Consider the following 121,896-nt stretch of genomic DNA (forward strand, 5'->3'; position numbering starts at 1 on the left):
GAGACATATTAATCAAACTATCAAAAATTAAATACAAAGTAAAAATATTAAAAGCAGCAAAGGAAAAGCAAGAAATAACATACAAGGGAATCCCCATAAGGTTAACAGCTGATCTTTCAGCAACTCTGCAAGCCAGAGGAGAGTGGAAGGACATATTTAAAGTGATGAAGGAGAAAAACCTACAACTAAGATTACTCTACCCAGCAAGGATCTCATTCAGATTCAATGGAGAAATGAAAACCTTTACAGACAAGCAAAAGCTAAGAGAATTCAACACCACAAAACCAGTTTTACAACAAATGCTAAAAGAACTTCTCTAGGCAGGAAACACAAGAGAAGGAAAAGACCTACAATAACAAACCCAAAACAATTAAGAAAACGATAATAGGAACATACATATCTATAACTACCTTAAAAGTAAATGGAATAAATGCTCCAACCAAAAGACACAGACTGGCTGAATGGATACAAAAACAAGACCTGTATATATGCTGTCTACAAGAGATCCACTTCAGACCTAGGGACACATACAGACAGAAAGTGAGAGGATAGGAAAAGGTATTCCATGTAAATGGAAGTCAAAAGAAAGCTGGAGTAGCAATTCTCATATCAGACAAAATAGACTTTAAAATAAAGACTATTACAAGAAACAAAGAAGGACACTACATAATGATAAAGGGATCAATCCAAGAAGAAGATATAACAATTGTAAATATTTACGCACCCAAAATAGGAGCACCTCAATACATAAGGCAAATGCGAACAATCATAAAAGGGGAAACCAACAGTAACACAATAATACTAGGAGACTTTAACACCCCACTTTCACCAATGGACACATCATCCAAAATGAAAATGAATAAGGAAACACAAGCTTTAAATGATACATTAAACAAGATGGACTTAATTGATATTTATAGGACATTCCAACCAAAAACAACAAAATACACTTTCTTCTCAAGTGCTCATGGAACGTTCTCCAGGATACCTCATATCTTGGGTCACAAATCAAGTCTTGGTAAATTTAAGAAAATTGATATCATATCAAGTACCTTTTTCTGACCACAATGCTATGAGATTAGATATCAATTACAGGGGAAAAAACTATAAAAATACAAACACATGGAGGCTAAACAATACACTACTAAATAACCAAGAGATCACTGAAGAAATCAAAGAGGATATCAAAAAATACCTGCAAACAAATGACAATTAAAACACAACAACCGAAAACTTATGGGATGCAGCAAAAACAGTTCTAAGAGGGAAGTTTATAGCAATACAATCCTACCTCAAGAAACAAGAAAAATCTCAAATAAACAACCTAACCTTACACTTAAAGCAATTAGAGAAAGAAGAAAAAAAAACCCACAGTTAGCAGAAGGAAAGAAATCATAAAGATTACATCAGAAATAAATGCAAAAGAAATGAAAGAAACAATAGCAAAGATCAATAAACGTAAAAGCTGGTTCTTTGAGAAGATAAACAAAATAGATAAACCAATAGCCAGACTCATCAAGAAAAACAGGGAGAAGACTGAAATCAATAAAATTAGAAATGAAAGAGGAGAATTAACAACTGACACTGCAGAAATACAAAGGATCATGAGAGATTACTACAAGCAACTCTATGCCAATAAAATGCACAACCTGGAAGAAATGGACAAATTCTTAGAAATGCACAACCTGCCAAGACTGAACCAGAAAGTGAGCATAGAGGGAACCTACCTCAACATAATAAAGGCCATATACGACAAACCCACAGCAAACATCATTCTCAATGGTGAAAAACTAAAAGCATTTCCTCTAAGATTAGGAACGAGACAAGGATGTCCACTCTCACCACTATTATTCAACATAGTTTTGGAAGTCCTAGGCATGGCAATCAAAGAATAAAAAGAAATAAAAGGAATACAAATTGGAAAAGAAGAAGTAAAACTGTCACTGTTTGCAGATGACATGATACTACACATAGAGAATCCTAGAGATTCCACCAGAAAACTACTAGAGCTAATCAATGAATTTGGTAAAGTTTCAGGATACAAAATTAATACACAGAAATCTCTTGCATTCCTATACACTAATGATGAAAAATCTGAAAGAGAAATTAAGGAAACACTCCCATTTACCACTGCAACAGAAAGAATAAAATACTTTGGAATAAACCTACCTAGGGAGACAAAAGACCTGTATGCAGAAAACTATAAGACACTGATGAAAGAAATTAAAGATGATACCAAAAGATGGAGAGATATACCATGTTCTTGGATTGGAAGAACCAATATTGTGAAAATGAATATACTACCCAAAGCAATCTACAGATTCAATGCAATCTCTGTCAAATAACCAATGGCATTTTTCACAGAACTAGAAAAAGAATTTCACAATTTGAATGGAAACACAAAAGACCCCAAAGAGCCAAAGCAATCTTGAGAAAGAAAAACGGAGCTGGAGGAATTAGGCTCCCTGACTTCAAACTATACTACAAAGCTACAGTAATCAAGACAGTATGGTACGGGCACAAAAATAGAAATATAGATCAATGGAACAGCATAGAAAGCCCAGAGATAAACCCACACATATATGGTCACCTTATCTTTGATAAAGGAGGCAAGAATATACAATGGAGAAAAGACAGCCTCTTCAATAAGTAGTGCTGGGAAAACTGGACAGCTACATGTAAAAGAATGAAATTAGAACACTCCCTAACACCATACACAAAAATAAGCTCAAAATGGATTAAAGACCTAAACATAAGGCCAGACACTATAAAACTCTTAGGGGAAAACATAGGCAGAACACTCTATGACATAAATCACAGCAAGATCCTTTTTGACCCACCTCCTAGAAAAATGGAAATAAAAACAAAAGTAAACAAATGGGACCTAATGAAACTTAAAAGCTTTTGCACAACAAAGGAAACCATAAACAAGACGAAAAGACAACCCCCAGAATGGGAGAAAAGATTTGCAGATGAAGCAACTGACAAAGCATTAATCTCCAAAATATACAAGTAGCTCATGTAGCTCAATATCAAAAAACAACCCAATCCAAAAATGGGCAGAAAATCTAAACAGACATTTCTCCAAAGAAGATGTACAGATTGCCAACAAACTCATGAAAGGATGCTCAACATCACTAATCATTAGAGAAATGCAAATCAAAACTACAATGAGGTATCACTTCAAACTGGTTAGAATGGCCATCATCAAAAAATCTTCAAACAATGAATGCTGAAGAGGGTGTGGAGAAAAGGGAACCCTCTTGCACTGTTGGTGGGCAGGTAAATTGATACAGCCACTATGGAGAACAGTATGGAGGTTCCTTAAAAAACTAAAAATAGAACTACCATATGACCCAGCAATCCCATTACTGGGCATATACCGTGAGAAAACAATAATTCAAAAAGAGTCATGTACTACAATGTTCATTGCAGCTCTATTTACAATAGCCAGGACATTGAAGCAACCTAAGTGTCCATCGACAAATGAATGCTTAAAGATGTGGCACATATATACAATGGACTATTACTCAGCCATAAAAAGACACGAAATTGAGTTATTTGTAGTGAGGTCTATGGACCTAGAGACTGTCATACAGAGTGAAGGAAGTCAGAAAGAGAGAAACAAATACCATATGCTAACACATATATATGGAATCTAAAAAAAAAAGGTACTGATGAAACTAGGGGCAGGACAGGAATAAAGACGCAGATGAAGAGAATGGACTTGAGGACATGGGGAGGGGGAAGGGTAAGCTGAGAGAAAGTGAAAGAGTGGCATGGACATATATACACTGCCAAATGTAAAATAGACAGCTAGTGGGAAGCAGCTGCATAGCACAGGGAGATCGGCTCAGTGCTTTGTGTCCTTCTAGAGGGGTAGGATAGGGAGGGTGGGACGGAGATGCAAGAGGGAGGACATAGGGTGATGTACGTATATGTATAGCTGATTCACTTTGTTATATAGCAGAAACTAACACACCATTGTAAAGCAATTATACTCCAATAAAGATGTTAAAGAAAAGAAAAAAAGAGCAAGAAAAAACCCCTGAAAAATATGGAATAAAACAGAATTAAATAACTTACCATGTAAAGAATTCAAAGCATTTGTTATAAAAATGTTAACTGAATTAAGGAAAAGAGTAGATTTACACAATGATAATTCTAACAAGGGACTAGAAAATATAAAAAGACCCAATCAGAAATGAAGAATTCAATAGCTAAAATTAAAAAAAAAAAAACACACTAGAAGGAATGGATAGCACACTTAGAGATGCAGAAGTATGCATAAGTAATCTGGAAGATAGAAAAATGGAAATCACCCAATCAGAACAGCAAAAAGAAAAACAAATTTTAAAAAATGTAAATAGTCTAAGAGATCTCTGAGGTAACATTAAGCACACCAACATTTATATTATATGTCTCCAAGAAGGAGAAGAGAGAGAGAAGAGGATTAATTATTTATTTGAGGAAATTATAGCTGAAAATTTCCCAAATGTGAAGAAGGAAACATATATCCAGGTACAGAAAGCACAGAGAGTCCCAAACAAGATGAACCCAAACAGACCCATACCAAGCTATATCATAATTAAAATGGCAAAAGTTACAGAGAGAATTCTAAAGGCATCAAGAGAAACACAAAGAGTTATACATAAGGGAATACCCTAAGGCTATCAGTTGATTTCTCTGCAGAAAATTTGCACACCAGAAGGGAGTGGCATGGTATATTTAAAGTGCTGAAAAGGAAAAACCTGCAATCTAGGATACTCTACCAAGTAATATTATTATTTAGAATAGAAGGAGAGATAAAGAACTTCTCAGACAAGCAAAAACTAAAAGTGCTCATCAATACTAAACCTACCCTAAAAGAAATGTTAAGGGGTCTTCTCTAAGAGGAAAAGAAGTAAGTATATATCAGAAAGGGAAAACCCCACAAGGAAAGGCAAATATAGAGTAAAGACCAAGGATCAACCACTTAAATAAGCCACTATGAAGATTAAAAGACAAAAAAAAACTGTAAAAGCAACTATAACTATAATAAACAGTTAAGAGATAAACATGAAGATGTAAAATATGACATCAAAAACACAACGTGGGGGAGGGTAATAAAAAATGTAGACCTTTTAAAATGTGTTTTAATTTAAATTCATATCAGTTTAAAACAAGTAGATATAGTTATAGTAGACATATATGAACCCATGGTAACCACAAATCAAAAACCTATAATATAGGGTTTCCCTGGTGGCACAGTGGCTAAGAATCCGCCTGCCAGTACAGGGGACATGGGTTTGAGCCCTTGTCTGGGAAGATCTCACATGCTATGGAGCAACTAAGCCCATGCGCCACAACTACTGAGCCTGTGTGCCACAACTACTGAAGCCCATGTGCCTAGAGCCCGTGCTCCACAACAAAGAGTAGCTCCCACTTGCCGCAACGTGTGAGAAAGCCCACGTGCAGCAACAAAGACCCAACTCATCCAAAAATAAATAAATAAATAAATGAAATGTATTTTTAAAAACTGTAATGTATACACAAAAACTAAAAAGAAAGGGACACAAGCATACTACAAAAGAAAATCATCAAACCACAATGGAAGAAAGAAAAAGAAGAAACAAACTGAGAAGAACTACAAAAACAACTGGAAAACAAGTAATAAAATGACAATAAGTACATACCTACTGGGACATCTCTGGTGGTGCAGTGGTTAAGAATCTGTCTACCAATGCAAGGGACACAGGTTTGAGCCCTTGTCCGGGAAGATCTCACATGCCGTGGAGCAACTAAGCCCGTGCACCACAACTATTTAGCCTGCCCTCTAGAGACCATGAGCCACAACTACTGAGCCCGCATGCCACAACTACTGAAGCCTGCATGCCTAGAGCCATGCTCTGCAATGAGAGAAGCTACCACAATGAGAAGCCTGCGCACCACAGCGAAGGGTACCCCTGCTCGCTGCAACTAAATAAATAAAAACAAATAAGTAAATTTATATAAAAAAATAAGTACATACCTATCAATAATTACTTTAAATGTCAATGGACTAAATACTCCAATCAAAAGACACAGGGTGGCTGATTGGATAAAAGAACAAGAGCCTTCTATATACTGCCTACAAGAGAATGACTTCAGAGGTAAAGACACACCCGGGGGGGGATGGAGCATGAGGGGATGGAAAAAGATATTTCATGCAAATGGAAACAACAAGAAAGCGCAGGTAGCAATACTCATATCAGGCTAAATAGACTTTTTTAAAAGGTTATAACCAAAGACACCATATAACGATAAAGGGATCAATAAATGAAGAGGATATTACACTCGTTAACATATACACACCAAATATAGGAGCACCTAAATATATAAAGCAAATACTAGCAGACATAAAAGGAGAAATTGACAATAATACAATAATAGTGGGGGACTTTAACAACCCACTTACATCAGTGGAGCAATCATCCAGACAGAAAATCAATAAGGCAATAATGGTTTTAAATGACACAATAGACCAGTTGAACGTAATAGATATCTACAGGACAATATATCCAAAAACAGCAGAATACACATTCTTTTCCAGTGCACAGGAACATTCTCCAGGATAGATCACATGCTGGGCCACAAAGCAAGCCTTGGTAAATTTAAGAAAATTAAAACCATATCAAGTATCTTTTCCGATCACAATGCTATGAGATTAGAAATCAACTACAAGAGGACTTCCTTGGTGGTCCAGTGGTTAAGACTCTGTGCTTCCAATATAGGGGGCATGGGTTCAGTCCCTGGTCAGGAAACTAAGATCCCACATACCACGTGGTGTGGACAATAAATAAATAAATATATACTAAAATAAATAAATAAATAAATATAATTTTTTATAAAATCAAATACAAGAGAAAACTGCAAAAAATACAAACAGCTGGAGGCCGAACAATATGCTACCAAACAATAATGGATCACTGAAGAAATCAAAGAGGAAATTTAAGAATACCTAGAGACAAATGACAATGAAAACATGATGATCCAAATCCTTTTGGATGCAGCAAAAGCGGTTTTAAGAGGGAAGTTTACAGCAATACAATCTTACTTTAGGAAACAAGCAAAATCTCAAATAAACAACCTAACATTACACCTAAAACAACTAGAGAAAGGAGAAGAGACAAAACCCAAAGTTAGTAGAAGCAAAGAAACAATAAAGATCACAGCAGAAATAAATACAACAGAGACTAAGAAAACCATAGAAAAGATCAATGAAACTAAAAGCTGGTTTTTTGAAAAGACACACAAAATTGATAAACCTTTAGCCAGACTCATCAAGAAAAAAAGGGAGAGGGCCCAAATCAATAAAATTAGACATGAAAAGAGAAGTTACAACTGACACCACAGAAATACAAAGGACCATAAGACACTGCTACAAGCAATTATATGCCAATAAAATGGACAACTTCTAAGAAAGGTACAATCTCCTAACACTGAACCAGGAAGAAACAGAAAATACAAACACATCAACTACAAGTACTGAAATTGAATCTGTGATTTAAAACTCCGAACAAACAAAAGTCCAGGACCAGATGTCCTCACAGGCAAGTTCTATCAAACATTTAGAGAAGAGTTAACCCTTAACCTTCTGAAACTATTCCAAAAAATTAGAGTAAGGAACACTTCTAGAGTCATTCTAAGAGGTCACCATCACCCTGATATCAAAATCTGACAAAGATACCACAAAAAATGAAAATTACAGGTCAATACCACTGATAAACATAGATGTAAAAATCCTCAACAAAATACTAGCATACTGAATCCAACAATACAATGAAAGGATCATACACCATGATCAAGTGGGATTTGTCCCAGGGATGCAGGGATTTTTCAATATCCACAAATCAATCAGTGTGATACCCCACATTAACAAACTGAGGAATAAAGACCATATGAACATCTCAATAGATGCAGAAAAAGCTTTGGACAAAATTCAACACCAATTCATGATAAAAACTCTCCAGAAAGTGGGCACAGAGGGAACCTACCTCAACATAATAAAGGCCATATATGACAAACCCACAGGTAACATCATACTCAACAGTGAAAAGCTGAAAGCATTTCTGCTAAGATCAAGAACAAGACAAGGATGTCCACTCTTGCCACTTTTATTCAAAATAATTTTGGAAGTCCTAGTCACAGCAATCAGAGAAGAAAAAGAAATAAAAGGAATACAAATTGGAAAAGAAGAAGTAAAACTGTCACTGTTTGCAGATGACATGATACTTTACATAGAAAATCCTAAAGACACCACTAGAAAACTACTAGAGCTCATCAATGAATTTGGTAAAGTTCAGGATACAAAATTAATGTACAGAAATCTGTTGTATTTCTATACACTAGCAATGAAAGATCAGAAAGAGGAATTAAGGAAACAACCCCATTGCAACAAAAAGAATAAAATACCTAGGAATAAACCTACCTAAGGAGGCAAAAGTTATAAGACACTGATGAAAGAAATTGAAGATGACACAAACAAATGGAAAGATATACCATGTTCTTGGATTGGAAGAATCAATATTGTCAAAATGACTATACTATCCAAGGCAATCTGTTTCAATGCAGTCCCTATCAAATTATCAATGGCTTTTCACCAAACTAGAACAAAATTTTTTTTAATTTGTATGGAAAGACACTAAATAGCCAAAGCAACCTTGAGAAAGAAAAATGGAGCTGGAGGAATCAGGCTCCCTGACTTTAGACTATACTACAAAGCTACAGTCATCAAGACAGTACGGTACTGGCACAAAAACAGAAATATAGATCAATGGAACAGGATAGAAAGCCCAGAAATAAACCCACACACCTATGGTCAATTAATCTACAACAAAGGAGGCAAGAATACACAATGGAGAAAAGACAGTCTCTTCAATAAGTGGTGATGTGAAAACTGGACAGCTACATGTAAAAGAATGAAATTAGAAACTTCTCTAACACCATACACAAAAATAAACTCAAACTGGTTTAAAGACCTAAATGTAAGACCAGATACTATAATTCTCCTAAAGGAAAACATTGGCAGGACAGACTTTGACATAAATCACAGCAATATCTTTTTGGATTCGTCTTTCATCTCCTAGAGTAATGGAAATAAGAAAAAAGTAAACAAATGGGACCTAATTAAACTTAAAAGCTTTTGCACAGCAAAGGAAACCATAAACAAAACAAAAAGACATGGGCTTCCCTGGTGGCGCAGTGGTTGAGAGTCCGCCTGCCAATGCAGGGGACACAGGTTTGTGCCCCGGTCCGGGAAGATCCCACATGCCGCGGAGCGGCTAGGCCCGTGAGCCATGGCCGCTGAGCCTGCGCGTCCGGAGCCTGTGCTCCGCAACGGGAGAGGCCACAGCAGTGAGAGGCCCGCGTGCCAAAAAAAAAAAAAAAGAAAGAAAAGCCCGCAGGTGGCAATGAAGACTCAACACAGCCAAAAATAAAATAAAATTCTAAAAAGTAAATAAATAAAATAAAAGCCACCGGGGTGTGTGTGCATAACAGAAAAACCGTGTGAGGACACAGCAAGAAGGCAGCCATCTGCAAGCCAAGGAGAGGCCTCAGAAGAAACAAAACCTGCCGACATCTTGATCTTGGACTTTTAGCCTCCAGAACCGTGAGAAAATTAATTTCTGTCATTTAAGGTACCCAGTCTGTGGTATTTTGTTATGGCAGCTCTAACAAACCAAAGCAGATGCAATCCATTTCAAACATGTTCTCAAGCAAAACAAGAGCTAGTCCTCAGGTAAGAGGACTTGTCACATATAGTTTATCCTATATTCACCTGGTAACTGAGGGGGCCATCTATGTCTGCTAATTGGTTTTATCCAAAAGAAAAATAAACTTCTCATATCTTTATGAAAGGAGGAAGTTTTACAACTTGAAGCAGGTCACCCACTGAGGTTAGGCTCCTACCTTCTCCCAGAAACTGGGATATAGGTGTTCTGTCTCCCTTAATGGTTACTTTTCAAAGAGAAGTCTCCCAGGATGGATGGTGATGCAATTGTACAACAATGAGAATGTATCTAATGCCACTGAACCAACCACTTTAAAAGGGCTAACATGCGGGCTTCCCTGGTGGCGCAGTGGTTGAGAGTCCGCCTGCCGATGCAGGGGACACGGGTTCGTGCCCCGGCCCGGGAAGATCCCACATGCTGTGGAGCGGCTGCGCATCCGGAGCCTGTGCTCCTCAAAGGGAGAGGCCACAACAGTGAGAGGCCCGTGTACCGCAAAAAAAAAGAAAAAGAAAAAAAGGCTAACATGAAAAAAATAATAGTATAGAAATAAAATGGCTAACATGGTAAGTTTTATGATATATATATTTCGCCACAATTTTAAAAAGAGAGATGGTTCCCAAGTCCTTGAAAGGCATTCCTGGGTTGTAAAACTGGCAAGATGCTTTTTAAAAGATTTATATACATCTCAAAGGGGTAGAGAAAGAATTTGTAAGTTTTCTTTTTAAAATGCTCTAAGGAAAAGGAGGGGAGAAGTCTCTTTTCTTATTCTCAACAGTGCCCTTACAATTTAAATTCTATTCCTTAATTTCATACTTAAGGAAACTGAGGTCCAGAATGATAAAAAGAACTTGTCTGAGGTCACACTTGGTGAATTGCAAAGCCTGAACTTGAATTCAGATGTCCTGATACCCGGGCTAGTCCTCACTTCTGAGATACCTCCAGAGAGAGTAAAGCCCCTATACCTATACCTGGACAAACAGCATCTTATCCTGAAGCTCACTGCCTGGCTGCTGTGCATATTAAGGAGTCAATGTCCTTTGGCAATGTCTGTGTGGCTAGAGACAACACAACAAGTCATCTCAGTTTAGGCCAAATACAAACCACCAAGCAGGGCCCTCACTCCCTGCTGCAAGGGAGTACCTGCTCACAGTGCTTAGGGAAGTGTCCCTGCCTTCCTTTCTAATCTGTCTTGACTTGGATAGATGGTATAAATTCTATACTCCCCCTCTGCTTCTAGGCCAAGGAGAACCCCTTTGAAGGCAGGGCTTTGAAGAAGCAAAGCCTTGAAGGGGTTAGGAGAGAAAATCCTGGTGCTTGGCCCAACGTGGTGCCATCTCCAAGAGGCTGGCTTATATTGTTCCAGGCACTAACGATAACAGCGACTACATTTCTACAGCACTTAACTTTCTAAAATCCTGTAAAACCTCCTTTATCATCACAATAACCTTCTGAGTAAAAACGGAAGGCTTTACGCACATCCACTACCTACCTTCCCCTTCCCCTAATACATACACACACACACACACACACACACACACACACACACACACACACACACACACACACACACACACCCACCACCACCACCACCACCACCACCACCACCACCACCACCACCACCACCACCACCACCACACATACCACTTCACCCTCCTGTCAAAACATACACATACATCTTTTCCCTCCACACCCAACCTATTATTTTTTAGTTAAAAACCTTAAGGACATTCAGGAGTTTGACCAAGTTGCTGACACAGGAGGCTGCTGAACTCCCGTGCTCCCATGCACACTCCAAACATATAGCTATAGACAGAGCAGTTCCCTCTGAAATAAATACAGAAACTAGCTGAGAAACTCTTACACATCAGGCAAATGAGAAAACACCCATATCAAAACAGGTAGGAAAAACTGAGACACACTTACCATAGACTCTACTACCAGCACAGCACCATGTAGTTGGGAAGGAATTCCCAACATCCAGCTTCTCCCTGAAATGCAACGGGTTTGGACCCACATTTTGTGATCTAACTTTTAACCTGAGGGATAGGCCCCCAGAACACCAGGCTCTGAAGGCCAGTGGGGCTTGCATCCACAAGTCCCACAGGACTGTAGCAAACAAAGACACAGTTCTTAATGGTTTCAGGAATACACCGCCCGGGTTACACACCTCAGGCCAAGCACAGAGGGAGCAGGCAAAAATGCTCATCTACCAGTTTCTTCCTGAAAGGGACTTAAATACATACTTTCCCAGCTGCTGCCTGAGGGGCCAGCTTCCAATCAGCCTGCATGTAGGTACTGAATGCATTCCTCCCCTTTGGCACACTGACAGGTCTTGACACGCCTACTACTAAATAGTCATTAAGAACAAAGAAGGCACTTTGGACAATCACAAAGGTTTGTGAGACAATTAAGAGCTAGGGCTGGGCTGAGCAATAAGGTTCATCTCCTACCTGAGGCCACTCCATCAAGACTGGGAGAGTTGGCTCTTTTATCTAATTTACATAAACCAACACAAAGAGTCAAAGAAAATGAAGAAACAGAGATATATGTTCCAAACAAAGTTAAAAGATAAAACTCTAGAAACAGACCTTAATGAAACAGAGATAAGGGATTTACCTGATAAAGCATTCAAAATAATGGTCATAGTCTCTTCAGCAAGTGGTGTTGGGAAAGTTGGATGCTGCATGTAAGTCAATGAAGTTAGAACATTCCCTCATACCCTACACAAAAATAAACTCAAAATGGCTTAAAGACTTAAATATAAGACATGACACAATAAAACTCCCAGAAGAGAACATAGGCAAAACACTCTCTGACACAAATCAAAGCAATGTTTTCTTAGGTCAGTCTCCCAAGGCAATAGAAATAAAAACAAAAATAAATAAATGGGACCTAATCAAACTTATAAACTTTTGCATAGCAAAGAAAACCATTAAAAAAAAACACACAACCTATGGACTGGGAGAAAATATTTGCAAATGATGTAACTAACAAGGGCTTAATTTTCAAAATATACAAACAGCTCATACAACTCAATAACAAAAAAAAAAACCAACCAATCAAAAAATGGGCAGAAGACCTTATTAGACATTTCTCCAAAGAAGACATACAGATGGCCAATAGGCACATGAAAAGATGCTCAACATTGCTTATTATTAGAGAAATGCAAATCAAAACTACAATGAGGTATCACTTCACACCGGTCAGCATGGCCATCATCAAAAAGTCTACAAACAATAAATGCTGGAGAGGGTGTGGAGAAAAGGGAACCCTCTTGCACTGTTGGTGGGAATGTAAACTGATACAGCCACTATGAAGAACAGTATGGAGGTTCCTTAAAAAAATAAAAATAGAGCTACCATACGACCCAGCAATCCCACTACTGGGCATATACCCTGAGAAAACCATAATTCAAAAGAGTCATGTACCACAATGTTCATTGCAGCTCTATTTACAATAGCCAGGACATCAAAGCAACCTAAGTGTCCATCGACAGATGAATGGATAAAGAAGATGTGGCACATATATACAATGGAATCTTAGCCATAAAAAGACACGAAATTGAGTTATTTGTAGTGAGGTGAATGGACCTAGAGACTGTCATACAGAGTGAAGTAAGTCAGAAAGAGAAAAACAAATACTGTACGCTAATACATATATATGGAATCTAAAAAAAAAAAAAAATGGTACTGATGAACCTAGGGGCAGGACAGGAATAAAGACGCAGACATAGAGAATGGACTTGAGAGGGCTTCCCTGGTGGCGCAGTGGTTGAGAGTCCTCCTGCCAATGCAGGGGACACGGGTTTGTGCCCTGGTCTGGGTAGATCCCATGTGCTGCAGAACGGCTAGGCCCGTGAGCCATGGCCACTGAGCCTGTGCATCCGGAGTCTGTGCTCCGCAACGGGAGAGGCCACAACAGTGAGAGGCCTGTGTACCGCAAAAAAAAAAAAAAGAAACAAATCAACAAAATGAAAAAGCAACCTATGAAATGGGAGAAAATATTTACAAGCCATACATCTGATAAGGGGTTAATATTCAAAATAGGCAGGAAACTTTTACAAATCAATAGCAAAAATACAAATAACCTGACTTTAAGATGGGCAAAAGACCTGGATAGACATTTCTCCAAAGAAAAAAATATTTGAACATCATAATAATGAGTTCAACTAAAACACAAGCCATAGGTACGTGATGCATGGCAACCTTTTTCAACAACGGTCCCCCGATAAAATTAAATCTTACAGAAAATATTTCGAATGACTTTTTTTTTTTTTAATTCTCTTAAGGATGGTGCCATTTCTAGATGCAATGGAGAAAAGTTAATTCATTACACACAATAGATACTTTAAGCATTGGGGCATAATTCCTTCATTGAATACACAAAAAAGACTTGAATTGAGAGTCTGAGAAACAGAGAAGGGTCAAGAAGGAAGCCTGGGCTTCAGGCTTGGCACCTGAGAAGCTGGGAGTTCTATTTACTGAAACTAGAAACACAGCACTCCACCCCCACCACTCTGGTTGTAGAGAGTTCTGCTGCAGCTACGGTGATATTTCTTGTCCTTTCTGTGCAATCTTCTTGGATGTCCCACAAGCAGAATCACTCCTCATGTGCTGAAACCAAGTTCTCATTTTTCATTCCCCTACATTCCTTCTCTACCCTCAGTTGGTTGGACTTTACCCTGGAGATGACAGAAAGTCAGTGTTTTGCAATCATCAGTTCAAGGGCAGGCCCTATGCAGATGTATCTGTGCAATCTCACAGTGCCTGCCACAGGGCAGGTGCTCCCTATATATTGAGTGAATAACTAGTTATGCATTTATGATGACTAAACCCTTTGGAACTTCCTAAGCAAGAAAGTGACTTAAGATTTGTCTTTAATTGGATTACTCTGGCTGCAGTGTGTAGAATCTCCTAGAGCAGGTCTTCTCAACCTCGGCACTACTGATATTTGAACTGATTAATTCTCTGCTGTGAGGAGCTGTCCTGTGCATGGTAGGATGTTTAGCATCCTACATCCCTGGCCTCTACCCACTAATTACCATTAACTCTCCTGTCCCCAGCTATGAAAGCAAAAATGTCTCTTCAGACATTGGCAATGTTCTCTAGGAAGCAAAATTGTCCCAGAATGAGAACCACTGCCCTGAAGGGAAAAGAAAATGAAAGATCAGTCAGGAGGCCATTCACCACATAATGTCATAGGAGGAAGAAGAGGGAGTACAGTCACATTGATTGAAAATGTCTATTATGTGCTGGGCACTTTGCATATATTATCATATTTTAAAGAGGGATATGGGATAAGAGAGCTCTACTCCCATACCAACTGCCCCCTAAAATCCCTTCAGGGTTACCTGAGGTCAAGCTCCCAAATGATTAAACCCTAAAACAGACACCATCACTTTCCCTGGCCCCATATAAACGCGGTGGAGTCTAATTCCCACGCCATGTCAAAGAGAAGTGTTTGACATTGCTCCATGGATATTAATTTAAGTTATTCTGGGGAGGCCTCAAAGTCACTTTCCAGTCAGATCCAAGGGGGGACAGGACAGAGGTTCTTTGCACAAGGTGGTCAGACTCCAGACCTTGGGTATCTTATTCCTTTGTCCAAGCCCTCAGCCACCCTTGGGGAGCCTCTCCCTGGGGACCGCACAGCAGCTGGGCAAAGAGCTGAATGTTGGAGCCGACCAGTTTTCCTGGTGAGGTCCAGCTCAGAGGGCCCTGGAAGGTGCCTGTGCATTCACTCAGCAGCCTGGGGACTCGGTTTGCTCCCACCAACGCCCGCTGATTGCTGCTGGTATTAATAACATAAGCAGCAGGAGGCTTTGCACCAGAATCAGGGCTGTCTGGATAATTATCTAGTGGCCTAGGACCACTCAGTAAATTACTCTGTGACCTGAGAATTCAGCAGGTTACCACCATCACTCAGGCCTGCTCACTTTATTGCTCTCCCCTCCTGCTGCACTGACATTTATTTGTCTCGTTTACATTCAGAGCATTGATTTCATGCCTTTTGTTTTCTGTCTTAGAGGTGAGAAGTAGTTTCTTTAGGAAGGCTGGTTCTCAGGTCAGTGGGATAGCTGTAGTGACACAGGGAGGGGGGAATACTGGAGTTTTTGTTTTCTGCAATCATTTAGTGTGCTCCTAGCACGTCAACACCTGCTCTCTGTGGTACTCCCAAACACATTTCTATCTTTTTTGTCAGAGTTGTGACACTCTCTAGTAAACCGCCTGTATATGTAAACTTGCATATTGGGGAAGGGGAGGTCAGAGAAGAAAACTCATATCACTCCCTCCTCACACACTACACTTCAGCTATACCAAATGGGAACGGTACATTCAAGTTAACTTTCCCAAATTACTTGGGGTATTTGCCTAAACTGTTCCCTTTATCTAGAGCACTCTTTGCCCTCTCCTGCATTGCACTCTTACTCATCTTTCAGGTCTTACCTTAGATGTCACTACCTGCACCCCGCACCCCCACCCCGACCCAAGGAAGCTTTTCCTTGCCCATCCAGAACACAGTTACTCATGCCCCTTTTGGGCTGCCATAGCATCCTATACCTTATTTTTATTACTAAATTCAGTTGGTTGCAATTACCTGTTTTCTTGTCTGTCCCATCTTTCAGACTGTGAGCTCAATGAGAACAAGAACCAGCTCACATCTGTTCCAGGTCCCCATTTAAAGTGGCCAAAAAAATGTAATAAGTAGACGTAGGAAGATATACCTTAACTCTGTTTTCCAGCAAACTCGTTTCCCAGCTTCAGCTCAGCCAAGACACTCACTTACATATCCAACACCACTCTTCAAAGAGAGCTGTCATGAAGTTTGCCAGTGGGGAACCTACAGCTTCAGCTAAGGACTTTATTCCCATTCCCTGCAATTATCTACTTTATCTATCCCTCTTTTCAATTCACCAATTTCTAAAAATGCACCTGAAGATAATCCTGTAACTATCATTTATTGTTCACTTTAACTCCATAATCCATCTGAAAAACACAGATATTCCTGGCTCAGCTGATTAAACTGCTCTATAACCTTGATTAAGACATTTACACGCATTCAACCTTGATTTCCTCTTGCATAGAATGAGTCCACGATCTCTTAAGTGCCTTCCATCATGAAAGTTTTCTGATTCTAAAATTTGAAGTATATTTTGTGATTCTGCACCATAAAAGTGGCTACCCTTCCCACTTTCTGCAAAACCCTTCTAAAAACTATTTATTATTATTTTTTTTTTGGCTGCATTGCATGTGGGATCTTTCGTTGTGGCATGTGGGCTCAGTAGTTGCAGCATGAAGCCTCTCTAGTTGTGGCACTCAGGCTCCAGAGCATATGGGCTCTATAGTTGTGGCACACAGGCTCCCCAGATGTGGCACGCAGGGTCAGTAGTTGCAGCACACAGGCTTATTTGCCCTGCGGCATGTGGGATCTTAGCTTCCTGACCAGGGATCGAACCAGCGTCCCCTGCATTGCAAGACGGATTCCTAACCACTGGACCACCAGGGAAGTCCTGTAAAACCCTTTTTGATAAACAAAATATGAATCAAGTAATTAATTAAAGTAAATAATTTACATACTTTTTCCACAAAGGTGCAGTGTGAAAGATCATAATCTGGCCCCAACTTACTCATCCAACCTGCCCACTCCATTATCATCACAAACTGCTTCTAACTCCTCTCTGCACAAATGCTTTTCTAGCCAATGTGCTCTCTTACCTATGATATTCCATCTGCCTTTCTCCTCTATACACCTGGAAAACTTCTAATTCTGTTTTGAAACCCAGCCATGGTTAACTCCTCAGGGAAGTCTTCCTTGATTTGAGATGCAGCATGGCACAATGAATAAGGGTTTAAACTGTAAAGTCAGACAGATTTGGGACTCTAATTTGGCCCACCACCTATGGTGGTGGAAAACTGACTTAATTGATCTGACCAAGCCTCAGCCTCCTCATCTGTGCAATGGGCATAATAGTTCCTACCTCATAGGGCTACAAGGATTGAATGAGGTAACCTAAGGAAGACATTTGACTCAGCTCCTGGCAAATAATAAGTATTGTATAACATTTAGCTATTATTATTGACTCCAGGTTAAAACTAATCACTTCTGATGCATACTTATCAAGTTGAATTTTACAGGCCTGTCTTCCCTACAAGATTATGACTTCCTTAAAGTTCAGAGACTTATTCATATCTGTATTCCCAGAACTGTGCCCAGCACATAGTAAGTAACGAATAAATGTTTTAAGATAAATTGAATTATACATTTAGAAAAGAAAGGTATTCTTAAAAGAACAAGAATTTAAAATAATACTTTAAATAAAGGTAAAATAAAAGTGTACAACATGTTATCTGATCATGCTCTAGACTGGCTGTGACACTTTCACATTCACGTTCAGGTTTTCACTTTGGTTTTCACAGTGAATTTATGTGGCAGGTATTATTATCCTGAGTTCACAAATGAGAGAAAGGACCTTGATTTTGCTTCAAATTCACAGAGCAATTTGCAGAACCCAAACCTGTATCACTTTTCTCCCCTCTTATGCTTCTCTTGCCCACCCCCACCCCCCAAAAAGGAGCAGCTCAACCACTCTTAAAACTCAGGTGTAAGATTTTAAGCTTCCGCAAGTGATCCCTCACCCAGCACCCAATGAAAGCAGGCACAAAGACAGGGCCCTTCTCCGAGATGCCATTCCCGCTGGTTACTGCGGCCCCTACTTCTTTGCACGCTGGAGGAGAAAGCATGCATGGGCTGTACATTTTGCCCTCAGCATTCAGGAGACACTTGGTTTCTGCCAGTGCTTTGAGCTCCTCCAGGCTTTTCCTGTACTTTTGTGCAGCTGAGAAGGTGAAGCATAAGGGTATCAAAAGCTGCAAACAGTCCCTACCTCTGGAGACAGGCATTTACTAGAAGAAAGAACGGACCAATGGCTCCCCAGAGCATTGTTCAGCCACATTAGAGAAAGGATTAAGCAGATACATTCAGCTATTCTAACAGATTTTCTTTAAGCTTTGAATACGCCTCTCACCCTCACTCAGATAATCACATTAGTTTTGTCATTAAAAGCTCCCTTTTGTAGAAAGTACCTAAACCGCTTAAACCACCCAGAGAGGTCGCATACATTATCAAACACCAAGACAAACAAAAGGGATTTTCTGTTCCACATCTCAGTTTTCCTTATTCCTCAAAAAATCTGGGAAATCAAGGTAGAAATTATTTTGCGAATGGATAGTGGCAGGACAGCAATTCTCACTCCTTCCTTCCCCGGGAAGTCCCTTAGCAATCAGAACTGGGAAGACTGAAAAACTTCTGCGCTGGGGCCAGAAAAAAACAAAAGTTTAGCCAGGGATGAAGACAGCAGAGAAAGGAGGGGGGTAGAAAGAGTGTGCTTGCCTCTCTGCCACAGGAAATTGCATTTGGAACCAAGGAATGGTAGAAAAGCACAGGATTTGGGATCAGAACATGCCATTTACTAGATCTGTGGTTAGTGGTTGGGGGTGGAAGAGTTTCTTCATTTTTCTTGGCCTTACGGTCCTCCTTTATAACATGGAGGTAGGTAATATCTGCCTTGCTTCCTGCACAGGGATGTTAAGGGGCTCAAAATGAGAAAAAGCAGGCAGCAGAGTTCATGTAAACTATGATACAAGCATTACAGGGAGGTATCTTTTGGCTTTCTTTTTATAACCCCCATGATGATAGGAGCTATGTCTATCTTTTTCACAATAACATGATGGGTGCCTAACCCTTGGTACATGATGAGTGCTTAAGATTTTTTTTTAAATAGTGCTTTTATTGCCTTTCTCACCAAGCTCCATCCTCCCTGCAAACTTCCATCCTTCAAGTCTCAGTTCAAATGTTACTTCTCCTTTAGAGCCTTCCTCAAACTTTCAGGATGAATTCATCACTTCAGCTTTCATGCTCCCACAGCATTCTGAATGCAACCCAAATTTTTAGCCCAAAGTATTTAATCATCTGACATTGTGACCGTCTCTCCCCTTTAATAGTGAGCTTCTTGAAAACAATAGGGCTTTGCCTTTGAATTCTTACTACCTAACACTGTACGGCATAGAGTAGCCATTCAATAAACGTTTGAATGAACAAATGATAAATGAACAAACAATCCAAAGAATTGCAGTTATTTGGCCCAGTGAAGAGAAATTCAAGGAGTAACTTAAGAATCAGACTTCAAAATAAAGGTTATTAAATTTTAGAGAAGATAATGTGTCTGTACTACACACTGTGTTATTGTTATTTTTAGAGTTTAAGACTATTGGATGAGCTGAATAAACCATCAGTTTTTCATCTCCTTTGCTGGGTAAAACTTGAGGAAAGGGCCTTAAATTATAATGGAGAAGATTTAGGTTAGACTAGAGTTTCTCAACACCAACATTATTGCCATTTGGGGCCAGACAATTCTTTGTTGTGAGAGGCTGTCCTTTGCACTGCAGGATGTCCACTAAATTAGATGCCAGTACAACCCACCCCCTCACCCCACACACACATACACATCGACTTGTGATGACCAATAACATCTCCAGACATTGTCAAATGTCCCTGGGTGGTAAAATTGACACCAGTTGAAAACCACTGGCGTAGACCTAAAGAATAAACTCCTGCAGGTGAGGGTTTTGTGGCATCAGAAAAGAAGACAAAACAGGTAGTGTAACTGACCATGAGTTCCTTAGAGATAAAGCAGAAAATTTACTTTACTGCTTTATATTGTACCTTCCATTCTGAAGGTAGATGATTTAACTAAATGAACTGACATCATGATAACACATGAAATGTCCCCTGTCGACCGTGAGATTTCTGAAACAAGAATAATCTGATAGCCTGTGTCAATGAAAAAGGAGGCCATTTATCAAATCATCTGGCTATTTCCACTGTACTGCACTTATTCAAGGGCATTTACTATACATCCTCAGTGTCATAGCGCCTTACATATCACCTGAGCAAAAAGTTTCACTTGGAGTTTAATATCTTGGAGTTACTGATGGATGGTTTTCTGCACGCCTTTCTTTGGCTCTTTGCATCTAGATTTCAGGGGCTACAAAACAAAGAAAAGCAGTTAAAACCACTCTCCCAAAGCTAAGGAGGAAGTTTGTTAACAGATGCAAACATCACTGCATAGAATCACCTGATTCCCTATCTCTGCTCTGCCTCCACATGGCTGGTGAGCTGCTACTGGTCCCATAGTTCATCTGTGAGCCAAGTAGTGTAATAGTAGATACAAATGTCTGAGTAGATTCAGAAGCAGTTTTTCAAACTACTTCATTTGTTACAAAACATCATTCTTCCCCTTATTCAACTATCTACAATGACATTTAAACTGGCCAACGAACATCTATTCAGAAAAATTTTGACTGAGAGTGTTCCTCCAGACACTGTAAAATCCATATATTTCTAGATTAAGTCAGATCAGCAAATACACACACACCCCCCAAATATATATACATACCAGTAGTATATTTCATTAGTTCATTACAGTTTAATCATTATACTTTGGTGTTATGACTTTCCTTTATACTGAAAGGTCATATAAGAATGAATACAGTGAAATTTAGCAATATGTATAGAGAAATTGAAAATCTTATTCATTACATTTTTCCACTTTCTGAGGCTCTTTCAGGAAGTTCCTGCCTGGGACTCTCCAGGCTGACTGATCTTAAGTACAGTGTGAACTGTTTGACCTTGTTTTCCTCTTTGTAGATGGCTGATAAAAAGCTTAGAGCCAAATTTTCTTGGCCTCTATCATCAGAAAACATCTAGAATTCCATGGCAGCGTTTCCCAGTGTGTGTTTGGCAGAGCATTAGTTCTTAAATGTTGTTGAAAAAGGGGTTCGAGATCAGTTTGGGAAATGTCACATTCTTGTTGATTTCACAATGAACGTGGCATATCAAAGTTTTGAGAGATTCTGTAGTAAAGATAATCTGTTTAAATTTATTTTAACCATATTCAAACAGTTTGATCATGTACCTCTTTTTTATATAACACCCACTTACATCTGGCCTTACTAGCATTCTGTGGAAACTGTTTTATAAATGCTGCTTTATGATTTGCATTCCTAGATAAATTTTACATCCCTATCCCTTTTAAATCTCTTCTGTCCCACTTATGCTGTGCTTACTGTATATCTTTAGATCACCTGAAATCCTTTCAGAACCAGGTGTGACAAAAATCTTAAAATAAATAATAAATAAACACGTGAGCTGTATGACCTTGGGCAAGTAACTTTCACATTCCAGGCCTGGGTTTCTTATTTATTTATTTATTTTTTAAGAAGATGTTGGGGATAGGAATTTATTAATTTTATTTATTTATTTTTGCTGTGTTGGGTCTTCATTTCTGTGCGAGGGCTTTCTCTAGTTGTGGCAAGCAGGGGCCACTCTTCATCGCGGTGCGCGGGGGCTCTCACTATCGCGGCCTCTCTTGTTGCGGAGCACAGGCTCCAGACGCGCAGGCTCAGCAGTTGTGGATCACAGGCCCAGCCGCTCCATGGCATGTGGGATCCTCCCAGACCAGGACTCGAACCCGTGTCCCCTGCATTAGCAGGCAGATTCTCAACCACTGCGCCACCAGGGAAGCCCGTGGGTTTCTTATTAAAGACGTTAGCCATGTTAAACACACATGTGTTTGATCCCAAGACTGCTTTTCAGCTCTGCAATTTTATGTGTCTCCACTATTAGGCAGCAATATCTGTTAGAACCAGCCCTTTCCTTCACCCCCTTGCATTGAAAAGTGGCTCCAGAGAATCTATCCACTTGAATGGCTATTTCTAGTCAGTGTTCTATTCCCACCTAACATCAAGGCAGAGTTATATTCAGCTCCCTTGATAAAAAGTGCCAGGCTGATGGAGTAGGAGAGGGAGGCTGGGGCATGAGCAGTTGAAGTGAGGGAAAATCAGTGGGTCCAAGTTTTAGAGGTATTGAGTACTTGGAGACCTAGGGAAGCCCAGGGTAGGAAGTACTTTCCAAAATCCAGGGGAGCCCAGGACAGGAGGTCATGTGAGCACATCAGAGCTGTGAAAGATGCTTGGCTATAGAGATGAACAGAAAGCTTGGCCTTTCCACCCTGGAAAGTATCCATTCGTATAAATTTACCGAGGGCCTACTGAGACCAGCTGCCCAGCGTCACGCCATTACTAGATGCTGATTACTAGAAGAAGTAAGGCATAGTCCCTGCTCTCAGATAGGTAATCAAGTTGATCTGAGCTTTGAAGTATGCAAAGAAGTTTGCCAGTGAAAACACATTGGAGGGTAGTGATAAGAAGGGAATCAGACAGAGAAGCAGTATTTTATTTTATTTATTTTTTAAAATAAATACATTAATTTTTTATTTTATTTATTTTTGGCTGTGTTGGGTCTTCACTGCTGCGCACAGGCTTTCTCTAGTTGTGGCGAGCGGGGGCTACTCTTCGTTGCGGTGCGTGGGTTTCTCATTGCAAGTGGCTTCTCTTTTTGTGGAGTACGGGCTCTAGGCCTACGGGCTTCAGCAGCTGTGGCACGTGGGCTTCAGTAGTTGTGGATTGCAGGCTCCAGAGTGCAAGCTCAGTAGTTGTGGCGCACAGGCTTAGTTGCTCCGCAGCATGTGGGATCTTCCCGAACCAGGGCTTGAACCTGTGTCCTCTGCATTGGCAGGCGGATTCTTAACCACTGCGCCACCAGGGAAGCCCAGGAACAGTATTTTAGAATAACAGAAATTTTTGTGTTTGAAGTGCAGGTTGTTAGGAAAGTCAAAGGCAGCAGTAAGAACGGGAAATGAGTGCAGAGAGGTAGATCCCAATTTTTAGCAAAGGCTGTACCAGGGATCAAGTGATGGGTTGGCTCAGTGGAGTCAAATGTACTACAGTTGTAGGAGAATTAGGATGTTTGGGGTCTTCTTAAGAATGTATTGTGGTAAGTACAGTATAGTAGCAGCTCCTGAAGTATATTTCCTGAACACTAGTTCCTTGAGCTCACATCCCATGCTTTGATTACCATCTATTGACCATGGCTCTCCAGCCCAGACCGGGTTACAGATCTTTACATCCAACAGTCCTACTTGACAGCTAGCTCCACTTGGTTATTTCAAAAGTATATAAAACTCAGCATGACAAAACTGAACTCATAATCTTCCTGCCAAACCTGGTCACCCAGTGGGGCTTTCTTTCCAGTTTATGACACCACCATCTATCCAAGCGCACAAGTCAGAAATCATCAACCTTGACATCTCCTGCCCAACTCATATCTCATATAAAACTCATCACCAAATCCCACTGGCATTCCTTACCAAATCTCTCTCAAATTCATCCACTTCTCATTTCCACCTCTACCACCCTAGTCAAAGCTCTCTTTCTCTTACTTGGACAATTGCAACTGTGGCCTCCTATATTACATGCTTACCCCCTCCAATACACTCTACAATTTATAGCCAGAGTGATCTTTTTAATGAAAATCTGTTCATGTCACTCCCCTGAATAAGGACAGTCGACGGTTTTTCATTCCTTATAAAGACTCCTTATCATGGTCTACTTGAATGAGCTTCCTCCCTGCCCAGGTCTCCAGATTCATCTTATGTCACTTTCTCTGTGGTCATGTGGTCATCTGCTGTCCCATACAGAGGCCTTCTTTCAGTTCCTTGAGTATACTACACTCGGGGCTTTTGCGCATGCCGTTTTCTCCACTCCTCTTCTAGCATAGCCCCCATTTACCGTTTAGATAACCTAAAACATCACCTCTCAGAACAGCATTCTCTTGCTCCCACAGACCAGCTCAGACTATTCCCTGCTAAATTTCCTAATAACACCACTCTTCATAACACTTATAATTGTACACTCTGTCTGTATAATTTGACATTTCGTGCCTTCCTCCCACTGGAATGTAAACCTTATTAGTAGAGACACTGTGTTTGCTTTTTCACCATTGTATCCTCCAGGTTCCAGAACAACATCTTATGCCTTGTAAATGCTCTGTAAGTAAGAGCATTTCTGTAAGCAAAAGTTGTATTCTTTTTTTTTTTGCGGTACGCAGGCCTCTCACTGTTGTGGCCTCTCCCATTGCGGAGCACAGGCTCTGGACGCGCAGGCTCAGCGGCCATGGCTCACGGGCCCAGCCGCTCCACGGCATGTGGGATCTTCCCGGACCGGGGCACGAACCCGTATCCCCTGCATCGGCAGGCAGACTCCCAACCACTGCGCCACCAGGGAAGCCCAAAAGTTGTATTCTTGATCACCATTTCGGAAAGTCACACTGCATATTTACAGTTTTAAAAAAAAACTACTTAACTTTAACCCATCATTTTCCAACCTTGCTTAACTATGGATCTTTCTATTACGTAAGTCATTGGCATTTTGTGACACCTATGTTCCAAGAAACACTGTTTGATAGATATACACTGAATTGCTTGAGATGCTCTTCCTCCACCCTCATCCTAAATAGTGTGTCTCTGAAGCCATGCGTTTATGATTTTATCCCTCCCTAACCATCTGAGAGTTGTGGGCTTGCAAGATGGTGCAGCCTCAGGAGCCTGAGGACACCATTCTGGGAAGTCGTCACAGGCCTTTTGTGAGCAGAGAAGAGGAAACTGATCTGCAGAGATGAAGCAGCCATGGGAAAGGAAGCGTTCGGCAGGGCTCCCCTACTCAAATGGGATCAGGTAGGACAACAGGAGTGAGGAGAACTGAAGGCACATGCCTTGTCTGAGGAAATTCAAATTCAGAATTCTCTTAACTAGTGGTGCTCAAGGTGTGATTCCCCAGCGTCATCTGGAAACTTGTTAAAAATGCAACTTCTCAGGATCCACCCCAAGACATATTATTACAAACTCTGGGATGGGGCTCAACAATCAATGTTTTAACAAGCCCCTCGGGTAATTCTGATGCACATGCACACTTTAGACTGCTAACCAAACTACAAATAAGAGAAGCAAATCGTATGCACTGGTTGACAACTGGTGACCTCTGCTGTAAGCGAGAGAAAGTAGCAGTCTTGACTTTTAATGACTTTCCAGACCCTAATTCCATTCTTTCACAATTCCTCATTACCCAAGTCCTGTAGCTATTACTACATAGCTTCAATAAATTCCCTCTTTTGCTTAAGCTGGTTTAATGAGGTTTTGTTGCTTGAATTCAAACAAAGATTTAAGCTACACCAATAAAGTGAAAGCAACAAAACAACAACAACAAACAAACTTGGATGCAAAGCTGGGTTCTGCTAAAAATGAGCTGTGAGGCCTTAGACAAGTCCCTTCTCTGTGGGCCACAATGCCATCACCTACGAATGATGTGGTTGGACTGGATGACATCAGAGTTGCCTTCAGAACTCTCTAATATACTAGACTAGACATTGGCTCCTCTGGATAATCTCTTGACTCTACAGATCCCTTAAGAAAGATCTCTAAATTTCTTTAGTTCTGCCCATTGACTCTAGGTAGTTAGAGTAACAAAGACACAGAATAAAAAACACTCCAACTCTCTGTGTCTCTCTTTCCTGGTCTTCAAAAGCATCATCTAATAATTAGATGGATGCTTTAAATCAGGCTTATTCGATGCTTCAATTATTTTTCAATTTAAAATTAAATTTTAGCATATTATAATTAGGCCAACTTTAGTTAAGGTTGCTATCTGTCATGAAATGTACATAGAAAAAACATGTACATAAAAAACAGTCATTTTTTGACAACTTTTCTCTTCACAAAAATGCAACTCATCCAAACAATCAATATTAAATGAAGTGGCAAAGTATTTTAAAGATTTTAAGTAAAAAAGGTTTCAATGAAAATATCCTAAAATCAATATAGCCTAAAATAAATAGTAAGAATATTCTCCATTAAGCCCATAAACCCTGCATTATATAACTTCTTAGTTGACAAAGAATAAAAACTAGTATTGTCTTGACCCTTAAATTCCCACCCCAGCAGACTTTTCTCTGATGCTGAAATGAAAATAGTGACCAAATGCTTTGATGGACAACTTATCACAATGAGAACTGAAGGCTTCTGAAACCAGACAAAGATTTTTCTGTATCTCCCAGATGCCAGGGAAAGTAAGGGGAATATTTCAGTCTCCCACCCGAGAATGAACATTATATCTGCATTTTATAAAAAAAATAAGTGCTTTAGAAATACTCAAGCTCAAGATACAGTTTTTAAAAAGCAGAAAATGTTCCCAAGGCAGAGTGAAGAAAAAAAAAACTGAGAGAAAATAAAAGGAAACAAGGGAAAAGAAATCTTTCAACAGAGTAGAAACTGTTAGTCTCTCTCTCTGTCCCTGAAAGGTTTTGATCCAACCCTATTTGTTATCCTAGAAAAGCTCTTCTGAAGAAAGGTCTCAGTGTAAGAACTGCTTGAAAGAAGCCAACCCCTTGGAAATAGGAATGGCTCAGCCATTTATTAATGTCAAATATGCTGCCTGCATGAATTAGTCAGCTTGTCTTTTGGAAGCCATACAGAAAAGTTCTTGTGCACCTGCCTCTTAGTGTCCTGACACTTCTGGCTTTAATGACAGCATAACAATCACCAGAAAATAAAATTAAAAAACCAAAATGCTGAACATAATTATATTTTGCCTTCTGAATAGCTGATTCATCAGTTTTTAAAGGCTTCTTACTGAAGTATCATCAGTAACCACAGAATATAACCTGCTCAGATGTAAAAAGAAAAGGAAAACAGAGTCATTTTCCTAAACTGGCAAAACCTGACCAAACTACCACAAAACTGACCTCAGAAACAAAGAGAAATGGAGCAGAAAAAGGCCAGATTTCTTACTGGCAGTACCATGGTGGCAAATATCCCAGAACTAAGAAAAGCTGCCAAATAGAAGAGAGAAAATTAAAGGACTTTACAAAAACAGCCAAGCCCAGCGCACACAGCATTCCCAACAGCTGGAGTGAGCTTCAGAAGCAACACACAGGTATAAGGTCCAGCCCTATTCTTTATTTACAGCACAGTTCAAAGTCATTAAATCAAGCACAAAAGAAATGGTTCCCATTTCCTGGTTTGGCACTGGATATCCTTCCTACCAGCTGCAATTACATCATTTTTATCTATCTTCTGCTTTTCCTTTTGGGAAAGTAGAAGAGGAGCTAGTGACAAATGGGCCAAAGAGACTTCAACTTCGAAACCAATAAATCCCTGCTTTCAGAGAAACCAAGGAAGTGACTCCCCCCTCTTGTGAAAGGCAGTCAATACTCTGCTCTAGTTATCAAGGCCACTGATGGTGTGGGAAAGCTGTCATGAAGAAATTCTTCCTGGAGGTGGCACAAAGATGGCAAGGACTCAGGTCATTGGATGGCTGCTATCACCACCATCACGTTCTCTTCTGTCTCAACCTTCACCACACCAAATCTAATAAACAAGGGAAAGTAATTATGTACAGAAAACCAAAGTGAATGGAAGTGTGGGTGGAATGAACTTAAAAGAAGAAACTGAAAATGATCTAACGTTACTCAGTGCATCTTTCCCAGACTTGCATAGAAATCTTTGATCCACTGCTTCATGTGTCTCACTTCCAAGGAGCGGGCTAATAGCACAGTGACGGGATCAAAGGCATTGTTGGCTCGGAGATCTAGATGATGCGCTCCCTCTGGGATGACGATCGCAAGTAAGGTGTCTGTAATATCCTTAGTTACTCCACCTCCTGACCACGGGTCTATTTCACCATTGCTAAGTGAGGGAAAGAAAAAAAAAACAGATTATTAGTTTTTTATATCTACACAAATATAAGATAGGAGAAACCTACTATAGGCATAACACCTAAAATTATAAGCTTATAACCTGGGGGATTTGATCTGAGGATTTAATCTGTCATATAGAAAGGTGCTTTATCCTGGAGTTTGACAATATTTCTGCAAGCAGGTACAGAAATAGGACCAGAGAAGACTGAAGGTGATGCCCCATGAATCAACCTAGATTGTACTGGGACTTGGAATTTAGAAGACTGAGTTCCAATCCTGGCTTCATCACTCAAAAGCTGTATGACCTTACACAAGTTACCTGACTCAGTCTCCTTATCTGTAAAGTAGAGTTAACAAGGCCTACCTCATAAGGTTGCTTCAAGGGTTAAATCAGATGCTACATGTGGATATGTTTAATAAGTGTCAGGCACATAGGAGTCTTTCAATTAAAGCCAGTCTCCTTCTTTCCTAAGACCCAAATACCAAAGTGATAAAGAAAAATTTCCATATTTAAAAATGTTAATTATCTCTTGGCTCTTTAAGAAAACAAACCATTTTTTTAAAAAAATGTCCCTCTTAGTATAGTACTTTGGGAAATAGGGCGGTAGGACTGAAAAAACTGCTCTGAATCTAGAATCAGAACTTTTGGGCATTACTCAAGATACTCATTTTACATTAGCTTTAAAATTAAGGAAATGCTATTAGGTTATTAGTCCTGGCTGGTTCACACAACACATTTCAGAATGATGTAAACAGGATCAGTTATTGAAACAGGATATTTAGTTTAGCTGAAAAAAAAGCCAATACAAACACAGACAGCATCCCTAATAATATTTGTTAACAGCTTTGTTGAGCTATAATTCATCTCCCACAAAAGGGACACTTATATCGTACAAATTCAATGTTTTTTTAGTGTATTCAGAGATGTGCAACCATCATCACGATCAATTTTAGAACATTTTCATCACCCCCAAGAGAAACCTATACTCACTGGCAGTCAAATCCCCATTCCCCTCTACTACTTCCCCTCACTCTCAGCCCCAGGCAACCACTAATCTACTTTCTATCTCTATAGATTTGCCTATTTTGGACATCTCATATAAATGGAATTATATAATGGGTGTTTTCTGTGATTGGCTTCTTTCACTTTGACATATTTTCGTTTCATCCATGTTGTAGCACGTATCAGTACATTTTTCCTTTTTATTGCCAAAAATATTCTATTGTATATGGATATGCCACATTTATTTATCCATTCATCAGATGCACATTTGTGTTGTTTCCACTTTTTGGCTATTATGAATATTACTCCTATGAACATTTGTGTACAAGTTTTCACATGGATGAATATTTTCATTTCTTTTGGGTATATAACTAGGAACGGAATTTCTGGGATATATAATGACTTAACCTTTTGATGAACTGCCAAACTGTTTCCCAAAGTGACTGCACTATTTTATACTCCCACAAACTACATCTGAGGGTTCTAAATTCTCTGTATCCTCACCAACATTTATTATGTGTCTTTTTGATTATAGTCATCCTATGTGGGTGTGAAATGGAATCTCATTGTGGTCTTGATTTGCATTTCCCAAATGACTGATGGTATTGAGAATTTTTTTCATGTGCTGACTGGCCTTTTGTATATCTTTTTTGAAAAAAATGTCTACTCAGATCCTTGCTCAGTTTTAAATTGAATTATCAATTAAATCATTTGATCCATCTTGAGTTAATTTTTTTGTATAGTATGAAATAGGGATCCAGCTTTATTCTTTTGCCTGTGAATATCCAGTTTTCCCAGCATCATTTCTTAAAAAAAACTATTCTTTCCTCAATGAATTGTCTTAGCATTCTTGTCAAAAATCAATTAACCACACAGATAAGGGCTGACTTCTAGACTGTCAATTCTCTTCCACTGATCTATATGTCTATGTTTATGCCAGTATCACACTGTATTGATTACGGTAGCTTTATACAAAGTTTGAAATCCGGAAGTATGAGTTCTTCAAATTTGTTCTTCCTTTTCAAGATTGATTTAGCTATTCTGGGTCCCTTGCATTTTTAGATGAATTTTAAGATCAGTTTGTCAATTTCTGACTGGTTTAAAGTTTACAAAGCCTTTCATATTTGACCTCACATTATATCAACCATGTGAGGTAGGTTTAATTACAACTCTTAGAGATGAGAAAACTAATGCCTAGTGACGTTTGACGGCTTACTCAAATCAAGCCTCTGAGATACAAACTCAGATCTTGTAAGCCTATTCCAACGCTCATTTTATACTACACATTGCATTTCATGGACACATGATTGCTGTTGGAAATCAACAGCACATACCATCTTGGCTTGTGTGGTGCAGAGTAAGAAGAGCACAAACTTCGGGATCAGACACACCTGGGTTCCAGTCCCAGGTCTGCCTCTCATCTTACTAATCTCATGGAAGCTTAGATTCCTCAGGATATAACAGGGGCTGAAACAGCTGGATTTAAGTACCTGGCCCATGGTAGGTATTAGGTCACTTTTCCCTGTACAGCATCTCTTGGTATGTCTATCTATAAATCACTTGAAATCACTTACAGAACATTTAATGTGTGTTCTGACATTTGTTTAATGCACATTCTATTTTGCTGATATTGTTACAAAGCCTGAAATAACAAATCTTCAAGGTCATATTATCAGACATATGAAATTATTTCCATAATTTGCATAATCATTTAAGAAAAACCCTATCATCTATAAGTACTATCTATACACAAATGACTATCAAATAATATCTTTAGCCAGGACCTTTCCCCTAAACTTCAGGACCAATATTCAATTATATACTTGACATTTTTACACGGCAGTCTAACGAGACATCTCAAGCTTTCAGGTCCAAAACAGAGCTCTTTATACTCTCCAACTCCCAACCAGCCCTGCCACTATCTTCCCAATCTCTGTCAATGGCAACCTTATCTTTCCAGTTGCTGGGCCAAAAACTTGTTACTTTTTAATCTCTCTTTCATATCTAATCTGTCGACAAACCTTGTCAGCTATAAATTCAAACATACCCAGAATTTGAACTCTTCTCACCACCCCACTGCCACTGCTCTGGTCTAAGTCACCGTTATCTCTAGCCTGAAGAGCTTTTTTTTTTTTTTTTTTTTTTTTCAGTACGCGGACCTCTCACTGTTGTGGCCTCTCCCTTTGCGGAGCACAGGCTCCGGATGCGCAGGCTCAGCAGCCATGGCTCACGGGCCTAGTCGCTCCGCGGCATGTGGGATCTTCCCAGACCGGGGCACAAACCCGTGTCCCCTGCATCAGCAGGCGGACTCTCAACCACTGTGCCACCAGGGAAACCCAGCTGAAGAGCCTTTTAACTGATCTTCCTGCTTCTACTCTTGTCTCCCTGCGATCTAATATCAATACAGCAGCCAATTTGATGCTGTTAAAATCTGAATCAGATTCTGTCACTCCCCTGCTTAAAACACTCCAAGTTTTCCCATTTCCTTCAGAGTAAAAACCAAACATGCAGGACCTACAAGTCTCTAAATGATCTGGGCCCTTCCTGCCTCTCTGATTTCATCTCCTGCTACTCTCTCCCTCCTTAACTCCACTCCAGCCACACTGACCTTCTCACACTGACCTTCTCCTCTTACCTGGAGGAGAACATGCTGTGGGACATTTACCTCTCAAGGCCTTTGCCTCTGCTTACCTCTCTGCTTGGAGTATTCTTAGCCCACCGAGCTCGTGGCTAGCTAGCTCCTTCCTCCACATCACTATTCAAAAGTCACCCCTGGGCTTCCCTGGTGGCGCAGTGGTTGGGAGTCCGCCTGCCGATGCAGGGGACACGGGTTCATGCCCCAGTCCGGGAGGATCCCACATGCCGCGGAGCTGCTGGGCCCATGAGCCATGGCTGCTGGGCCTGCGCGTCCGGAGCCTGTGCTCCGCAACGGGAGAGGCCACGGCAGTGAGAGGCCCGCATACCACAAAAAAAAACAAAAAAAACAAAAAAACAAAAACAAAAGTCACCCCTTGGTGAGGTCTTCCTTAGTCACCTCATCTAAAACTTCAAACTTCTCCCCACCCCCACCAAGATTTCATAACCCTCTTCCCCTTATTTTTTTTTCCCTTAGCACTTATCTCCTTCTAACATGCTTATAAGTGCTATCTTGTTCATCATCCATCTCTCAAACTAGAACTCCCCAAGGGCAGGGCTTTTTGTCTGTTTTATTACTGTATCTTCAGCACCTGGCACACAGTAGGAGCCATACAAATATTTATCGAATGAATGAAAAAAGAATGTATGTAGTTATTTGTGGCCTTACATCAGATGCCCTACACAAAAGAGATCTATAAATACACGCATGCAAGTTTAGGAACATGTAAATCACTTCAGTACTTTTTACATGGGAAAGCAGAGTTCACCTAAGTGATTCATATAAATATAGAGAGACTGACCTTCAGTTATGTGTAATACTGGCAAGAAACAATGAACTAAGTCAGCAGACCTAAGTTTTATACCCTATTAAGCCACATGACTTTGGGTAAGTCACCTGACCCCTCTGAACCTCAATTCTCATGTGTATTACCAAAAAAAAGTTTTTGAAAGATAATGCCCCTCACTCACAGAGATATTGTGAGGCCCAAGTTGAATAATATATGTGGAAATCAGGTATAAACTATAAAACACATGAATGTGCAGCATTATTAGTTATTATCATATTCTGTAAGCATAAGAAGTGTTAATACTTCTGAGAGGTAAATGAATAATGAAAAGGGATGCAATAGCATTTCTCACAGAAATTTGGTCAGAAAACTAATGCAATCAATTTTCTAGGTAAATGTACAAATTAAAAAAGAAATATGCATTTAGGTACGTTAAATACATGTGTATTTGAAATACAAGTTTAAAACCCCTGTTCTACCCTCACCACACTTTTAACCACATTTTTCTTCTTAAAAATATTAATTCAATTGCAACTTAACAACATCATTCTTGGGGGAAAAAATCACTCCAAAAATGTACTTTTTTTGGCGGGTTTTGTTAAAAACAAGAGGAAAAACTCACATGCAAAATAGGAGCCTTAGTTTTCAACTATGAGATAAATTTTTAAAGTAAACTACACAAGGGGTTGGATTCTCTTAAGTGAACAAATGGCCTTTATCATTATTGCAATTTGACAGGACCAACCCAGATAGGAAACTCTCCATTATTTGCAAAACAAAAAAGCTATCCCAACAGCCACATAATAAGCAAACTGCATTTGATTTAAAAGGTCATCTGAATCAGCCTAGTGGCTTAGCAACAGTGTTTGGAGTTGCTGAGAGACCTAAGATGCACATGGACTTGAATTTCTTGGTTCTAGACATGTGAAAGCTAAACCAGTCACTGGGAAATTTACAGGAAAAAAAAATACTGGCTTTCATGAGAGAATCTAGATGCCTGGATAAAATTCCCAACAGTGAGCCTCACTTAATTGCTGGCAACAATTAATTTGCCTGAGAAATGATGTTAAAGTAACCAGCTTCTCAGAGACTCCTTTTTGAATTTATATTTAAATAACTGAAAATGACCATTTGTAAGATAATTTCTTACCAACTGGAGTTGGGGAAAAAAATAAATCCTTCCAACAAAACCACTGTGGAATAAGAAAATTGCTGAAATGGAACTATTAATAGCTACTATTAAATCCTCATTCATTCAACACATTTACTGAGTGCCTACTATGTGTCAGGTACTGACTGGGTACAGGTGACTTAACCATGAACAGACAAAACCTCTGCCCTCACAGTGCTCACTTCTATGATAATCTATCTACTCCTCGAAGTAACTCTGGCAGGTAGTCATTATTTCTAACTCATAAAAATTGGCAATTTGCCTGAGGCCACGCAGCTAATTCAGGGTAGAAGCAGAATGGCACCCAGGTCTCCCTGACTTTAAAGCCCAAGCTCTTAACTGGCAAATCTCTAATCCAACCATTAAAAACAGACTGAATTTTCTAACCAGAAAAGCAGTCACAGTCGGATTTGTGTGAGGTGACTTGAGAGAAGCATGAACATAAAATACACTTTCCACATGGTTCCTTGGACATTTTCTTACTCATCAACCAGTAATGTTTTCTAGCTGATGGCCACTAAGTAGACAGAACAGACACACCTAAAGCTGCTCTTTTACTTTCAGAATATGCTTTCTTCAGAAAAGCAGTAGAATTTTGAATTTTTAAATAACTTAAGTTTTACATTGAATTCTTCACACCTAGCAGCATATGGGAAAAGATTTCTTTTTAAAAGTAGTCTTGCCACTGCACAAAGATAAACCAGCATTTTCATATAGTTCTGCCTTTAAACTTTCACATGCCTCTGAAGCCTTTCTGAGCTTTATATCATTCCTCATCCTTATCAAACATATTAGGCATTCACTCTGTGCCAGTCACTGTAGCAGGTGCTAAAGGCACAGAGATGATTAAGACAAAGTCTCTGTCTTTGAGAAGTTTACAGTCTCATGGGGCAGATAGAAACACGAACAGATAATTTCCACACAGGGCGCTAAGGGATAGTCACAGGCCTTAGCGGAGCTAAGTGTGTGGGGGAAACCTAACCTCCCTGGAGGTGTCAGGGAAGGTTTCTTGGAGGATGCCCGAGCCTTAGGAAAAAGAAAAAAGGGGAAGGAAAGGACATTCAGGGACAGATAAGTCCCCTGTTGGCTAGAAGGTAAAGTACAGGCTGAGAGTATACTTCCATTTATTCATTCAACGTACATTTTTTGAGCATATATATTTGCTAGGTCTGGGCCAAGTACTTCACTAGGTTAAATTTTTTAAGCATCACAACAACTCTGTGGGTGATTTTACAGAAGAGAAAACTGAGGGTCAAAGAGCTTAAGTAATTTAAGACAGCTCATTCTGCCTTTGCACAACTCTGTTAGGAAGTCCTTTCTTACACTGAGCTAGAAGTTTTTAACACTGAGCCATAATTTCCACCTACTGGCTTCAGTTCTACTCCTCAACCTTTTTTCACAAAATCTATCCTTTCCACCGATGATGATGATGATGATGATGACGATTGTTATTTTGATACCCTGAGGAAAACAGTATAAAAGGACAAATGGATCACTAAAATACTCATCTGTAATGGATGAATCCAATAAAAAAGGATAATGTATTTGACGAAAACTCAGATATTAAAACCTTTATATAACGATTTAAAGACTCCACTTTACAATTCAACTTGAACTTCAGCTTTGAGCTTACAGCATCAGCACGCTAGAGAAATCCATACAAATACTACTTGGAGGTAAGGTCCTAAAGAAAAACAAGAACATGACAAAGTACTTCCTCCTCTGAGGCAACAAAGATGACCTTGGACACCCAAGGCTTATACGTAAGCCTTTTTCAGTCCTCTCAGTCCTTTCATGTTTTCCTGATTTCAAACATCCTAACTTGGCAGTTTCCTTAAATACCTTAAATATACTTATTTGCTCATCTGTCACTTCATAAGGTTGAGATGAAAAGTATAGTTTTGCAGACTCCTATTGAGGACAAGGAAAACAATTTCAGGAAATTAAAAAGAATCTTTAAGTTTTCCATACAGTGGGGGCAGGTACCCTACTGAGTGAGAAAATAGCATGAACCCAATAAGACAGAGGCTCTTTTGCAAAATGGGCAGTGCCACTGGCCTAAACCCAGAGAGTGATCCTTCAGTCAAAACAGCATTCCTCACTCCTAAAAGCTATTGGCCATGTCTAGAAGGTCAAATGTAACTCTGTTTAGAAGAGTTTGTAAAAGAATGACATTTACAATTTAAACAATAGGTCCCGTTTAAGGGATATGTACAGGTATCTCTCTACTATCTCCATATAGATTTGGGGAAATTTTTAATTAAATGGTTGCTATTTTAATAACTAACAACCTAATATTCAAGCCAAAACATGGAAATTTTGAAGTTGCAATCAGACACATAGAGTCTACTCAATTAACTCCAACGTGAACCAATACCAAATATGACACTACTAGTGCAGCAGTGTAACAGAAGAACAAACACGGGTTTTGTAGTCAGACACACCAAGGTTGCAAACTGACTTTATCACTTGGTAACTAAAACAAAGCTGGATGAGTTTTGGCAAGTGACTGCTCACAGTGACCTTCACTTTTCTCCTCAGTAAAAAAGGGACTATAAAAACTGCTTCCAAGGGTTGTTGTGAGAATTGAATTAAGTAATTTATTTAAAGTGCCTCATACAGTGCCTGGGACAGAACAGAGTGGGCACTCCAAAAGTGTTTGTTAAATATATATTAAAATTTTTTATTATCATTGATAACAATAGTAACACAAATTGAGAACAACAGATGATGCTTCACTTTGTGTTGGAGAGTATTTTTTTAATATTTTAACTTTGCTGCTGTTGTTTTTAAGCCTTTAAGCATACTGGTAATAGAGCAAAAATTCATATCACCTCTCAGCATCCTCTGTCTTTCAAGAAGTAGAAAAACATGATGGATACCACTGCTGTATTCTATATTGTTGTAACTGTGCAGCATTTTCCTGGTTCTCTTTTCTCAGCTATTCTAAAAATGTCTCCGTCAACCAAAGTTTTCTTTGGATCAGCAAAAATTCACCTGAAAATGATGTTCGTGTGTGAACTGATGTTTTTGCCTCCATACATAGTAGGGATCCAAGAGGGCCTTGGTTTCACACCCCACTGTTTAAAACAGTCATCAGAAAATTCCTTAAAGTTCCACGAGTGAGGTTCGAACATGTCATCAATACCATTAGAACAGAAGGGCATGACCATTTCTGTGCAGGTCTGAAAAAGCAAACCAGGAGAGATTCCAGTGAGAAGATAAGGCATAAAATGTTAAAGAAATTGACCAAGATCATACAGCCTGTAAGCAGTAAAGCCAGGGTTTGAACTCAGGGAGTCTGGCTTCAGAGCCCCTGTTCTTTATGCCATACCACCTCTCATTATTCCTGGAAAGGCTCAGCTGAGAAGTCACAGAAGTTGGGGCTATACATTCCTTCTTTGCAAACTGCTTCATTTCACATCTATTATCACATTTAATCCTCAAAACAACTCTGGAGGAAAGTATTACTATTATTATTACTAGTCTCATTGTACAGATGAAGGAATGAATGGAGGCTCAGACAGAATCAAGTTAGACTCCCCCTTCTTTTCTATGTCCATAAAATGCTACCTTTATGGGACTTACCAAGATCTATTGTAACCATTAGTTTAGTTACCTATCATTTCCACCAAGCTATATTTGATGATTAGATCGTATCTCATTTACCTTTGTGTCTCTGGAGCCTAGAAAAGTGCCTGACTTGTGGTAAGTACTCAGAATATATTCTGTGATGATTAAATACCAAACTGAACTAGTATATATAGTATATATAAGACAGATAAACAACGAGGTCCTACTCTATAGCACAGGGAACTATATTCAATATCCTGTGACAAACCATAATGGGAAAGAATATGAAAAAGAATATATATATGTATAACTGAGTCAATTTGCTGTACAGCAGAAATTAACACAACATTGTAAATCAACTTTACTTCAGTAAAATAAAAAAAAAATGCAATTGGTATTTAATGAATGTATGAATGAGGAAACTTATCCATAGTCTTAAAGTATAAGGTAATAGAACTCAGATTTGGATCCAGGTGATAAAATCTTGCAAATTCTCTGTTATAGCACAACCATATCAGTGAAAAGTAAGTTCCGCTTGGGGAAATATACACACTTACCTGATAGCTCCAACCCAGGGCTCCCAGACTGCTGGTTGCTGTCTCTGATATATTCAGGCATCTCGCCTGGCCCGAATAATTGTAATATACATTCAGAGCTTGGAAAATATTCTGCAGCAGCCATGTATCAGATACATTGGGATTTTTCAAATACTGGCACACTACCTGTCATTTTAGAGAGATAAAAGGGAGAAGAGTCGAATAAAAATATAAAATTACAGTTTAATAAAACAAAGAAGAAATATGAGTTTGATTTGATCATAAAACAATCTTAAGCATCTAACGGCATTGCCTGACAATTTCTATCTATTGCATGTAACCACCTTCATAAATGAATAAACCTTTCAAATTACTCCCCAAACTACAGAAATAAACCAAAGTCATTTGCATGGTATGCAAAGTCCTCCCCACTTACCACTCTAGGTTTATCTTCTGCAGCCTTTGCTCCAGCCTAGCAAAACCATTCCCACCACACCAACTTCTTTCCCTCCTCACTGCCTTCGCTCACACTGAAATGCCCTTTTCCCACTCCACTATTGCCTGGCAAACACCAACTCATCTTCTTCAACGCAGCTCAAGTGTCACCTCCTCTATGAGGCCATTGTTGCCTATGCCCTCAAGTCAGGGAGAACTAAATCACTCCCTTCTTTGTGCCTCCTCATCCTGTGCTTATTTCTATCAGAGCTGGTACCGCACTCATTTGATTCCAGAATGTCTCCCATGGTACTTAGCAAGGCATCTGGCAGCTAAATGTTTGCTGAATGAATGACTATATTTTTATGAAAATGCAAAATTTATGAAATTTCTTTTGGAAAAACTACACCAAGCTCCTACATCTGTAACATTATAAGAAGCATATCAGGCAGCTCCCCAGTTCAAAATACTCCTAACACTCGACTATAATCAGAGCTAAAAGTCACAGGTAATACTTGGGGTTGGGAGCGAAGGCAGGACTGACTAGTCAGGGACATGGGGAAATTTCAAGGTTATGAAAATATTTCTTATCTTCATAGGGGTCTGGACTATACAACAAACAACACACAATTTGTATGTAAATTTTACCTCAAAAAATTTATAAACAAATATTGAACTCTAGATAGTGATGTTAAAGCTGAAGTATACAGTCTATATTTCATTTATTTCTGCTCTAATCTTTATTTCTTTCCTTCTACTGACTTGGAGCTTCACTTGTTCTTTTTCTAGTTCCTTGAGGTGTACATTTAGATTGTTTATTAGAGACTTTTCTTGAGGTAGGCATTTATCACTATGAACTTCCCTCCCAGAAGTGTTTTTGCTGCATCCCATAAATTTTGGTATGTTACATTTCCATTTTCATTTGTCTCAAGGTAGTTTTTAAATTTCTCTTTTAATTTCTTCTTTGACCCATTGGTTGTTCAATAGCATGTTGCTTTATCTCCAAATATTTGTGAATTTTCCAGTTTCCTTTGTGTAATTTATTTCTAGATTCATATCACTGTGGTTGGAAATGATGCTTCATATGATTTCAATCCTCTTAAATTTACTAAGACTTGTTTGTGGCCTAACATTTCATCTATCTTAGAAAATGTTCTATGTGTACTTGAGAAGAATGTATATTCTGTTGCTCTGAGATAGAATGTTCTATAAATATCTGTTAAGTCCATCTAGTCTAACGTGCTGTTTAAAATCAATGTTTCCTTATTGATTTTCTGCCTGGATAATCTATCTATTGATGTTAGTGGGGTATTAAGGTCCCCTACTGTTCATGTACTGCTGTCTATTTCTCCCTTTAGGTCTGTTAATATCTGCTTTACATATTTAGGTTCTCCTATGTTGGGCACAAAAATATTTACAAATGTTATATATTCTTGTTGAATTGCCTCCCTTATCATTATGTAACACACTGTTTTGTATATCATTATAGTCTTTATTTTAAAGTCTATTTTGTCTAATATAAGTATAGCTACCCCAGCTTTCTTTTGGTTTCCATTTGCATGGAATATCATTTTCCATCCCTTCACTTTCAGTCTGTTCGTGTCCTTACATCTAAAGTGAGTCTCTTATAGGCAACATATTGATGGGTCTTGGTTTTTTATTCATTCAACCACTCTATGTCTGTTGATTAGAGAATTCGGTCCATTTACATTTAAAGTAATTATTAATATATATGTGCTTATTGCCATTTTGTTCATTGTTTTCTGGCTGTTTATGTAGCTCCTCTAGCTCCTTTCTTTCTTTGTCTCTTGCTCTCTTCCTCTGTGGCTTGATGACTTTCTTTAGTGGTATGTTTATATTCCTCTCTCTTTATCTTTTGTATATTTACTATAAGTTTTTGTTTTGTGGTTACCATGAGGCTTACATATAACAATTTATATCGATAAAAGTCTATTTTAAGTTGATAACAACTTAAGTTTGATCCCACTGAAAAGCTCAACATTATTGCTCCCCAATTTTATAATTCTGAAGTCACATTCTACATCTTTTTCTTTTGTATATCCTTAACAAGTTACTGTAATCATAGTTATTTTTACTACCTTTGATTTTTTTGGCCTTCATACTAGTTTTGTAAGTAATTAATCCACTACCTTTACTATATATTTGCCTTTCCAGTGAGATTTATTCTTTCATATGAGTTCTTGTTACTACTTAGTGCCCTTTCTTTTCAGTTTAAAGAAGTACCTTTTAACATTTCTTATAAGGCTGGTTTAATGGTGATGAACTCCTTTAGCTTTTGCTTGTCTGGTAAACTCTATCTCTCCTTCACTTCTGAATGATAACTGCCAGGTAGAGTATTCTTAGTTGAAAGGTTTTTTCTTTCAGCACCTTATATACTGTGTCTTTCCCTTCTGGCCTGCAAAGTTTCTGCTAAAAAATCTGCTCATAGTCTTATGGGAGCTCCCTTGCCTGTAACAAATTGCTTTTTCTTGTTGTTTTTTAATATTTTCTCCTTGTATTTAACTTTTGACATTTTAATTATAATGTGTCTTGGTATGGGTCTGTTTGGATTCCTCTTATTTGGAACACTCTGGGATTCCTGGATCTGGAAGATTAGGGAAGCTTTCACCCATTATTTCTTCAAATAAGATTTCTGCCCCTTTCTCTCTCTCTTCTCCTTCTGGGAACCCTATGATGTGAACGTTAGACCACCTGATGTAAATGTTAGTCTATAAGTCCCTTAAGCTATTTTCACTTTTTTTCATTCTGCTGCTCTGACTGGGTAAGTCCTACTGCCCTGTCTTTGTGTTGACCGATCCTGTCTTCTGTTTCATCTAATCTGCTGTTGAACCCCTCCAGTGTAATTTTTTTCAGTTATTGTATTCTTCAGCTTTGTGACTTCTATGCGGTACTTTTTTTATATATTCCATCTCTTTGCTGAAATTCTGTGTTCATCCATTCTTGCTCCCCAGTTCAGTGAGCATCTTTATGACCATTACTTTGAACTCTTTATCAGGTAAATTAATATCTCTCTCATTAAGATTTTTTTCTGAGGTTTTATCTTGTTCTTTCATTTGGAACATATTCCTCTATTTCTTCATTTTGTTTGACTCTCTGTGTTAGTTTCTATATAATAGAAAAAACCACCTCTCCCAGTCATGAAGGAGTGGCCTCGTGTAGGAGATGACCCTTGTTGTTCAACCCTGCCTTAGCTCTTGGGTGTCTTTCAAACCTTTGTGCTTATCCAAGCAGCCTATTATATTTTTAATAACTCCATGTAGTTGAGGACATGCCAAAACCTGTCAGCATCCCAAAAGGGAGGATCTTAGCCCTTTCATTCAGGATGACTAGAAGCCAGACCCTCAAGCACTAGCTTTTAAAAGTATGCAAATATATACAGTGCTGTGGGACTGCAAGCATAAGCCCTGTTGGCCACCAGAGTCAGGTGATCTGGAAGTGTCCACTGGGCAGTCACAAAAAACAGGGCTCCAGATGAGTGTATAAGCTCTTTTCTAGGTGATATCAGCAAGCTGAAGCAAGGCAGAGGGAAAGCACCAAGATGGCATCCATGGCCTACATCCCTTAAGAGCAGCTTTGCAGGCCACTAAATACGTGTTAAACCTGAAGCCTGCCCCTCAGGCAGAAGCTCCAAACAAGCAAAGAAGTCTCCTTCACAAAAAGACTAGGGGGTGTACCTCAGTCTGCTGTCTATGCAGTGCCCTGAGGGTGGCAGCCTGACAAGAACCAGAGCTCCAATAGCACAGTCCCATGGGACTCAGGAATGTAAGACCCAACCCTCCAGCCACCAGAGCCAGGTGATCAAGGGGTGTCCCCTGGGTGGGAGCCACAAAAACTGGGATGCCAGACATAAAAGCCAGGGCACCAGACACATGTAAAGCTCCCCTCCAGGAAACACTGCAGTCTGGAGCATGGCAATAGAAAAAAAATTAATAAAACTAAGACCTGGATTTTGAAAAATAAAATTAGCAAATCTTTAGCCAGAGTGACCAAGAAAAAGAGAGAGAACTCAAATAAATAAAATCAGAAATGAAAGAGGAGATACTACAGATACTACAGATCCTATGTATTTCTGATACCACAGAAATACAAAGGATCATAACAGAGTACTATAAACAATTATATGTCATCAAATTCAACAACCTAGAAGAAATGCATAAATTCCTAGAAACATGCAGCCTATCATGACTGAATCATGGGGGACTTCCCTGACAGTCCAGGGGTTAAGACTCCACACTTCCACTGCAGAGGATACAGGTTCAATCCCTGGTTGGGGAATTAAGATCTCACATGCTGTGCAGTACAGCCAAAAAAAAAGACTGAATCATGATGAAACAGAAAATCCAAACAGGCTGAATACTAGTAAGGAGATTGAATCAGTAAACAAAAACCTTCAAAAAAACAAGAGTCTAGGACCTGATGGTTTCACAGGTGAATTCTACCAACATTCAAGGAAGAATTAATATCAATCCTTCCTAAACTCTTCCAAAAAAATAGAAAAGGAGGGAACACTTCCAAGTTCATTTTACAAGGCCAGAATTACCCTGATACCAAAACTACATAAGAATGCCACAAGAAAAGAAAATTACAGGCCAATATCCCTGATGACCATAGATGCAAAAATCCTCAACAAAATATTAGCAAACCGAATTCAATGATACACTAAAAGGATCATATACCGTGATCAAGTAGGATTTATCCAGGGAAGCAAGGATGGTTCAACATCAATAAATCAGTCAATGTGAACCACCATATTAACAAAATAAAGGATAAAAATTAAATGATCATCTTAATAGATGCAAAAGAAGTATTTGACAAAATTCAACATCTATTTATGATTAAAAATAAAAACTCTCAACAAACTGGGCATAGAGGGGACATACTTCAACATAATAAAGGTTGTATATGACAAGCCCAGAGCAAACATCATACTCACAGTGAAAAGCTGAAAGCTTTTACTCTAAGATCAGGAACAAGACAAGGATGCCCACTCTCACCACTTTTATTCAACATACTATTGGAAGTCCTAGCCAGAGCAATTAGGTAAGAAAAAGAAATAAAAGGCATCTAAATCTGAAAGGAGTAAGTAAAACTACCTCTATTTGCAGATGACATGATATTATATATAAAAAACCATAAAGGCTCCATCAAAAAACTGTTAGAGGAAATTCCCTGGCAGTCCAGTGGTTAGGACTCCACACTTGCACTGCAGGAGGCATGGGTTCGATCCCTGGTCAGGGAAGTAAGATCCCACAAGCCGTGTGGTGTGGCCAAAAAAAAAACTGTTAGAAAAATTAATGAATTTATTAAGAAAAATCAATGAATTCAGTAAACTTGCAAGAAACAAAACCAACATACAAAAATCTTCTGTGTTTCTATATACTAATAATGAACTATCAGAAAGAGAAATTAAGAAAACAATCCCATTTACAATTACATCAAAAAGAATAAAATAGGGCTTCCCTGGTGGCGCAGTGGTTGGGAGTCCGCCTGCCGATGCAGGGGACAGGGGTTCGTGCCCCGGTCCAGGAGGATCCCACGTGCCGTGAAGCGGCTGGGCCTGTGAGCCATGGCCGCTGAGCCTGCGCGTCCAGAGCCTGTGCTCCACAGCGGGAGAGGCCACAGCAGTGAGAAGCCCGCGTACCACCAAAAAAACAAAAAAACAAAAAACAAACAAACAAAAAAGAATAAAATACCTGGGAGGAGGTATTTTAGACATGAAAGACCTATATATTAAAAAATACAAGACATTGGGCTTCCCTGGTGGCGCAGTGGTTGAGAGTCTGCCTGCCGATGCAGGGGACACGGGTTCGTGCCCTGGTCCAGGAAGATCCCACATGCTGCGGAGTGGCTGGGCCCGTGAGCCACGGCTGCTGAGCCTGTGCGTCCGGAGCCTGTGCTCCGCAACGGGAGAGGCCACAACAGTGAGAGGCCTGCGTACCGCAAAAAAAAAAAAAAAAAAACAAGACATTAATGAAAAAATTGAAGAAGACACAAATAAACGAAAATATATTTCATGCTCATGGATTGGAAGAATTAATATTGTTAAAATATCCATACACAAAGCAATATACAGATTCAATGCTATCCTTATCAAAATTCCAATGATATTTTTCACAGAAATAAAATTAAAAATTCTAAAATTTGTGTGGAACCATAAAAGACCCCAAATGGCTAAAGCAATCTTGAGAAAGAACAATGGTAAAGGCATCACACTCTCTGATTTCAAACTATATTACAAACCTGTATTAATTAAAACAATATGCAGCTTCCCTGGTGGTGCAGTGGTTGAGAGTCCGCCTGCTGATGCAGGGGACATGGGTTCGTGCCCCGGTCTGGAAAGATCCCACATGCCACGGAGCGGCTGGGCCCATGAGCCATGGCTGCGGAGCCTGCGCGTCCGGAGCCTGTGCTCCGCTACGGGAGAGGCCACAACAGTAAGAGCCCAGCGTACCGCAAAAAAAAAAAAAAAAAAAAGAAAAAAAACCAATATGGTACTGGCATAAAAACAGACACGTAGATCAATGAAACAGAATAGAGAGACCAGAAATAAACCCATGCATATATGGTCAATTAACTTATGACAAATCAAGAATATACAATGGGGGGCTTCCCTGGTGGCACAGTGGTTAAGAATCCGCCTGCCAATGCAGGGGACACAGGTTCGAGCCCTGGTCTGGGAAGACCCCACATGCCACGGACCAACTAAGCCTGTGTGCCACAACTACTGAGCCTGCGCTCCAGAGCCTGTGAGCCACAACTCCTGAAGCAACAAAAGCAAAAATAAACAAGTGGGATTTCATCAAACTAAAAGCGTCCTGCATAGCAAAGGAAACCATCAACAAACGAAAAGGCCACCCACTGAATGGGAGAAAATATCTGCAAATCATATATCTGATAAAGGGCTAACATCCGAAATATATAAAGAACTCATACAACTCAACAACAACAACAACAAATCCTATTAAAAATGGGCAGAAGATCTGAATAGACAGTTTTCCAAAGAAGACATACAGATGGCCAACAGGTATATGAAAAGATGCTCTACATCATTAATCAAAAGGAAAATGCAAATCAAGAGTACAATGAGATATCACCTCACATCTGTTAGAATGGCTATTATGAAAATGACAAGTGTTGGCAAGGATGTGGAGAAAAGGGAACCCTATGCACTGTTGGTAGGAATGTAAATTGGTACACCACTTTGAAAACAGTATGGAGGCTTCCTCAAAAACTTAAAACTAGAAATGCCATAAAATCCGGCAATTCCACTTCTGGGTATTTACCCAAGGAAAACAAAAACACTAATCCGAAAAGATATATGCATCTCCATGTTCATTGCAGCATTATTTACAATGGCCAAGATATGGAAACAACCTAAATGTTCATCAACGGATGAATGAATAAAGGAGATATGGTACATGTATATGATGGAATATTATTAAGCCATAAAAAAGAATGAAATCTTGCCATTTGTGACAACATGGGTAGAATTTAAGGGCATTATGCTAAGTGAAATCAGTCAGACAGAGAAAGGCAAATGCTATATGATCTATCTCTCTTATATGTAGAATCCAAAAAAAAAAAACTTTTTTTTTTTTTAAATTTAAAAAACCATGCTGGGACTTCCCTGGTGGTGCAGTGCTTAAGAATCTGCCTGCCAATGCCTTCCCTGGTCTGGGATGATCCCACATGCCGCAGAGCAACTAAGCCTGTGCGTGAAAACTACCGAAGCCCATGCACCTAGAGCCCGTGCTCCGCAGCAAGAGATGCCACCGCAATGAGAAACTCACGCACCACAACAAAGAGTAGCCCCCGCTCGCCGCAACCAGAGAAAGCCCCCGTGCAACAACGAAGACCCAACACAGCTAAAAATAAATTAATTTATATGTAAAAAAAAGAAAGAAACAGAACTGAACTAAACTGAAAGCTGCAAAAACCTATCAAGCCTAAAGCAATAAGGAAATGCATGTTGAAGAGAAAAGGCAAAAGATTGTTTTGCTATTCTGACAACTCTCAATTGTTCATGGTAAGTCAAAAATACCTAATTGCATAGCCCTTTTCTCAGAAAATGTTCCTGAGAAATATGCCAATTAGAAATACTCAAGAATATATGGAAATCAAGAACCAATCATAGAATTTATTAAACTATCTAATGCCAACAGTTGATCAGCATTCTTTCCTGCATGTGGACACCCCCACTGGACTTAGCTCTTTCAAAATGCAGCACAAAACTACGGAGTAGACCCATGCAATGCAGAGAAGAGCATTACGTTCAAGCACAGCATGGTAGATGAGGCCGGGTGACAGTGCAAGCTGGGCAGGGGGAGAAGGGAGTGCTGATATGCAGCAGCAAGTGGCCTAATACTCTCGAAGAGAACAGTAACAAGTGAGTGTGACTCACATGCTGGCATCAGATCCCCTCTCAGAGCTAGAACACTGGGCCTCTGTCAGGCAAAGAAAAGGAGTCCCTATGAATAGCCATCTCTGCAAACAGCAGTTACTGTCACTCCCTAAGAGACACAAGCATGGCTGGGGACTGGCACCAGCTGACAATACTTGGGTTTTGGCAGCCCCACTTACACAGAGAGAACATCCTGGTCAGAAACTTGGCCTCTGCTGATAGAAATTCCATGTCCAGATTAAGGGCAATCCTGGGCCCACTGTCCTCTGTGAGGTCAGAGCACCCTTGGAGTACTGTGTCCAATTCTGAGCACCACACTCTAATAAGGACACTGACCAACATGAGGAAATTCACAGGGGAGCAATCAGGATGGGGAGTTGAGGAATAGTTGAAGAAACTCTATAATTGGTCATTTGAATCATCCCCAATCTTTTACTATTGCAAGTAAGGCTACAATAAATATCCTTGGGGCTAAATCTATCTACCTATCTACCCTTGTTTTCCTGAGATAAATTCTTAGAGGAATTATTGGTTTGAAGGAAATAAACATTTTTTAGGCCTTTGCTACAACATGTCAAACTGCCTTATAGGAAGGAAGTACCAGCTGATAATTCTACCAGTAAGATAGACAGTAGGCCTGAAAAATATCACTTAAAATTTGTTTACAAATATTTAAAATAAGAGAATTTTGTTGTTTTAGGTGTTTCTAAATTTCCTCTCTAACTCAAAGGTTCTGTGAGTCTAAGCATCATCCTCTAGATAAAAGACACACTCTCTACATTTCTCTATGTACAGTTGACCCTTGAAAAACACAGGTTTGAACTGAGTGGGTCCATTTATACACGGATTTTTTTCAATAAATATATAGTCAGCCCTCCATATCCACAAGTTTGGCATCCATGCATGGACATTTCCACCTGAGGTTGATTAAATTCACGGATGGGAAACCCATGGATACAGAGGCCCACTGACTATACTACACCATTTTACATAAGGGACTTGAGCTTCCATGGATTCTGGTATACACAGGGGCTCCTGGAACCAATCCCCTGAGGATACCATGGATACTGAGGGAATTCCATTAAGAATTTTAGTAGCCAAGAGTAAATAAAGTTTTCCCCAAAATACTTAAATTATACTAGCAAAACCTCAGCACTATTCCCATGCTTATTTAAAGACTAGTAATTCAACAGGATATATTCATATACTTTTATTAAAGATCTATAGGATACACAAAATATGTAAATGTTAAGCCGAACCATATGAAATTGCCATGTTTATAAGTCAAACACAAATATTGGCATTTTTGGTTCAACCTCATATAACACTTCAGCTTACGCCTGATAATTTGCAGGTATTACCCATCTGATGAGGGCAAGCACTTGGTTTGTTGATTATTTACTTAGGGACTGTCATCTAATCAGACAAGGAAAGCTTCTCTGCCAACCACTGCCATCCGAAATACTCAGCACTGAGGTAGCCCCTGTACTACACTTTCCATTTATTTTGTAGACACTAGCAAACAGTATCTTCTAAACAATTTCTACAAAAGGCACAGCATTCCTACTTAGACTATAAATCTACTGATAAGGGGGCAGCTGGGGCTGAGTCTGCTAGTAAAACTATTGACTATTCCTTGAGGTCAGGTGCTTTCCCTACAATGACCCGGGGAGAAACATATAATAACCATCTGCATTTCACAGGGAAGGAAATAAGCTCAGAGAGGTCTGCTACAGACACACAAATTTAAAACTGTGAATATAAGTTCTGAACCCAAACTTTGGCTACAAAGTCCTGGTATACGAATATCTCTTTGATATCATATAATAACAATTATATGCATATAACTAGCATCAACTTAGTGCTTACTATACACCAGGTCCTATTAAATCCTCATAATGACCCTAAGAAGCACTATAATTATTATTATCCCCATTTTGCAGTTGAGGAAATTAAAGCACAGAGAGGTTAAGAAACTTCTCCAAAGTCAAACAGCTAGGAAGTAGCAGAACGGGGATTCAAATGCAGACCCACTCTGAAGTTTCCATTTGTAACCACTACACTACACACACTCAACCTAGAAGTTATAATATAAGAGAAAAATAACAACACGTACAGTACCTAAACATACCTGTAGCCTCATGCTTAATTTTGTAAACAAATATGTTTTTATTCTTAGATTATATTTTTCTAAGTTTATTTGTTTTAGGTAGAAACTTAGATAGAAGGGATTCTGTGGCAATATAAAATTATAAAACTTCTTATTATGCAATAGTGAAAAGGAAACTGTAAAAGAGTAGAGCAAAATGAAGTTCAGGAAATGGACAGACTTAATTCACTTTCTACTTCCTAGAACAAATGTGAACATTCAGGAAAAATGTAAAAAGAGCATAAGAGGTCCATTTTAATAATTCTGTGTTAAAGAGTAGAAATTATGGAGATAGTAGAACATTGTAATCTTAGTACCAAACTAATCAACTCTGTACCCAAATATTTAGGTTCTGCTCTTTGACCCATGTACACCAGAGAAAGTGAAGATAACGAATTGTTTAAAAGCTTTAAGTGTCCCTGTACCTATGAGGATAAGCATTTGAATAAGAGAGAAAAAGAAGGCAAAGAAAATGTTTTTAAAGGAGAAGGAAAGAAGATAGGTTTTAAAAAAAAAAAAAAAACCCATCTCTTCTCAGAGAGTATGGTCCATCCACATTAGAGAAAGGATTAAGCAGATACATTCAGCTTTTCTAACAGATTTTCTTTCTCTAAGGCTTCAATACGCCTCTCACCCTCACTCAGATAATCACATTAGTTTTGTCATTAAAAGCTCCCTTTTCATAGAATGCACCTAAACCGCTTAAACCACCCAGAGAGGTCGCATACATTATCAAACACCAAGACAAACGGAAGAGATTTTCAATCTTATATCTTATTATTTCACTGTATCTATCTGCCTGCTCAGGAGGCTAAGCCAAAAGATTTGGTGAGTTATCAGCTGAAAAATGATTCCAAAATAGACAAACTCTACAGTATCCTTTAAAACTGGTCATTAAGCTGAGAACTGAGAACTAGCAGTTTTTATGCTGACAGAGCAGTCAAATGACACAGAGGTTTTCTATTTCCCTTTTCTCTTCTTCCTTGTGTTCTATCAGCCAAGTCCATGATTATTTCTGCATGAATGTTGCAGCTTCTGTTAACAGTAAACAAAAGCAAATGGAGTCTGAGTGTGCATGGCTCAAAGATAAATTAGAAAGAATGATATTTGAGTTGACATGGAAAATGGCATTCAGTTGCTGCATGTGGATACTTCAGAACTGTACAAGGTCCAGGCAGAATTGGAAATCATCTGCTTTTTTCATAACCCAACTATTACATATTATCTCACAATCCTAAGCCTGAGTTACAGGCTCAGAAAAGGACGACTGTTTGTCAGCCCTTTAAAAAGGAGGAAGTGTATCAGAGGGAGGAGGAGTCCTGGTTAAATGGAACTATCCAAGTGAAAGAGCAGTCCCCAACTGGGTACTGTTCCAGGGATTAGGGGGTTGGGAGAACAGAGAGGGGGTCAAGAAAGGAGAAACAGAATGAACAGTGAAAGAAATTGATCTGAAGCTAAGAGTTGGGAAGAGAGGCATGTAGTGGAAAAATTCTGAAATCAGATAGGATAAAATTAGAGATAGATGTAGGCAATGGAAGTTTCTCAAGCAAAAGTCAAAGAGAGATTACTTTCGGTGGGGTGCAGGCAGGAAACAGAATTATAAATATATCATAAGCAATAAAGAATTCCTTAGTATGTCAAAAGAAAGGATAAAGTTGGTAAAAAAAATATTAACTGGAGGAAATGACAAAAACAAGTCCTGGATAAAAGAAGAGAAAGGTGGGCTTCCCTGGTAGCGCAGTGGTTGAGAGTCCGCCTGCCGATGCAGGGTACACGGGTTCGTGCCCCAGTTCGGGAAGATCCCACATGCCGCGGAGTGGCTGGGCCCATGAGCCATGGCCGCTGAGCCTGCGCGTCCGCAGCCTGTGCTCCGCAACGGAAGAGGCCACAACAGCGAGAGGCCCGCGTACCACCAAAAAAAAAAAAAAAAAAAAAGTGAAAGGTGATTGTGAGGCAAAGACACAAAGTTATCTTGCCTTAAAAATAAACTTTTGGGCTTCCCTGGTGGCGCAGTGGTTGAAAGTCCGCCTGTGGATGCAGGGGACACGGGTTTGTGCCCCAGTCTGGGAAAATCCCACATGCCGCGGAGCGGCTGGGCCCGTGAGCCATGGCCGCTGAGCCTGCGCGGCCGCTGAGCCTGCGCATCCGCAGCCTGTGCTCCACAACGGGGTGACACCACAGCGGTGAGAGGCCCGCATACCGCAAAAAAATAAAAATAAAAAAAAATAAAATAAACTTTTAAAATACATATGTACACAAAAGATAAAAGAAAGATTGTGCTAAATCAAAAACAGATGACAAAATATTTGAGATATACTCCACTAATTTTGAGTGATTATTTAGGAGAGAGAGAGGATAGAATATATATTTACATTTAAGACTCAACAGCAAAATATCTCAAAAGGAACATTAAAGAAGCGGAGATAAAACCAGTTAGACTGTTCACTGTTCCAAATCATAAACAAATGAATATTAAAAAGCTGTATTCCTCTGGCATTTTTTCTAAGTCAGGGCGGTAAACTACAGGCCCCAGGCCAAAGCCAGCCCACTGCCTGTTTTATAAATAAAGTATTGTTGGAACATAGTCTTCGTCATTCATTTAAATATCGTCTATGGTTACTTTCTGCTAGAACTACAGAGTTGAGTAGCTGTGACAGAAACTACATGGCCCACAAAGCCTAAAATACTTACTATATAGTTCTTTACACATAAAGTTTGCCAACCCCTATTCTAAGTAATGAGGGAATTGCCCATATGTTTTTATCATCTGACAACTCAGTTGTTCTCCAAGTGGGCATAAAGATGCAAATGTAATTCTCACTTTGTACACAGAGTTCAAAGTTAAATCTGATAGTTGTCACACTGTGGCCAGCAATCTACCCAAATCTTCAGTCAAGTCTTCTAGTTCAGTGCAATGTGGGAGAAGATCATAGCCTCTGAACAATAGTAGACTTGAGTTCAAATCCCACTTCCACTACCTCTTAGTTGAGCTTAAATATCCTCTACCACTACCTCTTAGTTGAGCTTAACTATCCTCTCCATAAAACTGGAATTATAACTCTTTTTTCCCACAGTATTTTTGTGGGGATTAAATGAGATAGTATATATGAAAGTGCTTTGTAAATAGTAAAATAATACAGAAAGATAAGACATTATTAGCACATAGACATTTATGGAGACTCATCGGTTCGGATTTAGTTTTTCTCATTATTTTGATCTAGGTTTTCTTACCATGAGAGAGATCTGTTCTTTAAAATAACTTTGTATTGTCAAAATTCAATTTAATTCAATATGCATTTACCTCTGGCTTGCTATGTGCAATATACTCACTGGTCATTCTACTTTTTAGATGAAGAAAAATATCTCTAATAGCAAATGATCTTGTTCCATTTAGGCTACAAAGTTTTAAACAAGGTGTGCATTTAATAATTCAAAGGGACAGTTAAATTTAAAGTGCTTTTGAAACCTGGTTCTTGTATTACCAATTCTACCTACATTCACAGCATTCATTCTAGCTGTAGAGTCTGCTGTATTCTCTAAATTTAATAACCATCAAGTTGGCCAGCTTTTGTTTTTAAAACTAAGAGGAATGCTCTTTACAAAGGAATGTTTAAAAAGAACACATACAATAAAGAATTCTGGCATGAAAAGAACCTTAAAATCTATTGTGTCAAGTGTCTTTAAATTTTCCAGAGTGTTTTCACATCCAATATTTTATTTGATCCTCAGCACATCCCTATTGAGAACATAGGTATTGTTATCCCATTGTGCAGAGGAAGATACGGAGGCCCAAGAAGAGAACAGACTTGCCCAAGATCACGCAGCTGGTAAATGGTAGTTCTGAACAAGGAACCAGAGTCAGTGCTCTTTCCACTCTACCTTGCTGTGTGGGGATCATGCCTTTATGATATATGTAGCACTTAGAATGTGTTAGCAGTTGACTGAATCATAGCACTTTGATAGCAGCTGCGATTTATTAAGCACAGACCATGTACTATATAGCTCTATGTGTCTCACATATATAAACTGTGTATATGAAGTGCAGAGCACAGAATTTGGTACATAGTAATTATTCCATTAACAGCAACTATTGGTCTTATTTCTAAGAGTTGGTTCTTAGTTCTAAGAGTTGTAATTCATACAACTCTGTAATCTCTGCATTTTATCTCCATTATTCAAATGAGAAAACTGAGGTCCAGAAGAGCTAGGTAACATGTCCAAGTTTGAGGAACCAGAAAGTGACAAAAGCCAGGATTTGCCTAGGTTTGAGGTTTGACTAACTTCAGAGCCCCTTTGTCACTAGGACTTCCTCTGATGTTGAAAGTCAGAGAATGCACCAAAAAGAAAAAAAAAAAAGGAGAGAGAGAGAGAAGTATGTGATTAAAAGTGATGAAAGGACATTTTCCTATTACCTTGATAGGCCAAGCAGGCAAAGGCTGTAAAAAGTTGGACTCATAAGGGTAGTCCACCATTGCCAGATTCACCCAGGTTTCAGAGATCCAGTCTTTCAAATGCTGAACATCCTGAGATTCTGTTAATGGAGTGCATAAGTGAAGGGCTTCAGAAAGCCAGTGCAAGCCAGTACCTGAGAATAGAATCAAATTGTTGGAATCTAATAAGCACTGCTCAACAGAAGGGCTTTACAGATCATTCATTCTTCACTTGGTATTTTAGAAAACTCAGTCTTCTATACAGTTTCTCCAAGAATGCTTTTTCAACATTGAACAAAATATTTTTAGAACTGGTTAATCTCGTGATAGATAAGTTGCCTATCTTCATGAAGCTTACCAGAATTAGTATTCTGAATCATTCCCTCTTGTAAATAAATAAATGGAACATACAGAGCAATGAGAATGCATAAACTACAACTAAATAATACAAATGGATTTATCTGACAGTGCCGAGCAAAAGACAGCAGAGACAAAAAATACATACTATGCAATTCTGATTACTAAAAAATTCAAGAGCAAGCAAAATTAATCTATGGTTCTAGAATGCAGGATAGTGTAGCCTGATAAATGCAGAGGTAGTATCTGAAAAGGGCTTGAGGGGATTTCTTGATCTGCATACTCATTACACTATATATTCACCTTGCAAAAATTCACCAAGCTGTGTATTTTGATTTGTGTACTTTTCTATATGTTATATTTAAATACATATGTTATAATTAAATATATAAAAAGTTTACTTAGAAAGTGGGAAGTGTTAAATTTTATACTTAAAAGGTAAAAAATCCCAAGATTCCATTCTCTTAATTAAAGCTTACCCTTTTCTGTGAGTCGACTAATGGCATCCCAGGACCTGCGGATACTCTCTGAACAATTTGGGCCACTTTTCCTAAAATCTGTAGTTACAATCTTCATAAATACACCACAAGGTACCATATTCTCAAACTGCCAGATGGGGGCAGAGGATGCAAGAGCTCTAAATGGTAAGAAGTCCAAGGAAGGAGAAAAGAAAAAAATGTAACTCATCGAATTCAAGTTTTAAAATTGAAACTTATATTGAACAAAAATGGTGAGAAAAATAACAGCTGTTAATGAAATAGAAATGAAAAATCTCAGTACAACAGAATAGAACATGTTTTACCCAAAACAAATCCCTACGGTTGCCTTGACAATTATTAAGAAAGTGCTCACATCCAACGTAAGTGCATTTACCCAACCACCAAATGAGGATACTTCATCCTGAACCAGGCTGCAAGCATGCCACCGTAAGAGCCCCCTAGGGCAATGACAGGTTGATTTCTAGCTCCTGGGATTGTTCTTTTCAAGTATTTGATTAATGTTGCAAAATCAGCCAGAGCTTGCTCTGTTGTCAGAAAATTCAAGTGTCTGGAATCCTAAAGAAAAATAACAAAGAACATGGGTATAAATGTGCACATAATAGCAGCTTAGGCATAGCATAGATCCAGAAAAAAGCCAGATAAGCTTTTCTCCAAATAGAATTTCTAGGCAACTGAGTTAAAACGCCCAGTCAAAGCAATAGCAATGCTGATTTAAACTCATGAAAAAGTGACTTTAAGTTTGTGGGAAGAAGATAAGGTATTTTGCATTCAATGTAATTTCTATTAAATGCTATTTACCAAAGACCTTGTTGAGGTAGTAGAAACAGCAGAGACAAACTGTAAGTAACAGTTAACAACAAATGTGATAGAATACAATACTAATCTTAACAGACAACTACTCTATTCTAATTTTATTTCAAATCTTGAAACATTTACAATGGCTACCATATAGGCAAAGGTAAACTAAACCCTGTGGAAAACTGAAGTAAGAATCATCAGTAAAAATAAAACTCATCCTTCCTCATCAGAAAGATGATTATTACGTCTGATATACCAACAACTGGAACAAATCAGCCTGCCTGATGTACAAGTATAAAATTGGAGTTAAAAAAATAAAATAAAAACAGCAACCTATGGAACAACTATTTTCAGACATTGGAAAACAAGCAACACAAGACTTTGAGTCCTGAGAGAAGGATACTCCACAAGTAAGTTCCATGATCATCTAGTTCTCTACCTAGGGAGAATTTCCTCATTGCAGTATAGGGAGGTGGAACTGAGAGTCCTGCTTAGCTGAGAAGGCTAATGAAGTGTCTCCTTTGAAAAGGTGAAAACTAATTCTTCTCCTTTTGAACTTGGGGTGGACTTAGTGACTTGGCTCTAACACGAATAGAATGTGGCAGAAGTGATATGTGACTTCCAATGTCAGGTCATAAAAAGCACTGCAGTTTCTACCTTGCTCTCTTAGATTGTCAACTTTGAGGGAAGGTGGCTGCCATGTCAAAAGGTCACTCAAGCAGGCCTTTGGAAAAACCCAAGAGGGGATACCCTGAAGCCTCTTACTAATACCCAGAATCAGTTTGTCACTCATGTGGATCTTCCATATGAGCAGAGAGGGTCCTCCAGCCTCACTCAAGTCTTCAGATGACTGAAGCACTAACTGACATCTTAAGCTCATGAGATCCCCTGAAACAGAACCACCTAGCTGAGCCACTCCTAATTCCTTACCCACAGGAACTGTAAGATAATAAATGTTTTAAGCCACTAAGGTTTAAGGTAAACTGTTATGTAGCAATAGATGACTAACACACCTACATACCCGTATCAGACTATCCTATTTGACCTTCATACTTTAGTCTCACCACTCTGACTACTCCCATCACCTGGTATATTTTGGAACCAGAGTTCCATCTTTCCTCTTTCCTACTCCTTTAACCTTCCCTCTTATCCAAGATGTATGCTTTCTGGCTTCTTACCTTCTCTCTCATTGTCTGTCACTATTCTTTACTTCCAGTTTTCATGGCACTATGTATAGCTGAGTGCAGTTTTTTCCCAATTCTCACAGTATATCTGTAATACTCCCCTACGCTACTGACAAATTCTGTGAGTACATGAAGGGAAGGAAGCATATCAAAGACAGCCCTTACCGCCATTTTGCTAGCAACATATGAACCACAGGGACCTAGGAGAGGAGGTTATGTTTCTACCTGCAACAAGCTGACTACCTCCCAATGGTTTCAGGACCTGTCAACTCCCCTAATCAGATAATTATGCAAAATAATAAGCTAAAGCATAGAGTTTCCCATGTAGCCTAACAAATATCAGCAAATTGCTCTGCTTTTCATTTATAAAACAAGGACTATTTATTATTTATTTATTTATAACATGAGATAATAAAACCTCTGAAAATAAAAAAAAGTCCTTTCAAAACAGGAAGCCTAGAAAATGATTAACCCCAATCATTTCTAACTCATATTTCTCCAAAAGCATGGTATGTGTATAACGGTGGTATGCATGATGATCTTAGGTAGTGAGCAAACATTTTTAATGTAATACTTGTTTTATTTCAATGTAATTTAGAGAAAAATAGTACATAAAGCCTTACTAAGATAACACTAAGTTTGAAAAGTGAGTTGTGGGACTTTCCTGGCAGTCCAGTGGTGAAGACTTCACCTTCCAATGCAGGGGGTGCAGGTTTGATCCCTGGTGGGGAGCTAAGATCCCACGTGCCTCGGGGCCACAAAACCAAAACATAAAACAGAAGCAATATTGTAACAAGTTCAATAAAGATTTTAAAAATGGTCCACATCAAAAAAAAAAAAAAAAAAAAAAGGGGCTTCCCTGGTGGCGCAGTAGTTGAGAGTCTGCCTGCCGATGCAGGGGACACGGGTTCGTGCCCCGGTCCGGGAAGATCCCACGTGCCGCAGACCGGCTGGGCCCATGAGCCATGGCAGCTGAGCCTGCGTGTCTGGGAGCCTGTGCTCCGCAACGGGAGAGGCCACAGGAGTGAGGGGCCCGCGTACCGCAAAAAAAAAAAAAAAAAAAAAAAGTGAGTTATTTAAAGAAAAATAGTCAATGAATAATAATACAGATGGCAAATTCATATAGCCAGAATCACAAGGGTAGTACATGAGTGACTCAGTTGAGGAAAAGGTGTCCTGGCTTATTAAGTGTAGATTTATAGCTTTGGCTGAGGCCAAAGCTCCTTGTGAGAACAGAAAGGCCAGAAGGGAATCCAAGTGGCCAGTTGGCCTCACTGAATCACAGTGATGATTTGTCCTTATTGTATTGAAAAACACCTTACTAAGCAAACATTTGCGCACTCATTACATTTTTTTCCAGTGGTAGACCCAATAATTTAAGTGTATAATTTATAAAGCAGATTATTTACTGACATTTTTTAAACACTGAAAAGTTCCCTCCAATCTCTGCAGCCATAGATTAAGATTTGCCTGGTGAAGGCTAGCCTCATCACACTGAGTTAAAGGCTGATCATTATACATAAAAAGTAAAGATTAAATACAAATTACTGAAATTTCAGGCAGTTCAACTTAAAGCTATCATTTCTTTCTTACAGTGGGACATGTAATTAGAAAATGTTCTAAACTTAAAAGTAGAAAATACACTTACCTTGAAGGAGTTGGCACCAAAGGGTAGGGACTCTCCATAATATCGATGTTCAGCAAACACCAACATAGCTTTCAGTTCCTCAGCCACATCCCACATGAACCCCTAGGAGGAATTTACAAATTCACAGGATAAAATCAGGTCGTGAAAAAAAGTCTGAATCTCTTTGCAACTCATGAAATGGACCAAAAAGAGTTCTCTGAGAAGCTGCACAATTCATATTTGTTCCAGAGCTAAACAATATAATTGCTGTTTCACTGTTGCACATCAATCTCACACTGTATTAGAGTGAAACAATTAAAAATAAGCCCAAGTTGCTCAACTACCAGTCATTCCAACTCTCCTTATTCTGACACTCTAGCCTCAGAATCAACATTATGTCTAAAATAGCCTTCAAATTGCACTGTGTGCCAAAAAATCTAGGAAAGACCTGCGGATAACTAAGTTATCTGTCTACTCACAGATAACTTTTATTTATAACATGAAAGAGAACAATACAAATAAACATATTGGACTCCCTTGGGTTTTAGGTTAATCTTATTTACATGAAGATAAATAGTAGCTAACCATAGCTAATATTAATTGAGTGCTTACAACTTGTCAGATACTCTTCTAAACACTTTATATGTATTCACTTAATTATCACAACAATCTAAGAGATAGGCATTTTGATTATACCCATTTTACAGACAAGGACACTGAAGCACAAGAGTTTAAATAACCTGTGACAGTCACACAGCTAGAAAGTGGCAGAGCTAAGATTCAAGCACAGGCCATCTGGCTCCAGAACACAACCACATCAAGTGCAGTAAGACCTCCTTATTTCCACACATAATGCTGGTCATTAATCAACCATTGCATTTTTTCACTTACCTCAAATTGTGCCTTCAGAATCCTTCTTAACAAAGCATTCTAGGTGCCCAACTTCAATCGACTAGATTTAGCACAGTCGATCTAGACAACTCGACTAGATTTGTCATTCCCTGTGTACATTATTGCTTTTTAATGAGCTGTTGCTCCCTAACAAAGACTAAGAACCTCTAAGGTTTTTTTGTTTATCTTGACCAATAAATGAACAATTAAAAGGGCTGTATGCATGTGAGGACAGAGAATTTAACCTGATATCTGTGATGGTTTCAATAACCCCCATTTTCTCTCTTAACACCTTGCTCATTCCCTGCCATGAATCTACAGATTCTGTAACACCAGCTCAAGATGCCCTCCTCTGCCTGTCCCCACTATGGCTTACTGATCACACCCTCCGCTCAACACCACTGTGCTAGGTATAGATCTCTATTACTCTGCTGCAATATTTGCTTACATGTGTGTCTGACCCTACCAGACTATGAGCTTCTTAAGGGTAAGGATCATCCATCAAAATAGCCAGAGGAGTTGACCTCAGGGTTTGAGAGGAAGCAACTGTATTGATTATTTACCTGCACCTATTTCAGGGTGTTTTATTTTTCAAAAGAGGTCCATGTAACATATTAATATTAAATAACATTATGTGTCAGCATTGTTCTAAGTTCCTAATTCTTATTTGCCCTCATAACAACTCAATTAACTAGACATTATTATAACCGTTTAATATATAAAAACTAAGGCACAGAATAAGAAACTTACTCAAAGTCACAAAGCATAGTGGCAAAACCAGAATTCAAATCTTATCACTGGCTGACACCTTCACTCTTGACCACTATGCTATACTACCTCTCAATAAATAAATGTCCAGAATATGTAAATATGCAACCCAAACATTTTAGTATGTAAAAGAAGGTGTGTCTAGGGCTGGGAAAGGGTCAAGATCTGTCCTTCTAGGATCTGCCTCTATCAGGTACCTGGAACTCTTCCTACCCTGAGTAGCTCTTCCTTTCTACCACTTCAGAGGTCAGAGATTCCCAGCAAGTCTTATTAAATTATGCTGCAGTGCCTGTCAGAGCAGTGGGGTCTGTGGAGGCAGGAACAGTTGCCTACCTATGATAAAGAACAGGAGCTGGGAAAATAACTGGATAGGAGAAGCTGCCCCGTGGCCTTGGCATAAAAGAGAAATCACATTAGAAAGAGAAAGGGAGACAAGGCAGCCTCAGTTGTTTCACAGAATAACAGAGCAGGAATCTGATGGAAAGTAAGTCCTGATTTCATCTGTCACTCATCTAAGAGAGACAGATATCTAGGATCTCAGCTCTTAGGGAATTATTTTATTTTCAACTAACATATTTAGACTATTAGCATTCCTAAGGAAAAAATCAGAAATGTGGAATGTGATAACACAGTATAATTGGGTTCATATCTTTGCTTTCAGTGCAGTTCAGTTCAACATCTACTAAGACCTCCTGAATACCAGGCACCATGCCAGACATTGGCAGTGGAGAAAATACGATTCAGTCCTCACTTTAAGGTAGTTCACAGACTAGCTTTTTGGTAGAAAGTTGCCATTTTCTAGTCTTAGCTCTGGAACATTAAAAAGGAAAATTTCTTCCTTCCATGTGTCCTCCTAAATTAAGTTTTGTTAACAGATTCAAGCATTACTATAAAAGATGACAGAATATATAGTCAGGGAAGCAAGATAACAGCTACACTTTTTTACCCTCACAAATATAAGCAAATTGGTAGAACAGGGAAGCTAAAATATAGCTACAGTTTTACCTTTGTCCATTCCTATTTGACAATCAAACTTGTATTATTTTTTCTTATTTGCACTGGCTTTGTTTAGATTTTATTAATTCATTCATTTAACAAATATTTATTGAGTACCTACTATATGCCTAGCACAGTCCTGGATCTGAGCATACAACACTGAACAAACAAAAATTCCTGCCCTTGTGTTCACATTCTAGAGACCATAATAATAATAATAAACTATATGCCATAACATTCCCACTCCCATTTCCCTCATATCCTTGTTCAATCGTTAAATAAGCTGGGATATTTTTTTTAAATCTTTTAAAATTCAATTGTCCAAAAACAGTATTTCATTCTTTTCATGTGTAATTCTTTAAGGCTGAACAGGCTTGTTGGATATCTGTATTTATTCTTTTGTGAACTGCCTATTCATGTACTTTTTCTGTTTTTCTATTATTCGTGAGTTTATCTTTTTGTTATTTTTTAAAGAACTTCACAATACAGAAATACTCAGTCATATATACTGCAAAAGATTTTTTCCAGTTGATGATAATAAAAAGGAAATTGAGCCCAGAGTTTCACAAATCTGCACATACCGTATTATTGCAAAACCAGATAATGTCCCCTTCATTACCAGTGTAGAAAAGTATAGATCCACCATCTTCCTTCCAATGTTTATCAGCTATTAGGTACCGTTGTTTAAAAGTTTTATCAGTATGAAATCCAAAATGATCAACCTATGACAAAAAAGAAACAGACAAGACATATTTCAAAGGAAAGTAATTAAATATCAAACAAGTATTTATATTTATTCTTCCATTAAAATCAATCTATGCTACAAAAATCACAAAAAAATTTAAACTTCACTTGGTTTCATTAGTAGTAGTAATATTGATATTGTTATTTTGAAATTATTTTCTTTATATTTTAAGATAAAGCAATGTTATTGGTGGTCAAGATTTTCAGTGTAACACAAAAGATAACAATTATAAAATCAAGTAGTTACTTAAAAACAATAATGTTAAAATTGAATGAAACAGTAGAACCTATTAATTGGAACCTATTCATTTTTAAAATACAGACATTCCTTACTACCTGAATTTTCATTATTGAAACTTTTAATATCAAAATTCAAGGACTAAACAGACCACTGAAAAGGTCTATAAACATTGTCACCCCAATAACAATTAACATTCCAAGGGCCAGGATTTTGGTGTCTAATACTATTCCCCACTAAAACGAATAGGGCTTGTTAGTGAAATGGCTGCCTGACATTTGGGACAAGAAAGCTACGAGATAAACCAATGCATCTTCCTGTGCAAGGAAGCACTCAAAAATTAATGGAGTTATATCTAACAAATATAGGAGACAACTACAAAGGACTATCATTGGCTAAAGGTTTAATAAATTGAACATAAAACAAATTGAACATAAGAATAATGATTGTAGTTGATTGAAACGTTCAATTCATGAAAATCCATTATTCCATAAGGATATCAAAAAAGAAAAAGAAAAATATTCGTTCGCCACCACTTAAGTTATTTATTAAACCAACTCCTCACTTAGAAGTTGTAAATAAAAAAGTAAAGAACTCAACATTTAACCTGCCTTTCCAATAGAATTATATTTCAGGGTACCAAATAGTCCCAGTTGATGAAAAAGAGCTCTGTTTTACCAAATGTCAGCTAATGCGGAAGGAATGACAGAATTAGAAAAATGATATTTGGCAAACCCTAGTGAAGTTACTGATTCAGGCAAGAATTACCAAATAGTGTTAAAAGCATTAGGAGAATGGATGACAGGAAAATGAACATTCATATTATTTCCAAAGTAATACCATAGAGAATACTGTCACAAGATCAGGCTGTCATCACCTTAACCTAGTAATCAAAGTTAGCATCACTAATAGTGGTGTGAGCAGGAATTATGTATCTCCTCACATGGTACAACACAAAGCACATTTCACCTATGATGAATTCTTGCCAAAAATGTTCGACTTCTAGCTTAGTCCAGTCTTTAGATCTAATTTCCAGTTTCTGGGAAATACAAAGGGTAGAAAAACAAACTGAAGATACTCTGAAGAGGCAATCAGACAAATCCAAAGGTAAGACATTTTACAAGAAAAAGGCAAGGCAATATCCTGATAAAAGGACTGTTTTAGATTAAATAAATTTTAAGGAACATAATAATCAAATGCAATGCATGATTCCAGATGGTATCTTGGTTTGAACAAACAAGATATAAATGACAATTTAGGGACAACTGGGTTAATTTAAATATGGACTAGGTATTAGGTGAGACTAAGGACTTGTTAATTTTGTTAAGAGTGATCATATTGTTTTGGCTACATAAAAAAATGTTTTTCTTTTTCTACAGCTGTACATTGAAGGATTTAGAGAGAAAACGTCATGCAGTTTATAATTTACTTGAAAATACTTCAGCATAAAAAAGTAAAATGAATTTAAAGGAAAAAATATAATCTACACTGAGAGAAAAAAACACACTGGATACTGAGACTTTGTGAGATACAATATAAAACATGTCAGAATGACACAATTTTAAGCTTACATTGCACTTTAAATATATTTTTTGAGCTTTTTCACCCTTCTCTTAATAAACTCACCATTTAAAAAATACAATTATTAAACCCTATAATATGGTAAAGTTCATATACAACTATCTGAATTTAAAGAGTTACCCAACAGTACAGAGCCCACTGAGCCTTTAGGGTCATAGTGTTTGAATTCTTCAGTGCTTTGGAGGGACAGGAGTGAGAATGCAGGGTGCTCTGGGGCACACATAGGCTGATCCAGTACTGCTCCAGCCTTCCTGGGGCAGGAGCTGGTTCTGACCTAATCCAGATCTTGTAAGATTTCCCTTGGCTGTTCTAAAACAGATGGAACTTCCTGCATCCACTCCATCTACACACACACACACACACACACACATACATGCATACTTCACATTCATACCAGAGGTCCCAAAATGCAAGTTTCTCAAAACTGCACCTAATGCACACATCCCAATGTCCACGATCATCACCATATATAGTCCTAAAATACAAGCTATTCTAATATAAAGACTATCTACCTTTCAGTAAAATAAGCAGTCTGTATGGAACAGGTATATAATAATGATGTCCATGTGCTAAAAAACCCCTCCCATGACATATGTTAACTCTCTCAGTCACTTATTCAACAAGCATCTATTGAATGGGCCAAGTACTTGTTCTAGGCCAAGTAGTAAACTAAGCAACAGGATAAAGCATTAGCTGAGCCACAGCTCCTTGATTTAACTTAAACTAATTCAATTATACCCACTAAGCCTAAAAGTAAAAAAGAGCAAGAGAAACAGGCAAACAGTGAAGGGAAGATAGACAAGTGATTCCACTTGCTTCCATTCAAATTAGTAGTATTTCTCCACATGAGGTCCCTAGATATCAGTATCAGCTTCATCTGGGACTTGTTAAAAATGCAAATTCTCTGGCTGAATCCCAGGCCTACTGAATTAGAAACTGTGGGGAGTAGAACTCAGTAACTTGTGTTTTAACAAGCCCTCCAAGTAATTCTGATGTACAGCTAACATTTTGAGAACAATGAGTTAGCATAAGCCCCCAAATAAGACAAGAATCTGCTATTCCTTCTCTTGATCTAGGTTTCAGAATACTTCTAATATGTAAGCATCTCAGTATGCTGAATGAAACTCTGATGTTTAAAGATGTGAATTACCACCCAACATGGCCCCTAAATACAAGCCAACTGCATCATTTGAAGCCCAACAGGAAAAACCATCATCTGTTTCAACAAAGGAGGAAGGACTAGCTGTGTTGGACTTAAAGGAAGGAAGTACACAGCTCTCTAACAAGATGCCTTCTCCTGGTATTCTCAAAGATAATTCTGCCATAGTGATTTTCAACTTACCCACTGACTTTAGAGCCTAGCCTTGTAAAATGAGATATCACTGTTCCCTTTAAAAGCAGCCCACCAAGAAACCTATTTCAATAATACAGTCTAAAGGTTTCAAATTTGAAAACATGGGTATGTGTTTGTATATATCATGTTAAATGTATATGGTGAAAAAATTCTCGCCAGAGGAAGAGCCTGTATCTGGAATTACAAGAGCCACAAGAACTTTAGACAGAGAAAGCCAAACCTCCTTCTGTGGCTGCTCTCAGGGCACTCCTGCTCCTAGCAATCCCTAACTGTTTAGCTTGGGGAAAAGCGGGTGGAACTCTGGTATGACAGAAAGAAAGCAGGTTAGAAGTCAACAGATCTAAACTTGAATTCCTACTGTGGGGCCTCAGGCAAGTCACTTAACCTCTGTGAGCCCCACTGTTGTCCTATATAAAATAAGGATAATAACACATAACTCAAAGGATTGCTGTGAAGATTAGAGAAAACATATCCAAAGTATTAGGTATAGTCCCTGGTATATAATACATGCTCAGTGAATGTTAGCTCTCCACTCCATCCCATCTGCACACCAATCCTAAGCATGGAGTACTTAGATGGGGTAAATAAGGCAGAGAGTGATGAAGCTCTTCACAGAATTATAGGACATACCCTTAGAATGTCAAAATCTCCTATCTCTTGAGTGCTTCACCTAAATATTAAACAGCTAGAAAGAGGCAGTGAAATATCATTTACAAAACATTAATTTGCAGAATTTTCTTGACTCTTCCTAATTATCAACGATATCAACTTCGGGCTACACAGCTATAGATATTTTCCAATACCTAACGACCCAGCATACTAGGTGCAGCATGCCCTCTGCTGTTGAGAACTGAGGCCTGCACGCCACTTACAGTCCTGTGCTCCTGAACAGAGATTTTATAAATCACAACATAAAAGGAGACAGGGACGTAGAAGCCATTTGATCTGCATTGTTCAACTGAAGAAACCAGACTCAAAGAGGTCAAGTGCCTTGGTCAAGGTTACAAGTCAGAGGCAAACCCGGAATTTTTAATTGTTTTTTCAATTTAGTGTATTGAGATAACTAAAATAATTAATAGCACTGTAAAAGCCACACAGGCATGACCTCAAAAAGTGAAAACATCTCTAGTCACACACAGCAGTCCTTTCTAGAATGTGGTCCTAGAAATTCCAAGAGATGCTCCCCTTCTTCACCTTGTAGAGGATAAAGAGATCCATGAGAATGGGTAGGCAAGAAGGAATAAAGAGAACAACATCCTTTAAATAGTTTATTGTGGCAAAAATAACTATTTGGACTTTAAAACTGCTCAAAAATAAAATTTACACCCAGAAAAGCCTGTAAGAACATCACATCTATTAGAAACAGTTTTGGTGGCAACTTGGAGTGAGGGTTAACACAGAGCACCTGCTCTGTGTCTGGTACTGTGCTGGTGCTTTACACAAATCACCTCACCATCTTCCCCATTACCCTCTGGGGGCACGTTCATTATACCAGTCTTACATAATAAGGACACTGAAGCTCAGAGAGGTCAGATAACTTGTCCAAGGTAATATAACTAATAAATAAAAGTCAAATACAATTGTTTTTCATGTGCTTTATCCACTACCCAATCCTACTTCTGACAAAATCCAGCCTGCTTTTTTTCACTGTAACACACTATGGCAGATAGGGCTGGCTACAAACTGCAACCTTCAGCAGGGGACACTAGAGTATCTTCATTTGCAAAATGAAGTACATATCCCCAAATACATACTAACAGTTATACTGAAGCATATGGTCTTTTCACTGACCTGACTCAAGAATTGTTCCTATATTGTTTTTAACTCATTTAATCAGGCTGCTGATAAAAAAAAAAATCACGTTGACTCTTAGTAGCTTTTAGTTTTAAGAAACTCAGTATACAGTTGGTTTCATTTACATACCCAGATATATGATAATAGTTAATTGAAATTTTACTAAACATATGAAAAGTATACTCAGAGATATACAAGACAAAAAAATAGACTCACACCTCCAATACATTAAAGCACCTTGAAAGAGGGCTCTCTGGTCTCCAATTCTAATCCAGAGACGTTAAAATGAAATAAGATGTTCTTTCTTCCATTTGATGTATGTACCCTGTATTAATTATGGAATTATGGCATTACATTCTATTAGAGTTCCTAAATGGAGACCGACATTGTTTTTGGGCAAGCTTGATCTCCCCTGAAGGGGTAGACACCTTCATGTTAGAAGGACACAATTTGTCAAAGAAGGAACCAAAACCTGAAAGGAAGGTGGGGTTTAGGCAGGATCTGGGTCTATAGTTGGAGAAAAGTCCTATGAGTGGGGTCCTACTAAGTTGTCCCTCACCCAGGAGTAGCCACAGAACTGGGTCAAGACGGGAGAGCAAGCCATATCTTATGAGTCAGATCATGGGTGACTAGGTTTATTTCTACTTTATTATGTCAGAACCTTTCAAGAATCTTTTGAACGTTCTACCTTTGTTCATCTGTACTACAAAGATACCAGGAAAGATTGGAGAGTAAATCTGACTTAAAAGAATTAAAAGGGAAACAGTATCCCTTGATGAGAGTGGTGGTGGTGATAAGGAAAAGAATCCCAAGTCTCTCCAAGAGGAAGGTGAATCCAAGAAACAGGAATGTCATTCCCTTCCCACAGGGATGCTCCCTTTATAGCCAACCTTAGCAGGTCTAGTTTCCATTTTAACAAGGAAGGTGGAAGTTTCCTCAGAGATAACCTTCAAATGAAATCATCCTTCTATGTAATAAGATGCTGTATATCTTCACACATCTTTCTGTCCATATTAATATAAGAGAGAAAACTGTATTCCTTCCTTCTGTATATTATTTGTAACCTGCTCCTAGTCTCAAAAAAGAAACTCTTAGATATAAATTATTTACTTAAAGATAAAACAAACTGGGAAGGGAATAAAAGGATATGAGAGAGTCCACTGTGGAAAAAGTTTGGCTATCCAGCTTCCTACACCTACAAATGAATTGTTAGAAAGGCAAGAACACAATAGCTACCACAGTGCCCCTGTACAAGACAGATACTTTATAAATAATTATTAAATGAATGCAGTCCAAATCTTCCTAATGTGGTCCCCCACATTTCTGTGTAAAAGGTCCTCTTGTTAATGTTAAAATTCTCATAGACACTTTATATCGTGTTATATCAAGCCAGTGCTTGAGAAAATATAAGAGAAGCTATTATAAATTCAATAGTGGTATAAATAAATATCACAACAGCATCTAAAAACAGTATATACTATTCTCAATAGTATATACTTGGTAGGAAAATGGATTCAACACAATTCTACAGTGTTCAGGAAGCCTCCTTTCCCCTGACCAAAGACTTGGACCCCAAAAGGAGAATTCCATTCTAAATTACCAAAATTCTATGACATCAAAATATTCTCTGCTCTACTAAAACAAAGGTGAAGATATCCTGCCCTTAAGAACACCTAAAACATTCCAGTAAATCAAGAAATAACATGTTTTGTCCAACAATAGTCAGGTGTTTCAGCAGAGGAAAATTCTGGCATCATCTACTGGCTAAACAGCTCTGTGAGAGCACCACACGATCAATAACTTCCTGTGGCTTCAGGAAGCTCTGTACCACTAGAATTACCTGAGCACATTTTAAGCTCGCAAATTAGAGATAAAGTGTCACTGCAATTATTAAATATCTAAATTTTAGTAAATGTTACATCGTCAGAGGGCGCTGTTGTATAAATATTGGATTGGCCAAAAAGTCCGTTCGGGTTTTTCCGTGTTATGGGAAAAACCCGAACGACTTTTTGGCCAATCCAATAGTAAAGCAGGAGAATCGTTAGGTTTTTTTTTTTTTTGAACCGTTAGATTTTAAATATTAGATACATAAAATTTTAGGACAGTAAGGGAACTTAAATCTCAAGTCCAAACTCTTAAATGAAAAAAACCTGAGATACAAAAATGTCAATTATTTTACATCTTTCTTTTTAAATAAAGATATATTCACATAGTTTAAAGTCAGGGTTCAAAATGCATGTTGTTAGAAGTCAGACTAGTGGTTACCCTTGCGGGGGAAAGTCACTCTAAAAGAGAATGAGAGGATTCTGGATTTAGGATGGTGCATTTTTCTATACCTATAAGATAATTAGCAAATAGATTTGTAAACACTTAAGATTTCCTTTAAGATACACGTATTATGTACATATGATGTTTATATTTCTATTTCACTATAGTCATATGTAAATTATATTATACTAAATCACATTTATATTAAATTTTTCTCCAGACTATTCTACAAAGCTACAGTAATCAAGACAGTATGGTACTGGCACAAAAACAGAAATATAGACCAATGGAACAGCATAGAAAGCGCAGAGATAAACCCAGACACATATGGTCACCTTATTTTTGATAAAGGAGGCAAGAATATATAACGGGGAAAAGACAGCCTCTTCAATAAGTGGTGCTGAGAAAAATGGACAGCTACATGTAAAAGAATGAAATTAGAACACTCCCTAACACCATACACAAAAATAAACTCAAAATGGATTAAAGACCTAAATGTAAGGCCAGACACTATCAAACTCTTAGAGGAAAACATAGGCAGAACACTCTGTGACATAAATCACAGCAAGATCCTTTTTGACCCACCTCCTAGAGAAATGGAAATAAAAACAAAAATAAACAAATGGGACCTAATGAAACTTAAAAGCTTTTGCGCAGCAAAGAAAAACATAAGCAAGATGAAAAGACAACCCTCAGAATGGGAGAAAATATTTGCAAATGAAGCAACGGACAAAGGATTGATCTCCAAAATGTACAAGCAGCTCAATATCAAAAAAAACAACCCAATCCCAAAATGGGCAGAAGACCTAAATAGACATGTCTCCAAAGAAGATATACAGATTGCCCACAAACACATGACAGAATGCTCAACATCACGAATCATTAGAGAAATGCAAATCAAAACTACAATGAGGTATCACCTCACACCAGTCAGAATGGCCATCATGAAAAAATCTACAAACAGGGGCTTCCCTGGTGGCGCAGTGGTTGAGAATCTGTCTGCTAATGCAAGGGACACAGGTTCGAGCCCTGGTCCGAGAAGACCCCACATGCCGCGAAGCAACTGGGCCCGTGAGCCACAATTACTGAGCCTGCGCGTCTGGAGCCTGTGCTCCACAACAAGAGAGGCCGCGACAGTGAGAGGCCCGCGCACCGCGATGAAGAGTGGCCCCCGCTTGCCGCAACCAGAGAAAGCCCTCGCACAGAAACGAAGACCCAACACAGCAAAAATAAATAAGTAAATAAACTCCTACCCCCAACATCTTCTTAAAAAAAAAAAATCTACAAACAATAAATGCTGGAGAGGGTGTGAAGAAAAGGGAACCCTCTTGAACTGTTGGTGGGAATGTAAATTGATACAGCCACTATGGAGAACAGTATGGAGGTTCCTTAAAAAGCTAAAAATAGAGCTACCATATGACCCAGCAATCCCACTACTGGGCATATACCCTGAGAAAACCATAATTCAAAAAGAGTCATGTACCACAATGTTCATTGCAGCTCTATTTACAATAGCCAGGACATGGAAGCAACCTAAGTGTCCATCGACAGATGAATGGATAAAGAAGATGTGGCACATATATGCAATGGAATATTACTCAGAAACGAAATTGAGTTATTTGTAGTGAGATGGATGGACCTAAGAGTCTGTCATACAGAGTGAAGTAAGTCAGAAAGAGAAAAATAAATACTGTATGCTAACACATATATGGAATCTTAAAAAAAAAATGGTTCTGAAGAACATAGGGGCAGGACAGGAATAAAGATACAGACATAGAGAGTGGACTTGAGGATACAGGAAGGGGGAAGGGTAAGCTGAGACAAAGTGAGAAAGTGTCATGGACATATATACACTACCAAATGTAAAATAGATAGCTAGTGGGAAGCAGCCACATAGCACAGGGATATCAGCTCGGCGCTTTGTGACCACCTAGAGGGGTGGGATAGGGAGGGTGGGAGGGAGACCCAAGAGGAAGGAGATATGGGGATGTATGTATATGTATAGCTGATTCACTTTGTTATAAAGCAGAAACTAACACACCACTGTAAAGCAACTACACTCCAATAAAGATGTTTAAAAAAAATTTTTTTTCTTTCACTTAAAAATGTGTATTGAGTATTCATTAGTGACAGGCATTAGGAAGGAGAACGGAGTAAGATACAATTCAATCTCTCAAGTTTTGAATGTAAAAAAAGTGATGAGCATACTAATAAACAATCACAAGATGGTATGGTTTAAGTTCTATATACAAAGTGCTGTGGGAGCTTAGAAGTTACGTTCCGACCTGCAGGAATCATGCAAGGCTTCACCAAAGAAGTGATATCTGAGGTGAACTCAGAAGAGTAACAAGAATTTTTCCAAGTACAGAAAAGCATGTCAAGTAAAGGGAGCATGAGGAACTCTGCAGAACAAGCATATTCAGGAACTGTTGTTGTTTGTGGCAGAAGATATATAATTCATGAGGAGAAGAGATGGGAGATGAGATTAGATTCACCAGGCTGCCACCTGATGTACATAGGAAAATCTCCCTATAAAGAGAAACCTAACTGAAATCTGAGATTGCCTCTCTAAACCAACAGTGAATGAAATAGGTACGCTAGAAATAGAGCCTTAATGAGGCAGAGACTTTCATCTGTTGTGTCCACTGCTAAGTCCCCAGTGACTAGAATAATGTCTGGCACATGGTAGAAGATCAATGACCATACACAGAATAAATGCACGCATGCATACATCCTAGCTCTGCAGATGGTATTAAAATAAACCCAACACAGCTTCAGAGAACAGCATGACTCAAAGCAATGAGAATAGAAATCAAAGTTCCCACGATCAAGTTTGTGAGGATTCATTTATTGCATGGGTCTGTTACTGGCTTTGGAAGAGTTGCAGAATGCTGTAGTCAGATGTGCCTTTTGCCCAGTGACAAATCACGTGCCTGAGGAAGAACCCAAGCATAAAACCTAAACCCGACTCACAAGAGTTTAGCGTTATCCAGGCTGCTGAGGAACCAGGAACTGCATGCCCTCTGCTGGGAGGAGAAACAGGAAGATTTAATATAGACAAAAGGCCAGCATCTAGGTGGAAGAGCAGGGGAAGGACTAATCAGCATTTTACTGAAGTATATAACCTAAAAGGTCAGGTATGACCTTGTGACAGGGTTATAGTCACAGTTTTTAGGGCTGTAAAGGACTTAAACCTGTGGCTCTCTGGCAGTGCACAGTTATTTAACCTGAATGACAGCTTCTGTATATTATACTGGATCATTCAGCAGCATACTAGTGTTCAGTACACCCAAATGTGCTGCAAAATGTCGATTTGAGCAATGTGTAAGATACGTTTTTCCACAAAGAGTTTTATGAAGAAGAAAGAAACATGGTAGAGGTATAATGCCCAAAGGCAAAAAGTGATTAGAGGGAATAGTTGAGACTATAGGTGAGAGGGGGATTAGTGATGCTGGGAGATTCTGAGGAGACAGGAGAAAATGAGGTCAAGACACATATGGAGGGATTTGATTTGGACAGGAGGAACCCCTCCTCCTTTGGGAAACAGATGGGTACAGAAGGAACTACATCTCTAGGTGGAAAAGGAGAACACTGACGGGGTTCTGGCTAAAACGCCTCTCGTACAACAACTAAGTTTTTTAATCACTGAAGTAGGGGGCAAGGCTATCTACTAAAAGAGAGTAAAAGGGCATAGTGTGGCAATGATTTGAAGATAGAGGTGAAAGTGCAGCATGGAAGAAGGAACTGATGCTCAGGCCTTCATAGGATCCCTGAGTTTAGAGACTAAATTTGCAGGTACAACAATCTACCTAGTTGTGGGTTTGCTTCAACAGACATCCACCACCCAGGACAGGAGTAGAGAAGTTTAATGGCTAGATAAAACTAGGATAGGAATTTCATAAAGAGGCTGTGACAGAGAACAGGAGGCAAGGGAGCTGAGGTCATCCCTGATGTCCATGCATCCCCAAAGCCATGAATACCCAAAGCCATGAATACCCAAAGCCATGAGGTCCTCTCCATCACAGGCAAATGCTGCTGAAATCTGCTTGCTGAATTGCAAGGGAATCTAAACTATGTTATATTTATTCCATTTTAAAAAGTGAAAAATCTTGCCAGAACTCATATACACTAATCCCCCCCACATCCATGGTGGGTACATTCCAAGACCCCCAGCAGATGCCAGAAACTGTTGGTAGTGCTGAACCCTATACGGTCAGCAAACCCAATATAGTCAGCCCTCCATATTCTTACCCATATATTTGGCTGCAGAACCTACAGATACAGAGAGCCAACTGTATTATGCCATTGTATGGTACGATATATAAGGGCCTTAAGCATCCGTGGATTTTGGTATCCGCGGAGGGGTCCTGGAACCAATTCCCTGTGGGTACAAAGGGAATATATTCTATGTTTTTTCCTATACTAACAGATGGGTAGCATATACAGCGTGGATACGCTAGACATAGGGATGATTCAGGTCCTGGCAGGACAGAGCAGAAGGCGTGAGATTTCATCACACTACTCAGAACAGCATACAATTTAAAACTTATGAATTGTTTATTTCTGTAATTTTCCATTTAATATATTTGGACCAAGGTTGACTGCAGGTAACTGAAACTGTGGAAAGGAAAACCGCAGATGAGGGGGACAAACTAATGTTTTTCTTCCTTTATGATGGAAGAGATGGAGGCTGGTATCTGGTAAAAGGTAAAACGATAAAGACCCCCACCGCCACCCCCAAAAAGGCAAAACCATACTTCTCAAGTACAGGATACAGACCTGTGTATGTATGTAATTTACAATCCAATCGTCCGTATTCCCCCTCCTCTGAAGGGATGGTCCTCCTGCAGAGGGCTGTGATGACTTCCCAAATCTACTCTTCTCCAACTGAGCAAAACCCCAGTTCTTACCCATATAACATGATTTCTAAAATCTTCACAACCCCATTCACATCCTAGTTCAATTATCTTCCCTTTCATGGATGGTGTGCCCAGAATTGAGCACAATGCATGAAATGTGGTCTAATGAAGTGCCTTGCTCACCAATGGCTAGAAATAAATAACTTGTGAGTATGTTTATAGATATAGATCCACTAATGCAGCCTACTTTAAATTGAGAGTCAGGGAAAGTGTACTGCGTTGAATAATGTCTCCCCCAACATTCATGTTCTTCCCGGAACCTCAGCAAGTGACTTTATCTGGAAATAGGGTCATTACAAATATGATTAATTAAGATGAGGTCATGTTGGAATAGGGTTAGCCCTTAGTCCAATATAACCGGTGTCCTTATAAGAAGAGAAGAAACACAGAGACAGATACAAAGAGAAGGCCATGTGAAGACACAGTTATACAAAAGAAAGACAGCCACGTGATGACAGAAGACGACACTGGAATTATGCAACTGCAAGCCACTAAGGATTGCCAGCAACTACCAGAAGCTAGGAGAGAGATGGAACAGATTCTCCCTAGGAGGAATCAATCACACCGACACCTTGATTTTGAACTTCTGGCCTCTAAAACTGTTAGAAAATAAATTTCTGTTGTTTTAAGCCTCCCAGTTTGTGGTACTTTGTTACAACAGCCCTAAGAAACTAACATAGATGGCCTCTCTGTGGAGGTGGCACTGGGGGTAAAGCCTGAAGAAGCCAGCCAGGGGAAGAACTCTAGAAAGAAGGAACAGAAAATACAAAGGCTCAGAGACTTGGCATGTTGTAAAAACAGAAAGGAGACCACAGTGTCTGGAACATGGTGAACAAGGGGAAGCATTGTGGTATGGGATGAGGCTCAGGGCCAGGTGGGCCACAGTAGGGAGTTTAACACAAAGAGCAGTGAGAAAGCCTTAAAGAGCTGTAGGAGTTATTCTGATCTATGTTTTAAAGAGATCGCTCTGGCTGCTCTGTGGAGACTGGCCTGGAGAATGAGATGATAAAGAAAGGGAGAAGAGTAAACAAAAGGCTACTGAAAGGTCCAGGTAAGAGATCATGGTAAGACTGAAAAATAAGCCAGGTTTCTTCAGTCACTATATATGTAATATATATAACATCATACACCACTTTCTAAAATCATAATACACCCAGGAAAGATCACAATGAAAAAAGACCCAATGTATGACATCAGTAGTATTTGCATAACAGCAATCAACAAAAGGAAGTCTTTTGAATAGCTATAACCACCACTATTGTCCTTTAATAACTGATTCTGCACTGACCCTGACTCTGGGCATTCTAAATAGCAAGAGCCCTGCTAAAATGGTGAAAGAGTTCCAAGGCCATCAGGCTCCCAGTAGCATTTAATGGATGTGAACAAAGCAGATTTTACTTCTACCCTTTTCATCCAGAAACTAAAGAAATTATACAACGTGAGAATGTAATTGTTCTCAAAGCTGATGGTCTCTGTTCCTCTCTGGTGTGACAAAAGACATCAGGGACCACAATCTTTACCTGGTTACCTCTGTCAAATCAATAAACTACATTTTTAAAAAGTAGTGTATACAAAGAAGATACTACTACACAATGCTAAAATGCACCTCTTCCTCCCCCACAAAGGACCTTCTGTGAATCATACCGTGAGAACTGCTGAAACAGAAAACTTACAGCATTCTCTCTTTAGAGATTGCTTTAAAGAAATAATTTTTTATTACACTAATACATGACTTTAAAGGCTTTTAGCATTCCAAAAAATTAAACTTTACAAAATGCCCACATGAAGATCATACACAAAAGGAAGCATTGAAGAAAGTAGCATCCTGAGCTTTTTCCTTCTGGGGAACTCCAACATCCAATTTTCAGTCCTGGTTTCACTATAAAATGGCCTCTAGAGACTCTTAATCATCATCTTAAAAATACACTCTATAGACTGCTCATTGTTTTCAGCATTCATCCGGTCTGAATGATAAGGGCGCTGTAAGAAAGATAAAGGAAGGGAAAAGGATATCCTCAGCTGAAATCAAAAAGCTCAGAACAATGGCAGCAAGTTCAAACAGGACCAAGTTGCTCCTTGATTACTTTCAGGTGCTTTTGTCATTAGGCCACAGTCCTGCATAGCAACTGCCCAGAGCTAATACGATATATAGATAAATGACAGTCATTGTTTACAGTCATTCATTCATTTCACAAGTATTTCTTGAGTGCCTACCAGGGGTTAGTGCTAGAGATACAACAGTGAACAAGATAGATATGGTCACTGCCCTCACACTGCTTATAGTCTAATGAAAGAAGCAGATAATAAACAAGCAAATACACAAATAAAGAAACACTTAGAGGGACTTCCCTGGTGGCTCAGTGGTTAACAATCCACCTGCCAATGCAAGGGACTCGGGTTCAATCCCTGGTCCAGGAAGGTCCCACATGCCACGGAGCAACTAAGCCCAGGCGCCACAACTACTGAGCCTGCGCTCCAGAGCCCACGAGCCACAACTAGTGAGCCTGCAAGCCACAACTACTGAAGCCCACACGCCACAACTACTGAAACCTGTGCATTCTAGGGCCCACGTGCCGCAACCACTGAAGCCCGCACGCCTAGAGCCCGTGCTCTGCAACAAGAGAAGCCACTGCAATGAGAAGCCCGTGCACCACAACGAAGAGTAGCCCCTGCTTACCACAACTAGAGACAGCCTGTGTGCAGCAATGAAGACCCAACGCAGACAAAATAAGTAAATAAAATAAAATAAATTTCAAAAAGAAGAAACACTTAGAAACTGTAATTGTGCAGGTTTGACTCTGACAGAGAATAACAGAGATAGACCTAATTTTAATAGGGTGATCAGAGAAGGGGTCTCAGAACAGGCAATAGTTAATTAAGCCTTTAATCTCCACAGCCTTCTAGTTAGGTATGTCAACTGTGTGAAAAGGGGATTCTATTCAATGCCACTTCTTCCACAAAGCATTCCTTGGTCTTCCTGCCTTCTTTGTGCTTCCATGGTAATTTCAGCTCTATTATAGTGCTTTTCAAATGTAGCCTTTGCACTGTATTTACCTATTTACACATGTCATACACCTGCTATACTATTATAAACCCTAAAGTAACCCTATATAATAAGATGCTAGAATCTATTGATCAAAACCATGTGTATTATTCCCACCTGCCCTGTGAATAATGTAAGGCCTGCACTAAGGGCTAAATGTACATTCTCTCATTTGTTCGTCACAGGAACCCTATGAAGTGAAGAGGCTGCACCGTGCCATACTGCCTCCCCTTTCTTGTTCATGTCTGAATCCTCATAGCACAAAGTACAATGGGCACAGGACTTGCTCCATCAATGACTGCTGAGTTGAACTGAGCAGAAAAAGTGAGAAGTGTGATGTGACACCAGGAGACCAAGTAACCCAGGCTGGACTTAGGCTATACCAGTTAACTCTACTCCGGGCCCTTGGGGCCACCAGTAAGGCTCTGTTAGCTTTGCTTGGCTCACGAGCCCAGCCGCTCTGCGGCACGCGGGATCCTCCCGGACCGGGGCACGAACCCGCGTCCCCTGCATCGGCAGGCAGACTCTCAAACACTGCGCCACCAGGGAAAGCCCCTCTGTTAGCTTTCTATCAGGTGTGTTAGCCTCAGGAAATGTGAAGAGATCCTAAAATTACCAAGTTAAAATCCTACTCAACTGTGAAAGAGTAGAAGAGTGGCAAACAGAGGTGACCATGATTAATATTGATTCTCCTTAGCAAGGACAAGGCCCTTTCATACCCCATCACTTCCTGAGTGCCTACTGCATGTGTCTGGCTATACTAGATACGATAAAAAGCACAGTCTTTGCTCTCAAAGAGGACACAGACTAGTGGAAACGAGTAAAGAAACTATTTCTACACAAGGGATGCACATTATGCACAGGATGCTTGTTATGGCAGCCAAGAGGAGACACAACCCAACTAACTGCCGATAGAGGAGGCTAGAAAAGAGGCAAACTCAGAGAAGCTGACAATGCCTGTGCTGGGACCATGCCCACCTCTTTTCCAACCTCATCTTCTGCCACTTGCCCCTCTCATAATTCAGAAATCATTGGATATAATATGCTTTCTCAATTCTTCAAAATTCAGAAATTATCTGGATATAACATGCTTTTTTATATCATCTGGATATAATATGCTGCACACAGATTTACCCCTGCCTGGAATGTCCTCCTCCCTCACGTCATTACAGAAAACTCCTACTTCACCCTCCATGCATCCAGGTGTTCACTCAAGCACTGTCTCCTCTGTAAAGCCTTCCAAGACAACCCTAGGCCCAGAGGAAAATGCTCCTTATCCAGTGGAAAAAGCCCTGCTTTGTAGTCTGGCAATTCTGAGTTGAAATGCTGATTGTACCACTTTCCAGTGAGGTAGATTCCAGCAAATATTTTCACATCTATGAACCTCAGTTGCCTCATTTCTAAAAGGGGCTACTAATATCTTCCTGACAAGGTTGCCAGGATTCAAGTATGTATACAAATCCCTGACCACAGTAAAGGCTCAAAATTTATTGAATTATAGCAAATAACCCCTGAGGATTGATGGCCATCAATAATTTTATTTTTTGTATTTAAAAAAACACACAAAAGTACATTACAACCATATGGATATTTTTACAACATTTAACATGTGACCCTGGGGAACCTAAAAAGCAATTTGACAATGCATTTTCCCCAGGTATAATTCTGCCTTTACTAAGGCAGTAAAAATCATGCAAGATAGGGGCTTCCCTGGTGGCGCAGTGGTTGAGAGTCTGCTTGCCGATGCAAGGGACACAGGTTCGTGCCCCGGTCTGGGAAGATTCCACATGCCGCGGAGCGGCTTGGCCTGTGCGCCATGGCCACTGAGCCTGTGCGTCCGGAGCCTGTGCTCCGCAACGGGAGAGGCCAAAACAGTGAGAGGCCCGTGAATCGCAAAAAAAAAAAAAAAAAAAAAAAAAATCATGCAAGATAGCCTTTACATAAAGGATCTTCTACAAGAGAAAAGAGCTGCCAGAAGTATATAACCAAGAAAAGCTTCGCCTCAAAGGCTTATTTCATTTAAAAAAGAAAGGAAGGAAGGGAGGAAAGAAAGGAAGGGAAGGAAAAAATCAGTGGAAAAGAAACAGCACATTCTTAGGAAAATTATTCAGGGGTAAGAATTACAGTCTGTCAACACTACTTACTATAGGATATCCCCTCCCTTGGGACTTCCCTGGAGGTCGAGTGGTTAAGACTCCACACTCCCAATGCAGGGGGCCCAGGTTTGATCCCTGGTCAGGGAACTAGATCCCACATGCTGCAACTAAGACCTGGCGCAGCCAAATAAATAAATGTTAAAAAAAAAAAAAAAGAATATCCTCTTCCTTTAAAACTATAATTCAAGGGCTTCCCTGGTGGCGCAGTGGTTGTGAGTCCGCCTGCCGATGCAGGGGACATGGGTTCGTGCCCCGGTCCGGGAAGATCTCACATTGCTGCGGAGCTGCTAGGCCCGTGAGCCATGGCCGCTGAGCCTGCGCGTCCGGAGCCTGTGCTCCGCAAGAAAAAAAAAAAAAAAAACTATAATTCAAGAAGGCTACAATGAAAAGGTAATTACCACCATTTGTAAGTGATGGTGTTTTCATCCCATAGCATAGTACCTCTTAAAGTTCCCCATTTTAAAAAGTCTTTTTTGTTCATTCTCAAAATGGATGAGTATTAAACAAGAAATAAATCTTCTCCCTTACAGTATCCTGCTTTTGCTCCTTAGTATTTAGAAATACAATCCAAGTCAGGAAATCTCAATTACAAGCCCTGCTATTATGCAAGCACATAAACACTAAGGAAGAAAACAAGTAAAGAGGAAATGAATGTGTGTTATTCCCACCTGCCCCTGTGAAAGGAAAAATCCCTGAAAGGAATGATTTAACTACCAAAGGAAAAATCTGTAAGACTACTAAGGGATACCCAAGTCCCCAAGTCCCTTCTTCCCCAAACAGAATCATCTCCCTACAGTAGGAATAGTTTTCACCGTGCAGGTCTCTCTCCTTTGAACTCTCATGCTATATACCTCTCCTGCAATACTTTACACTCACCCTTAGTAAAGATTTTTGCTTCCAGGACTTAATCTCTCCATTACAGGAGAAAGATTCATCTTTGTAAGGTCCATCTAGTCTAGATTAGTGTTTTATAAAATGGAGGTTGTGATCCATTAGTGGGTTATAAACTCCATTTAGTGGGTCACAGTCAGCATTTCTCTTTAACAAAATTGCACATTATTCAGCAAGCTAGCTACAGAATCTATGTCTACCAAGAAATTTTTAAAATCTAATAGCCTGAATCATTATGCTCCTATGGGTGTATTAATTCTAAGGCTTTCTACTTGAGGGATAGCTATCTATTAAATCACATTCCAAGATGTAATTATAATTCAGGCAACAAGAGCCATTTCACAAAGTAGAGCACAGTTAACAGTCAAATGAATGCTACAGACATCAAGTACTAGGGAAGCCCAGGGAAGGATAGCTCATGCTAGGCTAGGTCAGTTGGGGAAGGTTTCCCTGAGAAGTGAGGCTTAAGCAGGGCCCAGTAAGATGTGGATTGGAAAAGAGGAGAAGAGAAAAAAACACAGTGCCAGCTAGCCTGGACAGAGGCCTAAAGAACAGAGGAACTCAAGAGGCTACTGTAGTAGTTTACTTTGGGCCTACACAAGGTAATAATTCTGGGAATGTAAAGGAAGGGGCAAAAACTAGGAAGGAATCATGGACAGTCTTCATGACTGATTGGATTTTTGGCATGAAGGTGAAGGTGAGGGAATCAAATGATTCTAAAGTTTCCTATTCTGGGTGACCAAGAAGAGAGTAGTGCCATTAACAGTAATGTGAAAAAAATCAAAGGCGTTTTAGACAGGAGTCCCATGCAAAATGTAATAAAACATTAATATTTGTTATAAAAGTTTATCTTATTCTGAATGCTTATACCTCTGAGTTGTACCTAGGTAGCCATATGAGGGATACTAAGCAATGTAAGTAGCATCCTATTCTTAAGGCACTCATTACCTGGAAGAACCAAGGCTTGACACTCAGCCAGTTCTTAAAATATTAAAACACTTCCATACCTGTTGGCAAATAATTACCTTAGCACCTTGAGTGACACCATCCCCTTCTCTGTGCCTAACTTCCCAGCTGCCCCAGTCCCTTCTCCACACCTACAGACCTAAAGAACTAACCTACAGCACTCTAAGAGGCCTCAGCTCTATGACCAGTTTCTGCTTTGACTGGGCAGTGTCTATGCCACGCTGGTAGCACTAGGCAAAATATAATAAAAGCAAGTGTTAACAGCGTTCAGAAGACGGAGTAACTACTTCAGCTTGGGCCAGTTATTCATTCAAACAGCTGTTGAGCGCATACACTGAAGATACACTGATGGATGTGGTCCCAGGACTCAGGCTGCTCACAGGCTAATGGGAACACAAACATATAAACAAATCATTGCAATCCAGAGTAGTAGCACAGAAGTACCTGTAGAGTGCAATGGGAGACACAAAGGGGATGAAGTCAATTACCCAGCCCATCAGAAAGAAGAAAAGCAGTCCCATAAAGTTTCACAGAGAAGGTGGTGCAAGACATGAGCAGCAAAGGATGAACAGGAGCATGCCAAGCAGAGAAAGGAGAAAGACAAACCATTCCAAGCAGAGAGATACCAGCACTGTATAAACCACATCCCAGCATAGTGTGTACAAAACAATGAGATGACCAATGTGTAATGCATGGCACAAAGTGTCAATAATAAATAACAAGTGTTAGAGATTTTTTTCCTAGCACATTTATGTTTGTAAAGGTTGATCCTAAAATGTATTTCCATTGCCTAAGCCTACACTAGCTAAGCCAGGAATGGGGCAGTCAAGATATCCTGAGAGGCATGGATTCAGTCAGTTTGGAATTAAATGAAGTACATGGAATCTGCACGTCAACTAAAGTTGCCTGCACTTGTTAGATATGTGTAATCAAAGGTGAAGGAGGGACAGTAAATGAATTGGAGTATGAATTAGGAGCAAAAGACCAACAGAAGACCTCACTACTTTTCCAATTAACAAAAAAGGGCTTCCTAGAGGGAGACATTTTTTAACAGAAGGGAACATGCGAGTGTTAAAACAAGCCAGACACCTCGAAAATTGAAGTATTTAAAGAATAAAGCTTTGCAGGAAGACCAACAGGAAAAAGTGTACATATATATTTGCCTTGAGTGTGGAGTAGAGAAAGGTCACATGAAGAATAGACACTACAAATGACTATAAATTCAAATTAATAAAAGGATTTGGCAATGTTATAGAATTTGACTGCAAAAAGCCTTTCTGGAAATCTTTAAAAACCATGATCCATATTTTTTGGAAAGTAACTCCCCTAGCATCTCAGCCAACATCCATTTCACCATGGTAACACTCACATTCTTCAGAGATGGACCAAAGCACTGGGGGTATATAAGTAACAGCAATAGGCTCTTCTATACCTTGCCTAAGGTCAGATATTTGCATTTAATGTCTGCAATAAAACAGGACATAATATGCAGTGTCATTCCATCAGCTCAGTTCCACATATACAGAGCTTGGTGCTGTGGCCTCCCAGAACCACAGATGAGTGAAACCCAAGATTGTTGCCTTTGAGGAGATCATGGAGAGATGCTCGGTAAATATGAATTCCCTTCTCTTTTAAAGTGTGGTCATTTTCTAGATATTTATATAGTCTAGACTATATAAAAAGGCAAACAAAAAGCCTGTTTTGGTCTGCACTGGCTGCACCAGTCATGGTCATTTAAAGCCAATTGTTCAAGAGAAAGGAAGCATCCGACGCCAAGGAGAAGGAAGTCATCATCACTGCTTTCCAAAATTGTTGTATGAGCGGCTCCCTCAAAGGAAGAGGCCATCAGTGCTCAGGAAGTGACAGAGGTTTCCGACAGTTTTAAAGCACAGTGTCTGCAGTGTGACCCATGGTTCAAACTGCATAAAAATAAAAATTAACTGACAAATGATAACAAGTACTTCCTCACTTTCCTATCTGATGAATCAGCCATTGTTTGGGTTGCAGTTCCTTGTTTAAATTAGGTTATTAAATCACAATGATGCTGGCCAAACATGCTAGTCATATGCTATCAGCAAAACTTATCAAAAACGCCAAAGTGTGTCAAGGCTTAAATACACACACACACACAAAACACACACGTGCTTTTACACTAATAAAATCTAACCAGTACCAAGGGCATCTTTCAAACACTTTGTTTTTTGTTTTCCTCCTGAAAACCACAAATGTTCTGTGATGTAGTGGAAAGAGATGGGAATTTGAAGACAGATTTGAGTTTGAGTGCCAAATCTGCTATCTATTAGAGCTATCTGAACTTGAACAAGGTACTTCATGTCTTTGGGTTTGTTTTCTTATCCGTAAAATAAAAAAAAATAATAATAATGATACCTATCCCAGATGTGTCTTGTGATGATTAACTTGGATAATACATTCATGCAAGTGCCCAGCAAGGGCTGGCAGGAAGTGAGAGCTTGGTGTATTATTAATATATTTTGCAGTGTATTATTAGCATGCACCTCCCAAGTCTGAAACCACTTCCAAAAACACACACGAACATACACAATTTATATTATGTATTTAATATTGCCACTTAGAAGGAAGAAATTAATATATGAAACCTCAGCAATTTGTTCTGAGTGTTCACTTAAAAAGCCATAACCTTGCAAAGTAAAATTTTAAATAAATTTTTTTTCAGCTCTCTTAGGTAATGACTTGGTGACAGTGAGAGCATCTCACACACCAAATATGTTGTGGTCTAGTATGGGATATGCTTCTGCTTTTGACTTTCTGCCCAGTTACCAGTGCTAGGACAGTGCAATATATTTTTGGTACACATTCATTGCTGTATAAACTACGTAGCTCTGAGGAAAGGTACATACTGCAGCAATGAAACACGGTGGCTTTGGATATCTTATTTATAAAGAAATTTAAAATAATCTGTGATATCCCCTTCATCACTTCATATGCTGAAGATTATAAATCCACATCTCAAGGAACTACTTATTTCCTCTTAGGTGGCAAAACAATGGTTCAAATAGCCGGCCTTCTCATAAAACTGGTTAAAGAGATTAGCTTAAATTTTCAGTCTAATATCCTTTAAAACAATAACACTTTATTAAATAAACAGGAGCCTAGTACTATTATTCTAAACAGTGTGTTTAAAGATGAGACCAATATCCAGACTTCTAAAGAAAACAAAATACATGGGTAGAGTTAACTGGACTTGACTCCCTAACCCAGAGACTGGGAGACTTTCAAAAACAGAGTGCCAAACAGTGACCTCTGTCCTTTGGAGTTACTGGGTAGGAGGGGGAACATGCAAGGCCCTCTGCAAGTGGAGTGGAAGATGAAGATATGGCAGGGACTAGTCCATGCAGCATAGATTAGGGACCTTTATATGAATTCTTATTAACTTATTCCAAGCCAAATTTTGTACATGGACTGCTGGGAAAGCTTAAAATGGAGGATTCGCTAATGTATTTATGGTAAACTGTATTAAGCACCAAGCTTAAGGGGACAAAGTTCCACAGTAGTGACCTCATTACTTTATTCCCCATGGAGAATGCCTTTTTGTGATCATCAATGGAGGTCTCTTAACATCCTTTACTCTAGAATGTACAGAGCCACCCAAAAATATTTCATAGTACATTTTGTCTCAGGTGTCATAGTCCCCTTCTGCTACTAACGTAGTTCCCATTCATTTTTTTAAATTAACTTTTATTGGAGTAGAGTTGACTTAAAACGTTGTGTTAGTTTCTGCTGTACAGCAAAGTAAATCAGTTATACATACACATATATCCACTCCTTTTAAAATTCTTTTCCCATGTAGGTCATTACAGAGTATTGAGAAGAGTTCCCTGTGTTATACAGTAGGTCCTTATTAGTTATCTATTTTATATATAGTAGTTATATATGTCGATCCCAATCTTCCAATTTATCCCTGCCCCCTCTTCCCCCCCGGTAACCATAAGTTTTTTTTCTACATCTGTGACTCTATTTCTGTTTTGTAAATAGGTTCATTTGTAACATTTTTTTTAGATTCCACATATAAGCAATATCATATGGTATTTGTTTTTCTCTCTCTGACTTACTTCACTCAGTATGACAATCTCTAGGTCCATCCATCTTGCTGCAAATGACATTATTTCATTCTTTTTTATGGTTGAGTAATATTCCATTGTGTATATATACCACATATTTAACCATTCCTCTGTCGATGGACATTTAGGGTGCTTCCATATCTGGCCATTGTAAATAGTGCTGCAATGAACACTGGGGTGTATGTATCTTTTTGAATTATGGTTTTCTTTGTGTATACGCCTAGGAATGGGAATGCAGGATCATATGGTAGTTAGAGCTACCATATAATCCTATAATCCCATTCATTTAAATTCTTCTTTCCATAACAGAAAACCAAAGCCAGAAGAAAGCTCTGTATTGTTAAAAACTCTGTTATGTTTCTTTTTACTCTCCAAAATCACCCAACTTGCTGTTAAAAAGAGAATTGAAACTCCTCTTATTCCTCAACTTTATTAATGTGTAATCTGGATTTCCTTAATATAATATGACTTCCACAACTATCTCTAAATCAGACCATAAATTACGAAATCTTCTATCTATTCCAGAAATACAGCTATTACAGAGGCAACATGGAGTATGGGTTCTGATGACACAAAAGCTCAGTTTAAATCCTGGTGTTATCATTTATCAGCTATGTGATCATGAATAAAATTACTTCATCTCTGAGCCCTCTATTCCTCTGTAAAAGAGATGTAGTACCTTCATGCAGGGTTTAAGATAATTATATGAAGAGCACATATGCAGTACCTGTCACAAGGTGAACATGTCGTACTATGGTGAACAGAGCAGTGCTCTGTCCCAGCACCAACTCAACACCAAGTTATGTTCTTAAAGTCAATGAAAGCTTCAAAGAAGGAATACCCACATCATGAGTGTGTAAGTGGAAATAGTGACAACACTGACTTCACAGTGTTGATCGCCCACCTCCTGCCTCATCATCTCTGCCCCCTGTCCCAGTCTTACTGACCTCCTTTCAATTCCTCCTACTCTTTCCTAAATTAGTATGTTGTACATGATACATCCTCTACCTGGACAGAAATCTCCATCACCTCCCTTCTCCTTGCCAACTCCTACTCAGCTTCTTGTCTCTGCTTTAACACCATTACTGACCAGAGGAAGCCCTAATACGCAAGACTTAGGACCGTACCATAGATTCCGCAGCAAACTACTTCCTTAAAACACACATCACACTTGTAATTACTTGTCACTATCTTCTTTCCCACTAAACTGTAAGCTTCATGATGTACGTTTTTGTTTTCCCCTTATCCCTAGCTATTGACACAGTATATGGCACATAGGGAGAGTTCAATAAATATTTGTTGAATGAATATATAACTGTGCTGCTTTACTCTATAAATGTTAGCTATCATAACTTCTGTAATAGTTATACTTTCACACATATAAATTGTATCATATAACCAAACTGCAGGGCTGCTCTGGGAAAAGTTCCTAAAGAAATCTGACTTTAATAAATCTGCCTTATCTTAACCCCACGTGGGCAGTCCTCACAATACAAGCAGCAAGAAAGAGATCATGAGCCTGACAGAGACAGGGCAGCTGCTTCTCTCCAGTCACAGCACTGAAGGGCAACTTGGAACTAACTGATTCATACACAATAGACAGCAAGGATTTACAAATACACATAGTTAATTAGCCTCTGTTTACAAATGAAAAGCCAAAACCATAAAAAGTACTCCCTTTACTTTAGCTCTCTAATAAACAAAGGCAGTACACAGCCACCACAGAAGCAGCTTTTAAGGAGATATTGTTCCTGATACATTCATTCTTCACCCTTCCCCTAGCCCACATCCTCACACAAAGCAGAAAAAACAGGGGCTGCGGCACTCCCTCCCACGACTCCTTCTATGTAGATACTTTGGGAGAAGGGTCAGTACAGACAACCAGCTTCCAGATCATCCAAATAAGAGGATGAGAACAAGTAAGCCTGTTTTTATTTGCCTGGCTTCCTACCTTCTTCCCCCAAAGCCTTTTAGACAGTTGAGAATCAAGTTTCCACACTCTTTCCTTCCCTATACATACACACCCCTTCCTTACTGCAATGTGCAGAGAAGCAGAAAAAGGGAAGGGGGAAGATATAGATTCAAAAAACGTTTGTGCAGATGACACTCTAAGTAAAAGAGCGTGCTGTATGCTGTGGAGGGGTATGGATCCTTCAAGACAGGCTTCCTGCTTTAAAAAGGGAACAAAAGGTTTTAACACAAGGCTAGAGTAAGACACATGCCATGAGAGAAGTACAAAGAAAGATCTGACCAATCACACACTTTCTGGGCGATTAAGAAATGGCTCCTGGAGGAGGCAGTGTCTGAGATGGGGCTTAAAAAATGCAAGGGGTTGATAAAGGAGGGAAGGGCCAGAGGAGAGGCATTCCAGGCAAAGGGACAATGTGGATTAAAGCATAGAAACAGGAAAGAAATGGGCATGTGTGGAGAACAGATTAGCAAACTGGAAAGGTGGGTTGCAGCCAAAGGGTGGAAGGCCTCAAACATACAGGATTTTGTTCTTAATAAAGCAAACAATCAGGAATCATTGCAGGTCCTGAGCGGAAGAGTGGTTTGACTGGAGGGGAGGTGATTAATGTGGCCCATGGGGACTGCAGTGGAGGGGGAACTGTAGGTTGCAAGGAAGGCCAGTTAAGAGACTCTTCCAGTCCAAGAAGGCAGTAATAGAAGCTGCAACAAAGCATGACGGCCATACAAGTGAAAATAACAGATATACTCTGAGAATAGAATCAACGTAACTTGTTGTTACAAAGAATATGGGAGAAAGAAGAGCCAAAAATACCTGACGTTTCAAGCTTTAGGGACTTTATACTTTCTGTTCCCTCTCTGATCCAGTGTCCCTTCCTCAGAGAAACCTTCCTGAGATAAGCCTTTCCCATCTGCTGTACCCATATTTACACATACATATCACCTTGCTTATTTCCTTCAAGGCAATCATTACAATCTATAATTATCTTATTTATTTAATGTTTATTTGCTTACTATCTACTTCCTAACCAGAAAATAAGCTCCACACGAGCAGTCCAACTATTGTCTCAAGAACCATGCCTGGCATATATGTAGCCCTCAATAATTTTTTTTAAATGATAATAGCGCCACCAGGAGAAAGTCACCACTTAACCAGATATGTCTGGTTTTGAGTTAGAACTACAGATCCAAGTAGAAATATAAGGAGGCAGATGAGGTAGTAATTAAAACGCAGTTGGTGCCTCAGTTTCTCCATCTATAAATTGGGGATAGCAGTACCGAGACCTCGTGAGGTCACTGTGAGAATTAATTAGCTAATATATGTAAAGTGTTTAGAACACTGCCTTGTACATAGTAAGAGCCCAATAAATATTTTCGATTATTACTATTATGATTATTCTTAGAGAAATATGCCAAAAGTGAGACAGAGACAGATCGATCTACAATTATGGATTTGGGAATGATCTGCAAAGCAGCCATGAGAGGAACCATGGGCTCCTATCTGTGAAAAGTACAGATAGGAGGGGTTGGAGACTTAGGGAAAATATATGCCTTGGTTCTACTTAGGTGGCCTGAATTCCTCCCCGTCTCTTTGAAACATGTACAATTCCTCTGGAAACCTTTCTTCTTTCCTGTCACCCTCTTCTCCCCTTCCTTTCAGTAAAACCTTAGGTTAAAATGGGGTTATAAAGGGCCATTGTTCTTTTTTTCCTCTATCTCCACTCAAATGCGTTCTTCATCCTTGTTTCAGCTGTGTATGGAAGATAAGGATGTAAAATATTAAAGGAAAAAATGGCAAAGCAGCCATAGCCAGGCAATGAAAGAGAAACAAGAGTAGTCTGAGCGTTTACCCAGAGATGTGGTGCTGGGTAGTGCAGTCTGGAGTCCTGAGGCCCAGGTTCTGACACTGCCACATACTGCCTGTGTGAGCCAGGACAGGGCAACTGCTTTTTTTTTTTTTTTTTTAAATAATACTCTTTTTAAATGGATTATAAAACAATGCAGATTCATCACAGATAATGTGAAAAATACAGAAAAGTATAAAGAATAAAATGAAACATCACAGATCTTTCCACCATTGTTACTATTTTAGTATATTTTCTTCTACTCTTTCTCTGTGCAGCTATAAACATATTGTTAAACATATCTGACCCTCTCAATTGGTAGTTGATTTTTCTCTCAGACCTCTCCCACCACTGGGTCTGGAGGTGGAATAGGTATTTCCATTGTTCCTAATTCTTCCTCCATCTTCCCCAATTCGCTACCTTTAAATATCATGTCATCAAACTATAACACCCCACTACCCTTCTCACTACAATCATCTACTGACCCCTGGTTCACTTCCCTTCATGCCTTGAAGATTTTAGCTCCTTGTTCACTGTCGCTCCAACATAACTCCTTTCAAAACTCTTAGTGATGGGATTCCCTGGTGGTGCAGTGGTTGAGAATCTGCCTGCCAATGCAGGAGACATGGGTTCGAGCCCTGGTCTGGGAAGATCCCACATGCCGCGGAGCAACTGGGCCCGTGAGCCACAACTACTGAGCCTGCGTGTCTGGAGCCTGTGCTCCGCAATGAGAGAGGCCGCGATAGTGAGAGGCCCACGCACCGTGATGAAGAGTAGCCCCTGCTTGCCACAACTAGAGAAGGCCCTCGCACAGAAATGAAGACCCAACACAGCCAAAAATAAATAAATAAATAAATAAATAAATACTTACTAAAAAAAAAAAAACAACTCTTAGTGACTTCAGTATCTTGGCCCTTTAGTTCCTTTTGCTCCTCTCCTCCAAGGACCTTGTCCTTCACCTACCTTGGTCACTAACCCATGGTCAAACCCTAGACCTTGTCACTCCCAGTAACTGTAATCCTGCCACACCCTCAATTTTAAGCATTCTACTTCCTCTATCTTTCCAGCTCATTCCCTCTTCTACTATGATTCTCCAAATCCTTCAACCTCACATTATCCACCTTTTCACTGTCCCTCACCCCATCCTCACTCACCTCCCTACTTGGCTTAAATCCTGTGGTCCATAACTCCTTTGCATACACCCCTCAGCTTCCATGTCTCTCTCTCATTTTGTTTTACTCATTTGGCAAAAGGGCAAAATCCTAGTTGAAAAGAATTCTCCACCAACCCCACACCCATACCCAAGAAACTGAATGTAGCTATAGAAACATACAGCCATGTCATGTGGTCTTACTAACTTGCATGAGACTTCACAACGGCCCTGCAGTCAAACTCTATTTCCCTAGTTCATTTGCCTTCCTTCTCTACTAGAGGAGTATGTACATTCTCTCTCCTCCTCACTGTCCTCATCCCCTACTACTCTCTCCCTTGGGCACATCCCTCCAGCCATACTGGCCTCCTTGCAGTTTTTCCCATCAGGCACACACCTACCTCATGGTTTTTGTACTTGCTCTTCCCAATGCTTTTAATGCTCTTTCCCCACTGCCTAGAATAGTGCCTGGCACATAGTAGGCACTTAAAAAAAAATTGAGTAAATGAATCTGGAAATACATTGTACATTCAGTTTTCCATTTTGTTTTTTTCACATCATTAATTCATGACTATTTTTCCACATCATCAGATATACTTCAAGACCATCATTTTTAACAGGTAATAATATTCCATTTAATGGATACACCACAAATCACTTACAATGATATATTTACAGTGAAAAACCAGTAGATTTACAAGTAGGATATTTTGGATGTTTCCTTCTTTGATCTTTTTGAACCTTGGTAGTTTCACATCTAAAAATGAGGATGATATCTACCTCACAGGATTGTTGTAAAGACTGAATGTGGAATATAAATAGATACAGAGATGTGAGTTTTGTTACTACTGCTTACAACATAGAGGCATCATGGTGTCAACTGAATGAAAGGTCATAGATCTTGGAAGCAACAGATTAAAATATAACTCACAATATTCTCCCTTAATAGCTTGATCGAGACATTTAGCCTATATGAACCTCAATGAAGCCATCTATTTTTAAAAGTGATTGTAATAATTAACCAGTATGTAAAAGATTTTAGCATAATATCTGGCCCAGATTAGATAATCAATAAATTTCATTGTTCGCTGCTCATAAACAATAACTAGGACTTTTCTTAAATTGTGAAATAGAAGAAAAAAAGATTTTTATATATTCCCCAATGCAGAATTTTCCTGTTTTGATGGACAATTATCTAATACCTACAAAGCACAAGTAAGATTTTTTTGTATAAATCTATATATTGTTTATTTTATTAAAAAAAAAAAAGCAAAACAATTATTATTTTTTTTTTTTGCGGTACGCGGGCCTCTCACTGCTGTGGCCTCTCCCGTTGCGGAGCACAGGTTCCGGACGCACAGGCTCAGCTACCATGGCTCACGGGCCCAGCTGCTCCATGGCATGTGGGATCTTCCTGGACCGGGGCACGAACCCGTGTCCCCTGAATCGGCGGGCGGACTCTCAACTACTGCGCCACCAGGGAAGCCCCAAAACAATTATTTTTAATTACTGAATGACAATATGAATAAATTAATTCCCTTTTTTATTATGTGCTTCAATGTGTACATATATGTATATATGTACATATATATGATGATGGTAAGCTGAGCAAGAAAATACTAAGCAGACCAGCCTCACTTTAGGGCTATTTTTTGAAGCAATCTGTGAGCTGCAGCCATATATTGGGTTGGCCAAAATGTTCGTTCGGGTTTTTCCGTAACATCAAATAAATGCCAAGACATTACAAATTTATTAGTCCTTTTCCATATTTTTCAGATACAACTTAAGTATGTGCTATTGGAATGGTCAAAAAATGTAATGTGAAGTCCTCCAGGATGTAATCATCTCTGCCTCCCCAGGACCTAGCCTGGTGCTTGAAATATAAAAGGAATTAGATAAACATTGAGTAAGTGGATGGGTAGGTGAGTAAGTGACTGATGAAGTATGGCAGTCTTTAGTGCCTTCTCTCCTTCTAGGCACTCCAGAGTCAATACTTTTTGTCTCCCCACCCCGTGGTTAGAGAAAGCAATGTAACCTGTTCTGGCCAATGACTTATGAAAGGAAGTGACCTATCATTTCCAGGCTGGAGCATTTACATGCTAGCAGAAGCCTTCTATGTTCTTTCTCCACTGCTACATTGATCGTGAAAGCATAAATTGAGAGGAAGCCTCTATCAGACCCTCAGTCTCTAAGTGAATGTAATGAGCAGAACCCTCTGCTCACCTGAATGGAAATACACTGTGAGCCACAAATTTCTATTGGGTTAAATCACTGAAATTTTGGAGTTTTGTTACTGCAGCACAACCTAGCCTATCCTGCTTACTACAACAAGCAGGGTAATGACATTCATTTTAGAACTCATGAGTTTATTTTTAGAAAAACAAAATGGTACAGATAAGTGGTTTACCTTGAACATGTAACTTAACCTCTCTGTATGATAGTTCTCTCACCTATAAAGCTGGACAATAATAGCATCTACCTTGTAGGATGGCTATAGGGATTAAATAAGTGAATGTCTATTAAGTATTTAGCACAGTATCTAGAGCATATAAATATTTCAATAAGTGGTAGCAGATTATTATTATTATTAATGCATTAGACACTTATGCACTGTATATTTCAATTTACTCTCCCCCCTTACTCCATATTCATTTTAATTTATAGCCAATTTTTTCTATTCAAAAAATCTTTATTAAGAAATACTATGTAGAGGGTACCATGCAAGGCACTGGGAAGGAAAACAAATAACACATATCATCAGTTATTCTTCTTACCTCTGATTCTTCTTTCTTCTCCAATCCACCTTCAACCAAGCAAACTTTAAAATCATAAACATAAATACAATGTTCTATGTTATAAATATGGTATCAGTGGGAGAGCTAATTTAAAAAACATTTTACATGATTTGAGTCTGTATCTTATTCAAAGTTGACATGGAAAAATTGTTTAGGTCTGATTTACCAAAGGCAATTAATGGGTAGGGCAAAAAATAGAACTTGTGCTTACATCTCCACAGCTCCTGATATAATGCCCTATAGACAGGAGGCAGTTGTGAACAGAATTACAGATGCATCAGAGATCAGCAGATCTAATCTTCTTATCTTACATATTAGTACACTGAGATCTAGAGCGAAGCAATTTGCCCAAGGTATCAATATTAACACAAGTTAGTGGCAGGGCTGATACTAGCACTCAAATTTTGAAAATGTGTTTTATGTGGCTAAAGCACAAAGTCCCTGTATGCTGATGGATACAAACATGACAGTACAAAATCTAAAATTTTTGCTGAAATTACATTTTAGCATTAACTGATAAAATATTCAAAACTCTTCTATCAGAAAGACAGGTTAGATTTAGTATTATTATCAAGAAGAGATGGTATTTGCAAAAACCTAAAAGGATACATTTATTATCATATATTTTCCCCTCCACAATTTACCAAAACTCAAAATAGCATAGAAAAAAAACAGAAATAGCTTCAGATGACTTTCTTTATATATCAGTCTTATGTGAAAGAAAATGATTTCAAGTGAGGAAAACAATTAATTTCTATGCCTTATTTACAAGTGTACTATATTATATGCCACTGGTAAAAAGACACATATGTACTACTTATGTAACAGAAAAGAATTCACAAAGATTTTCATATTTTCAAGAATAATTATTTTAGGTATGACAAGGAATGACTTAAATATTTTATTCTGAGTGGAGAGGAGGTAAGTTAAAAGCCATATTAAGAAACTGCAAGATAAAATAAAAATAACATTTACCATTTATTGAGTGTTTACCAAGTGATCTAAACTGTGCCTGATAAGCACTTTACACATATCAGTTCATTTCACAAGAAGTCTGTGAGATGAGTAGTATAATTATCCCTATTTGGCTGATTATAAAAATGGAGGCTCAGAGTAACTTGTCTGAAGTTACTCAGGTAGTGTTAGAAACAGAATTCATTCTCAAACCTGTATGGTATTCAAGTTCTATCAAGTTCTTAACCCTCCATAATTTTGATCACAGTCAATTCATCATATCTAAGGGGTGGACTACAATGACCCCTTCTGACAATGATTCTGTGAGCAAAAACAGAAATCAGTTCAGAATTCACATAATATTTGTGACGGTATGCTCCAGGCCTCAGGGTAAGGCCATCAACAGATGAACCAATAAGAAAAAGAGAAGAAGGGAAAAATGAAAAGAGGACGAGGAGGAGAAAAAGCAATAGGCCCTTCCAAGAGGCCTGACACAGCTCCGTTTTACTAGACATCAGGGCCACCATGACAAGAAAGGGAAACCCAGAAAAGGAATTGAAAGTAGAACTGTAAGGGACATACATAAATCAAAATAGCTTAGTCCACTGTGATGGTCTCACAATAGATAAGGAAGGAGCTGTGGGAAGGCCCTGCAGGAGTCAGCAGCCATGAGTTCAATGCTGGGCCAAGATGCAGAGCTCTCACATAAACACTGTTCAGTAGTTAAGTAAGAATAGTTGAGTGTAGATGACTGACCACTAGGTTTCTAGAACAGACATTACCACAACTGTCAGCATCTGGATCAACCTGAAAGGTATAGCACTACGGAGAGTGTGGTTTTAAGAGAGAGCAGGGGAGGAACCAGCATTTACTCTATTAAGTTCCTTAATTTCCTAATGTTCCAGGCACCATGCATGTGCTTTCCTGAATTACCATATTTAACCCTCACAACAACCTTGGTAGATGTAATGGTGAATTTTACATGTCAACTCAGCTGAGCCATGGTGTCCAAAATAGTCAAACATTCTAGATGTTTCTGTGAAGATGTTTTTTGGATGGGATTAACATTTAAATCAGTGGACTTCGAGTATAGCAGCTTCACCCTTCATAACGTGGGTGGGTCTCATCCAGTCAGGTGAAGGCCCAAATAGTAAAAAAAGACTGGGGCTTCCCTGGTGGCGCAGTGGTTGAGAGTCCGCCTGCCGATGCAGGGGACACGGGTTCGTGCCCCGGTCCGGGAAGATCCCACATGCCACGGAGCGGCTGGGCCCGTGAGCCATGGCCGCTGAGCCTGCGTGTTCAGAGCCTGCGCGTCCGGAGCCTGTGCTCTGCAACGGGAGAGGCCACAACAGTGAGAGGCCCGCGTACCGCCAAAAAAAAAAAAAAAAAGACTGACCTCTCCTGAGCAAGGAATTATGCAAATTGACTGCCTTTGGATTCAAACTGCAACTCTTCCCTGGGTCTCCAGCCCACTGGCCAACCCTGCAGATTTTGGGCTTACAAGGCTCACCAATCATATGAACCAAGTTCTTAAAATTAATCAATCTCTCTCTGTGGAGAAAGATATACATAACACACACACACACACACACACACACACACACACACACACACACACACAGACACATCCTATTGATTCTGTTTCTCTAGAGAACCCTGACTAATTCAGTAAACACTGATTTCTACTTTCACCAGTGAGGAAAATGACAGCCTGAAAGGACCCATTCTCCTTCCTCACTACATCACATAGTAAAATGCCCTCAGGATTCACATTCCAGTCAGAGGGGCTCGGGTGGGAGTAGGAGGGTAATGAAGAGCAGGGAAACCTCATAACCACAAGCCATGCATCCCAAGGAGCCTTTTACAACACTGGCATCACACATGTACCCAGAGCCTTGATGTGCCCGAGTGATGTGCTTATCCTTTGTCTGGTCTCCTGATTCAGTTATTTTGGATAAACGAAATCAAATATTCCTACTAAATCAACAACATTTGAAGACACTGAAAGAAGAGGAAATATAATTGGTAAAGAACAGAATTAAAAGATAAAAAGAAAAATAAACAAAAAATGATTTGTGTCAATTAAATAATGGTAGACTTTGCTTTGTTTGGGTTTTCATTGGATAGTCATCCATTCACTCCCTCAACAAATATTTATTTTGTACTTTATATTTTTATGGGCTCTTCTGGGTACTGGACAGTGCTATCTAGCTGAGGAGACACATACAAAATAGTACATGTGAAAAAAGACCAACTAAAGTCAAGAAAGTTGACATTTCAGCTGGGATAGAGGTATGAGTTTAACTAGCGGAGAAGAGGGATGGTATTCCAGACACAATTTCTGACACAGTCAACTTCAATTCTATGTTCTATGTTGCTAAAAGTATATGTGTACAGGGAAGGCGCGGGGAGGCGGGGGCCTATGGCAGGATATGAAGCTGAAAGACCAGCTGGGGTTATGAAATGAGGAACAATACCAAGGACTTGGCCCTTCATTCTGCAAGTAATCAGAGTTATGAAGGAGGGCTCAGCTTTTTTACCAAGACCATTGATGGAGCTTATGTGCATATAAGGACAGCTGGGAATCGCTTGGTCAGCTGGACAGATATAACCACAGATAAATAAAATTATTATAATGTTTGATGAAAATTAAACCTTGAATAAAAACTACACCTTAGGGGCTTCCCTGGTGGTGCAGGGGTTGAGAGTCCGCCTGCCAATGCGGGGGACACGGGTTCATGCCCCGGTCCGGGAAGTTCCCACATGCCGCAGAGCGGCTGGGCCCGTGAGCCATGGCCACTGAACCTGCGCGTCCGGAGCCTGTGCTCCGCAACGGGAGAGGCCACAACAGTGAGAGGCCTGCATACCACAATAAAAAATAAAAATACTAAACCTTAGTTATAATAATAATTGTTTATTATTAAAAGGCATAAAAGTATTTCATGTGCTCTAACTAAAAAAATTAAAGTTGAATTTACACATACTTTTCAGTCCCAACTAAAAATCTATGGTCCAGAAAAGTCGGCAATTACTATAAAACCATTATTATGCAACAAATACATATGTGAAAGTTTTTCTCAAAAAAATGAAATAAAACTCAATTGGAGTTGATGTAAAGAAAATTATCATGGTAATAAAACATTTGTAGAATCTGTGTCCTAAAATATGAACTAAATATAAGCCAGTGGGCAAAACATGGCTAAGGCCAGATCTTATAAATCACCAAAAATGGAAAAAGAACTGGCCTCAACTTATATATCTAAATAGTGAAGTGGTCAAGAAAGGAATCCACAGTGAAGGAATATAAATTAGGACCTAAGAGATCATTCAGTCTCTTCTACCCTTTCATTCCCTACCCCGCTTTTCTGCTGATAGTTCTCTCTCATCATTCCTAAAAGGATTGTAGAGATCTTCATTCCAATAGTTCCCCTTCAATTTCACTTTAATTATGGAACTCTGCAATATCCCAGTATATAAAACAGATAAAAACATAAAGTTCAGGCTGAAAGAGGTCAGGGAGAGAGGGAGTTCTGGGGTACCCTAACTTGGATTCCACTTGGGCCTTCCCCATCCCTTTGAGACAGCTCCATAAAGAGCCCTTAATTTTCCTCAGTAAAATGTGAAACACACTGGTCCTTGTCCAGATCTCTCAATTTACAAATGAGGAAACTGTAGCCTAGAGAGTTGCCTAAGAAACAGACCCCTGTTTCCTAGTACTCCTGCTAAAACTAGAATGCTTTCTCTTCCTCATAATCTCTAAATTTCTGGGTTAAAAACAATTTCTTACAAATTATTCTATAAGTTCACACCATCCCTCTATCTCAAATTCCTATTCAGAATTCATAGGTCAGTAACCATGAGTTTAATAAGTGCCTACTTGAGGCCAGATACTCTGCTAGGGACATGTGATCTGCTCTCATTTAACCATCACCAAATCCTCTGGAGATCTAGAAATTGGGCACAGAGAAGTACTTGAAACTTCCCAAGGTCACAGAGGTAGTAGATTGGAATCCTGGTCTATTTGACTCCTAAAGCCAAACCTCAGACTCTTGCACTTCTAATCCCAACCTTTCCCAAATCTTTGCCTATCTTTTCACAGGCTCCCAGAAACACAGAACTGTAAGGGATCCTGTCATTTCACACAGGATGTACTTCTTCATCCAGGCTTCTCAGGGAATACCTACCTCATGCTTCAGCCAAGCACAAAGGCATTATGCCTACCTTAAACCCCTAAACTCAGGCTTCAGAACTATAGAGATGCTCACCCCCACCCCCCTCCCCAAATCTTGAGAAAATCCTACAACTTCTTTTACAAGTGTGAGCTACATATATGTTCAGTTTCACGGAGAATAGGGAAGGTTAAAAACTCTTAATAAAAGGGCTACATGGTGCTTCCCTGGTGGCGCAGTGGTTGAGAATCCGCCTGCCAACACAGGGGACACGGGTTCGAGCCCCGGCCCGGGAAGATCCCACATGCCGCAAAGCAACTAAGCCCGTGTGCCACAGCTACTGAGCCTGAGCTCTAGAGCCCGCGAGCCACAACTACTGAGCCCACGTGCCACAACTACTGAAGCCCGCGCACCTAGAGCCCATGCTCCACAACAAGAGAAGCCACCAAAATGAGACGCCCGCGCACCACAACAAAGAGTAGCCCCCGCTCGCCATCACTAGAGAGAGCCCGCATGCAGCAACGAAGGCTCAACACAGCCAAAAATAAAATAATTATTTTTTAAAAATAAAAAAATTTAAAAAGGTCTACAAAATCAACTCTGAGCTGAACATGAGACAACAGGCTGGTAATTTAGGTTGAATAAATACTAGATATTATCTAATAAGATATTGGAAGTTTGAATTTAGGGGCTGCTTTGGGACAAAGGATGACTGTCACCTTGAAGTAGGTGCCAGAGTTGGGATTAAATAATTTGAATTTGGCGGGAGGCCAAAGGAGTTTTCATTAGGGCAGCCTCTGGAAGCAGAAGGCGTTGGAGTCACTGCTGTAGCCAATCACAGAAGAGAGTGTAGAGCCAGAACTGATAATAAATCATTGGTAATGGGAGGACAGAATTTAAACAGACTGGGGACCTGGGGCCACCATCTGTAAAGTGTAAGCCAAAGTTCAGACAAGTCCTAGGCATTAGGGGTCCGAAATTTCAGGTGAGCTCTGGTGCCTGGGAACCACGAAGCCAGTCCTCGCCACCCGCTCCGCCACCCCAAACCCCTTCCCCCTTACCTTCTGTTGGATGTAGTGAATCGAGTACTTCATGGCAACAGCGGGACGGGATCTGAAGCTGGTTGACAAGTGCAGGCTGCTGAGGGCCCTCAGGGCCGGCGGTACGGGTGTGGCGGCCCCAGGAGTCAGGAAAGCCAGGAGCAGGAGCAGGAGGGAGCGACGCCCCATGGCTCAGGCTGGCTGCTGCAGAGAGGGTAAAAGGGAGACTGGCAGATGCGCGCAGCCCGAGCCGGGCCCGCCCGCAGCTCCGCCCACAGCAGACAAGCTCCTCCTCCCCGGGGGAAACCCAAAGCCACACCCCGCCCCTCAGCAACTCCGCACAAACCCGGGTCGCCCAAGCCATACAGACCCCGTCCCCGTCCCCGTCCCCGTCCCAGAAGGTGCCACCAGATTTTACTTCTCTCTTGTACCATTCCCTCTTTAGAGACCACCTTTATTCCGGCCGCACTCTAATTCCATTGCCACAGCCTTGTCCTCCACAAATTCCATATAATAGTAATAATATCGATAATAGTATAGCCAACTAAAAATTGGTACTTGCCATCAGCCTCTACAAGGATTAAGTCACTAGCCACTGCAGCCTTGACCTTCAACACACCCTAAAAGGAGTTCAGGGTGATCAGGAATGAGGCACTCTGTGCTCTGGGAAAAACTGGCAGGTCAGGCCTTTCAGATATAGTTTCAGGAGGTTTTATGAGCCCAAATTCTTGCATCTTCTCACATCTAGAAAAGCACTAAGATCATCAATGGTGACATCTGCTCCTTGTGACTAGCAGCTAGCCTCTGCCAAAATGTGTGCTTGACTGTGCATACCCCCTTTCACTAAAATCATATGTAACACTGACCTTCCCCCCTACCTCTTTGGAGCAGCTCCACAGAGCTATCTGAGATGCTGTCTCTCGGGCTCTAGTCCTCATTTTGTCCCCAATAAAAGTTAACTCACAACTCTCACTGTGTGCTTTTTCTTTTTTTCCCAGTGGGCAGTATCATGACAATTTATTGATGGTTCACTACAGCACTAGGCTTAGTGGCACACCATCTCATCTAACTCAACCATCCCACCTATTTTGTGGGTCCTGTATGATTGTTATTCCCATTTATAGCTGAGGAAAGTGAGGCTCGAGAGGTGCTGGGACTTGCACTAGGTCACTCAGGAGGCGGTGGTCTGCGGAGCACTGGCTTCGCAGACCGCTGAGTGTGGCTCCTTTGCACCCCACCTCCATGATGTCAGCCTAACCACCCCCTATGGTACTCTGTTGGTGGGTCACCCCAAACCTCCGTGTAGTCCACACAGGCCATCCCTCACCGACAACGGAGGTCGCCCGGGAATCCCACTAGATCCAAGGCCCTTCTCCCACGTTACGCCTCCTTTCTTCTTCCGGCAACCCGCAACCGCTTCAAGCCCCGCCTTCCCCTCCCCCCGCCCCCCGGCAGTGCCATCCCTAGCCGGCAGAGGCCCCTTTTGTCTTCGCGGCTCCCCCAGCACCCACGTCCGCTTCTCCTTCCAGTCAGCCCGCTGAACCCCGGTCCAAGGGGCGCTCCCGCCCACCCCCACCCCTTCCTGGGGTCCCTACGCCCAGCTGGCTCAACGCTACCCGAAAACCAACTTTACAGACTGTACTAGTGCTCCCCCAGTCGGTAAAGAACCTTCGTCAAACCCTGTCTGACAAAAACGGTCATCCGCAAAAGCTCACAGGCTGTTGTGCTAAATCTCCACCATCGGCGGCTCCTTCTTCTGATTGGCTCTGAGGAAGGACGGCTATAGCGTCACTTCCGGCGGAAGGAAGCGCGGGAGATTCGATTGGAGGGCGCTCGTTTTCCGCTGCGTCTTGTGGATCTGCGTCACTGTGCTTCGCCCGGGCAAGGATCCCCGTCCTGTGCCTCAGGTGAGGAGCTGGGAGAGGAGGTTCTCGGGGAGCAAGGGCCGGAGACTCCTAACGAGGCCCTTAACGTCGTTCTGAGTGAGACTCAGTGCATTCTATGTTGTTTTTTCAGGAGTCAGTCTCTTCTAGAAAAGGGCGGTTATGAGCGTAAAAGAGTAAGAAGGTCAATTATTTTAATTTGAGACGGTGCTGCTGCAGTCACTCAGCTAGCTTTTGTATGTGCCATCAGGTGGACACGGGTGAGCGTCTGGAACCGGACATACAGGGAGGAAAAGGTGCTACTTGCGACTTTTGAGGTGCTCGGAGATAAGTAGGCAGCTGGCTTTTCCAAACTGCTTTGACGACCCAGAGGGAAAGAGCTTAACTGAGCAGTGTGCTCAAACCAGAAACTTGAAAGTTTACTTTTTTTAAAAAAAATTTTTATTCAAGTATAGTTGATTTACAATGTTGTGTTGATTTCTTCTGTACAGCACAGTGACTCAGTTATACACATATATTCTTTTTCATATTCTTTTCCATTATGGATTATCACAAGATATTGAATATCGTTCCCTGTGCTGTACAGTAGGACCTTGTTGTTTATCCATTCTATATATAATAGTTTGCCTCTGCTAATCCCAAACTCGCAATCCTTTTCTCCCCTATTCCCCCTCCCCCTTGGGAAACTTGAAAGTTTTCTAGGTGCCTTTCTTATCTCTCACATCCAGCCAGTCATACCAGCCTCTTGAATATCTCAGATCCATACACTTCTCGCCACTTTTACTGTCATTACTTTGGTTCAGCACGACTACTACATAACTATGCCAGTAGCCTCCCAGCTGGTTCTTCTTCTTTCAATCCTGTTACATTTCAATCCAGACACCACATTGGAGGCTGATAAAGCACAAATCTGATCTGGCATGCCCCATTAAAAACCTTTCCTTCAGCCCCTCCTATTTGCCCTCAGGTTTGAGTTTAACATGGTTCACAGGGCCCTTCTTGTCTTTCTGAGTTCCTCAAATGCACCATTATCCCTCACCTCCAGACCTCTTCTAAATCCCATCACCAACACAGCTAATTCTTACTCATTCCTTGGGTCTCCGTTTATGAAGCCTTCTAAGTTAAGAAGCCTTTCCTAACCCTGCAAGATTGGGTCACAAAGCACCCAGTAGTTAGTTACTCATTCTACAGATAGTTTTTAAATGCCTCCCTTCTCTGTTCCAAGAACTGCTAGGTACTAGGATTACAATGGTGACCAAGATGTGAGATTCCTGTTCTTTCTTTTTTTTTTTTAATTTTATTTTTATTTTTGGTTGCATTGGGTCTTCGTTGCTGCACGCAGACTTTCTCCAGTTGTGGGCAGTGGGGGCTACTCTTCATTGCAGTGCACGGGCTTATTGCGGTGGCTTCTCTTGTTGTGGAGCACAGGCTCTAGGTGCGCGGGCTCAGTAGTTGTGGCGCATGGGCTTAGTTGCTCCGCAGCATGTGGGATCTTCCCAGACCAGGGATCGAACCCATGTCCCCTGCATTGGCAGGCGGATTCTTAACCAATATGCCACCAGGGCAGTCCTAGATTCCTGTTCTAATGGAACTTAAACCTTTTATGGGTGGACTTAAGAAGAGTAAAGTGGAATTTGTTTGATTTGGGTTGGTCTGAGAAGGCCTCTCTGAGGAGTTGACAGTTAAATTGAGACCTAAAAGACAGCCATGCAACAGAAGAAAGGAAGAACATTCCAGAGTGAATAGGTTATGCCAAGACCTTAAAGCAGGAAAGAGCTTGGCATCTTAGTGTTCAAGAACTAAAAAAAGACCAGTGTGGCTGGATCATGTTCAGAAAGAACAGTTTTATGAGATGAGTCTGGAGAAATGTTCAGGGAGCAGATCACACAGTTAGGATTCTAATACAGCAGCATAAGCAGGAGATGATGGTGGTTTGGATTAAGCTGGTGGTAGAATATATTAGGGGAAGAGTGAATGACGGTTCTTATTTATTTATTTATTTATTTATTTATGCTGCGTTGGGTCTTCCTTGCTTTGCGTGGGCTTTCTCTAGTTGCGGCGAGCAGGGGCTACTCTTTGTTGCGGTGCGCGGGCTTCTCATTGCAGTGGCTTCTCTTGTTGAGCATGGACCCAAGAACATGCGGGCCTCAGTAGTTGTGGCACGTGGGCTCAGCAGTTGCGGCACACGGGCTCTAGAGTGCAGGCTCAGTAGTTGTGGCGCACGGGCTTAGTTGCTCCGCGGCATGTGGGATCTTCCCGGGCCAGGGCTCGAACCCGTGTCCCCTGCATTGGCAGGCGGATTCCTAACCACTGTGCCACCAGGAAAGTCCCAGAATGATGGTTTTTAGATGCGGAAATAGACTGAAGGGTGTCAAAAAAGACTGATGAATGTGATGTGGGACTTGAGGGAAAGAAAGGAATGAAAGATGACTTGACTCCTGGGTATCTGGCTTGAATTACTAGTTGGAGAGTACTGCCATTTACTGAGATGGAGAAAATTACTATTAAAGAGGTTTGAAAGGAAACTAACAATTCAGATTTTTTTTTTTTTAGCCTATTAAGCCCTGAGATGACTATGAGATATCCAAATACATTTGGCTGTCAGATAAGCAGTTGAGATATGGAAGTCTGGAACTTACACATATTGTGTACCTTTGTGTCACTTTGTTGGTAGTTCTACATTGTCTGTCTTAGCCAATAGATTATAAATTCTTTGAACAGAGAACCTGTTTTTTCTATCTGTAACCCTGTTCCCTTCCCCATCCCTAGAATAGTACTTTACCTATCATAAATGCAGTGGACAAACTGTGCATTATACTCACTAAGATTTTCCTGGCTAATGTTTTAAAAATATTTTTCACCAGTATTTCTCCAAATAAAAGAGGTTTTGTCTGGTTTTTGCTTATTTAATTTTCTTATCTCCTGCCTGCCTCTCCCCTTTCCAGATTTTTCATGTTAACGTCAGAAAATCATTTCTCAGGGACTTGTTATGACTGCCTTTAGAAAATTAGACAAAGTATGTACCCTTTGAGGAGACCATTAGTTAGTCTTAATAAAGCAACTCAGAATACCCACCCTTTCCATAGCTGAGGACTCTGTCCTGTAAAATGTGAAACGGGAAATCTGAGAGCAGCAAAGTGACAAAGATTTCTTGCAAAGCAAGAACAGTTTGGGAAGGAATGAAGAAAGGGAGAAGAGTTAGTCATATCTCCTTTTCTGTATGCCATTAGAAGTGGGGAGTAGTTTTTTAAAGGAGTGATTTCATCCTTTGGTCACAGCCTTGAAACAAATACAAATAGTTTGTGTGAAGCTTGAGCAAACAATGTAATGGACTAGAAAGACTGGTGAGCTACTCATCAGAAGGCATGAATTCCAGACCTGATGCTACCTGCTTCTTGACCTTTAATTAGTTACTTAATTTCTCTGAGTGGATCAGATAATCGTATAAGAGAGAGAACTGTAAAGCATTCAGAAGAATTTATGAGCCCAACCAGGTTATAAACTTCATTAAAATAGAATCCACATCTTACACTTCTCTTCACCACCCTCCCCATAGGCTAATTCACATTAAATACTTAATTAAATTTTTTCTCCATGATCTAACACTTAAGAAGAATTATTCTAGTAGACCAATTATTTTGGATTTTCTAATCTAGTCCAAAGGAGGAAAAAACTGTATCAGTGTGTGTGCATATATGAGCGTGATTTTTTTATAGGCTATTAAGTTACCTTCTAAAAACTTGGTAATGAGGGAATTAAGCTGAAAAGCCTTAATAGTAGTTTTCACGTGTAGGCAACGTAAGCCTTATTTGGAAACTTGTGAGACGTGCAAATTCTCAGGCCCTCATCCCAGACTTAATGAAATCAGACTCTGACATTGGGGCCCATAAATCTGTGGTTTAGCAGTCCCTCCAGGTCATTTTGATGCACACTAAAGTTTGAGAACCCAAAGCATCTCTAGTGTGAAAAGGGTGCATCACCTGTGTTAGCATGATTCCATTAAATATTTGCTTCACCTAATGCCCCTTCTTCAAGTAACTTTGTTTATAATTTAGCTTAATATGTTTTTTTTTAACATCTAGTTTTATCCAAAAGAAGATATGGGCTTAAGATGAGTTCCTTCCTTGTGACAGTAATTTTTTGTGATAAATTAGTAAAGCATCTTGGATTATAGTTCATCTCCCATGGCTAGAAACAGAGAAAGCAAGTAGTCCAGAGTATTCCATGTTAAATTAAAAATGCACTATAATATGTCCACCTGGACCCAGCATATTTTCATAAGCATAAGTCTATCAGAGTCTTCAGTCCTGGACATTGACTTGAGCAATCTCTGGCCGTCAAAACAAAAGCCAACTGAGGTCCTAATTAATTCCCTAACATTTATACTTTTCTCCCTCTCTCTCCATCTCATTCTCCTGTTTCTACTTCTATATGTGAGAGATTAAGAGGACCCAAGGTTTTTATTATATTTATTGATTTTTCTAATTTAAAAAGTAATACATTTATGAAATATTTAAAATATTTAAATAAGAAATATTTAGAAAATATTTAAAATGGAAATAAAAATCACCTTTAATCTGACAACTCTGAGAGAAAGTACTTTTTAAAAGAAGGTTATCTGTGTGCCTAACTATTCTCTTTCTCCCCATCCCCGCCAAGCTAAGACTAGATCAGTCCCCTTGTTGTATTTTCTCATGGTATTCTGTACTTTTTCTTTATAGAATTTTCCACAATTTCAGTTTTTTGGTGTGATTATTGGTCACTATAAGTCTAGTGACCAGGTAGGGACCTTGTATATTTTGTCCATCTCTTATATTATTCCCATCACCTGGTATTTATCAGCTGTACAATAAATGATTGATACATAAGTAAATATATTGGACTTATTAAATTGGAATATGGTTTGCTGACCGTGATGGAACTGAAAGTAATGTAATGCAATATCACCATCCTTCCCAATAAAATCAAGAAGAAAGATAAATTGCAATAGATACCACATATGGAATTGTTCCTAAGTCTGTGATCATGTTTTCCTAACTTTAATATTCGCTCATTCCTGATGCTTCATTCAGTTATCCATCAAACATTAATTCAACATACTTTAAGTCAGGCAGTAGAGAGAGAGGCAAAACAAACTAGATGACAAGAATCATAAGGAAATACTATGAAAATAACAAAAGGAATAACTAATAGTGACTGTCTAAAAGGATCTTATTGCATTTTTTTCACCAGCCAATGAATGGAAAGTCTTTTAGCCATTTGCTGGAATTTACCAAGTGAAACGCAAATAGTAAAAATACTTCAATGACCTTTTTCATTTCAGTTCTCAAATTTATTTATTTCTCCACTAGAGGGCAGTAAACCCTTAAATAATGACAATTTAACCTTCCTTCCTTTAAAAATAACAGCAGTTAGTGCTTGCACAATTAATTTGGAAATTAATTCGCAAATATTTCTGCTTATATATGTTTTTCATTTATAGGTGACATGATAGACCAGGTCTCCATCTTCATGAAACTTTAAGATTAATGGGGGTAGAACCAACAAAAACAAGTAAGCATGTATCATCTGATATATAATTTTCATGATTGCATATATCACGAGCATGTTTAGTACCATGAAGGAGTAAACTGTGTGATATCATAGAAACTAAGAGGAAGGAAGTATTTACCTGAGATGAAATGGGGCTCTCTAAGGGGTAACATTAAAGATTGAAGGATGAGAATGAGCCAGCTATTTGAAGTACTGAGGGAAGAGCATTTTAGACTATGAGAAAGGTAAGCACAGAAGCCTAAGAAAGATTATTTGGTGTGTTTGAGGAGCAGAAAGAAAGCTAGCATGGCTTGAAGTGCAGTGATTAAGGGGGTGAGTGGTACAAGGTGAGGTCAAGGAGGTGGGGCTAGATGAGCTAGGGCCTGACAGGCATTGTGAGGAATTGAGGCTTCATTCTAAACTGCAAGATTTTAATCAGGTAAAAGACGACATTTTCAGGAGGGAGTTTTGCCCTGTTTTATCTCTCCTAGCTCATAGGCAGGTGTACCACCTTGTTACACCCTACCCCAAACTGGATTTTAGAGGAAGTGTAGAGGGAGGATGCCTTTGCTGACATACATTCCATCATTTGTTGCATTGGTAAAAGGAACTTGAGGTAAGTAGCACTAAAAATAGCAGTGTTCTCTGGCCTTTTCTTTCTGCCTTTTCCTTGTATCCTGTATCACCTCCTCTACCTTGTCCTTAGAGATTGCCATGTAGCCTAAAGTGACAGCCAAATCTAGGAAGACATATCTGCTTTTGGTAGAACCTTATTAGTCATGTATACCTAAGGGTTCAAAAACAAGGATAACAACAAGAATTAAGCAGAGTTAGATTTTTTTTTCTATGCCCGCTTTAATAACATAGATCGGTGATTTATGTAAATCCATTTATCTATAATCTTTGTACGTTTCCATCTTACTGCCTTAGGTGGCAAGATTTTATTTTCACAGGAATATTTTGATTGGTAGACAGGATTAGAAACATTTTAAGATACCCATTCCATAATCACATTTCTAAATTCGTGATCATCCTCAGGAGGAGCTATACCTAAAAGATTCTTTTATAATTTTGAAACTGATGACTTACACTTTGTCAAAATTTGCTGATGCCAGTCTCAGAAACAGTTTCACCCATTTGCAGAAATTGAAAGCTTTTGCCGTGTGTTTACAAATGAAAATTTATTGGTATAGCTTTATCTTGAACATGTACAGAGATTTTTATTTCAGAGCATTTATATTATGCTATAAATAAGCTAATCAATTTTTAAAATTTTGATAAACCAACATTTGAGTTTTTAAAAGGAAAGTATAAAAGAGGCGAACTGCTATTTTATTGTTTTACTTCTCTGACGTGTTTTATACAAGGCTCATAAAGCACTTTGAACTCTCATTTGACCATGCAACATTTTTATTTTTCTATCTGTACACTCTAAATTGTCTTTTTTTCCCTCTTCAAGCTGTGTAGAAATGTACATACTGAAATCTAATGAAGTGATTTTTTTTTCCAGCTGAAAAGAACTATTTCCCACCAATTTCGTTTCTTTTAAACATTCCTGTAAGTTCATTTAAGTTCCTTTCTATTAATAGTGGAAACAAGTTCTATATAGCTCTTCTTATAAAGATGTTGAAAGAAATTAAATGATACCTTTCTTGAATTACTGGGGTGGAGCATTTATTCAAAAACAGAATATTTGCTTGAACTACTCTGTTTTAAATCTTATTTTCTTAATTAAACAGAAAAAGAAAATTAGTTTTCCAATACACTAACATTTACTACAAAAAAAAACATCTATTGACTTTGCAGTGAAGTTTAAGTGATTTTCCTAAGAAATGAATTACACACATGCAATTAAAGATTTGCCATTCATCCCATGGTTATTTTGTTTTGCAGACCACAGTGAGGACACATGAATAGAAGAAGAAAATTTCTTCTTGCCTCAGTTCTTGCTCTCCAGAATTCTAGTTTTATATATCCTTCATGTCAAAAGTGCTTCTCTCGAATACTCCTGGTCTCCAAAAGGTAAAAATAAAGCCTGAAAGTGTGAGAAAGAAAATGCAAGTGTACACTGTAGATTTCCTATGGCTCAAAGGCAAGTAAGGATTAAATTTGTATCAGGACGTAAGATTCTCTTAGATTGGTTCTTCTGTAAATCCTGGAATAGAATTGGCTGGTAATCCTCTATTACTAGAGGGATGTTTCACATTATCTCCAAGTCTTTACTAAGTACCTGCTTCAGAGAAGAAAACTAATTTCTCAGAGAGGAAGTCACGAGCCTGATGCAAAAACTTAATACACTTCTGGGATATCCCTGGAAATACTGTAGGGGTTTTTTGTTTGTTCATTGTTTGCTTATTTTTGCATAATCTCCAGATTATTTTTTAATAAATGAATAAACTCCCTGAGAACAGGGACTTTGTTATTGTAACCTCTGTATCCTTCAGCACCTAGAAGTGTGCTTGGCACATAATACTTTATTATGGTGCCCAGATTCAGGCCAACTAGACCTGAGAGCCTAGGATTCTTCTCTGATCTTTATAGAGTACAGGTGAGAGGTTAGGGTTGGAGTTCCTTAAGAATACATTCTCTCTTCCTAGGGGTGAGAATAAGAATATCTAGTAGTACCTAGTAGTATGTAAGTAGAGTAATAGGCCAGCAATATGCTTAACTAGTCTTTTTTGTCTAGTTAGCATTGTATGGGGAGGAATTGACAGTTCCAACCCACACCTGGACTCTTAAGTCATCCTTCCAGTAGTTTTCACTATTTCTTTATTAAGCTATTCTTTCAAGTACTCATTTGTAAATTGAGAGAAAGAACCTATTTGTGTTATTCATCATTAAATCCTCAGCATTCAGCCTATGGTTTAGTTCATAGAAAATACACAATAAATGTTAAATGAATGAATAAATGACAATGTGATAGTGTCTAGGTTGTCTTCGATCTAGACTTAGCTTCACTCATTTTCAGGTTCCTACCTATTTTCTGAAAAAACTAAAACACAGGGACTGTTTTCCTTTGATCAGGACCTATTCTTAGAAGCAGTGTGGTAAAATGGAACGATTTCAAGCTTCGGAAAACACAACAGGGTTGTAGATAGGCTCTGGCACTTGATAGTTGTATGATCTTGGGCAAGTATACTTTACCTATTGCATTATATCCTGGTGATTAAAAAGCACAGTTCTCTGGAGCCAGACTGCCTGGGTTCAACTCTCAACCCTGCCACTTAAAGCTTTGTAGCCTTGGGCAAGTCACTTAAATTATCTGGATCTCAAAATCGGGAAACTAATAATATCTGCTTCATAGGATTGTTGTGAATTAATAAATGCTTCAAACATTGTGTGATACATAATTAGTAATATATAAATGTGAAACATTTTTAAAACTGAGTTTTTTCCCCCCAAGTCATTTCTTTTAAAGATAATCTATAACAACCATTTAGGTTGAACAATACTGCCATTTTTACCTCTTTAGACTGGTAATAACAATAGATAACATTAATGAATGTTTACTATATGCTACACATGGTACTAGGAACTTTGTAAGCATTATATCTTTTAATACAACAGCCCTGTGAGGTGATGCTACTGTTAATGCCAACTTTCAAAGGAGAAAATTAAAGCTTAGAAAAGTAAAATAAATTGCCCCAAATCACAAAGCCAGATAGTTAGTGGCAGAAACATATTCAAGCCTAAACAGTCTGACTGCTATCTAGATCCATAATTACTATATTACCTCTAAATTAGCAGTGAAATTTGTATCCAGAATGATACCTCCCGCTCTCTTTCCCAGAGTTTAAGATGCCCTCAGAAAACTGAGCTCTAATTGGACCATTTAGTCACATAAAATCCACAGCACTTTGTCCTTGACTGTGGAAATGTAGTCCACAAAAATATAGCCTCTCCTCTACAGATATTACATTAACAGTGCTACACAAAGTCTATTCCCATAATTTCCAGTGCTTATCTTTTCTACTGTTATCTCTGCTTTCCTTTTTTCTTACCTGGAGTCAGTTGTAAGCCAGCACAGGAAACAGAAATTCCTCACTGCTGCAGCACAGCAAGTTTATGACAGAGGAATTCCACACTGTAGCCTTTGCAGAAGATTTTAGAGACAGTGAAGAACAAAAAGACTGCTCCCTAAAAGTTTTTCATTGAACCCCAAATCCTTAGTGACAACCACCATAATACGTTTTGTGTTTTATGGGATTAACTTTTTTCTCTTGTTAACCTCCAAGATTAGAGCAGTGGTGGTTTTCAAATTACTGTTCTGCAGAGCCTTAGGGTTCTATGCTTCTAGAAGGAGATAGGATTAGAGAAGTAATAGTGGATTGTGCTGACTAGTAGGTAGGGCTTTAGGGCCCCCACTTTAGTTTCAACAGCAGCTCCATTCTCAGCCTTGAATTAGGGTTCCAAATTAGATTTCTTTTCAAAAAAGATTCCATGACATAAAGATACAGATAAAGAAATAAAAATGTAAAAACTATATGTACAGTTGACCCTTGAACAACACGGGGCGCCAACCCTCTACACAGTATAACTTATAGTTGGCCCTCCATATGTGCAGTTCCTCCATTTATGCAGGTCCTCCATACCTGTGGTTCCTCCATATGCACAGTTCCACATCCAAGAATTCAACCAACCACAGAATATATAGTACTATATAGGATTTACTCTTGAAAAGATCCATGTATAAGTGAACCTGTTGCAGTTCAGACCTGTGTTGTTCAAGGGTCAGCTGTATAAAAGTTAGTTTGGTCCTTCATTATCATATTCATATATATGTGAATATGTATATATATATATGTACACATTTGTATATGTGAATATGGTAATCTCATATGAAGGAACAAACATATATATATATATATATATATATATATATATATGATTTTATATATGTATGGGGGAGGTGTATGTACTCCCAAAAATTATGAGCAAGAAAGGGGACTCATTTGTCCATATAAGCAATCTGGCCAGCCCAAACATGTAAATTGCCCTTCTGATTCACTTAAAGGAACCCATTATCCCTTTGGTCTAGAAATCTGTCTCTGCACTAAGAACTTTCTTTTCCTGTTATTTTTTAATATTTTTCATTACCTTTACCTGTGAAATATGTAAAATATTGTGTGTTATGGTTATGTGTGCAGTTTTCTGGGAGAGAAGAGAGTCCATTGCTTTCATCAGATTTTCAAAGAGTTACTAATCTCATCAATTTTTCTACTTTGGGGCTAAATATAAGTACACTAACCTAGAAAAATAAATGAATGAAAGAATGTTTTAACTGGTATCAAACAAAAAAGGTAGCAAATATAAGTATTATTTTAGATAGATCCTTTCAGAGGCTTCTTGGGGTCAAAACTTTTCATAATAATTCTAAGGCATAATTTGCCTTTTCACTCTCATTCTTGTAAAAGTGCATAGTGGAATTTTCCAGAGGCTCCATGACATGTGATATCACAGCAGAGTGAGCAGAGAAGGAGGTATGAGAATCCAGCTGTCTATTAAGACAGACATTAAATAGGTTTGCAAAATATAAAGCAATGCCACTCTCTTCTCACTGATTTATTTTGGAACACAGTTATTTTTTGTAAAAATATGTTCTTTTTGTTAACTATGCAATGGATCTATTTTTTAAGGTATTAATAAGTATTTTTTAGAATTCTCACTTTCATTTAACTTCTCATTTTCAATTGGAAATATAGATAGATATTACCCACATAAGCAAAAGCTCTTTGGTATTCTCAATAATTTTTAGGAGTATAAAGGGTCCCTGAGACCAAATATGTTTGAAAACTGCTATTCCATAACAAATGACATTTTGGAAATAGGGGTGCCTCTAGAAGTTAAATCAGAGGACTGTGATTTCAATGTGTTGTCTCTACCCTTGCTTCTCAAAATGTGGTCTGAGGAACAGCTGCATCGGCATCACCTGGGAGCTTGTTAGAAATGCAGAATCTTGGGCCTTGTCCCAGACTTAGTGAATCAGTATCTTCATTTTAAGAAGATCCCTAGGTGATTGGTATACATACTGAAGTTTGAAAAGCTGTGATCTGTATTACTCCATACTAACATTTATTTCAATTCAGACTTATTCCCAAAAGGATTAAAGGAAACTACATAAATATCTTCATTTTATATATAACATAAAAGTATAAATAATTTAGTGTATATATGCATTAATGCTAATAATGCATTAATACTAGTCTTTCTTAGGCTATCATTGATACTCTGTATTTGTAAGGTAGTTCATTATTAACCATACTGTTCTTACAGTTAAACAAGAAAGAACTCCAGGCAAGGAATCCAAAGCCTTGGATTTGGTCATAAAAATCACTAACTTTGTCACATTGGGCAAAAATTCACCCCAATTTCCCAGTTTGTGAATGGGAGTAAATGCCTTGTTTATGTATCAGAAGGAAATAATGTATGTTGAAAACATTTGTAAACTGTAAAACACTGATGCACATTAATTGTAAGATTTGCTAAGAATTTTACATTAGATCTGAATGCGTTATTAGTACATAATTTTTAAAGAAGTTCTAATATATATTTAAAACACTTAATTCATTTCACTAGAGCTTGGTACTAATGAGGTTTTATGCCCCAGTAAGTCGATTACCTTCACTTCCTTCTATGGCCAGACTACAACACAAACTCCAGCCAATTTGGTTAAGATTATATGAATGGATTGGCACAGATCCATCATCAGTGTGGAAAAAAAATTAATAATTAGCGCAGATGTAATGATGATGAATCAGTAACTTCTTTTTTTAATTTATTTATTGTTTTTATTTATTTATTTTTTTGGCTGCGTTGGGTCTTCATTGCTGCGCGTGGGCTTTCTCTAGTTGCAGCGAGCGGGGGCTACACGGGCTACTCACTGCGGTGGCTTCTCGTTGCGGAGCACAGACTCTAGGCGCATGGGCTTCAGTAGTTGTGGCATGCGGGCTCAGTGGTTGTGGTTTGCAGGCTCTAGAGTGCAGGCTCAGCAGTCGTGGCGCACGGGCTTAGTTTCTCCGCGGGCTTAGTTTCTCCGCGGCATGTGGGATCTTGCCGGACCAGGGCTCGAACCCGTGTCCCCTGCATTGGCAGGCGGATTCTTAACTACTGTACCACCAGGGAAGCCCCAGTAACTTCTTATATGAAGGATTAACCTTTGTTCAAAAGAGTCACCTTGTGAGCCATGGAATTCAGGCTCCCCCTAGTGGCTGTCTGGGAGCAATCAAATTTATACAACTGTCTCTAACATTTTCTATGCACATTTTTAAGCCAGATCATTAGCGACATGAAGAAAAAACAGTTCTAGGATTAACCATTACCATAAGATGTTTTAAGGGGTCAATTTGTTAAATTAAGAATGTGAAAAATGGATAGCAGAGTTCTAAGATATTGTAAACAACTAGAAAAGAGGGGAAGCATAAGTAGAAGTGACGGTAACCATCACAATACTTAATATAATTATGAGGGAGAAGCAGACTAAACACATTAATTTGACAAGATCTGTACTAGATTCTTTCTTTACTTTCTTTTCTTATACTTTGTCTCATTTTATCCTTCTTCAACCCTGGATTTCACAGATGAGGAAATCTAAATTTAAGGGATTTAGTATCTATCCTAAGACCAGACTGCTAGTACATAACAGTAGTGTTATACTTGACACAGTAGTTTTTTTTTTTTATAAATTTATTTATTTTTATTTTTGGCTGTGTTGGGTCTTCATTGCTGTGCGTGGGCTTTTCTCTAGTTGTGGCGAGCGGGGGCTACTCTTCATTGCAGTGCACGGGCTTCTCATTGCAGTGGCTTCTCTTGTTGCAGAGCACAGCCTCTAGGCCTGCGGGCTTCAGTAGCTGTGGCTCGCGGGCTCTAGAGCACAGGCTCAGTAGTTGTGGCACACGGGCTTATTTGCTCCGCGGTAGAGGGATCTTCCCAGACCAGGTCTCGAACCCGTGTCCCCTGCATTGGCAGGCAGATTCTCAACCACCGTGCCACCAGGGAAGCCCATACACAGTAATTTTTGATAAGAAAGGATTTGGCCAAAAAAAAAAAAAGTGTTTGATAGAATTCAAACTTGAAAAAAAGAAAACCAACTAATGTCTAAACATGACCTAGGCCATCTTCACTATTAAACATGAACCACCACCACCACCCCCCCAAAAAAAGAATGCCTTTGGCCATAATTGCCTTACAAACAAGTTAAACAAGATGTTTTGTACCTATTTTTTGTAATCTAATAAATTCTCAGCATATTTCAATGAACTAAATTAAAGAAAGTAAAGTTATTCTTATAATAGTGAGAAAAATATGACTAGGTACTTTGTGTATAAATATTTGTTAAATGTTTTGAGATTATTCATTGTCCTTTTAACAGAAGATAGACTCAGGTCTTCTGTTGGTGTGGTGCTTGCTTCATTATATCTAGTTTGCCCCCACCCCCAACCTCAGACTATAATATGCCTCATTTGTTAATGATGACTTAGCTACCCAGTAACAACCAACCAGCCACCCTCCCTCCCCACACCCATCTCTCTCCCCACATACACACACACAGTTTTCCTTCAATTTCTATCAATTTGGTGCTACTTAATTTAAATCAGTAAAGTAACTGTTATGAATAGAGAAAATTCAAAAGAGGTTGATCTGAAATCGTTTAAGAAGGATGTAACTTGTACATTTTGTACATAAAATATTATTTTTAATCTTTACTTTTCCAGATTTGTTTTACATCATATTAAAAAAAAGTAAGTGAACGTCTCTATGCTTTTTTTCCTCCACTTTTCCAGGTCTAATTGTCCAAAATGTGGCTCTACTGGTGAAGCTGAAAATGCCAGTTACAGATATAAGCTTGCCTTAAAAGTTGCAGAATCAAACAAATTATTTGGTATTACTGTATTTGGAAGCTGCTTAGATGCATTTTTTGGTCTTACAGCCACTGGTTTGCACAGGTAAGAATATTTAAAGCATTCTTTTTCCTAGCTACTACTTTAGAACATCAATAGAATTTGAAGACGTGGGTTTTTTTTGGTTTTTTTGTTTTATTTATTTTTGGCTGTGTGGGATCTTTGTTGCTGCTTGTGGACTTTCTCTAGTTGTGGTGAGTGGGGGCTACTCTTCGTGGCAGCATGCGGGCTTCTCACTGTGGTGGCTTCTCTCTTGTTACGGAGCACAGGCTCTAGGCGCACGGGATTCAGTAGTTGTGGCGTGCAGGCTTCAGTAGTTGTGGCTCACGGGCTCTAGAGCGCAGGCTCAATAGTTGTGGCGCACGGGCTTAGTTGCTCCGCGGTAGAGGGATCTTCCCGGACCAGGTCTCGAACCCGTGTCGCCTGCATTGGCAGGCGGATTCTTAACCACTGCGCTACCAGGGAAGCCCCCAAAGATATGTGTTTTTAAGGTAATATGCATTTAGTAAAAACAGATGATCACTCGACCTCAGATCATCAGTTCATCTAAAAGATAATCAAGTGAGAAATAGATGTTTATTTACTGAATACCTATTGTGATGATGTTAAACCATGCTCCAACCAAACTGTAATTAGACTATTAAATTACAAAACTCTAATCCAAGTTAGAGAAATATATAATAAGAAAGTAGGGCTTCCCTGGTGGCGCAGTGGTTGGGAGTCCGCCTGCCGATGCGGGGGGCGCGGGTTTGTGCCCCGGTCTGGAAGGATCCCACGTGCCGCGGAGCGGCTGGGCCTGTGTGTCCGGAGCCTGTGCTCCGCGACGGGAGAGGCCACAGTGGTGAGAGGCCCTCATACCGCAAAAAAGAAAAAAGAAAAAAAGAAAGTAAAATTGTTTCAAACTGAAGGATTTTTCAAATCAAGTGGCTAAGGTCTCTTGAGGTGGAAGAAGCTATTTGAAAGAATATTTGCATATCAGAAATTGAATTTTGTCATTTATTTCATTTGCATTGCAAGTTCATCTGCATAGTTTGACCTGTTAAGATGTTCTGAGAATGTAAGGAGATATGTAAGCAACTGAAACTTTTTCTCCCCTTCAATCTTCTGCCCTCCTCCCCTAATACTTAATAGAGGAAATCTCTGTTCATCTCCTTATAGTTGAGAGCAAAGTGATTTGAAGAAAGGGAGGGCCAAGGGACCACAGCCAGGATTGCCAGCGATGAGGAAAGACTTCCCCCTCTGCTTTGAGGAGAAGGGTTAAAGATCCCAGCACTACTCCCACTGACACTTTTAGAATAATTGCTGGGCCTGATTACTAGGCAGGCATCTACTTTATTCACATTTGATCAGTTGTTTTTGTCTTTCTAGGCTATAAGAACCTAGAGGGAACAAAATGCGTAGCTCTTAAAGTCACTTTTTTTTCCCCCTATATGTAACTCAAAAGTTTCATGCTGTATTTTCAAACTAATTGTGTCTTCTTTGTGGAAAGTTAAAATTTCAAAGCTTATCTCTTCCCATTTTTTATTTTCTTTCCAATCAAGGTACATTCAAGATCGTAATGAAATTCCAGAAACACTGGACAGTGATGCAGCTCAGACCCTATTAACTAAAGCAGTTGAAACTTGCTTTGTTGGACAAAGCTTTATTTTTGGAGTGACGGTAATTGAGACTAGCTTTCTTTTTATTATTATGCTAACATTTCCATTGTAATGAAATGATTTTAATTTTCTAAATAGTTTTTAGGAGTCATAAGTGTGAGAGCCTGTGGAAGCACTTTAAGCGTTGTAAAAATAGGCTATAGGTGATCTGTTAAAATACCATGTATGACAACTTCCTCTTTCAAAAGTTAGAAGAGCCCCATTCAAATGCATTCAGAACTTTAAAAATCTAAATTTATTATAAATTCACAAGTGTTAGATATTTTGTTTTGATATTTGGTATTTACTATACCCTCTAAATTCAGTTCAGGTTCTGTAGTAAAACTTTCGTCAACTCTAGCTTTTTAATCTTATCTATAAAGGGAGAAAGAGGGAACTAACCTTGAAGGCAAAGTAACTGAGTGTTGATAACTGTAAGAAGAGGTTAGGAAGGATCATCTTAAATAATTATAAAAGTGACTATAGAAAAAGTCCAGAGAATGTGCTGACTGTGAAGGAGTAATCGTTTTCTGTCTCTTGTATGCTAAAGGGAACAAATCAGTATTTTGCCTACACTGCAGTCAGTGTTTTAAAAAGCGGAATACAGCACTTCACAGCTGAACAGTGAGAAAACCCAAAGGGAAGATGAAATTAGAAGCTACAGAGGTTTTCTTTCTTAAAATCTCAGACGGCTCTTTTTCTTCTTTTTTTTTTTTAAAGTAAGAACATTCCTTTAAACACTGAAAGCTTATGGAAGCTAATGAGAAATATAATAGTACTTACCATTTATTGAGCAACTACTATTTGCTAAGCACTATAGTTTTTTGTGTGTTATTGCTAATACAGTAATCCTGCATTTTTATCCTTATTTTATAAATGAGAAAACTAAGGCTCCTAATAACTTGTCCAAAGTCCCAACACTAGGAAATTTTAGAACCAAAATTTAAAGACAAGTCTCTTTACTCCAAGGTTTACTTCCCCATAATTTCAATTCCTCTAGCGTTAAACCCTATAACTCTAGAGGAATTGAAATTACAGGGGTGGGGGTTATAGTTGCATCTGTTTTTAACCTTTTAAAACCCTGTTTCACATTTGAGTCAAAGGAAGAAAATATTATTCTGATTTAAATTCATTTACTTCTTTCACAGAATTTTGAAAGCCAACATCGACAAGGTTCAGGTTCCAGTAACCTCTTAGAGCAGTGCTCAGACCACAAGAGAGAAGTTAAAGCGCTAGTAGCTTGCCAGATTGTTCTACCAGACCCAGGTGTCGTAGGCTTCACTGTCATTGACTATTTCCATCGGCTTTTGCAGCTTTCTGATATCAGGAAACTTCGCTGTGGCTCCCAGGCACCTAATAGCCACCTACTTGCTTTAGAAAATTCAAATAGCGATGTCAGCAGCATATGTGGCCCTGACAGCAGTTCTTGTTGTTTTGAGTCCCATGGCAGTGATGATTTTTCAGGATTCTGGCAGCTATCACTTGAACTCACTTCCGTTGTTTCACAACTAACAGATGATGATGATTTTTCAGCTTCAGAACAAAGCGAGGCCATTGATACTCTTCACCAGAACAGAATGTGCATCTCCTCTGCAGAGGCCACTGGTTCCAATAGCTGCCATGATACCATTCAGGGTTTATGGAGCCCTGTTTCTTATATGGATCAAAATAGTGCAGCACAAAAGCTGGGTGAAGAACTTGGCTTACAAGCTGATCAGCTAAGTGCGGTTCATAGCAATCATCATGAAATTGGAGTTCCTGGTTCTAATTTATTCCCTTTGAAAGTGCAAGAGCCCCTTGAGCCAAGTAATACAAAATCCTTCCACAGTGCAGTGGAAGTTAAAAATATATATTCCCAACGTGAGCTAACATGTCACCAGTATCATGATGTAGATACCCCCGCTAGCTTTCAGGAGAGATCTGTGTGTTGTCCACCTTCATCACTCAGACTTGAAGAGATAGCTGGGGGTTCTCAGGACTATGACCCTGAGATCTGGGCTGACCTTCCACTCTCTGAAAGCCTAAACAAATTTCTGGCAGCTATCGAAAGTGAGATTGCTATAACCCAGACAGATGGCAGTAGCAGGAAATGTCATCTAGATAATGACGTCAGTAAATTACATGCAGACCACAGCAGGATATCCGTGACTCCACAGAGAACTACTAGATCCTTGCATGCACCACCTGTAGGCTTAAGATCACCACAAGCAACAGTCAAAGCAAACTCCAGCAAAAATAACTTCCTTTCCAACTTTGAAGCAAATCCAAGTCCTAGCATTCATAAGGAGTCACAACCAGAGAACACAGCAGAGACTATCTCTGTAAGTAGTAGTGAAAGAGGCATTTCTGAAAATCTTCTACCAAATGTTTACCTGTCAGTTCTGTTTCCATCTTCAAAAGGCTCAGGCACAACAGTTACTCTTAAGTCTACCAGAATTCCACCACATGAGGCTGAAATTTCACTTAAGCACGATACTTCAGAGACTGACCATTCTTGTCTCAATAGCAAATATTTTAATGGATGTGGAGAAAAATCACTATCCGAAAGGAGTGAAAAGTTGACAACTTTGAGTTCTAGGAGATATAATGATGTTTCCAACCTTCACAACTTAGAAAATAAACAATACTGTAGGTGGCCAAAGAACCAGGGTGACAGTTTGACAATTTGCAGGAAACTCACATATCCTTTAGAAGCTCTTTGCAGTATGCCAGATAGAAGTACGAACGCATTGAAAGAAATGTCTTATGAGCACACTGGTAATAACCTAACAGCAAACTGTTCTGCTGGTCATGAAGGTGGCTACAATGCTTCTGCTGATCTCTTTGATGATAGTCCTAAAGAAATGGACATGGCAACAGAAATGACCAAAAAGTCACAGGATATTTTGTTACAGTGGGGAAAGTCTTCGGCAGAAAGTCATCCTACAGAATCTGATTTTTCATTGAGGTCATTCTCTGAAAACTCCAGCCAGTCTTCACAAAAGTTATCCTTGCAAAACACATCTGCCTCTCTGTATCTAAAAACATGTCCCTCTCCACCTCATTTTCAGTCAGATTCAGAATATGATTTTGAAGATAGCCAAGACTTTGTTCCATGTTCACAGTCAACTCCAGTTATGGGATTCCACCAAACTAGAATTCATGGAATGACAGGAGCTTTCAAAAAATTACCTGCCTTTTATTTGGACCTTGATGCTAACTATAAAAAGACAAGGATTTCCACTGTAAATGATGCACAGCAAACCACCCCAAGCTGTCCAAAAAATATAAAGACAACCAGCCAGAAATCCAGAAGCCCTACTATATCTAGTATTACACAACCAGAGATCTCCAACAACTGTCCTGTTGCTAAGTACCTTGAAACTGATGTTGATGAATGGGTCCCTCCTACCACACAAAAAGTATTTCCTTCAGAAATGCTTGGATTCCAGGCCATGGGTCTAAGGAAATGCCCAGCTGCTTATAATTCTCCTGATCAAAAAGAGTTACCAAGAAAAAAACTGAAATATGTCAAACAAAGAACTGATAAATGCTTAATTAAGAAAAAGTTAAATTTGAAGAATATGCTTACAGCAGCAGAACAGAAATCTCCTGACTATAACAGTACAGGGTTAGGCTGGATTTTCAAGGAGTCGGTTTTGGGACTTGCTTCGCATTCAGAAGTCAAATGTTGCCTTCCATTTTCAGAAGGTTGGTCACCTTCAGTGCCTGAAACTAAAAGTGCTTGGTCTCCTGAATTGTTCTCATAAAATGTCACCTGAACCCAATTTCTGAGCTTTTAAAGGTAAGTCTGTCTGGAAACTCTTGCCTCCAGTGTCATGGAAAGCATTCTTACCATTTTGAACACTTGAAGAGAAGCAAATAGAAAAGAGGTGCTGTTGTTGTGCCTTTTTATATGGGGGGAAGCCATTGTTCTTCCCAGTGTTTTATCCAGAATACTCTGATTTCAGATAATTTGGCACTTTATCTTATATTATTGATTGTACTTATGTAATATTGTCAGTTTTGCTTATTGAAAGTATTTGTTAAAATCACACATACATTCAGAAATAAAACCTTTGCAAACCAAAACTTAAAGTCTTTCTTAATTGTTCAGCTTAGATCAGAAAATGTCTACCATGTATTAAGCCAACTACTGTTCTGAGTTTGTGATACAAAGCTACAACGCCACTGATCTTAAAAGATTTTAGTCTACTGGGTAAGACAGAAATACAATGGACAATTTCAATACAATGCAGTAAATGCGATGATAGAAGTTTTTAACGGATATTAAATTTATGTTGCTCTGGGAGCATGGCAGAGAATCAGTTAACCCAGCAGCATCTGTGGGCTGGGGATAAGAAGAAAGGTCAATAAAAACTTACAATTTAGAGGTAAATGTGAAACTGTCACTATTTTATCCAGTAATTATTTGTTGAATGCTTACTACATGCCAGGCACTATGCTAGGTGCTGGGAATTCAAAAATGAAAGTCAAGCTCTTACCTCAGAAACTCATGGTCTAGAAGAGTAAACAGGTCTCTGATAGGGAGATAAGCTCAAAGGGCTAATAAGGAGCAAAAATGAAGAATAGTTTCTAGACATTCACGTCCTTAGCAGCACCTCAGCTGCACCCTGTAAAATATTTGTGCGTCTCTGGTCAGCTCTCTTTGCCATTCCCCACAGCAACTATTCCAGATACTCACCATTCTTCGTGCCACCGACCTACCTACTCTTGCCTCGTACTTCACGGAGATCACCTGTATTCCCTTACCTTCCCACACCCATACTTACCCACTTCTCTGTATCGACTCACCCACAACTCTTCTTCCTCTAACCTCAGAAATAATGCACACCTCCTATTTAGTGCTAATCTTTCTTTTTGGGCTGTTGATCCATTATACCCATCTTTATCGTCTTGCTCTACTGGCTCTCTCCCCTTCCCCCACTTTTAATTTTGAAAACTTGCAAAAAAGTTGAAAGAATGATACAATGTTACAGCATCTATACATACGACCTAGATTCAATCATTTAACATTTTGCCTTTTGTGTATGGGTGTATTTTTTCCATTGTGTCTATAGATATATATAGTTGTTTTCTGCTGAACCTTTTTTAATTAGCTTATTTATTTTTGGCTGCATTCGGTCTTCGTTGCTGCGCACGAGCTTTCTCTAGTTGCGGTGAGTGGGGGCTTCTCTCCATTGTGGTGCACGGGCTTCTCATTGTGGTGGCTTCTCTTGTTGCAGAGCATGGGCTTTAGGCACGTGGGCTTCAGTAGTTGTGGCACGTGGGCTCAGTAGTTGTGGCTCACGGGCTCTAGAGCTCAGGC

At 39.3% G+C, this 121,896-nt stretch overlaps 2 protein-coding genes across 9 annotated transcripts; one reads left to right on the forward strand and one right to left on the reverse strand.

Annotated features, from left to right (window-relative positions):
- Nucleotides 1-23,024: 23,024 nt before the first annotated feature.
- Nucleotides 23,025-100,396, reverse strand: PRCP (prolylcarboxypeptidase). 8 transcript variants are annotated; one of them, XM_060160135.1, is made up of 11 exons: nucleotides 100,355-100,396; nucleotides 98,661-98,843; nucleotides 61,247-61,387; nucleotides 58,032-58,133; nucleotides 54,775-54,956; nucleotides 54,381-54,538; nucleotides 53,527-53,699; nucleotides 38,130-38,294; nucleotides 36,997-37,184; nucleotides 28,197-28,389; nucleotides 23,025-28,071 (listed from the first exon to the last, which is right to left on the reverse strand). In XM_060160135.1, the coding sequence occupies exons 2-11, from the start codon at nucleotides 98,826-98,828 to the stop codon at nucleotides 28,051-28,053; spliced, it is 1,491 nt and encodes a 496-aa protein (XP_060016118.1). In that variant the 5' UTR covers nucleotides 98,829-98,843; nucleotides 100,355-100,396; the 3' UTR covers nucleotides 23,025-28,050. The 8 variants fall into 8 exon arrangements, with proteins under 8 accessions (XP_060016118.1, XP_060016116.1, XP_060016117.1 ...); XM_060160133.1 differs by having other exon boundaries at nucleotides 28,173-28,389; XM_060160134.1 differs by having other exon boundaries at nucleotides 28,168-28,389.
- A 94-nt stretch (nucleotides 100,397-100,490) lies between these two features.
- DDIAS (DNA damage induced apoptosis suppressor) lies at nucleotides 100,491-120,619 on the forward strand. Its single transcript, XM_060157864.1, has 7 exons — nucleotides 100,491-100,546; nucleotides 100,656-100,782; nucleotides 106,005-106,075; nucleotides 107,948-108,076; nucleotides 114,835-114,996; nucleotides 116,493-116,610; nucleotides 117,737-120,619. Exons 4-7 carry the CDS (start codon nucleotides 107,964-107,966, stop codon nucleotides 120,335-120,337), a joined length of 2,994 nt encoding a protein of 997 aa, XP_060013847.1. The 5' UTR covers nucleotides 100,491-100,546; nucleotides 100,656-100,782; nucleotides 106,005-106,075; nucleotides 107,948-107,963; the 3' UTR covers nucleotides 120,338-120,619.
- Nucleotides 120,620-121,896: the final 1,277 nt, after the last annotated feature.

The sequence above is a fragment of the Lagenorhynchus albirostris genome, chromosome 9 (assembly GCF_949774975.1).
Source record: "Lagenorhynchus albirostris chromosome 9, mLagAlb1.1, whole genome shotgun sequence".
Classification (NCBI taxonomy): domain Eukaryota; kingdom Metazoa; phylum Chordata; class Mammalia; order Artiodactyla; family Delphinidae; genus Lagenorhynchus; species Lagenorhynchus albirostris.

Excerpts from the sequence above, each read along its gene's own strand:
- PRCP (XM_060160138.1), bottom strand. The coding sequence starts at position 99,003 with ATGGCTTGGGCGACCCGGGTTTGTGCGGAGTTGCTGAGGGGCGGGGTG. Across the intron at positions 53,700-54,380 it reads TAGTCGACTCACAGAAAAGG|GTACTGGCTTGCACTGGCTT; the intron begins GTAAGCTTTAAT and ends TTCTATTCTCAG. Across the intron at positions 38,295-53,526 it reads TGCCTGCTTGGCCTATCAAG|GTAGTGTGCCAGTATTTGAA; the intron begins GTAATAGGAAAA and ends CTAAAATGACAG.
- DDIAS (XM_060157864.1), top strand. The coding sequence starts at position 107,964 with ATGAATAGAAGAAGAAAATTTCTTCTTGCCTCAGTTCTTGCTCTCCAG. Across the intron at positions 108,077-114,834 it reads ATACTCCTGGTCTCCAAAAG|GTCTAATTGTCCAAAATGTG; the intron begins GTAAAAATAAAG and ends CCACTTTTCCAG. Across the intron at positions 114,997-116,492 it reads ACAGCCACTGGTTTGCACAG|GTACATTCAAGATCGTAATG; the intron begins GTAAGAATATTT and ends TTTCCAATCAAG.